General features: G+C 41.1%; 5 protein-coding genes across 9 annotated transcripts; all 5 read right to left on the reverse strand.

Moving 5' to 3' along the window:
• Positions 1-6,059: 6,059 nt before the first annotated feature.
• KIFBP (kinesin family binding protein) lies at positions 6,060-17,169 on the reverse strand. Its single transcript, XM_082286157.1, has 7 exons — positions 16,819-17,169; positions 14,361-14,459; positions 11,142-11,221; positions 10,841-11,024; positions 9,630-9,714; positions 8,222-8,334; positions 6,060-7,483 (listed from the first exon to the last, which is right to left on the reverse strand). Exons 1-7 carry the CDS (start codon positions 17,164-17,166, stop codon positions 6,605-6,607), a joined length of 1,788 nt encoding a protein of 595 aa, XP_082142283.1. The 5' UTR covers positions 17,167-17,169; the 3' UTR covers positions 6,060-6,604.
• Positions 17,170-17,556: 387 nt separating this feature from the next.
• Positions 17,557-29,176, reverse strand: LOC309575586 (nucleolar RNA helicase 2-like; the record flags this gene model as incomplete). 2 transcript variants are annotated; one of them, XM_082286154.1, is made up of 15 exons in its annotated part: positions 17,557-17,874; positions 18,371-18,415; positions 18,804-18,938; positions 19,528-19,687; positions 20,441-20,514; positions 20,993-21,112; positions 21,672-21,833; positions 22,690-22,839; positions 23,064-23,209; positions 23,899-24,084; positions 24,859-24,976; positions 26,076-26,254; positions 27,211-27,286; positions 28,408-28,674; positions 28,802-29,176. In XM_082286154.1, the coding sequence occupies 15 exons, from the start codon at positions 29,174-29,176 to the stop codon at positions 17,707-17,709; spliced, it is 2,361 nt and encodes a 786-aa protein (XP_082142280.1). In that variant the 3' UTR covers positions 17,557-17,706. The 2 variants fall into 2 exon arrangements, with proteins under 2 accessions (XP_082142280.1, XP_082142281.1); XM_082286155.1 differs by having other exon boundaries at positions 28,408-28,677; positions 28,802-29,036.
• A 1,029-nt stretch (positions 29,177-30,205) lies between these two features.
• Positions 30,206-41,455, reverse strand: LOC309575587 (nucleolar RNA helicase 2-like). Its single transcript, XM_082286156.1, has 15 exons — positions 41,295-41,455; positions 40,528-40,797; positions 39,764-39,839; positions 38,935-39,113; positions 37,279-37,396; positions 36,248-36,433; positions 35,606-35,751; positions 34,794-34,943; positions 34,132-34,293; positions 33,295-33,414; positions 32,464-32,537; positions 32,108-32,267; positions 31,668-31,802; positions 31,244-31,288; positions 30,206-30,749 (listed from the first exon to the last, which is right to left on the reverse strand). The coding sequence occupies exons 1-15, from the start codon at positions 41,397-41,399 to the stop codon at positions 30,540-30,542; spliced, it is 2,136 nt and encodes a 711-aa protein (XP_082142282.1). The 5' UTR covers positions 41,400-41,455; the 3' UTR covers positions 30,206-30,539.
• A 1,155-nt stretch (positions 41,456-42,610) lies between these two features.
• STOX1 (storkhead box 1) lies at positions 42,611-48,084 on the reverse strand. Its single transcript, XM_082286153.1, is given in 4 exon segments — positions 42,611-42,728; positions 43,796-43,905; positions 43,907-46,128; positions 47,659-48,084. Coding segments are annotated over 4 exon segments (2,505 nt in total). The 5' UTR covers positions 47,792-48,084; the 3' UTR covers positions 42,611-42,688.
• Positions 48,085-67,734: 19,650 nt separating this feature from the next.
• Positions 67,735-93,611, reverse strand: CCAR1 (cell division cycle and apoptosis regulator 1). Of its 4 annotated transcripts, none has more exons than XM_082286150.1 (26): positions 93,502-93,611; positions 92,459-92,578; positions 85,819-85,991; positions 85,215-85,259; positions 84,503-84,529; positions 83,338-83,531; positions 82,711-82,825; positions 82,437-82,629; positions 81,198-81,330; positions 80,734-80,895; positions 80,067-80,292; positions 79,048-79,161; positions 78,063-78,229; positions 77,119-77,329; positions 76,225-76,308; positions 75,384-75,569; positions 73,944-74,135; positions 73,365-73,598; positions 72,916-73,027; positions 72,620-72,661; positions 71,185-71,267; positions 70,586-70,732; positions 70,073-70,193; positions 69,356-69,541; positions 68,877-69,082; positions 67,735-68,269 (listed from the first exon to the last, which is right to left on the reverse strand). In XM_082286150.1, exons 2-26 carry the CDS (start codon positions 92,529-92,531, stop codon positions 68,210-68,212), a joined length of 3,486 nt encoding a protein of 1,161 aa, XP_082142276.1. In that variant the 5' UTR covers positions 92,532-92,578; positions 93,502-93,611; the 3' UTR covers positions 67,735-68,209. The 4 variants fall into 4 exon arrangements, with proteins under 4 accessions (XP_082142276.1, XP_082142275.1, XP_082142277.1 ...); XM_082286149.1 differs by having other exon boundaries at positions 84,503-84,535; XM_082286151.1 differs by lacking the exon at positions 84,503-84,529.
• Positions 93,612-109,718: the final 16,107 nt, after the last annotated feature.

The following is a 109,718-nucleotide window of genomic DNA, read 5'->3' on the forward strand; positions in this document are numbered from 1 at the left end:
GCATCAAGATCAAGCACAGCTGCTGGCAGACAGGAAGCTGCCAACGACCTTTCCCCATCAGCAATCTCCCCTCTCTCCCAGAAATGTTAACCAAGCAACAGGCCTATCCTTCAGGTGGAAAAAGCAATTTCCTTGCTGCTGGGAGTGCTGATGCTTTCTGCTTGTACCTGCTGAAGCACAGTGCAGCAGGAGGTTTTGGCTGGCAAATTCAGGACAACAGTTTAAAAGCAACAACTTGTTAAGACATGACACAGCAGCCAAGCTCTGGTTACTGATTAGGGAGGCAATTTCAGCAGCTGACTGTCCTTTAAAACTCCATCCCAGAGCAGTACCAGCCCCGCAATTCAAGCAGGACCTGCATGGTGGAGCAAGGGGTCATGCAGCACTTTTTGGGAAAATGCCCCTAAACCCATAAGGAATTAACAAGGGAGAGAAGGCTGGTGGGACAAAGATGTTTTCAAAGCAAAGCCTGGTGCCCTGTTCCTCCACTGCTTCTTGGGGAATGTGTTTTCACTGCAAACCAGTTGGCATTGCTGCATATGTTACTGGTTCAAGCTCAACTACCCAGGAATTAGACACAGCTAGTTTTCCATCAGATGGTTTCTCCAGCACAGGACAACCTCACATGAGTGAGCTACTCAGATCTTTTAGATGCTTTTTGTCAGCCTTGGGCTCTTGCCCATAGATCCACCCCAAGCAGCTCACCTTGCCTCCATTGCCTGCACGAATGCAAACTTATTTCTGTGTACGAGCACCATTGGTGACACAGACAAACTTCACACCATGTGTGGGGAGAAAGGACATCAGTAAATTTGGGAAGATGAAGAGGAACAGTAAGCAGGGATGCTCCTGCAGAGGTGTCCCCATGAACCAGGCCTGCTTCTCTCATCCTGTGTGTAAAGTGGAGCAGAGCTGGTGTTCAGGCCCCAGTTAAACAGCCTGGAGTTGTAATTTTGTGATCTTCACCAAGCTGTTGGGGAAAGAGGTGAATTTATGTTTACATTAAAAGAGAACAGGGTGGGGGTTTTTTTTGTTTCCTATCAAGCAAAGGAGCTGGGCATTTCTTAGCTAGCTTTAAGCACATTGGATTTAGTAGAAGCATCCTTTTGTTTTGAAATGTGACAGAAGAGAAAAACGAGGAAAAGTATGAAAATCAGATCTGCCACAGGAGCCTCTCCCAAGCAGGACTGGCAGTTCCCAGGCCTCCAAGCCCTTCTGAAGGATCTGCTCTGTGCTCTCTGGCTGGGTGCTGCTGCTGCATGAAGCAACAGGCTCCAAACTGCTGTCCCTCAGGCTCAGAAACTGTAGTGCTGACAAAGCTGCTCTGCCCCCTTTCAAGACGAGCACATCCCTTTTGAAAACATAATTTGTATTAACTAGGAAAAAAGATTTTTTGTCTTTTCTTACTTCAAGGACTCGTGTCAGTCAGCAGGGTAAGCCAAAGCCTGGGGCAAGATTCACCTCATCCAACATTTCCGCAAAGAGGGCAGCAGAGAGGCCAGGGAGGTGAGAGTCACAAGACCCTTGCACTTGCAATACCTTGTGCCTTTGCAGTGAGAAGCAAAATACGTCTTTCCATGAACCCTATGTAACATGGCAGCTCATCACCATAAGAGAACATTAAGGCAAAGCACATGGAGACATTAAAAAGTATTTGACACCTATTCGCCAAAAGTTCCAGATGTGGACAGGCAAGATGGATAGCAGTGTCTGACACTTATCAGGTGTCATGCACAGGCCATTGGCAAATATTTGAATTCAAAATAAACTTTGCTAGCAGGGGGTTATGTTGTTCTTTATGGCTGTTCTTTATGGTCCCCTCCTTGTCTGCCGACCACCTGCTGGCAATCAGATGCAGTATCACCATTTCTGTCTCCTTGTCTGCACTAGAAATCACTTCTAGGGCATCACTGTTATTTAAAAGGTCCTGGCATTCTGGTGGAAGGAGGCTCTGGGCCCACCTGACTGCATTATCTCATGGGCTGTGAAAACTTCTCTGGTGTTAGCTGAACCCACTGCCTATCCAGAGATGGCCTCCAGGAAACCAACAGGAACTTCACAGCCAACACTCAGAGTGGTTTGAGACCCTGCCTGGGAATTTCTTGCTCTTGCTCCACTCCAAGACACTTAAGTATGCAGAAAATCATCTTGTTCATTCCTTGTTTTTGTTTACCCCATGCATTTCACCCACGGATCTCAGGGTAACTCTCTGATACAAGCACTTTGTACTCCTCTTACAGTATTCAGTGACTAACACCAGCTCACTCACCACATGCCTATTCCAGTCTTTCACTGATCACTCATCCAATTCCTCTTTGTTTCTGCAGAAAATTGCATTAAAAAGCTCACACAAAGAAATCCTTGCATCTTGGTCCAATGCCAACTAGTAAGTCTCTTTCACAGCAATGAGCATGTAAAAAGATTTTGCTGTATTTTGTGCACACCCAATGCCAAAAATTCAAGCACTAGATATTTAAAACATTGCTATAAACACCCAAATTATTAAAACCTTTGGTGTTAAAGGCACCACATTATCCTTCACCTCTCCCTAGACAAGTAGTCAGTATCACAGACATTTTCTGTTCTGAATGGAAGCAACACATTTTCCAAAGGTACTGTGTTTAGTATCCCAACAGTCTGCCTGGCTCTTCAGCTGTAAAGACACAGCAAACGATGGTTTTGGGAAAAAGGCAGCCAGGCAAATAGTTCTCATTGGGAAATGGCTGTTTTTACGCTTACCCATGACAAGGAAGAGCTAGAAACCACCAAACTGCAAAAGCATTAGGAGGCACTTTGGACAGAGTTCCTGAGAAGTACGTAAAAGCACTTTTCAAACCAAAAATTAATCATTTCTAGCAAACTCTAAAATAGCCATAGATGTTGCAAAACAAGAGGAAAGAAAGTTGACAAATGCTTCTCACCACAACTTTATGCGCTTAGCTTTAACGTAACAATCTTTAGTTCTGTAATTTCAAGACTACAGAAGGGTCTGCCTCGTGAGCTGCCAGACCAGCTATGTCCTCCTTCACAGGACTACATCTGGGCATCTTACAACAAAAAGTTCCACAGAAAACATCCAGGTAACACCAACTATCTCAGTCTTTTAATAGAAACACACAAGTAAAGGTCATCTTTGCTCTCTCAGTGCTGAGTAAAAACAGAACACCAAGCAAAAGTGAGATAGGTGAAGCCACGTTAACAAGATCAGTTGTGTTTCTCATTGTCTGGTGTCAAGGCTAATCAGGCTCCCACAGTAATTCTGGACGTGGAAGCGCAGCAGTAATCACACCCAGTGCAAGCACTGCACCATTACACTGACTTGTCTCCATGTGCACACAGAGAAGGAAACCATCCACACCGAGCCTGTGCCAGGGCAGGACCAAAACACCCCACCCAGGAGCTTTCAGGAGCACAAATGAAGAGAACCAGCCCAGGGAGCTTTTGCCACACAGAGGCAGCAACCAGCACCAGCATCTCCCCTTGCAACACAGGGGACCTGCTTTCCTGCTGCAAAGGGGAAGTGAGGGCTCACTTCTGCCCACTGCCCCTGGTGCTTCAGCTGTCTTAAGAGCAACAGAGGACACAGCAGTCACCTCCCGCCATGCTTCTCCAGTCCGGGCCCCTCGAGAAAAAAAAAAAAGAGCCTGCTCTGACAACCTTGTAGGGAGGCAGAACAAGGCACTGGTTTCTTTCTTTCACAAAATACTGAAGCACAGCACAACCATCCCCATCACTCCATTTTAGAACACCTACCATATCTCTAGCCAGCATGAGAATTAAGAGCGCTTCAATTAAACCAAAACTGGTTTTAGTCAAGCCAAGTCACTTCTCATGAGTGCTGCACGCTATTTGAAGAAGTACTCTGAGGTTATAGCTCTGAGGTCAGATGCCGCACTTGAAAGGAATTCTGCACAAACATGGACTTCTCGTAAATCTTGATGCTTTATGCTGGCTAAGGAGAAAGAACTAGTAAAACATCAAAAATGAGGTTTCAGTTGTAAGACTTTTTTGCTGTACAGAAAGGAATAGAAATGCAGGTTAAACAGAGTTCACAGGAACCTAATCTTCAATTAATCTTTGAAATAAATGCCTGACCTCACACATACTTTACAGTTAAAACTCAACATTCCTGAAGGGAGCTTTGCTGCCTAATCCAACAAGCTCCCCGCCTACTTTTTTTTTAAACTAAATACACAATCTTACATAAGTTCATTCTCTCAAATCATTGAACAAACAGAAATTATTCAAAGGGTTTGCTTAAAAAGACATGCCTTAAAAGAAACACAGCACAGTGCATTGTGCTGAGCATCTGGCACAACGTAGTCTCCACTAATAAAATATGATTAGCTGGCAGGAGCCTTGGACATTTACTCTAGGAGATGAACTGGCATAATTGGTTTCTGTAAGTCCATATACATTTATATGAAATGTATTCTAAGAAAAGCTGGAAAGCTGAAGTGTTCTGGGTATCTTCAGAAAAGAGAGCTCTCCAAACCACAGTGCCAATCACACTGATTGTGCTGAAAAAGCTCTGATCCCTCTTATATCAGGCCTTCTTAACTATGGACCTACTCTTACCTGTCTGCTGAGCTCTCACTGTGGTTCCAGTGGATTCAGGGTGTCTGTCTGCACACCTCATGATGGTTAAATTGGTTAAAAGGGATACATCTAATTATTAAAAGGGATACACCTGATAGTTAAAAGGCATACGTGACCCTGAACTTCATTCAGTTTTGCAGTTACCTGCAGGTAACTTTTCATTCTTACTTCAGACCAGTATTTGAAGGGGAAAAAAAAGATGATTTTTTTATGCTAGGATAGCCCACAAACTATCCGCCTCCAAATTACAAGAAAACTAAGTTTGATGAGGCAGGCAATCCATGGTCTACAAAATTTGATCAAAGGCAAAAGTATGGAAGGAAAAAAACCCCAAAGAACTACCCAAAACATGTATTGCCACCTTCCACTTGAATGTGAAACTGAAAGTGAGTAGAAAATTCTAACTTTTGAGTTTGTGGCAAAAGTGCACACTAGCTTTAACTGAAATCAGACAAAAATGATGTGCAATAGAGCCTGCTGAGAAATGTTTCAGTGAGAAACTAGGGCTGTCCTACCTTCAGGCCACAGGAAAATCTGAATTAAAGATCTGACTGCAGAAATGAAACTCCTAGAGGCTGACTAGACAATTATTTAGTAAAACAGAAAGAACACAGACAGGCACGTGCACTCACTCTCTCTCTGATCCTACAGGCACACAAGTAGCTGGCCTAGTTTTGAGTTTTGCTGCCGCTCATTTCCAGCACCCATTTGTTGGCCTATTTGTTTGTGGTTAGCAGTCTAGCTTGCAGAATTCTCTGCAGAAGAGATTTTTGCTACACATTTCAGATGTACATGCTTTCTTGCTTTGCACATGCTTTCCCCTCACACCCTTTAAGCAAATGTAATGTTTCTCCCCCTCCATTTTCCAGAAGAATCCAGTTGTTTTGACTGTTCCCTTTCAATGCCCTCTAGTGTTGTAAACATCCTCCCACCCAATCACCATGTCAGTGATAAGACTGCTAGTGCACTACTGCACAAAGTCACATTGTCCCTTCACTTGCCCCATGTCCCCTGGCATCTCTGGCCATCATCTCTTACTATAAAGTTGGACAATGTGCTCTGCCTGTATTTCATCTAAAACCACTTCAGACAGGTCCCAATTACAGCTCCTGCTAAAACAGCACCTGGGCTCCCTGAGCAACACAAAGTAAGAAGCCATCCATGGCATCCCAGGGCTTTAAGCTGTATTAGGCAAATGTTTGGAAGACTAGAGCATGGTACCTGTAACCTGTGAATTCTCTATCATGTATTAAGAGCAGGGTATCTCCTCCCACCACAAAGAAGGTTGGCTGTTTTCTTGCTCTGGCTACTGGCACTACAATAGCTCATGTGTTTTTACTGAAGACACTCATATGGAAACACTTTCTCAACTCTCTACTTTGGCCTAAGTTGAAATATACATTGTATCTTAGTTCACAGGAAACAGAATTCCAAGGACTCTGAAGAAACATTTAGCCAAGCTAGTCAATTTATTGAGTCTCTATCAACCAGGTTTTGATTAACAAGGGAAAAGAACAACAAGCAACTTACAAAATAAATACTAAAAACAAATTCCCTTCACATTCATAAAGTTTTCTGGGGACAAACATTAGAAGAGAGAAAATGTATTCTAGTTGGAAGAATGTGCCTCAGGTTTATTAGAAAAAAAATTCTTAGAGAAGAAGATTCTCTTAAAAGAAACTATTTTCATACAGCACTACACTTAAAAACTGAATCATACGCCAAAAAAAGCTGTGAGGGAGAAAAGGTTTATATTTACATATAGGACACACAGTACAAAGCATTAGCTGGACTTATACTTTACATTTAGAGTTTATACCATTAGCGTGGGTGAGCTATGGACCAGGAGAGCTCTGAGTTTTTCACAAGGTTACACTAGTGCAGGCTCTAGGTGGATGTCCCTGCAGACACCTTAGTTCTATCAGTCAGTACAGAAGCTGTGCGACAGCACTGGCTTGGACAGGTAACTGTTCTGATAGTGCCCATTTGCCTCCAAGGCAAGTATTTATACAAATGAAGACAGCTTTGCTCTTAGCCTCTCCATGCTTGCTGGAAGAAGATTCACCATCTCCTTACTGAGTTCTAGTTCAGTTTCAATGGCAGGGACAGCATCTGGATACTTCTCACAATAGTCTACCAGAAATGTGTAATATTCCAATGATGTCTGCATATTTTCCAGTTGCTTTTTGCTATCTGAAGTAATAAGCTTACCATATAGTCGTGCAATATGAAATTTAGCCACCATTGCAGGGCGAAGAACATCTTCCTCGAGCTTTTCAGGAAACACCTTATCAGGGTTCCTCAAAGAATCCAAGAAGAGTTCATAATATTTGATTGCAAACTGAGCCAGAGAATTAATTTTTTTAACTGTGTGGGAGTCTAGTTTCTCTAACCTGTTACCAATAGCTACCTTTAAATCCATCATCTCATAATAGGTGTCAGCTAGTTCACACTGAAGCTGCCTACAAATCAACAGGTAGTACTGGGGGTTCAGGTCTGCATAGATTGGCTCCAGCATGTCTATTCTACGCTTGTGCATTTTGCAGCGCCTCTCATAGTCTTCTTCAAAGAAAGCAAGTACCTTAAACAAAGCACTGTGATCCTGAACAATTTCAATATGGTCAGTAACATAACCATCAACCTGAAAGAACTCTTTTGCTTCCTGAACATAGTTCTGGCCAACCAGGAAGATTTCTCTGGCTTCTTGAAAATCTAAAGGATATACGCTGCTTACTTTCTCCTCCATGGCTAAGACAGAGTCACATATATCACTTGTCCCAAAAAGAACAGCTTTTTTCCTGCCCTTCTCTTTTTCATCCTCTTCTTTTTTCCTTTGGGCTTTAAGTTCCAATTGCCTGTCTGGATCCAGCTCTCCTATGTTATCCTGAAATGAGAAAGCCATGCTAATTAAAAACAAATCTGGCTTACAAAGAGATACTTACACTGAATCATTTTGAGTCACCTTTGAAATATGAACTAGTGAGCAACAAGACAAAAGAGAAATCATTGATATATTAGGCCTTATATTAACAAAAGAATAATGTAAATTACAGTGTCAATTCTGACAAGACAAAATTAAGGTGGTTCAGTCTCCCTACCCTATGTGACAAAACAGCCAAAGGAATAAACGTTAAGCCCAAAGCCTCTGCTCCACAAAGCGCTTCAGCAAATGCTGTTTTAAACATCTGTAGAAATACTTAAATGAATTCAATGAACTGAATCAAATCTGAATTAATCAAATGCTTGAATGAATGAGAACATCAGCACACAAAACTGTTGCATATTAAGACAGTGTTCTTACTAGCAGTTAAATAAGAAGGTATCTGTCAAATCAAGCTGCAAGAAAATGCAGCAGAGAGGAGAAAAATTTGTGAGGTTGCTGTAAAAGCAATGTACTGATCACTCTACAGAGCTGATCTCCTATCCGTGCTTACTCTTAAGTGCTGCATTTAAGTCAAAGCATACCATGAAATACTTGCTACACTGCAAGTATCTGTTGTTTTGTTCACTGGGCAATTGCTTACTTCTTGTTACCCACTGCAAATTGATTCCTCTTGCAAACATCAAAGCAGGCTTAGTTTGCTGTTAGACAATGACAGCTACAGAACCGATTTTCTGTTACCTCAAGCAATTTTCGAGCGCTTTGCAGAAGATTCAGGCAATACTTTATCCAACACCTTGCAATTTCAGCTTTCCTCTCTGGAAGGTCCTGTTGGTCTGGCTCTGTTTCATCTACTGAATGGACATAAACACATAAAAACTTTAAAAAAAGTCCAGCAAGACCCTCAAATGTTACATGCAAAGAATATCATACTTGTATTTAATTTTTCCTCATGGTTAGACAGAAACATGTTCTCCATGTTAGTTTATGTAATAGTTCTGTAAACTGTCATTTCTGGTAGAAACCCATATAGACTAACGTGGATTTATCATCTATGAATTCTGAAAATAAATAGATCATAATGTATCTTTTAAAAGACCTTTCATCTTCAAGGTGTTTTACTGGAAAAGGTTTCCGGGTCTCTTTGTAGTAAGAGAAAGAAATCAGGATAATTCATTTTCTGAGATTCAGCTGCCTGCCCGTAGTTGTTTCTGAAGATAAGGGCATTGGTATTGCAATGGGCCCCAGGCTTGCTACCAAAAAAGGGAACAAAATTGGGGAAACTGCCTTTAGTTAAGCTACCTGGTACAAACATAAGATTTATTAGCTCTACAACTTCTGTGTTTTTCTCTCCACTATCTCTCCACTATCATAAATAGCAGCACTGCTGATGTCTCAAGATAACATTTTCATAAATCAAACACACTTCAGTGAAAACTCACTTCCCAGTCTCTATGCAGAACACAGTGAGTTAGCTGAACAATGAGAGGACATTCCTACAGGACGGCAGCACTTCTGTTCGTGAAATAAAAAGCCAACCTCAGACTCAGACTCTGAAAGTTTCTTCTACTAGTAGTCACACTGGACTGCCAAGTTGTTCCTTTGCATCAATGCCCAAACAACAAGGAGGGCAGCTTCAACTCCAAAACCAGCCATTGATGAGGCTGCAGCATCCAGCAACAAAAGATAATACAAGTACCTTCTGGATTTGGGGTTTTAAAAGCTGCAATTTTGCTCCCTCTTTTAAAGTTATTCCCAGGAAGCATCTGGTTTGGTTCACTGAATCACTGCCCTCTGATCACTGAGGCAAACAGCATTTTTAGCACATGTAAAAAGCCAAATGGATGAACAGAGACATTGCCACTGTTGAAGTGGATAATGTTTTAAATTTCCCTTTTACTCTGGTATGCTTTCTCAAACACCAGCAACAAGCACTTGAGTTTTTCTCACAGGGTCTACCCGTAGCCAATCTTGAGCTGTAGTAGCAGTCACTTTTCAGAAACCTTTGACTTTATTGAAAAATATTCTAGAAAATTAACACTGGGTAAGTTTTGTACATTTATTAATGTTTAAACTTCAGTTTTAAACATTAACACATAATGATGCTTAATTCACAAAAATTTTATTCAAAACTTTTTTATAAACTTACCATCTTCAGCAGATGGCACCTGTCCAGCTTGGCTAAAGATGACACTGGCTGCTGCTAGGCAGTGTCGAGCCTCCATAAAGCATTCCTAAGAGAAACAGGAACAGAGCAGCATTTAGCACTGGTGTAGGCAGCTCAAGCACTGCTCTCGCTTGGCCAAACCCTTCACCTCAGAGAGTGAACATGCATGACCACAAGGGAAATGACAAAACTGAGAGACTCTGGAGCATATTCCCTGGGCACTGGAAGAAAATATACAATTTTTCCACACCTATTACTGAATACATATTTTCTAACCAATTGTTTTTGCTGTACCACAGCCACAACACTAAGCCTTGACTTTAATATTAACTATGCACACTGAACATTCTGAATGTTCTGCTCTCTGCTACTCTGGCTGCCTTGAGGTGAAGGAAGTGATGCCTTGTGGCAAACACTATCACAGGGTGTTAGTGGGAACGAGCCGGACATACAAGTCAACATTGTGAGTCAGATCTAGATTCCTTTACCCATATTTGGCAGTGCACTGTTAAATAATTAGCGCTACCAATGCACCAAAAAGATAAGGAAATTAGGAGTTACTACTGAAATTAGCATTAACTGGCTTAGGTAGGGCAGGAATCTTTTTAAACATCAGAAAAAATAATCCAAATAGCCTGGAATATAGAAATTCCTAAATAAAGCTGAAGCACGTCCTAACAGTAGATTGTTTAGAGTCAACACACAGCAAACAGCTACCAACTCACATATCCAATTTAATGTTCATGTAGGTTCAAACAACTCTTGAGCATATGCTAAGGTACAAAGAACAATAATTTAGAGAAAACAGTAAGCCATACCTTGCTCTCAGATGCTTTTTGTTTTCAAACTTTATTGTAAGAGAACAATATACGAAAGAATTTTAAATTAAATTATTATAATGTTAAAGTTTACTTATGAACATGACATCACATTATTGCTAATATTTCATCAGCTATAGAGCTTTTCTCTTGTTTACACCCCTGTTCATCTTCCCCACTGCCATCGCAACACCACAGGAAAGCCACCATGTCCTCTTCAGAAAAAACTGACAGATGTTTCATGTCAGAAGACAACTTGTGGTTTTACAGGTGCCCATTTTAAATTCAGCTTGGAGCCCTGTCTCAAAGACAACTGTTTTAGTTGACAGTAACATTAATGGTATCACTACAGCAGAAAAACATTGGGTATATTACCTTGGAGAGATAGTACTGTGACAAAGTGGCAGCATTGCGTGCCCATTCTACTGGGTAGTAGCCACAGTACTCAAGCTGTCGTTTCAGAGTAGTATGGCAATACTGAGCAGCCTTCTCAATCATGTCCAGGTGCTGGTAGACTTGTGCCAGGTAATACAGAGTATGAGTGTAGGCTTTTTCAAATCTGGAAAAAAACCCAACAGTCTCTTAAAATTTTTTCTTTTTTTCCTCCCTAAATACACCCTCATAATTTGGAAAAAAAAAAAGTAATAATAAATTAACTATGCTGCTTAGCACCCACCTTTTGGATCTTTCTTGGTCTGTGAGTTTTTCTTCTTCTGCCATGAAATGTTCACTGGGATCCAGGGGAGGATTTCCATCCTGCAAGGGTACATGATACATTCAGCGAAGTACATTTCTTACTCTGTGGCACAGTGCTCCCTCTTCTGGCTGCACATCATTTACCATTTGCCAACCCCAAATTTAACAAAGCTCTGCGTAACCCATCCCAGTGACACATCTCCAGAGCAATTCCACAACATTCAGGAGATTTAGAGAATGAAAGTCACAATTCCACAAGGAATGACAAGGTTCACACCTTGCAGGAGACTTCTGCTTATGTACTTTAAAGCAATGCATGCTGCCTGCACCAGAGATACTCAGCCTGGATTCTATAGGACTCTACTGGGCACCTTTATTTTGTACAATAACGTACTGGGTTTTGAGGCATCAATTTAATACCAAGCACACCTTCAAGTGTGAAATATTCGTTTGCCCAGCTGCACCGATCAGTAGCAAGAAAACATCCTGCAGGAAGTACTGCAGAGAACATGAAGTGCAGAGTGCTCAGCAGACCTGCTTGTGAAGACTAACTGCTGTGAAGGGACTCCCAAGTATCTGCGAGCTGGCGAGATCTTTTACTCAGACAGACAAATGAGACAACATGCAATGTCTTTGGAGGATGAAGCTGCTAAATCTTCCTATCAGGCATAACCTACATGCAAGTTACAAGTTACAAGCTACAAATGTGGTAGCTCACATCATTAGAAGCACTTTTTTGTTCTTTAAACCACGAGTTCTGTCAGAATCCTTACATGGACAACTATACACCTTTTGGCATTGCTGTATCCAAGTCTGCCTTAAGACAATTGTCAATAACATTATCAGACAGCTCACAAGCAACCCCAACAGATTAACATCGCTCATGACAGAGCTTTATTATGTGCTTATCCCATTTCCTTTGCAATTGTGAGTAACTTCAGATGTCAATTCTAAAACACTTCATATGAAACCATCTTTTTAAGACAACTTTTCTCCCACTACACAGTGCATCATGGAGGGTGTCCAATGTGTCTGCCAGCAACAAAGCCCAGGTTGGTACGCAGCTTGTCTAGCCCTTTCCTAACCCCATTTATTTCTTAGCCCAAGAAAAGGTAAGGCAACAAATAAAAATCAGTTTCAATAAATACTTTCCATAAGTTAATACAGACTTAGGCAGGAACAGGAACAAGAGCAGAGAATACACTCACTTTCCAGGGAAGAAAACACACTATGTTTGTACTGCTTCTCATTAAAAATCCCTGAATGGACTTGTTTACTTGCTTTTTAATAGAAGTGGTTTACTCATCTTAAAAAATGAACAAATGTACCTGAAACAGATAGTGACAAATAAATTAAAGCGTGTTTAACCTACCAGAGGCATGTAGATTTTTGTACATGATCTTTTAATCTGTACAGTTTTGTTGAAACCTCATTCATTTTTAGATGTGAATTTATAACCCTTCCTCTTGTTTTATTTAGATATAAACCTTCTAACAAGATTTGGAGCATATTCTGGCAAGACTAGAGCTATTCCTGCAAAGAAAGCAACTGAAATGACATAGTACGCAAAACTCTCACCTCCTTCCTGTATCTACAGATCTCTCTCTGATATCAATCCTTATGTCTTTACTTATCCTCAGAAAGAGCTCTCCAACTCTCCTTTCTAAGCGAACTTCATTAGCCCAAGCTCCTTGCATTGGTTTTGGCTTTAGGCGAGGGAAACCACCCTATCCAATTTGTAAGTTAGTTAGACCCAGTCAGTAAACAACTAAATCCACCTGCTCAGCAAAATGTCTCCATCATCAGCAGTTTACCAAAGACTCCCTAATAAGAAGGCTTCCTGATACCCTAAAAATGGGGAATTTTAAGAAAAGCATATTCACATATTAATAATTTCTGAAAGAGAAATGCTGTATAAATCTGTAGTTTCTTCTAAAAAAAAGGACTTAAAGCATTGTTGTTTGACTGCATAATGCCTTGAACTGTAAGTGGCAAATATTGTTAGGGGAAAAGGTGTGGTAAACAATCTCACATGGGCTCGTCACGTATGTATAACCCCAGTCAGGCAGCAAAGCCCCAGAAGAAATATTCAGTAACCACTACTAACAAAAATTAACAGTTTCAGAAAAGTCTACAGTGAAAATGTGAAGTACTTGGCAGCACTTTAATCCACTATACCATAGTACCAGTTTAATTTCATAATCACTGGAGCAAGTGCCAGAAGCTTTTGGAGGTCATGTGATAGCTGGGGCTGGGTATAAATATCAAAGTTGAACATCAGGAATTAGAGAGAGAATCTGTAGAGAGGTGTAGTATCTCTAGTTAGTCCACCTGATCCAGAGAGCAGGAAATAAGCTGACAAGCTCTTCTGGATCCATTACCTCTTCTATCACTGTAGGCCAGCATGGCTGCATGGGTGGAACAATGGCAGTAACCAACCAATAAATACTTGCCCATTCTAAAAATCTCTGCAAGAATAATTGGTACTCTAAACCAATTTCATGTAAAACCTGAACCGAACCTGTAATTTCATGAAACTAAGGTCTGTCCAACCTATTCAGCTGTCCTGAGACACAGCTACTGCTTCTTGAAGACCACAAATGTTTTTAGCTCACTCCAGAACAGTCCCTGAGGCAAGTCAGTGTAGAAATAGCTTTGCAAAGAGCTTAAAAATAGCACAAGGGAGTCTTTGTAGGATACACAGCAGAATCCACAGCTCAAACGGTTGTTTAATATGCATGAGAGGGTTAGCTGTCTGTGAGATTGTCCTCTTGGATGTGGAACTAAACTACTTGCCCCTGCAAAACACTGCACAGTCAGAGAAAAACCAAACAAATATTAGTTTTGTTTCCTTTTCCTACTGCAAGCAAAGGACATTTTTACTGCATTTCCAAGATAAGATTTAATAACTGTCATCATTAAAACCCAAATTCTACCTGGCATCAACTCTGGATTATTAAAGAGCTTTCAAAAGGGACCATTATTTTTGAGCAAAATAATTTTCTATTTTGAAATTCTCAAGTAATACTCTAGTTTGCCTTGTCCTATACTGCAGTGCAACTCGTATCACTTGCCAAAAGTATCACAGCAGCCAGTATAAATCACAGAAACTCAAATTCCATTGCATGTTTATTTCAAAGATTACTTAACCTGCAAGTGGCATGTGAAAGTAAAACCTGCCATGATATTAACACAGTACCTCTTTCATGTATTGATTATACAAGGCTTCTGCAGATTCCAAGTAAGTTTGTGCAGTTTCAATTTCATCCCTTTGAGACCACAGGATACCCAGATTGTTCTAAAGGCAAAAGGTAAAAAAAATAGTCATGTTCCATTCACATCACACATTTTTTTCCAAACAATTGATCAGTCTTCATTCATATATATATATATATGTGTGTGTGTGTGTGTGTGCGTGTGTGTGTCTTCTAATACAAAGTATTTCAAAAACCAGAAATTGTCCCCACAAAGTTCATTGTGGGTTGCTCAAAAGGAGGGGGTTCTCACACAGCAAATTTCACATTAAAAATTCACCTCACAGTCTGACTTTCTCTGTTTACTCTGCTAGATAAGGACCGGTGTGCTGAAATAATGAGCTTTTTCCACAGAGTATGTTCTGCATCCAATTCATGCAGCTTTTACATCACATACAAATATCATAAAAAGAGACAAGAAATCAGAAATTTGTTAACATGACTCCACAGAAAAAATTAACAGGGAAAAAATATGCTAGGAATGAATGCTTGCATATTTTCAGCAATGGAAAGAGATGAAAAGCACCTCTGAGATGCAAAAGTTATAGATTATTGCCTTCAAATTTAAGTTAAAGCAATGTACATAGTAACTCACTGCATCTGCGAACCCAACTCTTACAAAAATGACACTAATTTTATTAATAAGATGAAGGTGTTAATAATAATCTATGTCTGATGTGCTAATTTAAATCCTAGGCAGTGCTGTTACAAAATTCAAGAGGGCTAAAAAAAACCCCCCAAAACCTTCAAAATAATTAGAATGTGTAGCTGTATGCCAGCCCTGTGTCCCTTTCAATTCCATTCTACTGTTTTTCTAAGAAAGCACATCACATGTTGTTTATGAACTGAAACACTTTGCCCAAGGCCAAGCAGTGGAACAGACCAGATTCCATCAGACAGACTGGGATACACAATCTTATGCAAAAGCTCAGAAATCAGAAGTGGGGCTAAAGAAAGAGGCCCAGCAGGAAAAAGGAATGCCTCTTCCCTCAAAATAGCAGTTAGTGCCATGGCAACACACCCCAGGCATCCCAGAAGGTGGAGAAGTATGGCCACTGATGATAATCATTGCTTTAAAATCAGGAATTGTTTAAATTAATTACTGAAGCCTGTTACAGCCCTTGGGACCGGGAGCTGAGGGCTCGTTTCCCAGCACTGTGCACACCTTAGGACAGTGCCAGGCAACAGCAGACCCATCAGTGTTGGACCACAGCACTTCATATGCATAACAAACTTCATCCTGCTGCTTCCTGAAGGCCCTGAAACAGTGAAGTCCATGCAAACTTTGGTCTAATAGAGAGAAGAGCTGCTTTGCAGCACACCAATTCAGAAGTGCAGTGCAATCTCTGGTGCTGAGCCACAAGAGCCACATCTCCTCAGGAACATGTGGAAAGATGTTATCTTATTTCGGCTGGAGCAGCCTCCTTATCTTACAAAGGGTAACAGATTTGTAGCAGTGTACCCATACCCTCACTGAAGGACAAGGAGCAGATGTAACCTCACTGTTCCAGACAACTCAGCCAATTTAACCAGTGCAAGACAAGTCATCCTTTCACTTGCACCTTTCCACACCAGCCCACAATTCCTTGACAGTTTGATGAGGAAGCACTATGGAACCTTTTCTAATTAGAGCAGCCATTTTTGACAGAGACATCTAAATAACTGCTCAATTTCATTTACAGTCTAGCATCAGATACCTAAGATACCTAACTATACACCAGCTACCATGACAGAGTGATCAAGTAAAGGCCCTTGTGTGAATCTTCGTGTAGCAAAAACTAATACTGATAACAGTATTCTATTCTTCTGAATAAAGAGAAAATAGTATTACTTCAAGCACCAACAAAACTGTATTTACCCATCTGGGACAAAATATAATAGTTTAAAATATAACAGACAATGCTGAAAAGCAAATGAATTATCATTTCAGGATAACACATCAATAAAAGCACCTCCCAACTTCACTTTAACAACCACTGAGTTAAGGAATCACAAATAAATTCTGGATGTAGTGAGGTCTTTTACTAATTTATTCTTTCACGGTTCTTACAAGTTCTGTCTCAGTGTGTCCAGAAGAGCACGCTGTTCCGTCAACACCCAGTTTCAATTAGGAGAACACATTTTAGATGCTCTGCACGCCCAGAGGCATCAGCAGGAGGCTTAAAACAGAAGAACACCCCTCCAACAGCCACCACCTGTGAATGATTCCTTCCAACAAGAACTGAACGCCAGGGCTGCTGTGTTGATTATGGTTAAACGAGCAGCACCTGTCAGGACACGGGACTGCCCTGGATCTCTTCGCAGCCCGCTGCAGAGACCACCCGGCACAGCCCGCAGACACAAGGCCCTGCTCCGCCTGAGCCTCCCGCTCCACGGACACCCCTTGCGGCCTCCCCTGCCCACCTGGGCCTGTATGTAGAGGGACACGCAGTCCGGGGAGAGGCGGTGCGGCTCCAGGAGCTGCGTGCAGCGCTGCAGGTGCTCCTCACCGGCCGACAGCTCCTCGGTGTCGGTGTGGTTGACGCCCAGCTCGTACTCCAGCACGGCCCGCCGCACGGCCAGCACCGCCTCGCCGCCCTCCTCGGCGGCGCTCAGCAGCTGCTTCACCTCCTGCAGTAGCGCCCGGGCGCTGTACTTGGAGCGGTACGGCTCCGTCTCGGGGTCCTTGAGGGACTCCACGGCTGAGAGCGTGCGGGCGGCGCGGAACTTCCCGCACACCGCGGGCCACCCTCCGCCCGCCGCCGCCGCCATCTTCCCGCGCGCCCGCCCCGCCCCGCGCCGCCTGACGCGCCCGCGCCCGGCCCCGCCCCCGCCCCGCCGCCATGGCCGCGCCCCCTCAGGCGGTACCCTGAGGGAGCCGGCAAACGGGAGCGCCCCAAAGGACACCATAGCGCTGGCACCCGCGGGCAGCGTTCGAGGAAGGGTGCTGAGGGCTTAATGTCCAGTTTTTCTGTAAAAAATTTCTTTTAGAACCCGATTTTTTAACGCTGCTGAAGAGGCGAGGCATGGTTACTGTCCGTGTTTGGATGAATTTTGTTCCCTCACAGTGCTCAGTTTCCAGCACACCCACAGGGTCACAGATGCCCTAACAGGCAGCAGCTACTTTGCTGGGCAGAAAGAAAAATCTCCCAAAACACCTGGTCATTTCAGCAAACATGATTTTTAGCCATCGTCCAAGACAGGTTGGTTTATCAAGGAATAAAGACAAAGAGGAGTATCTAACAGGCTTTTACTGTCTGATAAAATTCAGCTCAGTCCCGTATCTGTAGCAGAGGTTAATTGAGCGTCCTGTTAAAGTCCCCGATTTCCACTCTTGAACCAGCTTTTTCTCTTGAAGTCTCCTTGCCTGCTGTTTCCGAACTTGGAGAACCCTCGTCCCGCCTCCTGGGGATATTCTTCCAGCTCAGGCAACTCACTTGCCACCGACAGCTGCCAGCGCCGTGTGTCCTTCCACTGCTCCTGAAACAACACCAATGTAACCAGACTTTATGTCCCTGCAGGAGTGTCCAAGGTACCTGTAGCATCAGAAGCAACACTGAATGCGAAGGCATTTCCAGACAAATCCCACCCCTGCCAAAATAGGCCATTAGATCCCCCCATGGGAAACACAGTCCTGTGACAAAGGATAAACAATCACAAGGGACAAAGGGAACGAAGTTGACAGAAAACTGGTGAACTCTCAAATACACTGGAGAGGCCAAAACAGACTAGCCAAAGACCACAGAATTTTCGTTAATGAAATAGGGTAATATGGGAACAGAAATGAGAAGAGACATGGCAGGGTATTTTCTAATGACTCTCCTGTATTCCTTCTAGTCACTCTGTTGCCAACACAACATCCTTATTAAAACCACAAACCTTAACCTCCAAAACCACCCTATACTCAATCCTTTATGGCAGCTGCTAATTTTCAAATCACCAGGTTTTAAAGCCAGCTCTGGCTACACAAACATACCTGTATGTTACTCAGTTCATCAACAGGGATATCAAAGCACACACCCTACCGAACAAAACAAAAGAGGCACAAATTTACAACAAAAGAATAAAGGCCTCGACAACCAATCCCACTACATATGTATTTCTGATGCTTTTTTTTTTTAGGAGGCAATTCCTGCATTATCATTTAGGAGTAATGTCTCTAATAATTCTCAAAGTCTTTAAAGCACTCAAGTAACATCAATGCTTTTTTTTTTTCATTAGCGTATGCATGAACAGCACACTTGTGATAGGTTACCATTTCCTGAGAAAAGAGATTGAGTAGGGATAGTGCGGTACCAACATTTTGTACCAATACTTCAGAACTCCAGCCTCAATCACTGCACAAACTGGTTATACGTGAACACACACAAAGCCCCAAATCCCTTCATTCCCAAGGCTGGCCACCTTACCATCTTCCCCTTGAGGAAACGCATTGCAGACACCTTGTTGTCGACTTCCTCCCCAAGCTGTTCCTTCAGCCCCCGCCAGGCATAGCCCATGGTATGCATCTCTATTGAACACTTCAACACCATGGTCACAAAACCCTGCAGGAAACAGAGAAAAATGTGTAACAAGGCTAAACTTGGTCAAACCTACTGCTAGAAAAGATAAGAAAACCCCCAAACTGATACAAGAACCGCAGTCCAATCACACAGTATGTCCAAAATTGTGTTACCACACAATGAGCTGGGCCACGTTCTCCCTAAATGCATCAGAAAAAGGAAGTGCTGTACTTTTCTTCAGTTAGGATCTCTTTGAGATCAGGTAATCACATGCTGTACTTGCAATATGACAGAAACATAAAAGATTTCTGATAAGGGGGAAACTACAATAGCATGAATCAATCTATTTGCTTGTAAAATGTCACTAAACTCTCTTAGAGCATCAAAGTCTTCTGTTGCTTCAGTCTCTGGAGAAATTCTTTTAACTCTCATCACAAGAAAATTTACTGATTTCAAGTGTCACCCAGGAAGAGCTGATTTCAGCTAAGGAACAAGCAACACAGCAGGAGCCTGGGGGTAACAGCTATTCAGAAACCCAGCTGAAAAAGGCTGGGAAGGAGATGCCACAAGTGGCCTGGACACAAGTAATTCATACATCCATCCTTGTTATCACAGGTGCATCATTACTTACAGCTGTTGAGTTGAGCAGGGAGCGCTGCTGGATGTGAGCTGCCCCGGAAATGTGCGCCAGGGCTGCAGCCAGGGCAGCCACCGCCCCCTTTTCATCTATTAGCTCTTCAGCTGATTTTCTGAAGTAGTCTACCGCAGAGGGAGGAACAGCCTCCAGCAACCTACACAGTTACAACACAGGTTTAAACAGGTAAGAAAAGGCCACTGTGAAGCGCAGCCATGTTTAAGGCATAGCCCAAATTGGTTATTTCTGAAAAAGGCAGGGGGAAAAAAAAAGAGATAGGAAACTAAGAACAGCTACTTCTGTAATGCTATTTCTGGTACAACAGCTCCCCCCATCATTTTTTAGTATACAGTGAACCCAAAACCATGCCCATCATCTGTTTTACACTGGTCAAATCCTTGCTAATTATAATAATCTGCTTCAAGGCAATTTCCGCCACTGGGGAAGCAAATGTAAACAGAGCTGCATGGAATAAAAGCCATAACCCTTGGAAATAATACAAAGAAACACAAGCCAGGGCTAAAACACCCTCACTACTGCAGAGTAACTCCTCATTATACCAAGTATTGCTTTTTGCACACTGCTTCCACCATGTCATCTGAACAGACAAAATCAGTTTCCCCTCACAACAGTAATTCCCTCATCTGTCACTGATTTCTGATTTTATAAACAAAGGGAAATTTTTGCAAAAGATTAGAGAACATTATATTCTTTGAAAAGGTCTATGTTCAGCCCACAGAGATTTACTGATACCACCTTATGTTATCCATACAGAAAGCAGTGACTTATACCACATAGGCAAAGCCATGCTCACATACAGGTGCGATCCCTTAAAGCTTTGCATTAAGCTCTAAGCATCTAGAACAACATCATCTCTAAACCTTTTTTAAGAACAGGCAAAGAAACTTACTTTTTGGCATCACTGCTTGAAGCTTTAATTACATCTGTAGCAGAAGGAACGCCTACACGCTTAAAGGTAATACCCTGAAATCAAGAAAACACATTAAAGGTATTTTCGGCACTATACAATTCAACGGTACCTACATCACATTACTGAGACCTCTACTTACTGTTTACAAGACCAACATACTCTTTACTAAGTTATTTCTAAAGCTAAAATAAAGCTTTTAAGTTCCCAGCTTTGTTAATTTGGACCTACTTTACTCCAATGTACATGCAGACTGTGATACAAGGCATGGTCTGCCTCATGCATTCCTGTCCCAGCCTGCCTGCTGACATCCACAGAGGACTGCCAGCATGGGAAAACTAAGGCAATACAAGAACAAGCCAATACAAAAGCATCTACAAACACCAAATATCAGCACTTCAGGCCTACTAGTCTATGGGACAGGAGAGTCCCATTCTGGACTTACAAGCAGCCCATGATTACAAAGTCCAAGGGTAGCAGGGTGCTTTTAGAGATGAATAATTTCCTTAAGCAGAGACCTGAGGTACAACTCACCGCTTTGTGCTCGACTTGTTTCAGAAGATCTTCTTCTCTTCTCTGAAACAAGCAAATGCAGATACCAGTTCGGCCAGCTCGGCCCGTGCGTCCGGAACGGTGGATGTAGGAATCAACATCCTTCACAAATTGAGATCAACATGAGAAAACCTTATGTTATTTAAACCGTTGACATTTCAGATTAAACACAAGCTAAATTCAAATTTAGCAGCCTAAGGAGTGACACATTATGTGTTTATACCCAAACTTATAACTACACATAAACCACTTAGGTTTGCCTGTGCTCCCCCACCCAAAAGTATGCTACTCAGCTTTAACAAACACTGCTGACAGGCATTTTTATTTTTTTATATAAAAAGCTCCACTAGAGTGGAGCGATGAAAAAGGCAGCAAAAATATTTTAGAGTTTTTATGAAACTCAGCAACATTCAGAAGGAATTCAGAAAAGATGCACAATATCAAAACCTAGGAGTTTCCAGAGTAAACAAAACCCAAGACTTTAATCAAAGCTCAAACTGTAAAACTTTCAACCACAAAATTTTAGATCTGGCATTTAAAAAAAATTCACCTAATTTGTGAATTGGAACAGAACATACTTCTGATGAAAGAGAAATAACCCACCACTCTGGCACCAAAAAAAAAAAGGTAAATAGAATTTTAGTTTCCCCTAATGACTTACTTTTGGTGGTGAGCACTGTATAACAAGGTCAACCTCGGGAATATCCAAACCACGGGCAGCTACATTTGTTGCAATCAGAACCTCAAACACACCATTTCTGAAGCCTTTTAATGTAATTTCCCTCTGTTTCTGTGGAATGTCACCATGCAAGGACTGGGCATCCTGTCAGTGCAACAAACCATCAACATGACAGTTAATGGGAGTCTAGGCTGCAGCATCTAAAGATATTTACCTGCAAACCTCAAAATACTGTTCAGAGCAACAGAAAATAATTACATAGCTGATACCAAAGGAATATAAAGCATCCTGCTTTGTTTGATCCTTTTCTGGGATTTACTGTGAAAGCAGCATGGCCAACTGGCAGAAATTGCTGCAAGTTTTTTATGTGGATGGTATATGAGATTTCTCTAACACTAGGCAAACCATTCCCACCACTGCTCTTTGCCCATAAATCAGCACTCAGTATCAAACAGGATTTTCTCAAAAAAATATGCAGCACTTTTCCTCACACTCAGAAAAAGGGCAGTAATTCAAGCAAGCACACAAGACCTGCTCAATAGATCACCTGAGTTCCAAACGGTCTTGGCAAACCTTCCAAGGGCAACAAGACATTTCATTCTACCATATTTGGATTTTCCTGAATGACTGTTCAAAGATCAAATGCCATTAAGAGATGGGAATCCAAAAAGCATATTAATGTAAGATGGGATGTAAGTCCACTACACTAGCTCCTGTTTGTTACAGTTATTACTATCTCCTGGTTATTCAGCATAAGCTGTGTATTTCCTATTGATCTGGGTCCTGCACAGTTTTAAAGCCAAAGGAATAAATTCATAATCTCAGTCAGATTTTAACTCAGAAATTTTAACTTCAAATTTCCATTTTTTGAAACAGCTTTCACAAGTCTTAAAACCACCTAGAGAAACAATTTTCTTCAGACAGTTGCAATCTCCTATTTATTTCAGGGCATTCAACCCCCGACTATCAGAACCGCTGCTCTGTGCTCAGCCCCCGGTACCTGTTTGAGTGAAGCATTCATTGCCAACTCATTTGCTTCCCTTTTGGTCTCACAAAAGACAATGGTTCGCCCACGGCTGCCACTGTAGACCTGAATGATGTCCCCAAGAACTCCTGCTCTCTGAGATGAGCGACACTGTATAGCCAAGTGCTGTTTGGGAAAGAAACAAGAAACCTGTGTTAAACCTAAGCCACGCACAGGATAAAATGAACAAAAAAGGCATTTTAATTTCTTTTAAGCTTGCAAACAAAATCTGTGTTGTCAACCATGTGAAAAGTCATTCCATACCCCCATTTGTAAAGTTAATGCACAACTCATTTTATCAAGGCCACTTGCTTTCAGGACCCGCACTGCTCTGCAGCAGAATCACTCACTTCCACAGTTGTGGCTGTCCTTTGAGTCTTCCTTCCAATCAGGTCGATCTGTTCGTACTCATCTCTCATGTATTTTTTTGCTACATCATAAACCCATCGTGGACAAGTTGCAGAAAACAGCAGTGTCTGTGGGTTGTTCTCGGAGCCTGGAAGGAAGGACCATCAACTTCAGACATCACAACAAACCATGACACTTGAGAACTGATAAAAAAGCAAGAGTTGCTCTCAAATTGACAAGTCTCTACATGCACTAAGTCACTACAAGATGTGAAGAAACACTGCCAGCAATCAGCTTTTTGTGGCTTTTAGAGCCAAAGTGGTAAACATTGTTTTTAGTAATTGTTGAGATTTCTATTTCCAGTAATTCAAGCCTTTTCAAAACTTCTGGCATTAGTGAAATGTGGCAAGGAGTTTCACACATTAATATTACCTCCTTCTGCTCTGTACCTGGTACCTGACAGCTCTGCTGAACACCCACTACATCAGAAAAGAGCAAATATTCCCTAGCTGTCAGCTTTGTGTGACGACAAGTGTACAGACAGATCATAACCCTAAACCCTTTGCTCAAGTCACGTCTCAGGATGAGGAACACTAGGGCTTAAGCAGTTGGGTTCGCTGCTTTTTTCCCTGGCTTTTTTTTACTCCAGTCCATCCAGAGATGCCACTCCAGCCCTTCAGCCATCTGTCACCTCTCTTCGAACTTTTTCCAATTCTACCTTGCCCTTTTCTAGCATCACACAAAGAATTTAAGTTAGGGGTGCACCAGAAGTTTTTAAAGTAGTATAACTGTGTTTTCTGCATTGTCCCCTGTTCATGTCCTGATGCCTGAGTTCACCTTTCTTATAGGATGATCCCAAGATTTCTTCCACTTGTTCTGCAAAGCCCATGTCTAACATGTGATCCACTTCATCCAAAACAACATGCTTCACACTGGAAAGTTCCAGCTTGCTATTCTGAATGTGGTCTTTGATCCGTCCAGGAGTTCCCACTAGAATATCGATGCCACTTTTAAGGAGATCAACTGGAAGACAGAGAAACAAGGACAGTGTCAGACTGCTAAGAGACAACATGATAAAAAGTTCGCAGTACACAGCAACACCTCTCATTTTAGAAGCAAAAAGCTGCTGCCCTTTAACCTCAGAATAAAGCACTACATCCAAAGGTAACAGCTACCTGCAGTCCTAGCTGCTCTGTCAGGAGTACCAGTCAAACCTCATGCAAAGTTACAGGGAAATACACCAATTTCCAAGCAACAATCAGCTGACATTAGAAACCTTCAGAGCACTATGGCTTGGTCCTGAGCTCCACTCAGGACCCAGACAAAGACCTGGATATCTTCTACAAGATCACTCTCTGTGTCCAGTTCCATCAATTCAATCCCAGAGTGATCAGTGACCCTAACCCTAAATTTCCATTACTACATGGAAACACTTTCATTTTCCAGCTAAACTCTTTGTCACAGCTACCTCTGGAGACACACAGAGCCACAGGCACATACATAGTTCTCGTCTTTCTGTGGACTGTCACCTAGTCCCAGTCTATGTCCACACAAAAACACAATAAAGAACAAACTAAAAGGACTAGACATGTCACAGATCTACAACCATTCTTTTCCATAAAGATTTATTTGAACTAAATAATTCAACCCAGGCCGTGTGATTCCTCTGAAAGCCAGGTCATTTGAGTTCCTGACTAAACTCGAGGTCTGAGGGGGCAAAAAGCCCATTTTTACTTATGGAATGCATTTGGGAAAAGTCAGCTCCAATCCATTAGTAATTCCTTAGCAGTTACTTACGCTGTTCTTTATATGGAGCTCCTCCATAAAAACAAGCAATTGACAGTTTCCTTGTGAGATTCTTGAAGTCTTTGGCTACCTGAGTGGCCAGTTCCCTGGTTGGAACAAGAACCAGCACCTGGAGGGACAGATAAAACAGGCAAAAATGTAGCTGTGCTTGGGAGAAGGTGTAGGAGATAAGAGTTTACTACCCATCAAACACCTTGTACTCCCATCTTTATTCTACATTTGTTGCAGAGCCCACAGCTCCCCACCATCCCAGCAATATTAATATTAAAGCCAGATAAAAGACACTTCAGTAACATTACCAAGGGCAAGGAAGGTGCAGCTCAGCATTAAAGGGTAGGAACAGTCACTAAATCTGGTGTAGTAAGATTTTAAAAGATAGATAGCATGAAGCACTCTAGCCATACATCCTTCCTTTTCTCCACCAACCTGCCTTCCTCCAATATCTACCCTTCCCACCAACATTTTATTTAAAGAGTGAACCAATAAAACAAAGAGCTGAATTCATCTCTTAAAGCTTTCAGACAATAGGATTTTAAAATTTACATTGTTTATTTAAATTTAATTTAAATTTAAATTTAAAATATACATTGTTAATAAAACAGAAGGATAAAGCAGGCAACAAATCTGCAGACTATATATAGTTCTGCAGTCTAATGATAAATATATACACTCCAATGTATAGGAATAGGTATCTGATCACTGGCATCTGGTTACCAATTCCATCTCTAGTAAACACCACTTGCATCTCTTGAGTGTCCAGACATGAGGGAAACAAAACAAAACAAAACAACCACCAACAAAATCCTTCACTTATCGCCATGGAATTTATAGTGAAAAAGAACCTCAGCAAACAGAGCCAAGTCCAGGTGACTCAAACATCACTTAAGAAGAGGCAGGGGACTGAGCCGCAAAGCTGCACACTAAGTGCCCGACGACAGCAGCCTGGAAGTTCCCTAGACACTGCTGCAGTGCCCTGACTGTTCTCCCAAACACAGTCATAAGGGACCTCAAACACCAAATTTGTCATTGCTGTGATGCTGCAAAACTCTGTTACACTCTATCCCCTGATCTGAGCAAAGCAGTCAGTATTACAAAAAACAGTATAGGACAAAGAAGTCCCAAACAAAAAACCTGAAAGCAACAGTAAAATCACTTTCAAAACCTGCCATGCTCTAAGGTTTTGGTGTAAACCCTTAAGTGCAAGTTACTTTTGGTGCACGGCCTCTTCTCCCATCCTGCGAGACACTCTGAAGTTTTTCAATCAGTGGAAGAGCAAAAGAAAGGGTTTTCCCAGTTCCTGTTCGAGCTTGAGCAATTACATCTTTGCCGTCATATATGGGTTGGAAAGTCTTCACTTGCACAGGGAACAGGTATTTTACACCTCGAGCTGTAAGATAATTGAAAGACATTTCACTAAAAGGTGAACTAACAATTAGAAGCCCACATACGTAAATAGCCCAAATACATAGGGCACACCACCTCAAATCCTGCACACAGAAATTGCAGCTTAGAAGAAAACCATATATCTTTACGTTTTATTCGTACTCTAGATCAAAAGATATTCCACCCCCATGGTGAGAGTTGAGTATCCATGATGAAATACAGTCTTCTTTGTGACGGATAGTTTAAGAGAACAGGAGAAGGAGGAAGAACCCCAGCATGTTTTTTCTGATACAGTTTAAGATTTTGGGGTAGCTTGGTTTTGAAGGTGAGAAGATGATGGTGTTTGTTTCAAAACATTCTAAAACATCAAAGAGATTTTGCACAGTAGAAGTGAAACAACCCATCCAACAGGAACTTCAGAGCTAGGACAACATAAAGCAACAAGGAGAATTTTTTCCAAGGAACAAGACTTGCACATCTTCCCAACACAGAGGACAAGAACCCTACAGCGATTACTTCCTCATCAAAACTATCACAAAGACATGAAAATGCCCAAAACTATGAGAATAACCCTAGACAATCTGTTCACACAAGGCAAATAGTCTTCATATACAAAACTCCATTAAGGTTGTCTAAGAAGCAACATTGTAGACAGCAGACATAGAAACAGAAATAAAGATATAGAGAATGATGCTGATGAGGAATGTGTCTCTAGAATGTGTATCTAGGAATAACCACTCCATGGAAGAATAATTTCATCTTAAGGCACCTGAAACTGAACAAACCAGAACACTTTTTTCTACTAACAGCAGATTCTCTAAATCCACAGCGACTGCTCATATTATTCTTACCATACAATAAATGTAACACAGTTTAGGACTATTTAACTTTGGCTTATGCAGGTAACAGTGCAATTCTGAACAAACATTTACAGAAATGTCTTTTATCACACAAACTAACCTGTGAGAAGGTTGACAGTGTTTTGTGAGAGCAGAAAATTAGAGAAGGCGCCTTCTTTTGCTTCTTCTGTCAACTCCTAACAGGATATAAAAAAGAAAAAAGACTTAGTAGTCCTGCAAGATGAGCATAAAACATACTCTACACAGGCACCCAAGAAAACCTGTGCATTTGCTGTACTACCACAGTTTAACCAGATACTTCCTTTCTGCTCAAAGGAAAAAGAAAACCCTTTGGATATAGGCATGCTTGGCAAATCAGGAAACGGAAACTATTTGTTAAAAATTTTAACTAGAGTCCACTGAAACCATGAGAAAACCCTTTTTCACAACAAAACATACTTGCTGTAACAATTCACTCACTGTGTGAAACATGAATTTCCCTCTAGAAGACACCTATGTAGTACACCGTGCAAAGAGCTTTGAACTTTACATGTGAGTTAATACTTAAAACACAAAATTTAGATTTTACTTCAAAGATCCAAGAGGTTGCATCATTACACCCTACATACAAAAAACACTCTCTTGACACATGTTCCCACCCTAGACACAAAACTACTCACAGGAGGCCCTACACAGGGCCCCGTTGGACATTTGTGCGAGAAGCAGAACTCCAGAAGTGGGAATTAATGAGGACAACTGTGGCTTTCTATTACAGAACACTTTACCAATACTTCTTCAAAGGTCCTGCCATCAGAGAGAGTACCATCACAGCACAAAGTAAGTCATGTTTCTGGAATGGTGGCTGCCTATGCAGCAGGGAAAAACCTTTGTGCTATAGGACACAAACAACCTGTGACACGAAGACGAGCAGCACATGGAAACTGCTCTCCTAACCAGCCGCCATCGCCGCTCCAAACGGTCGGCATTTAGCGGGAGGGGGAAAGCACGTGGAGAACAGCTCCCACGCGTTGGTGCACGTGGTGCCGAGCCTCCCTCACTGCCCGCAGCCCAGGCGGGAACGAGCAGGACGCCGGGCAGGATGAGAGGCGGGATGCCCGGGCACTCCCGATGCCCAGGAGCAAGTGCCGCACATCCAAGGCGGACAGTGGCAAAATGTGCTTATGACAGATGCCTCGTGCTCCCACTGTCTCGCAGCTCAAGTCTCCACACAGCGCGCACTACGTGTTATTAAACCCACTAATTACCAGCAGAACGTTAATTAATCAAGACATGGGCTGTGCTGGCAGAGGATCCCTACCTCGGCGTCGCTGTCCTGCTCTCCGGCAGCTGGGGATGTCACGCTGTCGCTCACAACGGAGGAAGATTCCACCGCGTGCTGGGACGCGTCGCTCTTTCCTACCAAACCGTTGCTCTTCTCCTTGATCTTTTTCGTCTTCTTGGGCACGGGGGGCTCGAAATCGCCGTCCCCCAACCCGCTCTCCTCGGGCTGCGCCTGCTCGGCCTCGGCCTTACCGCGCCGCTTCGCTTTCACCTGCCGCTTCACCTTCTTCTCCGGCGTCTCCTCCTGCTGCGGGAAAGCCGCCGTCACACCGAAGAAGCCCCTTCTTCCCCCCTGCCCGCCCCCAGTCGACTTTAAGCCCCCCAAGCCCGTACAAAATGGCCGCACCCGCGGCCGCACGTGGCGCGCCCACCTTGACCTTTCTGCGGCGTCCGCGACGCACCGACTCTGCGGCGGCCGGCGCCTGGGGCTCGGCGGGGCTGTTCTCGGGCTCCGCGGCGGGCATGGCTACCGGATGCTCCCCTGGAAGGTACGCGGCCGCGGCGCTGCTGCCGGCGTCGGGGCCCGTCTCGGCGCGGCGGCCCCAGGACGCGCGCCCCGCCCCGGCGCGCAGGAAGTGAGGCGGGCGGGCCGGTCCGCAGGGCAGCGCTGCCGACAGCAGCACCGACGGGCCCGCCCCGGCGCCGCACAGCCAGCCCAGCCGCCGCCCGCCGCCGCTCGCCGGGGCCACCGCCGCCCGCACCGCAGGGAGCCCCAGACGCGCTGACCGGCCCCACACGGTCCCCATGCAGCCTCTGCGCCCTCGGCCCGCCCCTTCCGTCGCAACGCCCGCCGGCCCCTTCCGCCAGCTCCTCCGCCACCGTGAGCTCCCTCACGGCCCTCGCCTCGTGGTCCGCTTAGCAGACCTCCTTTCGCGGACTTCCCCTCATGGGGCTCCCCTTGTTGCCCACAAATCCGGGCTCGTTCCGCGGTGTGCAACAAGCCAACATTCGAGAGACCTTATTGATTTCAGAGCTGCACAAGCTCGGGTGTTCGGTGGCACAAGTATAGCACCACTATCGGGCTTATTCAAACACAGAAATTCGGAGTTAGAAAGGGCCCAGCACTCTACAGGGATTGCTTAGTATTTTCCACACAAATTCGGTAATCCCAGCTAACTTCTCCATATGCTCAGGAAAAGGGTATGGACCCCCTTAGGTAGGCGTCTTTCTGACCTGTAGCCGTGATTTTTAGTTACAATACTAAAACATAATTCACCCATAGGATACGTGGTCCATGAGCATTTTGCCAACTCAGCAATGTATACCTACACATACATCAACATACTGATTTACTTCATCCTTAAAGCTGGTTAGTTCCAGGACGTCCTTGATTAAGGGCTGCTGTTTGTTGCATTGATTAGGCTTGAAAATATACAAAGATGTTACACTGAAGAACATCCTTACCTATAATAATCTTGCCATATTCCACCTTTTGCAACACCCTAATGGGGTTATGAATCTCCTTCACAGTTGTCCCTCATCAGGGTTCCTCTTCAGGAGCTTCCCCTCAAGCTTTGGAAACTGTCTTTCCTACGCCTGTTGTATAAGGAGTCACAATTTGGGACAGAAACTAAAAACCAGTAAGTTTTAGGGAAAGAAGAGTTTAATTCCAATTCCACAAAATAAAAAAACCAATAGGATTTATTTTTCCTTCACTGGCTCCTGCTGCCACGCTCCCCAATCCAGCACCTTCCAACATCGCCACCAAAATACTGCTTCAAATATGTGACAACAAAATATGAAGTTGTAAAATAATATTTAATTTTATCAGAAAATGTACAGGTTTGAGCAGCAATTCAGATCTCTATATATTATACAGTGAACCAGGCTACACTTGAACGCAACAGACATATTATGGAAAGATTCAAAGAGCAATATGAGAAACAAAATAAACAATTCATTTTTCCCTGTGGATTTTTTGGGGTTTTTCTTCCTTTGCACATTTTTTTAAAATGAACAGAACCTTGTTTATGAGCAAAGTAGTACTGACCAAAAAAAATACCTTAATGAAGTATTTTCCCCAATGGTACAAACACACAGAAACAGCCTAGTGTAATGTAATATAAAACATTTCAGTCCCATTTTTTTCTGACTTCTGGATTGTTGAAGTTAATGTTCAAACGCTCTGCTGAAACTTCGTTTCTGGCCCCTGCTCCTGAATCTGTTTCTACCAGAGCCACCACGCCGACCATTCCTGGAGCTTGAGAAGCTTCGGCCATTTCCTCCACCACCTCCGCCTCCTCCTCGTATGGATTCTACCAACTCTGGTAATTCAGTCGCCACACACAAACGCCAGTGTTTTGAATCTTCCCATCTTGCCTATCAGAATGAAGTCAGACATAGCAAGTTAAATTCTAGGAATACAAATATAGGGTATGTAATAATTATTAAATTTGCTCAACTGAAAGGTAAAATCGTGAGCTGATATATGGGATTCAAGCTTCTAACTGGAGGGATCAATAATTTTTGGCATAGTAATACTAATGCTACCAAGCAAAAGCCTGAATTCACTTTTCTGTGGAGAGAATTCTGGGTGAAAACAGAATACAGAAAAGAGGAATAAAGCTTGCTGCCTACAAAGATGAATCCAGCACCACTTTTCTGAGTGCAAAAGTTTCAAGTTATAGACTTTTGGTCACAGGGGAATGGCTTAGAAAAGAAACACTGTGGTTATTCTGCTCTTCACTTCCTTCTAAGCCATCCCTTTTGCCACTAGGAAAGGCAGGATAAAGGCTACATCATCTTTTCAGTCTAACCCAGTCCAGCCAGTTTCATCTCCAGTATGCTGTACCTAGTATTTGCAATGAACATACCTCTATTTCTTTTCGGTCTGCCGCAGGAACATCAAAGCACACACCCTGAAAAGAAAGAGTAATTTTAATGCATACAAGTCAAGCGTTTTAAATGATTGCAACTAAAAACAACAGAGCCCACAAATCTACACCTGACAGACAGGTACTATCAGGACTGACTGTCCTAAAAAATGCTTTTCTGTTTTGACATTAAGGCACAATTAACATGCTTCCTACCTTTTACCTGTTCTGCTATCCCCATAGCCATGCATTATCCTACCTCCTGAGCATGTCAGCAGAGCCCTAAGCACTAAAATAACAGATTGAGGCCCATCATCAACAGTGCCTGGAATAGAGAAAAAGACCAAATAGCTCCCCTGACAATTGCTAAGAAAAGGCTGCAATCAGAAGAGCCCAGTATCAAAGACACAAAACAAAAACTTACCATTTTTCCCTTGAGGAAACACATTCTGTTCACCTTCCGATCGACATCATCACCCAAAACTTCTCGCAGTCTTCGCCAGGCATAGCTCATATTGTTTATTTCTTCAGAGCAGCGTAGTATCATTGTAACAAATCCCTAAAAAGAAACGGGGCACGTTCCACTCAGTCAGAGGAATAAGCTTCAGCACATACACTGGACAGGAGAAACCTGCCAATTTACAGTTTATTAACTAAATCTTTGAGTCGGTACTGTTACAGGGCATCGAGTATCTTTACAGCCACTCTATTGTTGCTTTTAACAAAATCAGTACTTCCTAGTGGCTTAAGTATAGTTCTCAAACAAAATGGTCAGGAGACAAATAATTCTCTATTTAGACAACACAGAGGTGTGGCTCTTTTTCCAGTTTCAAGACAGGCATTAAGCCATACACCCTTCCTTACCACATCTGAGTTCAGCAGTGAGCGCTGTTCGATGGAAGTAGCACCCGAAATATGGGCCAGAGCTGCAGCCAGAGCATTAACTGGTCCCTTTTCTTTTATTAGCAACTGAGCAGATTCTCTGAAATACTCAATAGCAGTCTGAGGAACAGAATCCAGGCACCTAAGCAATTAAAGCAAAAAAATTTAACAATTTATACACCAGTATTTACTAGGCTCTGGAATAGGAAAAAAACCACAGTAATCCAAGATTTCAACAGTGTTCAGAAAGTTCAAAGAGACAGCAAAGAATAATTCAAACAGTCCTTCTGAATGAGGAAGGCAGGAAGATACAGCAGGGCTTGAGTCCCCGAACACACCTCATGGCATCTTTGCTGGAAGCCTTTATTATGTCTGTTGCAGTAGGAACACCAACACGCTTGAATGTAATGCCCTGAAATTTAAAAGGCAAAAGACAAATAAAAATTGCAGACCATAAATAATTCAGTTCTAAAGAGGCAGTATTGAACTCCAACAGAACAAGCATTAAAGTCTGTAATTTTTCTTCTTATTTTCACCTTCTAATTTCCAATTTTTTCTAGAGAAAATTGCAAGGTTAACCTTACAGGAAAATGGGTAACACTTAAAAGGCTTTTATGTACCAGATCAGTTTAAACGGTTCAGTGACCTTAAACTGAAAACAGAAACCATTTTGGCAGATTCCTGGGGAAAACAGAGTCCTACAAATTCTAAATTACTACTTTTAGTCTGATAGATTTGAATCTAAATACAAATTACAGACCCTTAGTCTAAATGTAACTGTTTCATGTGCCAGGAATAAACCATCTCATCCCAATCACATACTTAATTGTCAAGGAAACTACCATATGGAACACTGCACAAAGTGCAAAAATGCAAGTAACAGTTCTCAGTAAAGCTGCACATATGCACATCACTGGTCAGATGATAACCAGGGTGAACACTACACTGAAATACTGCGAGTTTTTTCTCATTTCCACAAGGACAACCTTACTGGCATTTGCTGAAGAGGTGTGGGCATGAGAATCTTCAGTGCTCTCGCTGCTCCACAGTAACCGACAGTAACCAACCACCCTCCTCAAGACACCCGAACCTCCTCTAGGTGCTTTATAAACAACATTCTGTACTTGAACAAATTAGAGTCTTGCAACGAGAAGAAAACGGTACTTTACCGCTTTTTGTTCCACGTGTCTTAACTGATATTCTTCCTTTCGCTGATAAAAACAGATACAGATCCCAGTCCGCCCAGCTCGACCTGTGCGTCCAGAACGATGAATATAAGACTCCACATCCTTCGGAAAAAGAGAGCCTTATGAGTTACCTAATTCATTGTAATTTGATCAATTCATTGCATCCACATAACTTGTAGAAGCCATTACCATTAAGCCTGAACAGTGCACAGTAACTGCATCAGAGAATTAAATTAGAAAACATTATTTCACTAATATCAAGCAAATATGCTTTTCCATAATCCTCTAAAAATCGTGGTTTGAAAGCCAGAGCCATAAGCATAGATCAACTTTATGCATCACCACACATTTGGAGTGTGTATTTCTCTACAACAGTCCCACTCACCCTCCTGCACATCCACTTGAGTGTGGTTACTGTGGTATTAATAGGGTGTTCACTGAAACATTACATTGTTTCTTTTAAACGCTCTTAATTTCAGCCACTGTTCTCACTGTTCTGGTCCATAGCTCACATTCACACCCACTTAAGAGAACCATTCTTCTCACTGCTTCCAGTCTTGCACACACCTAGCTTCAAAGGGAGAGGCTTGGAACAGCCTCATAAGAAGACATTTTAAAGAAATAATCTTTAAACATACCAGGGGCTGACACACTTTCAAAAAATTCCCTAAGAAACTACTTCTACATATCTGGACGTTCCTCCCCCTGAAACACAATGCTGATGAACTCTCTGTGGTCAATACCATCACCTGATAGCGTACACTACTTGAAAACAAGACTACAGATTATTACAAGACATCCAACATAACAGTCTCCTACCTTTGGTGGTGAGCTTTGTACAACCAGGTCAACTTCTGGGATATCTAAACCACGGGCAGCCACATTGGTTGCAACCAGAACTTTAAATGAACCATTTCTAAAACCCTTCAGTGTGATCTCTCTTTGCTTCTGAGGAATGTCACCATGCAACGACTGGCAATCCTGAAAAACAGTATTATTTTAGAACTGTACCAAAATCCCATACAGTGCTCCATTTTATGGTCAGTTTTGGGTATAACATCTTGGTATTTGATAGGTACCGTATGGCAAGATACAGAAGATGAACTGAATTACTCAAATTTATATTTTAAGTGTCTTACAATATGTACTCAGTAATTCTTACTAATATACCTAAAAGGCCTTTAACAGCAGTAGGAAAACAGAACTGCAATGTGTGTCTTAGCTCTACATCTAATTACTGTGACATATGAAAACTTTGCCCTAATTTGCCATCCACACCATCTATGGCTGTTTCAAAATAGAAATCTACAACTTTTGTTTCATGTCCATGAGAGAGAGTAAAATCCTATCTGACCACACACAAAAGCCTGCCCTATGCATTTTGAAACTCTCCTTAAAACTTACTCAGCATAGGTCTGGTATCAAGATAGGGTTGATACATCTCTGACAGGTTTTGTTACTTAATACACATGATAAAATACCTGTTTGATTGAAGCATTCAGAGCCAGCTCATTTGCCTCCTTTTTGGTCTCGCAGAAGACAATGGTCCTCCCGTGGCTGCCACTGTAGACCTGAATGACATCTCCAATAACTGCAGCTCTCTGAGACCAGTGACACTCTATTGCCAAATGCTGCGGAAAAGAATTCCAGTGATTAGCTTGTGTAAAGTTAAGATTCTTTTAAAATACTTTTGGAACTGTTAAATACAGAAATAGTAAAGACAGCTCCCTGATGGGGAAAATGTGCTAACTCACAATCCTGGAACATACAAAATCCATAAAGCTCTTATGCTCACCACGATTAGTCTTATGTTCAGCAAAATAATTACAGTAAGAGAAAGTCAGGTGTCTAGCACACATGTATTATATTCCTTGCTATGGTATTTACTGCACAGCAAGTGAAGGCCTACTGAGGTGAGATACTACAGGAAGTTTGAAAAAAAGTATCTTGTATACAGAATAGCAGAAGTTGACTGTGATGTCCATGACGATTTAAAAGCAGCAGGCTGATGTTCATGTGTGCCTTTTGCTTCCAACTTGGATAAATTTAGATACTGCTTTTCTCTGAAAACCCACAAAACGGACAAGAAAAGCCTCTCTCTACCTGTGATGTGAGAAGAGAGATCCTAAACCCAGAAACAGCTTCACTAGCTGTAATGTGCCTTATGGTTAGAAAAAAATTCTGACAACAACTTCCAACATCACTGTGGTAATGCACCTTAGGAAGAGATGAGCTTTCATAGCATAAAAGAAAAGGGAAAAAGCCTGAAAACGTTTCGCATGAGATTACTCACTTCTACTGTTGTAGCAGCCTTCTGAGTTCTTTTCCCAATAAGGTCAATCTGTTCATATCTGGACTTCATGTATTTCTTAGCCACATCATACACCCAGTGTGGGCAAGTTGCAGAAAACAACAGTGTCTGGGGATTGTCTTCAGAATCTTAAAAAAAACCAGAACAATGCTTCACAAACTTCATACATTTCATCTAACAGAGGTACACAAGTTCATTACATGGGTGATTAAAAATGAGGTTAAATATCAGTACATAATATAAAGAAGGCAATTGAGGTTTTTAAATTTATGCATTACTGACACCTGGAGTAAAAAATGTTCTAGAAAGTCTAAATAATTTCAAGATTATGAAAAAATTACTAAGGCCAAAAAATCCAATCTGTTTTCAAGCACTGATAGAAGTAAAAAGCTAATTCGTTTTAATTTGAAGAAACCCAAGCACAACTTGAAGATAGGTGTCAAAGACAGTTATTTACAGACCCCTAGGTACTGAATTTCCAGTTTGCAAAGGTTCTGTGAATGAGTCTCAAGATCACAATATAGAATATTCAGTCATTTCTAAACAAAGTCCCTTTATACCTGAATTTTAGCTAACTAAATTATCACTAATATTTCCTACTATTTGTTTAAATATTGGGATTACCCTTCTTGTATGCAACTCGTAAAATGTCTTCCACTTGCTCAGCAAATCCCATGTCCAGCATCTGGTCAACTTCATCAAGTACAACATGTTTCACCTTGGTAAGGTCCAGCTTGCCATTCTGGAGGTGGTCTTTGATTCGACCAGGTGTCCCAACCAAAATGTCAATGCCACTTCTCATGAGATCAGCTGGTGAACAGGGAAGAGTAGAGTTAGCAGTGAACTAGGGAGCAATAACACGTGGTAGTAATGAAACAGCTTCTTAAACCATTCATAAGTACACTCCTTACAAAAGTGAGAACTAATGATGAACAGGAAGAAAAAATCTGGAACAAAAAAAGTAAGGTAGAATATCTACCTCTCTTCATGAAGGAAAAAAAAATTTACTTCCCTTCCCTGTCCCCATGATTTAAAGTAGCAAGGGTAAGCTTCTTTTAATATTCTTTAGAAATAGTTAGCTCTTCCCAAATTATCTACTTTAACTGGAAATTTTTTAAAATTTACCTATTTAACTATTCAAATTGCAGAAATCAACTCCTTCCTGAGGTTCTGCAGTGGAAAAACAATCATCCCTAATGCCTCATGATGTATCATAATGAAAGAGCTCATTCTCATTCCTTGTTTACAACCACCCAGACAGTAAATTACGCTGTCACAACAATTTCTTCTCCACTTTACAGATCCTCTATGTATCTCTTATCACATGAAAAAACACATACCCACCCACAGCTTTAAGATTAAACTTTTTTAAAGAAAATGGGTTTACGAAAACCTAAACCCAAATACAGGTGATACACACAGTATACTCTGTTTCACTTTAATTTAAAGGTACAGGAGCAGATAAGCAACACCAGGAATACAACTGACAGCCACAGCCATTTATCTCCATAAGAAGATACATTTTGAGCTGCTGAATTTCCCATGAATAGTATCCAGCTCTTGAGCTGTAAGTGTGTGTTTGGAAAGACCCAACTGCATTTCTTAAATATGGGAGTCAATCAATATTTCAATTATTAGTCCTAAGAGTCACCTACTTTGTCCATTATAGGGAGTTCCTCCATAAAAACAAGCTACTGTCAGCTTCCTTGTGATGTCCTTGAAATCTTTCGCAACCTGATTTGCCAGCTCTCTTGTTGGACAAAGAACTAGAACCTGCATAGAAAAGACAAAACAGGTATCTTCTCAGCATGGCTTCTGAGAAGCCACTAAACTTCTGATAATTAATTTAGATCTGACCCTTTGTAAAATTAAAAAAAAAACACAGCTGTTTTAAATAATTATCTAAGCAAAGGCTGGAGAAACACACTGCTTAAGTCTCTTGTAACATCATTAAACTCCTTCAGCGTATACTCACTTAGGACAGGCTAACTTCTTTTTAAACAGGATAGGAGAGACTTAAATTTTATTTAATTTTAGCTCCTGAATAGATCAGCTACAAGTTTTCTTCTGCATGTGCATATGCTGTTTGAATGAATACAAGACTGAAGGATGTGGGTAACAAAAGGTTTTTGCACCTGCTCAGTAATGCTTCACAGTCCTATGAGAAGGTGTAAGGAAGAGCTATCAGCTGTCTCTCAGCTTCCCTGTGGCTCAGGGAAACATATGTTCAGTCTGCAGTGCTGCTGTGCTAATCTATATCCCTGCAGAGGCAACCAAGGAACCATCCTCTCTTCCAACACACAGCTTCCCTGCAGGCAGGTTAACCAATTCCATTTAAAATGTGATTGAAGCACTGCTCTCCAACCTGGCATCAGTCGCTTCACAAAAGGAACCTTAAAATCCTTATCCTCTTATCCTATTTACCTCTTTCAACACTAAAACCCATTACCAAAAAGCAAACAGTAGTGTATTATGGTAGAGTGAGGCCTGGAATCTTTTATAAGGCTTACAACTCCCTTGAAGAAAGCTTTTCCTTCTCCAAAAGACTGTACCAAATCTAGAGACAGCGTTCTCAGTCAGCCAAGCAATGTGATGGGCAGATGCATATAAAACTGCTAGTACTAGTTTTGGAATGCACTTCAGGTAATCTATGAGATGGCTGGCAAGATTAAACAAACTGACAAAAATTATTAATGAGGACACGCTGAGCTTTGGCCTATCTAGTTTTTTTGGAGGCATCGTAAGAATTCAGTGAAAAACCACACATGGTATTCCTTAGCAGAATGAACACAGCTTATAATGAATCTGCATTCTCTGGAGCAGAAGCTTCAACATTTGGTGGTGCTCCTAGTGAAAACTAAGTCTATTTTTAAAACCTCCCACTGTTTACATGTTTTAGAAAGAAACATGTTTAAGTAGACAGCTTTTATCAAGCTGTCAAGTTACAATTAGTAACTCATCTGTTAGCAATTTGGAGGAAAAACAAGCATCCAGTAGCCACTGGCCCTGAACAGGGAACGTGACTGAGCAAAATTAAATAGGAACATATTGAACACCTGTAGTTTTGGTGTCCCTGTGGCAGAAAAAGGAACTGACAAGTGCATAGATCTGTTGTGCTCTTCACTCTTCATCAGAGGCTGGGAGGCAGCACAGGACGCAGGCAAAGCCCAGCAAACTCAGCTTTCAAATCACCTTTAATGTGGGTCAGCTTACCCCTGCACAGACCTGAAGAATTTTTCTAGCAGCTGAAAACCCTGAATCATTTAGATGTAAGACAAAGCAAAATCACCATTTTAGCCAGGCACAGTTACCTTTGGTGGACGGCCTCTTCTTCTTTCCTGTGACTCTCCCTGAAGCTTTTCAATTAAGGGAATAGCAAAAGAGAATGTTTTCCCTGTTCCAGTTCGTGCTTGAGCAATGACATCTTTGCCAGAATACACTGGGTTGAAGGTCTTCACTTGCACGGGGAACAGGTATGTCACTCCTCGAGCTGTGACAATTTCAAGAGATTTCCTTAATATGATCATTTTACAAGTGTTCTTTCGTACTCTTCAGTGGAAATTATTCCAAGAATTTCCATCAACTCTAAAGTAAGACTGTATCATCACCTCCACTGATTTATTTGATCAGATGAGTCATCTGCAAAGAGTGCCCCAGGACTATCCATTTTATTCTCACTTCACACCCCCAGAGACAGTGCTAGCTAGGACAGAGAAAGTTAATAGCCTTTATGGAAGACTTTCAGTACTGTGCCAACATATCTCAAAATCCCTTCTACTCTTCTTTTTATTCATACTAAATCATGTGCAAACTAACATCACAGATACTAAATATAACTGGTTTTCCTTTATTCACACCAAAAAACCCTTTAATTGAAAAATTCTCACACATCTTTTTTTTTTCCCCTTGGCTTGTGTCATTTAGAATTTTACTGCAAAGGCTAAACTGGACAACACTGCAAACAGGAAAGTCTGTGCTCAAAGGTGTATTTAGAACAGGCAATCGATGTCTTCTGCACAGCATCCGTGCTTGTACAGGCAGAAGCAGAGCACATCTCGAAAGCTTATTGATCGAGGGTGTTGAGCATAAAAATATGACAGAGATCACTGACATTCTACAACACCTTGCCAAGAAACTTACCTTGAAGAAGCTGGATAGTTTCTTTGGAAATAGAAAAATTGGAGAAAGCACCCTCTTTCTGTTCTCCAGTCAACTCCTGTTAGGTAAACAATAACTCAGATAAGATTCCATGTGAATATCACATGACTGTCAGTAAATTCGAAGTAATTTAAGTAAATTCAGCATAGCCACTGGTGTCATACTCTTCAGTGACAGTGTCACAGCTGCAGTTAAAGAGCCTTCTTTGTTTTACCATCATATTTGAAACTTGGACAAAGTTAGCAGAAGTCATCTGTAGGTTAAGAGTGTTTCGTATCTAACAGCATAGTAAATCCAAAACACTCAAACCAAAACTGAAAACTCTTCATTAGAATAGTAGAATATCATGAGTTGGAAGGGATCCACAAGGATCACCAAATCCAACTCCTGCCTCTGAACAGGACAACCCCAAAAAACACATATACCTCATGATGCTGAATCATATTAAAGCTCCATCTCAGTGCAACTTGTCTGTTCAGCAACAGCTACCACAGCACCAGACTGCTGAAGTGAGGAAACCATGATGCACTGATCCAGCACTTCAGGACTTTCATAATTCAAAATTCTTCCAAATTCTTGGCAGACTGAATAATTCAAGAACTTTAAATCTTGAAAATTTACAGCACTTTCGACTGATTAGGAAGGGGGAAAAGGGACTACAACCCATTCTAAATTTGGCCTTGTTACAATGCAGGAGTTAAAAATTATAACACACCACTATAACTAAAGCCAGTCCTTAGCTTTACCTGATCCTGCTCGCTCTCACTTTCGCTCTCACTTGACGTTTCACTAGAACTACTCTGTCGGCTTCTGCGGGAGGATTTGCTGCTAAAGGAAGACAATCTCGATTTCTCCAGGCTTTCCTCTTTCGTATGACCGTTCTGTTTACTGACACTCTTTGATTTCTTGGGTTTCGGTGTGTAACGCTCCTCATCCGATTCCTCGCTTTCATCTGTCTGAGTCCTTCCCCTCTGAAACTTGTCCCGGTGTTTAGATTTCTTCTCCTTTTTTTCCTTCTGGCAAGGCACAGAGCAAATGAAAATACACGCTCGTGGATCCAAGCGACACGGAACAGAGAAGAGAGTGCAGAACAGTTAAAGCTTGAAGTGCACGTTCTAGTTACTGATGGGGGCGGTGGCTGGCACAAGGCAACAGATCCCTGCCGGCCGCCGCCGCTCAGGAGACACGTTACCGACCACGAGACAACCGGGCCTTCGTTTTCGGGGCTCTCCCCCGCTCCGGGTGCCGGGGAAAGCGCCTTCCGAGCTCCCGGAGGGCTCTGGCAAGCCCAGCACGTCTGGTGGGGCCGCCCCGACACGCGGCGAGGCCGCGGCCCGGCTCGCCCGCGCACGTGGCCGCCCGGTCCGGGCCGCCCCGCGGCCACGCCGCGCACACCTCGCCCGGCCCGCGCCACTGGCGGTGCGGGGTGGCCGCGATCCGAGGCCAGACCCACCGGGCACCAGCCCCAGCGTGCGGGCGCGGCCAGGCCGTACCCGGAGCCCTTCCCTGGTACCTTGTGCCGCCGGCGGCCGCTCTCCGGGACCGCCTCGGTGTCCATCGAGCAGTCGGAGCCCGACTCGGCCCCGCTGCTGGTGCTGCACCGGGTGGCCTCGGGCATCTCCGCTCGCCGCCGCCGCTCCGCCACGCCGCGCTCCGCAGCAGCCGCGCGCCCGCCGCGCGTCACGCTCCGAGCGGCCGAGGCGCCCGGCAGCCAATGGACGGCGGATCCGGCAGTGCGGAGGCGGGGCCGCGCCATCCAACAGCCAATCGCCTGCGGCCGTCGGCGCGGAACCACAACTCCCGGCGTGCCCTAGGGGACAACGAGAGGACTGCAAGCCCCGGCGCGCCCCGCGCGCGTTGCGCGCTGTGAGGGGGTGGCCGCCATGACGGGTCCGCCATGAGGGCTCTGCCCACGGCTGTTGCCAGGGCGCCTTCCCCAGAACAAATCTCCAGTAGTTTTACAAGCTGATGACTTAGCCTCTATAACTACGGCAGAGAAGCGTTCAGTTGTGAAAAGTCTAAAGTAGGAAAGGGCAGTGTGACCAAATGACTACGATTTAAAAACCTCAAGCCTATGGCGATTTGCAGCATGAGCCCAGCACAATCTGCTTGTAGCTACAGAGATCAATCAGGATAAAGAAGTCAAAATTAGTTTTAGGAAGTAAAATCTATGAAGCGATCCTGACAGCTGCCAGGATGTCGATTCCTTGTGGAATGGGAAGGTCAGGCTACAAGCAGGGCCTCTCTTAAAGCAGTGCCACTGGCCTTACCTGTTGGCTCATGCTACCAGCACCTTTTCATTTGCAAAGACTAAACCGTGCTTGTCAGATACAAACACACCAAGTAGGCTGAGGATAGCTGAGAGTGCTGCAGGACAGAGTCAGAGAACCTTGGTATTAAAGGGATTTTTGTAGTGACCATGTGCATGTCTAGTTCATTTGCTTTGTTTTCCTGCAGGGAAGGTGAAGCATGCTCTAATTTCTGTGGCACAAGTAGGAAACGCTCTCCAGAATTACAGTGTTAAACAGCCCTGGCCTACTGCAGTTCCTATTAGAGCAGCACAAGCCCTTTCCAGGTCAATGGTGTGGGTCTGAATGAAGAACGCCAGTTCTCATTTTTATTATCACAGAGACACACAAAAAATAATTAAAGATGAGGGCAAACAAAATACACATGACCTCTCCAAACACCATTGTCAAAAGTTTTAACTAACAGCTTTGATTTAGAGACAGCCTCACTGATGTGACTGGCTGCATTGACAGTATGGGTACCTTGTTACAAGGGGAAAGTTTACAAAGCTCATTAAAAAAAAAAATCAAATATTCATGACCAGAGTTAGATGAAGTAAGGAATTTTGTTGCAATTGTCCTTTCACTTGCCCTCCTCTTTGCATTGATAGTTATACTTTTAGAATTTGGCAGGAAGCTTCATCTTCTTTTCAGTCCACCTAAAATAATAGAATTATTAGAAGTCAGACTTCACATTCCAAAACCAAACTGAGTTGGCTTAGCTTTTAGTGCCAGAGATGGCATCAGTACAAACTGTAAAAATGATCCTCTGAAATACATTTTGCTAAAGATTTCAAGTGTTCATGTCCAAGTAATACACAGAAAGTGTGCTTGGAAGAGTGCACAGCCAAGAGCTGCTTAAGGAAAAGATTAACAATTAGCTGAATTTCCTTAGAAACTGTAGTTTGTGGTTTGTTCCTTCATATACCAGCTTCTCAAGGTGACAGTTCAAAACTAATGAGAACTCCAAAGGTTTAATTAGTTAAATACTACTCATTTAAGATACTAAGAAAATGTGTCGCTGTTAAAAAAAAAAAAAAAAAAAAAAAAAAAAGGGTGTGATTTTTAACATAGGTTCTTGCCAATTTGGTTAAGTTTTGGAGGTCTCCATGTACACCTGTGTAAAAGATTGTTTCATGCCAATTTGTTGTCCATTAAGGGATTTTCAGGTGTAATTACAGGCAAAACATACACTATGAAAGCTCAGGTGATGTACACATTCTCCTGTCTATTGTGGGCAAGTCAGATGGTATTTTCTACTTTAAATTTTTGTTGGATCTCTATTCTTTATGTACAACTGGAGAAACTATGACAATATCTAGTGTCATATGGTGAGATCTTTGTGAGCTGAACCTGCCTGCTAACAGGAGCTTATCAAACACTGTGTTTAACACTGAGTTTATCAAACACCATGTTTCTTAACATTTCTGCGCTTGGCCATCTCTACCTGCAGGACAGATCTCATACTGTTTTCTTGCCTCATGACAACAAATGCAAAAGACAAACAGCAGCATTTGTATAACTGATGTGAGAAAATGTTCATGTAAAAAGACTTAGCAGAACTATACAGTTTGAGTATTTGTGGATCAATAACACTGAAGTTTTAAAAAATAATAAGAATTTTGTTGTTGAGGAGGGAGTTTATGATTTACTGCATCATTTCTGCCTAAATCTGATGGTCAATTTGAAGATAAAATATCTTACTTAGTTTAATGTGTTTTCATACCTTGGGGAGTCAATTCCACTGTCTCCTGTAATGCTGTGGTTTTCTGTCCCTTCTGAGTGTTTCTGTTCTGGGATCACAGGACATGTATTCTTAAAAAACAGATATTTTTTTTCCTAAAGGGTTTCTCACTTCTTTGATCTGCGAGCCCAAGGCACAGAGTGCTTCTCCTTCTCCTACCTCACGCGCGAAGTTCTGCGAAGCGTCAGCATCAGAGTCAGCCTCGTCAGCGTGGCAGCAATCTGCCACAGCTGAGCCATTCCCACATTCAGTAAGGTCAGTTTCTTCATCCTTTCTGTGACCTTTCAGAAGAACCTGACTGCACAACCAGCTTTCTTCTGCGGAGTCTGGTTTTGGATGCTCTTTTGAGCTGTCTGTTGATTCTGCAAAGCTAGCACGTCCCTTATATCCGTGCTCTCCAGAGTTGCATTCATTTACAGTTGTGTAGTGCTGGGCAGCACAAGTACTGACCTTACAGGCTTTTAAGGACACAGCTGCCCCCGGCTTTTGCACAGCTGTACTCCAGTCTCTTGTATCTGAAAAGGCATGGCCAGGAGGCAGGTGACATGATGCACGGCCTTCAGAATTCTCATCCAGATGTGACAAGTTACAGGTGTCACCATCACGTCCCTTTTGGTACAGAAGACGGAAGTTATCAGTAAATCCTTCACTTTCCAGCTCCATTGATCCAGGATGGCTGGCACAGTCACAGTTAAATATAAGTTCACTCTTTTTATCAGTCTTTGGTCTGCATTTCACACAATTTTGTTGGGCCAGATTAACACTGGCTGTGTAATTTGAAAGGTGGACATTTTGAAATTGATTGGCTGTTCCATCTAACAACTCACATACAGTGTCAGCTTTGCGTCTGCAGTGCTCATCTTTCAGATAGAATGGAAATTCTGCATTTTCTTTGCACACACCACTATCTTCAATGTAGGAGCAAGGGGACTTTTTTTTTACTGTTCTTTTATAGACATTTTCTTCAGAAATATTACTCTCTAGAAAGTATTTACTTTTATTATCTATTTGCAGATTACTGCCTTGTAGATAACTACCATTTTCACTTAAATTGTCTTTCTTTAGTTGAAGGCCAGACCCATTAGCATGGAGTAGGTTGTTTTGCTTAGCTTTGTCAGCCTCAGTTTCTACAGCCAGCTGTTCAGTTTCACAGCCGAAGGGTCTTGAGGAGGCCAAGGACTGTGGCCTTTGGAAAGCCCTTCCTTGCTTTTGAGTCCGGCACTTCAGCTGACTGTTAAAAACACCTTGGTACCCTCTTGAATGAAAGCTGTGAGGTCTCCATGGCGGACCCTGAAAAGGATTCTTAATCTGCTTCTTATATATCACATGGGATTCCGCTGCTACATCAGGTGGCTCTTGGTTTTTGATGGGCAGTGAAATGTTCTCTTCCAGTTTCACATTTTGAGATGTTGGCTTCTGTATGTGAGATTTCCCACTGCTCCTGCTAATCTGCTTTTCTTTCTTTGATTTGGTTTTCCTGGTGTGTTTTGCTATTTTACTTGGTGCCTTTTGAATACAATCCTTTGAAAGATGATGGTTTTGCCTGACTATTGACACTTCAGCTGAGGTACCACTACTGATGTATTTTTTCTCTTTACTGATATATTTTTTCTGCTCCTCAAACTTCTGCATTAATATTGTGTGTTTAATCAAATTATCAACTGTAAGAGTAGGGTTAATATGCTTGATGATTTTATGTTCAATATCACGTGGAATATTGTCTAAGTCATCTTCATCCCTGACTGGCCACTCCTGGGGAGGAAACTGGGCTGAAAAAGTGGAGTACTCCTTCTTGTGTTTTTCGTTTTTAGAACCACTTCTCCAGAAAATACCAATGCCAAACCTTTTGCTTTTCAGTTTTGCTTTCACAGATGCCAGAGATTTGATGGTGTCCCAGGAACGGTTCTCAGCAGGTGCAGAGATCCCTTGAGTTTGAATTGAAGGCTTCAATTCACTGCAGCCTCTCTTTCCCTCTCCATTAGATTCATGGCTCATTACCTGCTGATGTCTTTGTTCACAGAGCATATTTTGGTCAGGGAAACAATGGCAGGATCTGTAATGAGTTACTGTAGGAATGTTTTCTTTCACTAGGTCTGCACAGGGCTTAATGTTTACCAGGTAAGTGATGGAAGGCGATGAACAGCAACAGCTGTCCTCTAACAGGACCCTTCTGTTGTCTTCTGTGGCCTCATTTGTGATAAAGTATGTGTTGGGAGTCACAATGAAATATCCTTCTCCTGTATGATAGATTTTTCTTTCCTTAATTAGAGTGCCAAGGATATTATATAATAAATTGTGGGAGGGCACTGCAATGCCTACAACAAAGAGACAAGATATTTCAAACCAGAAATAAGTTTTCAAATAAAATGGGTGCTGGCCAAAAAATCTCTCTCATACAACAGTCCTGAAATCAGCCAAGCATAAAATATCCAAAGCATTTAGGTAAAGGCCAGCTGTGTCTCTGGTTTTCACTGCAGCACCACTGTGAGGGAGCAAGGATGTTGTCTTTGTCCCTGTCAGGATATGTGGTTCATGAGAGAGACCTTCTGTCAGGTACAAACTAAACAATGTCTTGTTCAAAGCATTTCCCTCCTGGCATGTTATTTAACAGTGACTTTCATCACTCTCTCTGAAGTTTCTGGTGTAGTTTGGTCAGATGTCAATTTATTATCTCACTGAGACTGGTCTCAGCTACTGGTTTTCCATCAGGTGTCACAGTCTCAGAGTCTTTAGTCTAGTCACAGCTGATCTCCTGTCCACAAAATTAAAAACTTCCAGCAGGGTGAAAACACAGCAAGAAATATCTCCAAGACCCTACAAACTTTGAGAGTGCTACTTCTGGCTGACCTACAAATTCTACCTTGTGGTTATCTCAGTGCACTTAGTGACTACAACACGTTCCTGGCACGGTCCTGTGCCAGTTTGTGGGGTTGCATTAATATTTTTCCCACTGCTTAAAATGCCTACCATGTCAGCCTATATCGTTCACAGAGCTGTCAGGTTAAGAGGACTCAAAAGAAGCAGCTCAGTATCAAAAAAGCAGCCTACTGAGAGGGCCAAGATGAGACTATACAAAGTCTCAAACACATTAACACTTTGATGTTGCAGATCTAAGGGAAATGGGATATTTTTCAGATTTACAGAAAACATTTAAGGGAAGTATCTGCCACCCTATCAAAATCTCAGTATCAATATTCTGAGTTGGAAGGGACCACAAGGATCATCAAGTCCAGCTTAAATGGCCCATACTGGAATCAAACGCACCACCTTGGCATTATTAGCACCATGCTCCAACCAACTGAGCTAGAAGTGATGAACTTAGTGTAAGTAATTTGCTTTCAGGAAGGAAATGGCTAGGCTATGACCAACAAACCTGAATTTGAGGCTGGTTATATTTTTTGATAGCAAACACCAGATGTAGCCTCCTACCCAGTCCCTTTGTAGTCAAAGTCAGCTGTGTTCCTGTTTCTTACACAAGGACTTAGAGTCTCTGTGATCTAACAGTCTATTTTATGCAGTTCCATATCTGGCACATAAGTACCACTTCTGTGTTTTCCCACTCTCTGGAAAGGGCATGCTCTCCACATGCCACTGCACTCAGTTCCCTCTTATTCTCAAAGATTTATTACAATCTGTGAAAAGGATTACATCCAAGTCAATGTAGTGACACTCACAGATTGATGAGAAGTATGCGCATTCATGTATTCTATCAGGTGCCTGTTAACTTACCCTCCTTCACTTTGCCAGCTTTGCTTGTAAACATTCAGTGATCCTTTGTCCTCTATTAAAAACTCAAGCTTGATGATACAGCCACTTTTTAAAGGAGGGAGAAACAAACATGTTACCTGGATAATTTTTCACTAACTGCTCCATTAAAGTTTCCTGTGTGACCATCACATGATCTGCATTCATGTCTGATATGGTCCAACATATTCCTTCTGCCAAAGGAACAGAGCCTGACTGCAGGAGAGGATTCATGAGAGCAGGGGTCACATCACCTAAAAGAAAAGAAAATTATCTGAATGGAATAGTGTTTCATTTCTTCTGTTAGCTGTGAAAGATTTCCACTGAAAATTTCCCTTATCCTCAACTAATTTTCTTTGGCAAATTACTTGGAAATATTTCTGAGAGGAGGAAAGTGGTGCTAACACTTGTCAAGAGCCTTCGTAATGAAGGAAACAGAAGGTTGCCTTAAGCATGTTAGTTTGTTTGGTATAAAATTCCAGCCAAACTCATAATTTAGATTAATAAACAGGAAGCAGAGAGAGAGAATTATTTCTAATGACTGCTGATTTTTTAGAGGACTGCTTACATGTTAAACCATGCAGAACCTGTATTTCTCCAAGTAGCTAATGGGAAAAGGTCAACTTCCAACAATATAAGTACAAAATGTTTTCACCAAGTCAGAACACAAGGAAAAAAAAAGACATGTAATAGGCTTTGTCCCTTGTCTAGCACATAAAATTGAATAGAAATGGTAAAATGCCACTTTTAGACTAGGCTCTAGACCTAGAGATTATTTAGTATACTGGGTAGAGGCCAAAAACGTTTATTACAGCTGCATGCATTTTTCAGGCTACCTCACTACCTGTCCTGGTAGGAGACAAAAACATTGTCCCTGTTCTGCATGACAAAAGCAAAAGTTTGGAAGGGCCAAGAGTGTGGCCCAGCTTCCCCAGTGACTGCAACCCCAGCCCAGAGGGCTGAAAAGGGTCTTAGTCCTTCACCTTAATTCCCCCATCCTTAAAACACAGATAAAATCTGTCCTCTCCTCTTCCCAAGATGGCAAAGCCAGTAAGGACAAGCCCAGCAAGTACTTCTGACACAATACCTGTGCATGATGTAGCTGAAATAAGTATTTTCCATGAAGTTGTTGATAGCAAGGCATGAAGCAGGGACTCACCTGAGGTCTGTGCACGCAGTGAGACAATGACCGCATACACCTTCTCAGACAAACAAAAAACCAAAAAGCCTCACCTTTCTTCTTTTTTTTTTAGTTAGACTAATGGTCTGTTCCCTCGACCAGGTGATATTCTGTGCTCTCCTGTTCCGTGCTGCACAGAAAGCCCCTGGCTGTGCCCAGCTGCCAGAGCAGGCAGAAGGCAGCAGGGACTTCTGGTTCCCTCACAAGGCATGACCTAGTGTTAAATGCTAACAGGAATTTTCCTGCAAGTAAAAAGTGACATTTTATATTAAGCGATGTTCACGTTTAACTAAACCACAGTTGTCTATTGGATGACACTGTAACCCAATATTTATCCTCTAGGCAGAAAACTACAACACAAACACTTCTCTGAGTAAATGAAATACACAACATTGCTTTGAAGAGCTTAAGTTGCTCCTGACCTTTGTTTTACAACTGCTGCTATATTCAACAAAAAGAACTCTGAAAAGAAAATCCTGGCATACAGTTTCCTCAGTGGTGTTGCTAGGAAACTCCTTGCAGGTGCAGAAACCATTGCAAGCTTTCTTTTTCTATGGGAAAGGCCATCAGCATTCAGTAATAACTCTTGTGAATGGCTTGCTGGCTGAAGTGTCTGCTGTGGGCACACCGTGCTGCTGCCAATTTCGCCATTTGTTCCTGCAGAGCACCAGACTGCTAAGGAGTAAAATACCAAGTGTCATTAAAATGTATTAATTATCTTTATAGTTTTTATCTTGTTGCTGTTGTCTGTATCTGTTCTGCAGCCTCAAATCCAGTATCTCCATTCAGGGAAGGCTGTTTCAGAATAATATTTAAAACAAAGCATTAAGCATAAGCCAGCTTGATACTGAAGGAATTTTAACAAATCTAAAATCATGTTTGAACACAAGTCTGAAGTGATTGTTGCAGAGTCAATAGTGCACACTTGCTAACAACATAAATATTAGATATCATTCTCACCTGACTTTGAAATAAAATCCAAAATTGTGAAAGCAAGAATTAGATCATTGGCAACATCGATAAGCAATGTGGGTAAAGCCCCAGGCAGTACCCTACAAGCGTCTATCTAGTTTTTATTAAAAACTTTGTAGATTTACTTTCCATAGCTAAATAACTGTTGTTGCACTTCAAATATTCTCCCAAGTTTGTTGTAAATACATAAAAGCTGCATCCCTTAGATTTGCACATGGAGAAGACTTAACAGTTTGTGCAAGCTGTGTTTCATAGGCCTAATGTAAAATCACCAGAGCTCCATGCTCATTAAAGCTCCTCAGCATTTGTCCTTTCACAGCTCAAAAACCCTGCAGAATCCCCTGCCCACTTCCCAACTCTATGTAGATCTGATGACAATCACCTTCCTTTCTTCATAGTCTTAGGAGGGCCTTGCTTACACCTTTGCACAGGGAACCTGTCAGCAGTCAAGGAACTCAGCTTCTCCCTTGATAGTTTAAACACAGCCCCATTCCCTTCCACCCTCTGCAGGTTCTGCAGAACTACGTTAACCAAAGCCAATCTCGGCAGCTGGCCAGGGCTCAGGTATTCTTATCCTTCAGTTTGCTTTACAGGTCTGTTCAAACTGCTCATTACCTGGACACCTAAAACCCAAGAATACCCTTTTTGTAGCACTTACCGATCGCAATGTGGGAACTCATCTGTAATATGAGCATTGGATAACAAAACTCAGACACAGAAAAGCCTCTGGGTATTCTTGACTAGCACAAAGTGGTTTTGTTCCATCTCTGTAATGTCAGCATTATCATTTTTCACTGAGTTTTTTAACAATTGCAGAGTTTTTGCATCTTCAGGCTCTTCAGAAAAATTACATACAAGACAAGTTTTATCTGGGTGAAATCCAGGTGAATTCTGGGGGAGTGAACAGAGAGGCATTTACTACAACAGCACTCAATTTACTTCTTAAAAGTTCAGGTAAACTGTTTACAGAACAATAAAGGGCTAGGAGTAAATCCATTCCAGAAAAAAACCCCGAAACAGCTGTTGATACAGAGAAGACACATCATGTGGAAATAGAAGATTAATGTTTCTGTTTTGTAGTTGGGAGGATCTGTCATGGAATGGATTATACAAAAGATGCCACGGATACTGTGCGCCTCTGCATGAGAGCCTTGGCATATTTGATGTAATTCACTTTTTGCAGAATTGTACCAGGAAGATCATAAGCAAGAGTAGTACTGCTACCAACTGCAAGGCTTCTGCTTTTCTATAGACTAGAGTGTATCGTGGTCATATTTTATAGCAAAAATCACATTTTATAGTTAAAGAATTTTAAGGAATAAAATGCTAATAAGAACATCATAGAAAGTTGGGAACTCTAGCAAACTCCTTTTTGAACATTAATGCTTTTACAAGATGTGTTCTTATTAAAGAATAAAAATTCTGTGTAAATTATAAAGGCAGTTAAGATAAACATTTTCAATTTTAAGTATATAACAGAGAAACTATTTTGGCATGAGTACTCTGTACTAGATCCTGTTTTCAGAAACATCCTTTTAGTGAAGCAAAGAGTAAATAGTTCAATTAAATGAAACTGTCAAGTCTTGTAATGTGTTTAATCTGTTACTGAAACAAACAACAGCTCTCAGGAGCAGCTAACAATATCTGTTGTTTGATTATTTTGTACAACTCTCAGAGAAACGATTAAATGTCAGTTTAAGGTCACCAACGCTTCTTCAGCTCACATCAAAGAAGCTACAAACACATGAAAATGTCAGGTTTCTGTACCTACTGATTCCTGCCTGGACAGACGCTCCCAAATCAGGACATTTAGGCAAAGAGTGCCCTCCATTTGGTTGGAATTTCTGGTTTTTACAGTTCTCAACTTTCTATGATTAACTTATCCTTATCCTTACTAAGTTCTTATTAACATTTTATTCTTTAAAACGTTCAAAGGATGATGCCATGCAACTTGATAAGAAATAACCCAAAAAAAAACTAACCACTTTTTCTGCCTTCCCAACAATACGCAAAAGCCTATTCCCAAATGCAAGCGTTCTGAACTTTTGGAAATATGACTTCTAAGTGCTTTCTGAGGTTTCTAGCCAAGAGCCATCATCAAATCCTTACTCTAATCATAGTCCTAATGGCAACCCACAGTCATAATTTCTTTCAACAGCTATTAAAAAGCCCCACAGGCAGCTATGTTTTTGTGAAAACAAAGCAAGATTCAGGAAGAATAGGAAAAACTCTCTCCTGCAACCTCTGCCCAAGTCCCCGGATAGGAACAAGTCACACAGCAGACACCAATACATTCAGTGTGGTACCATTTTCCTTAAACTGAGTGCAGTGGGTAAGTTTTTGCCATTGAAATGTGTATCTCTGCCCTTCAGAGATGAAGCCCTTCAGCTCTTAGCAGGGCCACTGACATGTCCACTTGGATGCTCCAAGAGCATCTCAGCAGCAGGTTTCAAGCTCCAGAGGTACTGCCTGAACACATGGGCAAGAATGCAGCTTCAAATCCACTGTTCAAGAGAACACAGCCCAAGGTGTCCAGAGATCTTTGTTTCACCCACAGCTGGCAGAACAGCCAACAAGCAAAACTATATAAGCACATCTACCTTTGGGGCATTAACTGCATAACTGACAGAAAAATTCAGCTATGAGCAACACCACTGCAGATAATTATTTTTCATATAATATAGCATGCTGATGGGTTTTAAGCCAATTCACATATGCATTGAACATACAGAGCACAGCTGATAGCAAGGAAGGTCATCTTTAACCACTTCAGCATTCAGTGTCAGGCTTGGTCGTAAAAGACAGGGTGATTCAAAATGTTCATTGCAAGGAGATAAAAAAATAACACAAAATTAAACAGTCCCAAGCAAGTTGCAAAACAAGCACCATGGAGCCAAACAACCAAGCAGGAATAAAGAAGCCACTGGCAATGTCTCTGATTCCTTTAACTGTCCTGAGGTGCTGCCAGCCACTGCTACAGGAATTTGACACAAGCACAGATTTTCCACTTGGCCTCATCCAAAAAATCCCCTTCGCAACCCTGGCATTTCTCCACTAAAACTGCTCTGCCTTTTCCTTGCTTCCAGCTCGTGCCCTCTCTTCTGCAGTAAATCTCAGACATTCAAATAGCTCTTTAATGTCCAAACCTTTGTTCTAAGCAGCAAGCAGTACTGGGGTTTGACTAAGTACTTACATATACAGTGAAAGATTGATTATAAAAGCATCAGGATGAAGTTGTGCATTCCCGTGCCTGTACAGCTAAAGCTCAGCTCCAACTGCTGCAATATTCCTGCTGCCTCCTTTGCCTGGAAGTGCGCTGTCACATAAAAGGCAGCCACAAAAAGTTTATGATATAGAGCTTGGAAGTAAGATATACCTGTGGTCACATTTCCCCTCCCCTTTGCACATTCCCCAGCTTCAGCTCACATATACCCCAGCCCAGGGAAGTCACGTACTAGGCCTTCAGAGGAGCAGCACCCACAGAGCTGTTCCAAAGAGAATACAGGTCCCTGGAGAGGTTTTCCAGCAAATCGTGGATCAGAGGGACAGAGCTCATGACAGCTCACGCCCAGGCAATGCCTGCCTGTGTCCCACCCTATGCAGAAGAAGCTGTCAGAGAGCTTGTGCAGTTGTAGCTTCCCTTGGACTTCCCAGCCTCTGGCTGGGACAGGAGCCACCATCACACAATGCAGTGGAACCAAGCAGGCCTCAGATCTTGTTTTAGGACAACTCCCACTGCAGGGATGTTTTTCATTCATCTGAGAACAAAACTTTAATGGTATGGGGTCAACTTCACACCTGCCTGGAAAGCCTGGGATGCTGTGGATGTGCACAGCCATTTTTCCTTCCACTCTCCCTAGCTGGATATCCAACTTTAAAGATATCCCCTTGCTAGAAAATAAGTTTCTGCACCCTTTCATTAGGAATTTATGGTCCACAGGGAAAAACAAACCAAACCAAAACAGTTTAGAAAAGAAAAGCAGTATCTTTACCACCATAAGAGGTCTCAGAGGAGTTGTTTGAACACTGCTGATTAAACAGCACTAATTTGAATTCGAGGACTCTGGTCTGCAGTTCACAAACCTGTCTCCATGGCTTTAGTGCTATAAAACACCCTTTTCATGTTTCAGTTCATCCAAATTTCAGCCAAAAGGATGTCACAGAAGACAACAACCAAGCAACTCCACTGTATAACAGAAGACTCAGTAAATGTCTTTTCAAAAGCCAGTTTAACAGAACCCTTGCAGTGAAGATACTGGGTTGTTGAATCCCACAGACCAAAGTGAAGGCTCCAAAGGAAATTACAGAGATGTGTGTGCGCCTGTGGGGTGTTGAAAATGTAGAACAATTTCAGGGGGGAAAGTAAATTATGCAGTCTGTGAAGCACCTAAGAGATGGAGGCAAATTCAGCAGAGAGACACCAAGATGGGCAGGCCTGGAACACCTGCCCTGGGAACCACAGCTGAGGGAATGGCTCTTACAGAACCTGGAGAAGAAATAGCTTTGGGGGGACCTGACAGCAGTGCCTTGAGAAGATAGGGCCAGGCTCTGCACAGGAGTGTGTGGTGAGACAATGAAACACAACAGGCGCCTGCTGGTACAGAATAGGTTCTGATTTACTGTAATGAAAACCTTTTCACCTTTAAGGACAGCACAGCTGTGGAACAGTATGCCCAGAGAGCTTGTGCGGTCTCCAGCCCTGGGCAGTTCCCAAGCTGTGACTGAATAAAGCCCCGAGCAGCCTGGTCTGAGCCCACAGCTGACCCTGCTTTGAGCAGGCAGTAGGATAGGAATGAAAAAGTACAGCAGTCATCTGGTTTAGCTGGAGCCAGTACCTGTACCTCCCACCTCGACCACCCTGCTTTCTGTAACCCAATGCAAGGGCACTTTTGACTTCCATGAGCTGTGAAGTTTTCTGAGGTTACACCAAGTTAAAGAAACAAGGTTATACTTTCCTCACACTGTTAATGAGGTAATGCCAAACAGCATCCGTATGAGAAAACAACTGGTTTTCTCTTCAACTCTCAAATAAATGGTTCCTGTAATCATAACTTTTGTTGCATAACTGAACTCCAGATGTATGGGCTCATTATTAGGGCTGGTGCTCTCCACAGCAATGGAGTGGGCATGTCCTAAAGCAAGATGGCAGTATAGAAAAAGCTAAAACTAGCCTTGAAATGAAGTTACTGATTCTGAAACCATATCAAAGACCACAGCAGAAGCACTAGTAACTGATGAAATTTATTTCATTAGCTATATGATATTAACACAAACTATTGTCTTTTCTGACTGAGACGTAAAAAATTAGGCCTGTTCAAATGACCCTCATCCTAAAAGAGCTTTAAGGCAGTTAAGACCTGCTTTTCAGAATTCAAGGTGCAAGAATTCAAAAGACCAGGGATATAGCACAGCTCAGCCTATTTTCTTGAATTTTTTCTCACCCAAAAGGCAGAAGCAGGAGCTTTTGCTGCTGAAAGTCTTTAGCACCGAGAAATACACAACACATACTAAGGACTTTCCAAGTAATCTGGTTAGAGATTTTTTTTTTTTTTTTAAAATCAGAGTAAATTAAGTTGAATGGAGCTTATTATAAAAAAATATACACTTCAGTGATACTTGCTAAACAGTATGATTAGAGACTACTTGCTGAGGTAGTGTGGAAAAAATTGCATGCACAAATGCTTTTACAGGTAATTCAGTCTGAGCAGATCTGGTAAACGCATCAGGATTCTGAAGAACATCACAGGCCCTTGTACCTTGCTGTTGTGAGGTCAGTCAGTAGTTTGAATATAGCATTTAGGGTTAGTACAATACATATTCTACTGAGAAAGGACTTTCATAATACAGGATTAACACCTTAGTAAGAATTTTATATGGAAATGCATTAAATGTGCAGGGGTGTTATCTAAAGTCAGTGGTAAGGACTAAATGCCAGCTAAAATTAGGTACAAAACAGTGTGAAATAATATAAGTTTTACACAATCAGTACACAGAATTAGATCAGTAAGCAAATAATAGCAAGGTAGATTAAAAAGCTCCTTCAAAGAGCACAAATGTTTTCTTCCCTTTTTCCTCCTTAAAATACATCAGCAGAGTCACCACTGGAACAACTGTAATAACTGGTAAAACCCAATTACAACAGAATATGCAAGTTAGTAAGTTCTGAATCAAGTATCTTACTGAAAATAACTTTAAAAGTAATGTTTGACAATAAAACAGTTAAAAACTCAAACTGTTCTTCATGTTTGGTAGCCTATACACAGCAGTGCAAAATAAAGCACCGTTTTAGGCCATCCACTCTTTACAGGCCTGATAAAAATAAAAAGGCACAGAATTTTAAATAATCCTAAACAGTTCAATGCAAAGCATGACCACATGCTGTGAGTTACATTTCACAGAAGCCAGCACCATTGAAGTACAACATTATTCTGCTTTGACTTGCAAACCTACATCCTTGTTTGTGGGGCAGGATGAAAGACACTGGAAGAAAGGGACTCCAAAACAAAGGAATCCCATGAGGCACATCCTCAGCCTCTTGCTGAGCTGCCATCGTTAAGGTGGTGTGTTCTTATGTGTAACTACAGTGCCTGACAAACAATAGCCACTCCAGAGTCATGACCTTTTGTAGGCCAAACAGAAATCAGCTACTCACAAGGCCATAATTTCATCTGTAGCTTCACTAGACATGAGGCAGAACCATGCTGACACTGCCATTCATTGCTGTGAACAAATTTAAATTACTCAAATGAAAACAAGTCTGTCCTAAAAGCTTGCCAGGTAGCTTTGGGACAGGCATTTGTCTCTCATTTTAAGCAACGTTGAGAATTGCTAATAAGTAGGAAATGCTCAAATACCCAGCTGTGGATGGACCCCAGGTGTACCAGTGCCACAGGTGGCTCTTCAAATTTGTTCCTGAAAGCTGGTACAAACACGCAGAGAAGCTGAGCATGTGAGGACCTCCACAGCCAGGCAGCCAGTGCCTGCTGAGCTCACTAAATAACTTAGACCTGGGAGTCATCACCCAGGAACAAATATAGTTCCCCAAAGCTGTGCCTGCTCTTTGAAAGGTTATTACAGCCCACAGGTACAACAGAAGTTTTGCTCCTTACTCCTTAAGCTGTTGCTGAACATTTGCAGGAGATTCAATTCCATCCCTTTCCTATCACGGGCATTCTGTTTGAATATCAAATCGGCTTCAGGGATTATCTGCCCATTTTTTAGCTGCTTCTCAGAGAGCTTCTCTTCTCCTTATGTTCTGCGGGAGACTCACACAAGGAAGAGTGAGGAGCTAGACCTATCAGATTACTCTACAAATGTACGAACAAGAGCACAAAACAATTCCTTGTCTGATCACATTCAATACGTCCAGCAAAAACATACAAAACTTGACACTTCACAGGAAAGTGTACTGTCCTTTCAATGTCACTCTTCCATAGGATATTTCCCAAGAGATATAAATTTCCAGCCTGCAGCAGAGGCCTCGTTGGAAAAGGTGACTAGCACCTGACCTGCCCACAGAAAAGTCACAGTCTGCATGCCCATCCCAGCTTCAGCCTAACTGGAAAGGACAGGGCTTTCTTAGCTTTCCTTGGGAATAATTTGTAGCCCTGCAACAGAGATGCTGAACCGACAGCAAATTCAGCTTCTAAAGGCTAAGCAAAAATGTTTCAATTTGATATTTTCTTTTCTACTCGATAGGAATCACAAAGAGGGAGTCAGGCCGTTCAGGCACATGGGAAATGCTGCTGTCATGAGAGAAGGCAGGCTGGGATGACAGAAAAGAGCTGGTGACGACCAGGGACATCAAGCAAGCAGCTACTGAGATGCATTTTCCCAGACTGTCACCCCCGTTTCTCTCTGCAAGGGCTCTGGAGGTCAGTGCGGTCAAATCGAGTATTTGTATCTAATCTCAGCTGGGAGTCCCCTACTCCCCTCCCAGCACCGGCCCTGCATGCATCCCCCCAGGCTGTACGGGAAAGGTGGGAGGGAGCGCCCCTCGTTTGGTGAGCAACTGACCGAACAACTCAGCTAAGCACAGGAGATGGTCCACAGAGAGATGTGGGCATTTCAACAGAGTTTGCTCAGTTACCAGATCAAATGTTTTTTAAAGCAGCCCCTGCTTCACCCTCTGAGGGAAATTTTAAAATCATTGCCGTGATGTTCACCTTTTCTTCCCCTCCACCTCCCAAGGAGAATATAACAGCTCCTGCCCAGTCCTGGGTGTACCATGCACCCCATGAGATCCCCATCCGAAGGGACGAGAGAGACATTCTGGATTTTATCTGGGAATAAATACAGCAAGGCAGTTTGTGTTATTTATAAGCTTTTAGAACTGAATTTTCCCTTTATGTGACTAAACTTCCGGTGACCAGTATCAGTCAAGGTGTAGTCTGTTCTGTGAAGTCAGGATGTCCAGCGCCCCAGTGTGTTTCTCTAGAACAAATCTCATTTGAACTGCTGGGATAAAGAGCAACAACGAGTTTTGGGACCAGGGTGTCCTCTGATGAGGAACAGTAGCCAGGAAGGCTCCTTGAGATAACCAGTGAGGAGGAATTCTGAGTGCCAAGGGCTTTAAACCCAGCAGGCAACAGGGTCTGGATAATTCTTCACTGAAATGTTACTTGGCAAAATTAACGCTGCGGTGCTGCGTGCCCGTTGCTTCTCACCTATTGCCCAACAAACAAGTGGTTGTGGATTTAAAAGAAAAAAACCTCAAAAGTGTTGGCTCATTATTCCCATAACTCTGAAAACTCATTCCCAACACTTTTCATGTACCACAGCCAAGGATAAAGATACTGGCAGCCAAGTGATTCCCATCACTGACACCTAGTACACCCACACATTTGTGAAATTTCACCAGACGCTGCTGGAATTTACAAATACTGCTATTGGTACTATTCTTAGGAAATGTTTCCTAAGAACCACATTGCTTGGTTCCCAACATCCCAGCCTTTAGTCAGGAAGCATGAAAAACCAAGTGGCTTGAATTTCTCATTATTGCAAACAGTTACATGAGAGCAGGTAAATTAAAAATGCAGTCAAATCTCTATGTAAAATCCAGGCAGCAAATGTTATACCAGTACCTTAAATTTTAAATATTGTCAATTGTTTTTAAAAAACCAAGACACAAGGAAACATTGTCCTTTGCATTTTAGTTGTCTAACTTGCTACTTGCTTTTCTAGAGCAAAATATATATAAGAAATGGGAGAAAAGTAATTCAGAGCAGAAAACGGCCATTATGATAATTTTGGGAAGAGAAGATATAGCATATATAATTTTTAATCAGAAAATTACCTAAATAAAGACATTCAAATAGAAATTTTTTTCAGTTAAGCTTCCAGAAATTGAAGTAAAATCATGAAAATATCACTTCAACATTAATTGTCTGAAAAAATGAAATTCACAAAGACAAATGAGAGTACTCTAACTTGTTAGAAACCCCTTTTGCTGTTACTGCAGCAAGAGGCAGGACATTAGGAGAAATAATCTAATTAATTTACTGGAGTAACTTACATTTGTATTCAACCAGCCATGCTACGTATCAGAAAAGAAGTTACTAGGAAGCAAGGAGGTAAAAAACAATGGAGTCAAGTTCTCTAAATCATCCCCAGGAGACCAGCAATAGCATATTATTTTTTATCAGTGATAGAAAACTCAACTATAGTTAGAGAGCACCATTCCCAACGTACCTATAGATGTTACTGCTTTTTAGGTAGAGACCAATAAACCACTCTTCTTCCTTATAACACCTCTCCTGGATTGAATTAGAGGTCAGCAGGTTAATTTGTGATTAGGGAAGAGGAACTCCAGCTGGAGTTACCAGATGTTACCAGTTCAGTAAAGTTATCAGAGTGCCCAAGAAATGACTAGATCAAGAGATCAATTTTCTAGTTAGAAACTGGGGCTGCAACAGGGAATGGCTATTCTATACAAATTACTGGGAAAGAAGGGTAAATACCAGAAATAAGAAAAAAAAATTATGTTATTTAAGCTAAGACAGTGTTAAAAAAATAATAAAGAGGTTGAGCTGGCCAAGGATAACACAGGCTAGACATCAGAAATTTTCCTGTTAAAAATTTTGAAATATATCATTAAGAATTCCTTAGGTCTTCCAAAAGTTAGCAATTTCTTTTGCTTCGAGAAAAAGTGCAGTTTTGAATTCTTTCTTGAAGAATTGCTAGTTAACTTCAACAAAAAGCTTTTGTGATCTAATTATATCCAGTCCTGCTTGAAATGAGGTAAAATGCACTTCTAACTTAAGGTATAATTCATCCCTAGACAGAGAGGATTGCAGAACTACAGTCAGGGAAAGGTAAAAATAAACCTCTTAAATAACGACAGCTATGAAAATCCCTACCAACCTTTGGAAATCCAACTGAAAAGAGATTTGTTTGCACCTCACCAAGTACCTAGCAGTTACTACAGGGCTGAACAGCCGAATGTCTCCACTGCAGCATCTTCTTGTCTTTGTTAGCAGCATTCCTGGTTTGATTGTTAATGCTTCCTGTCCTTTTAGTCTTGGGAAAGTTAAAGCACAAAGCGGTTCACATCAAAACGTTAAAGCTGATATCTGAGCTGCCACAAAGCAAGGACTGCACTGCTCAGGTATCACTTACCTGCATTAGGCTCGATAATTAGAACTTGGTACTCCTATAGTCACCTTCCACAGAGAGCAATCCTCATTAACCATGCCCAAACCACACAGAAAGTTGCAAGAACTACAGAGGTCCTGTGGTATTGTCTCCCTCTGCTAAAGGTCGGTAACACAAGAGCAGCCTTCCGGGATGATCCGCAGGACAAGCTGACACAAACCCCAGGGACCAAGAGTAAAAGAGACTCCAGGATTAATGACCCCAGCATATCGAAATCTGCCCCCACTCCAGCAACTGCAAACAGCAAAGGGATTTACTGACCAAAACCAATGCCCTGAGTGAAAACTGAAGGGCTGTGAGGCAGCAGTCAGTACCAGGAGCAGTCATTTAATCTGACCCACCATTATGATGCTGGTGGGTGTATTCTGCAATCACATTTCAGAGGACTTTTCATGGCAAACATGCATTAAGAACACTCGATAATCCCCAGCTGTACTTTCTGTGTGGACTAAGGCCTTCATTGCAGCCTGGCTCGATAGACTGCAGAGATCACTAGAACAGTCAATTGCATATGTACTAATTGCAGGTAGCAAATGAAAATGATGGATAAATATTCACCAGTATGATGTAGTTAAAATTAATGTGAATAATTAGATATTTAGGGTAGCAACTTGAATGTATCTGAGCCCGATTTCTACTTAGATCGTTCATGTCCACTTTTATAAATTTTTAGAAAAGGTTTAAAAGATCACTTTGTAGAGCTAGCTGTTTGCTTGCCTTTTTTTTTTTTATTTTTTTTGGTGAACATTTCCAGAGGAACTAAGACTAAAAGCAGCTGCTGACTTTAGACGATCACATCCGCATTAGGTAGCACAGTGCCTTCCCCGGCGGGCAGCCGTCACCCACCCACGGTGCTTTGTGCCCTCCACCTTTACCTTCTCCAGCAGCAGCACGTTCTGTAGCGCTTTCTCAGAGGAATCTTTGTGCTTACTCAATCCATAACATCCAGCCCCAGCGTTTTTTCCAATGCATGATCCTTTTCTTCAAATGTCCATGAAGAATGAAACTGATTTAGCCTTCCACTGGTTGTGAATGCACCTTCCAGTTCATTTCACTGTCAGGCTCCAGACACATTATATCCACTTCTTCCAGGAAACATTACCTGCAACAAAACACCGGAACCAACCGGCACACCTGCTTCCTACCACATTTTCCTAAATACCGAGTGCCCAGTCTACCCTGCAGTGGACTCACCAGGTCACCGCAGGCTTGGCTGCAAACCAGGCTATCAGCGAACCCGGTTTGCCTCAGTGTCCGACTGATGGGGAGGCTGTGCCTTTGGAGAAAGCTGTGCTGGTGGTGCTCTGCTTGCTCGCCACTTTTCCGCCAGCCTGGCAGCAGGATTTTTGCCTGCCAGAATTTACATGGCCCGTCACAAAATGCCACAGACAGGACTTAATCTGCCCTGAGAAAGTGGTTTGGTACTTCCAGCTGATGAAGACTCTGATGGCAGCTCTGCAAGAGAGAGGATCTCACCATCGGGATCACTCAGGCAGGCAGCAACACAAGTAGGAAAGAGTGAAGATGAAAGCAATTCCTTCAGTGGCACCGGAGGGCCCCAGCACTGGCTCTGGGCCTCTGCCACTGTGGTCAAGTTTTGCTCCAGCTCTCCCCTCCTGTCCCGGCTGCTCGTAGCTCCAGGGCGGGGCACTCTCCTTCCCGAAAATCCCACTCTGGGCTTGAGGAACCTGCCTCTACTTTGCACTAAGATTTCAGAGACAAAAGATTCCCTCCCTCCCCCTTTCCCCCCAGGATCAGGGCTCTTGCCCTGTCTCAGGTTACACTTCCACGAAGCGAGGGCTGGCAGAGCAGGCAAAGGAAGCACCAGTGCAGACGCACAGACCACGCTCTAGCCATGCCCTGCGCGCTGGTTACAGGCACTTGCACAGGTCGCTCCTGTTCTGCAGAGCTCTGGAACTCTGCCTCCTCTCATTCACTGTGCAAAATCCTTGACAGACACGGTAAGGGCACAGCTTGCTTTAGAACCCGGTGCTCACAGAGGGATCTGGTGTCCAATTCGGTGTGCTATTTAGGTAATTTTTGTAGGTTCTTAAATTGCATGTTGCATTAGAATAATCATTTTTTAACTGTCTTCACTGAAAATAAGACCTGAAGTGGATTAATTTTCCTTTTAAGCATGAAGTAGGTAACAAAATTAATTCACTGCTCGGAACATCATTTGTACAGCCATCTCTTATCAATCCTACCTATTCTGAGCCACTGCTACCCAAAAGCCACACTAAACAAATTCTGCTTTTGTCCATGGATCACCAATACTGTACATTATATGATCCCCACAAGTCCCCTTTTGTGCTGTCCATCACTACATGCCCAAATCACAAGACTGAAAATGCCGACTGCTCATTCCTTACAAGCATATTACTGGATCCTATGGATGGTCTGAGAATTTATACATGTGCTTCCACCCATACATATCCCATACTAATGGTCATCTTTTTTCTCTCTCCTTGTTATAATGAAAACATCATCCCTCCCCTCAAATAAAAAAATAGAAGTAGTTATTAGCTTGATTTCAGGAAGAACACTAAGGCAGAAAAATCAGGTTCAATACTGGTAAGCAGCTAATCCATATTTTCAGCTGTTTAGTCACATTATATATGGCTTTCTTATACCAGAGGAGATGCTTGATGAGTACAATATTTTCTCAGTTTACCAAAACCCTGAAGTTGCTTTTGGAAACTCTTCCCCGGGATTTTACAACTTGTAACATGAATGTTCTAATAGTTACATTTAATATTATGTATTTAATGAAGTATTTACCTCACCTGAATAGTACTTTGATAAAACAAGGCATGGGGAGACAAGCTGAAAAGGAAAATCTTTAACTGGAGATGTAGACTATCTCTTGTGAAACAGACAGGAGTCTTTCCAGATGCCTAAGAGAACTTTCAAAATTTCCATTTCTTGTAAGAGCCAAGCTGAAAGTGTAACCCATCTACCCAGCGTGTACATGATACTTAAAGTCACCTACCCTCCTTAAACTTGTTCTCTGCACACAAGCAATGGACTGTCACAGCAAAGGAGGTTGCTCTGTGAGACAATTGTGTTTTTGAGACCAGCATTGCAAGGTACTTCTATCTCCAGCTGTTCATTTCTACAACACATGTCAGCAATTTCTGCTTTTTTAGATGCTGATCTGCTGGTTACCATCCAGCCCTGCTAAAAAAGGGACCAAAAATGAAGGCTGCTATTCTCCAGCTGTCTCTGCCCCTTGCACAACAAAACAGGAATGTAACTGAATGACCCTCTGTCAGGAAAACCAAGAATATTTAAGCAGTACAGGGAAAAAACCCCATCTGACACTCAAACAAATCCTGTAAACCACTAGAAAAGTTGCAAGGAAAATCATAAAGCAAATTAGTACTTGAAAAATACCTGCTGGAAAGCAGAGCAGGGAGACTTCAGGCCGGGATTCTTTGTGGTTTTTCCTCCTCCCACTCTCCCCCTCTACCCAGCTGTTTGTGATGAAACGTGAACAGTGACTCAGTCAACAGCATCCCTTCACTAGTGTCTCTCAGTAGGCTGAGGGGAAAATAACCTGGCAATCAATTTCCCATCAGAACACCTGGCATTGGGAATCTGTCACCTTGGCTGGAATCCAGCTCAGGTAATTTCTACACATAAATATCAAACTGCAGCATGCAACAAACAAATCTACACGGCAGCATTATTCTGCTGTCCTTTTGAAGAGAAGAATAAAGAGAGCTGAACTAATATTTGACTAGATACAACACCTTACAGCATTATTGAATCACACCTCCAAAGTACTGGTTCTTACACCTCCTGTGGGGCACCTGATCCAAATCCTCAAACCAGTTAGAATTCACTTGTTAGAGATAATTTAAAACCAGGAGGATACAAAAAATCAAAAGCAGCATCACACTTTCAAGACAAGTTCAGATACTAAGATACTGCAACAGTATGAAACAATTACAACACTACCAAACACACAATGTCAGGGGAGATTTGGTGTATTCCAAACTCTCTATTGTGATGCTGCAGATTATATAGTGGATGAATAAATAAGGGAAATAGGTTTTACTTGAAAGCAATGCATTTTGTTATTAGAGCTTTTTACTACAACAACTTTTGTGCAATACATCAATGAAACCTGGTATGCAGAAACATAAAAGCTTGTTGGGAAAACACTGGCAGTTTCGATAACTGAGTCAAGGTATCCGTTATTTTTGGCATTTTTATTGTCACACTCCATGGCAATATGCAAGTCCCAGCTGAATTTCTACTTGACCCACTTCTGCTTTCTGGAAGATACCAGTGTAAGTGTAGTGACTGTGCTACCTACACATTTTGCAATCTATTGCTGGCTGTAAGACTCAGTCACTCAAAATGAACTATTTTATCTTTTATATTTTTAAATATAAACCGAACAAATGCATTCAAGGTAAGAACCTGACCTGGGTACACAAACAGTACAGAAAAGCAAGAGAAAAAAACACATTTTGTGCACATTCCTGACAAAATTACCAGTGAGAGTTAACTGTGTTACATAAATCCAGATATTCACATAGCACATTACTCAGCAGAAAGATGGACTGGAAGCCATTCCCCTCTCTCAAAGCAGTTAAACATTGAAAAAGAAGTTATATGAAAGGACTAGGCTTTATAATGTTAGATACTGAAAGAACTCAACTGTAAAAGCTGAATCTGTGGAAACCCCCAGACACCAGAGAGAGAATTCCAATTTCTCCACTGTACACTCAAGGCATTCCAGACTGAGCCAGAGGACACTGGACAAACCAACAACCGGGAAATCATTCTGCAATCCAGGAGTCTTTCTGCAGCAGTGCCCGGGCACTATGGGCACAGGCATCAAGCACTGGGCAAGTCAAGAAAACCCTGTGCCACAACATGCAGCAGTGCTGGCAGCAGCTCCATTTCCTGCATGCAATCCTCAATACTAGAGAAAGCTGGCAAAAACTCACCATTGGTTTACTTGCCACTGTTTCTATGTAGCAATGAAACTACAGACTTGTGCCTTTTCACTGCCCGAGCTAAAGCAAAGGGGCCTCAAGAGAGCCTGTGTTATTCTAGGTCAGTTTGCATGCACGTGTATCACTTGCATCTTTCTTCCCAACCTCATTCACAGACATCCACAGGGCCAAATACAGTTTTGTAATGGTTTACACTCATTAATCTGCCCTCATCAGACAAAATAGCAAAAGGGAGGGAAATAAATCTATAACTAGAGATCAGATTCCATTTATGGGCCTGCTCTAGCAGGGCTTTCACTACAGAACAAGGCAGTCCAAGATCTACTACCTTCTACAGATCATCTGTGATGATTTAAGAAGTCCAAACAAATGGGATGCCAAGGCCGAATACAACCCAGCTCAAGTTCACTTTTAGAAGCTTTTTGCCAGTAACTGGGACATAATGAATGACTCAGAAGTGCAAAGACCATGAGGTGGGAAATGTGGACATAAAATACAAAAACTTTTTTCATAAATCGAAACTGACAAAAGATTGCTTCTCCAAACCTCCATTACTGATATGCTATTCAATTTTCCTAAGAATTAGCAACATTTCCGGGAATATTACTAAGAAGCTTTAGCTCATACACAGCATCAATGTGGGTCATATACAGAACCTTGTGGTGTTTGGTCCAGCAAGTCACACAGCCTGTAAGAGGTGCCTGTTCTTCCTCAGATTTTTGTGCTTCAGGAGACTGATCAAGCTCTGTATAGGTTGTAAAACTTTTCCTTGTTTTTGTTTTTTTTTTTTCCTTTATTATTTACCCATTTAATTTCCTTTCCAACATAAACGCAGACTGTACATAGTATCTGAAACACTATTACATCAAAGCAATATAGAGAAAGATTACAGTCATTCTAACAAATGCTTTTTTCCTTAAATACTGTAAAAATCTGTATCACTCCAGCAACCGTCTCACAGGGCCCCTCACTGAAGAATGAGATGAGACCTGCTTGTTTTAACAACTGCTTTCAGCTCAGCAGTTTAAGGTAAAAATACCCCAGCAAAATATTTCAGACATTTCAGTGTGCCTAAAATGTCGTTATCTTGAATTCTAGACTCATTTTCTTGTATGTTCACATGTACTGCTGAAATTCAGGAACAAAGTATTTCAGATGCAATTTTTTCAAATCCATTTAAATAAATGGTGCTCAACGTCAAAAATTAAACATGCTGTCAACAATCTGTACAAAGATAAAGGTGAAAAATATAATTTGATTACAAAAGAATTTAACACCATCTGTACACCACAGATAATGCTTTTCATAAGATAAATTTATCACCATCCTCATTCAATCATTCTGAGATGTTATCTCCCAGTTTTTAAAACATGTATTTTCTGTGTACTTATATACAATTAGTGTTTTTATAGTATTTCCTACTTGACTGTGAACAGTTCAGGTATTATACAATGACTCAACGGAGATGAACGAGGGAGAAGCTTATGCACGTTACTTTAATGAAAGATATTTCACTTGTTTAGCTCCAAAAGAGCCAAGAAAGGTAAGTGATAAAAGCACCAGCTTAGACTATTTTGAACATAAATTCAGGCATTTTAATGTGTATCTCATTAAAGCTACATGAGTTTCCATGTAGGTTATTCATACATATTATGGCACTTGGACTTTCCTAACAGGTATTTAGTTACCTAGGACATCTAGGCTAAAAAACAAAACATCTGCTAAAATTAACCATTTCTGTAAGAAAACACTTCTGTCCCAACTATCAAACCCCTTAATTTTCTTGAAAGTTGTACCAAAATACAACTGTTGATATTTCACATTCTTTGAGTAAGTTGCCTTTGACAAGGATGTCACATTAACTTGGGAGTTTTGATCTCTAGTGATTTGTGAACACAAAGAAAGGCCATCTTACCCACAAACCAAGTTGTGTCCTGCTCCTTTTTAATTACAATTTGCAGTATAGATACTTGTGGATCCATTTTTTCAGTGGACTGAAGTCTTAGCAGTAATTACACACTTTGTAAGTCCAAATTTAATCCAAGGCAGTTTACACTCGCAGCTTTTTCTCCATATAAGGGATTATTCTGACATCTACTGGCCTGGTATTCAACCATACATCTTAATACACTGCATTTGTTATTAAAAAGGAGTGTATATATTAATCCAAAGATAAGAACAATTTAATGAACACAAATGACACACATTTAAAACAGGCCCATGTATTTTCATATAAATCTCACAACCCTACCAGTATTTTGGTAGGTTTCTATTGCTTTCTTAACTCATCTGAACTACTGTATAATACGAGGCTTTAATACAAGCAGCTTTGGGGAAGAAAGTTATATTTGGAAGGGAAAAAAAGTTGTGACAAGTGAAAACAAAAAAATTCCAAGAAGCTTTTTTAAAAAAAAACCTTTACTTGTAAAATTAAGCAGCATGCTATTTTGTGATTTATATTTGAATTTAAAAAGACTAAGTAGACTGAAATAAAGACAAAAACCTAAAAATGGCAAGTCTATAAATAATGAAAATTTTGATTTCACTAGACTTCAATGAAAAACATTTGGTAATTAAATACTTGCTACTGTTCATTACCTTGATGAACTTTATTAGGGTTAAAACTATAACAAAGTTCATCCTAAAACTTTTTGCAATGCAAAATTATTTTCACTCAAGGAGTGTCTCAAATTGAATGCTATGAATTACAAGCAATCTTCAGGAGGAGACACTCATATTCATAAAACTTTATACATCTTTTGGAACTAGGATATTTATACTACTAAAATCAAACATGCATCACTTCCCATACATTCTGGTATCATGATTTATATTACATTATGTAACACCATTCTTCTAAACAGCAGCAGTTTATCATACGTTTGCTCCATTTTCTTTGGATTTCTGATCTTTATCTTCGTTTTTCACAATGTCCTTTAAAAGGAAAAAGGGAGAGGATGAGAGGAATTGTCAAAGTTGTACTTCTCACATGAACTGTAAAGCAGCATGAGACAGACACTGTTTGTTGTCACCTTTAATTACTATGTGAACTGGTATCCTACTCAGTTTAGTTATAAGCAATTCCAGTATCTTCCTGAAAAACTGAGGGGTAGAAATGCTCTGGAGCTTATGTGGTTTGCTTAAAACTCATTTTACTGAGATACTCCCACATACTGAAGTATTTGAGTTCTGCCTTGAAAAAGTACTCTTTACCAGTCAAACAGAGGAGCAGATTTGGACTGCTGGATATGGACAAGATCAGGACAGGAAAACATTCAGACAGTTTGAGATCTACATTAATATTTATACCTTTCTAAAAATACTCAAGTCAGGAACATATGCTGTAAGTTAAGAAAAAACCATTTAATTTGCTATCTTTAAATAATCAATCAAACATTAAGCTTCTTCTCTATATACGTTAAGATACTGCTGCCCTGAATTCATCTCAAAATTGTTTTTAGATTGAAGTGTTTGTTCCAATAATTTAGTCTACAGAAGTTTGCCTACAATAAATAAAAAAATGTAATTAAACAATTCCAACCTGCTTAAGAACACTCTGTATTTCATCCATAACAGTAGCTAAATTTTTGATTGTCTTATTCAGCTGACTCTCAAATTGCAATTTTTTATCATCCGAGGTCTTCAAATTTTCTTGCAGTTGGCCAAGGTCCTTTTTAACTTCTTTTAGCTCCGCAGATAGACTTTTGTTAGAATTCTCCAGTTGTAGTATGGTTTTCTCATCCTCGTCTTAGGAAGGGAAGAAATGAAAACATCAAGTTGCTTCCAATGCTGTGTACTTTGCATCTAATTATTCTATTTACATGCAACACCATAATAGTAATTTTTAAAGAACATTAAAAACTGCATTGAATTACCATTTGATAGTATTTAGTTCTGATTACATTGGAAATCTTGCATTCAACTTGAGTAAAATTTACATCGCAAATATCACCCAAATTGATTTTATCTACTTAAAAAGTCTTGCACCCTCTAAGCACTGCCTTCAAAGTAACATCCCACCTGTTTTTTCTTCTAGTAGCTGGAGCTTTTGTTCTATCTCTGCCCGCACCCTTTCACTCTTCTCCAGCTTCTGTAGAAGGCTCCCAACATCCACCATGGCTCCGTTGTACACAATGAGCCCAACGTTCTCCTCGACAGCTTTGGACTCCTGCTTTACAGTGGGCGATGGCAGCAGCAAGCGGTTCCCTGCATTGCATTCAGCAGCATCAGGAAATCATCATAAAGTCGTTCTCTAGTGACCAACCTCAAAAACTTCTTAGAAGAACCAATACAGATTCAAGTTTGCTGGTCTATCCCTCACATTTCCATCCTTCCCCTGACCCCAATTCTCCCCCCTGCCAAAAAGAAGCATCCTCTTTCAGGACATCGTTCTATGCTTCTTTCCTGCAATAATTAGTCTTCAAAACTCAGCTCTATTCTACTACCTACACTCTGATCCTCCTGACTTCAAAACTAATATAATGAGAAACGATGGTCATCAATATTGAACGTTAACCTCTGTCCTCTTTCCTGTTCCATATTAACATTTCTCCTAGAGTTGCAACATTATGTGTTGGAAGCACAAAAAACCCTGTTAATTTTGAATTGCCAAGGATTTACTTTTCCAAGCTGGCTCAATTAGTTTCTGCCAGAAATCAAATACCTCAGAACTGTCATTACCATTCACATAGAAACAACTCTGAAAGTTTGAGGCAAACCCAAAAATATATACACCACCTAACATATCTTCCTGTAGCTCTTCAGACTCTTCTTGGTTTTCTTCATCTTTAGAAGTATCTGTTAGTCTTCTGTAAAAGCAAGATTCTCGAAGCACTACTTTATTCAGCAGCTTCTTGACCTATGACACAGCCATGGGAAGAAATAATGTTAACACCCAGACATCCTGTTACCTAAACAAGAATGGTTTAACTTGGAAAACTTAAAAGAAATTGCATAGCTTTTTGAACTTTAACATGCTTAAAATGCAAACAAACTAGGAAAAGAATAAATACAATTTTGAGACAGAAGCTACATATACAGTATGGGCATATTATAAGCTGCAAACTTCAGCTTTTTCCCTCCAAGACAATTTACACAAGATTAAACTAGTATTTCATTGTAAATACGAAGTGGCTGCATAAAAATAAGTGATCAGATACGTAAGCAAAGCCTTTAGAAGATAAATTATGTTTCTCCCACTTAAAATATTCCTGTAGTATTTTGAAAGTGTTTTTTAGTACTATACAAAACCTGAGCACGTGACAGGTGTAGTCCAAGAGTGTACAAGATCTCCTCCATGTCCTTCTCCAGAAGATATCCACAATGACTTTGATCAAAATAAACAAAAGCCATGAGGAGATCCCTGTTAACAGTTACCATCTGGGTCTTGTCTTTCTCCTACAGAAAATTGATTAAGGGATCATTAGGGAGTTAAAATATCATTCCAAAAATACACCAAGTTCTCACTTAACAGAAGTTTTTTCTCAGTTCATTTTATCGTTACTTTCAGTCAAGTAATTAATATTACTAGCATTTACCTACTTAGACCACATTATTTGAGACTAATTTAAGCTATATAAGACAAGTAATCTTTCAATACTTAGAAGAAATTTAGCACAATGGATAGTAACAGCTGGTAGACACAATTTCCTTATGTTCATGCTAATATGTAAAAAATGGTCATAGAATTAATCTAATTATAAAATAGGAAACCCTCCTTCTGCCCTCAATAATTTATTTAACAGCTGTTTGCAAAGTGAAAAACAGGTCTTATAATAAAAATAAAGCTAAGCTGTAATTAGGACACCTCTAACAAGGTCTATGCAATTGTTAAGAAAGGTGTTAATTACTTTATCTTTAGATGCCCTCTCTTTGCAATGCTTATTTCCCTCTCTTCTGTCCTCCCGTTTGTTCATTTCCTCTTCATCCCGGTCTGCAAAACAGAAAGAAAATTCAACATACCCACAGCAAACAATTATATAACCATTACCAGAATACATGTGGCCACTGGAAAAGTCCACAGAAACCCCCAAACATCTGCAATATACTTCCCTGAAAAATAATAAAAAATGTGTAGTAGTGGGCCCTGTTATTTTTTTCTCTAGTCTTATTTTAACGTAAGCCATTTGTAATTTTTTTCCCTGTGTTTGTTTCATACACAGGACAGAAGAGCTGAAACAAATGCTAACTAGGCAAAAATGCGTTCTGCCAATGTCTCCATCTATTTAAGAGGTATGCAGGAAATCACAATTCTCCCTAATGAGGCTTGGCAGAGTCTGCACTCAGCTATGGTTATTCCTATTCAGATTCTGTATTATTTACTCTCAAATATTTCATATAATAAAAACCATATAAACTATATAACTAAAATCATGTGTTTATACTCATGTTGAGTGAGAGATTACTCTTCCTATGACTTAGATTCTCCAAGTTACAGATCACATCACTTATTAGATGTGAATTACAAATGGCAGGTTTTTTGTCTAAAGGTAGACAGTACAGTAAAACTAGATTAAAAGAGAGGAAGGGATATGACAACTGCTGGGATGGATTATGGCATGCAGCTCTGTACCTTACGTGCAAGTCTTGGGTCAGAGAATCATGTGCCAAGTTCAGCTTTAAGCTCACCTTCCTTGTGAGGACAACTTTGGAAAAAACTATGCATTACAACACTTGGCTAATTTTACCAACCCTTTTCTGAGAACAAATCACTTTCTCCTGCACCTCCATGGCTTCTTGGGTTTTCTCAGCAACTCCTGACTGGGAATGGCACAAGGACAGATTATGGGAAGCAGCAGCACTTGTATGGAACAAACAAGCCCAGGCCACTCTCACAAATCATAAGCAAATAGGAGTTGTTCTGGAAACCACAGATTAACACCAGCTTTTTAAAGCTGGTGCAGTACTCTGCCAAAAATACAACTAAAAATGCTGGGACTGCAATATCCACACAGTTCAAACCTGTCTCTCTAGCAAAACCTCTCCAAAGAAAGGCAACTACCCCAAAGTACAGTTCAAAAACGACACACGCTGTCTTGCACCTTTCTGAGTCTCTGAGGAGGGAAAGAGTCGCTGCCACTGCCTGGAAAGTCCTCCAGACCCTTTCCCTATTTCTTCAGGCTAACCTGGCTCCACCCAAACAAAAACCAACTTCTTGTAACATCGGATAAAGAGCACCCACTCTACATTCTGTCCTAGCCAAACCAGGATGACATTCCAGAACTCAGGAGTAGGAAGTTAGGCACGTAAAAGTGGCTTGGTTTTTCAGAGGTGCTGAATACTCACATCTCCTACTGACTTCAATGGGAGTTGCGAGTGGTCTGCATTCTGAAAAAAATAAAACCACTTCTATATGCATGCCTTACTTAGAGCACCACAGCTAGTTTATATTAACTATGTTCATACAATGCCTAACATAAAGGTACTTACATTTTACGTAGAACTGGTCAGAATTACTAATATAAAATTAGTCTAATAATTTAAATTGCCTAGTTCCAGTGTGTTCTCCAGCTTGAAAGAACATAATCAGTGATGATAAAAAAAAAAAAATGAAAGGTCACAAAATTCATAGTTCAAGATACCTTCATCTTCATCTTCAGCATCTTCTGCCTCCATTGGGTCGTATTCTTCTTGATTATTGTCATCTTCAGTTTCTTCTTCATCTTTAGAATCTTCTTTCCTTTTATCTTCCCTCTGTAACAAAATTTCCTAAATATTTATCTAGTCAGAATCAAAAACCAGCAAAGCAAAAACCTTACTACCAGACAAAATTTGCCTACATTTATGCGTAGTCACTCAAGATACAGATACAAATCTGTGATACAGCTAAATGTTAAAATACTCCCAATACACCTGTAAAATTTTTAAATTACTGAATATAATTGAAGCATATTTAAATAGATCAAAAGCTCAAATCAGTTAACTAACATTACAAGAGCTGAGTTTTTGAATGCAATAACGTAAAACTGAAATAGAAACACTTTAATATTGATCCAGACAGGGTAGAACTGCATATGGGCTAACTGCAGACCTTCTTTTCATCTCTCTCTTCTTTTTTATCTTTATCATCTCCAGATTTTCTTCTCTTAGGTTTTGGGTCATCCGTTTCATCATCTTTTTCTTCTTTTTTTTCTTTTCTCTCATCTTTTTTGCTTTTTTTGTCCTTCTTGTCTTCTCTCTCTGGGAGAGAAATCAGTGCTTTGTAAATTCTGACACCAAAATCTCTCTGAAGCATTTCATTGAAGAGTTCTGCAAACAATGACACCTGCACATAAAGAAGAAAGAAAAGAGAATTAACAGAAAGTTTTAAACCATGTATTAAAAATGTATATAATTATGATAAAATAGCTGTGAGTGCCATCTTAGCAACTTACACCATATCAGAATTTTATGGAGAGTCAGATTTCTTATTATCTGCTTTGAATATGGAAACCTTAAGCAACTTTACAAACTCCATTCCATATCTGAAAACCTGTGTATTCCTCTGGATACCATGCAGTGACTACACTGCTATTGTACCATGTATCAAAGACTTGGCAATTAAAAAATTTTCACACAAAAATTTAGAAGAATCAAGAATGGCTAACTGTAAGTAGCACAGCTGAGTTACCTCAAAGGAATGTTCTTTATTATCTTCTAATCTATAATCCAGAAGAACACTTAGAGACATGATGCTGCAGTCAAACTTGCCACTCTTTGCTGCCCAGTTTGGGTGCACGATGATGGCTGGTTCATCTGGCAGGATATAGCGTCTCTCCCGCCGCTGACGTTCCAGTTCCTCTTGGCGTTTTCTTTCCTCTTCCTAAAAAGGGGCAAAAACCCAACATGGAGCATAATCAAAAGCTGAAGTTTCAGCCTCTACCTTAGTCTCTAGGACTCACTGCCCTGAGGAAAGCAAAGGAAAGCCTAAGCTGCTGAAAGCAATGCACAGCTGTACAGTGCAGCAAGCTGTTTATTCCTTACAAAGGAATAAAAAGGCTTCATATATCATCTCTCCAAAGATAACCAACACAGCTTTAACAAGTACCAGATGACAATTTACTTAACTCTTGATTATGGGAAATGCAATCTCTATAGATTGCAAATGAAACAAAAGGTTACAAAAGGTAAAATGCCACCAGCTTACTGACTGCCAAGAGAGAAATACGGAAGTCTCCTGACTACAAAAAAAGTCATGGCAGAGCTTGTGCTTCATAAAAAAGCCAGCACAATCAAAGCTCCCCTCCAATCCTAAAGAAAGCTGTGGTAAGAAACCCAAGCTAGCTGAACCCCATCCAAGCTCTGGGAGAAGGCAGAAGCAGCTGACAGAATTAGCACACACATGGCCTTTCCTCCATCAACAAGGTTTAGAGAGATACCTAAACTTCCAGTCACCCCATACAGGTTAGCAGGTAACACACAAAAAGGCAACTTTAAAAGCAACTAAAGCACAAGCCAGACATTTCTGCCCCTTTTCTGCAGTTGAGCTTTGGCCTTACTGCACAGATCTTGTTTATCCTTGTGCAACAGCAAACCAGACTAAGCACTACAACTATAAACTGCAAAACTGACAAACTCCAATATAGAGCAAGTATGCAAAAGCAAAAATTAAAGCTTCGTAATAAGGGAAAAACCCAAGCACACCATCTGCCACATGAAGAAGCTGGACTGTGAGACACAGAGGCCAACACAACTAAGCAACTGCTTTTCATGTAGATTTAATGAGTTAAGATCTTGTTAAATTATGTTCACTTGTCTTGAGCATGGTTTTTCTCAGGAGTCTGGGATTTATGTTTCCTTACATTTAAGGTCAAACACTAATTCAGACATCCTTAGCACAGTTGCACATTTCAGCTGATTTGGCTGATATAAAGAAATTCAAACTGGCCAAGATTTCTTTCCAATTCAGCAGCTCAAGTTACAGCAAGAGTTCCCAGTACAGTCACCTGAGAACAAGATCCCAGCACAACTAGGCACATGCCTCACTTTTTATGCTTATACATATTTATACAAATGTTTCATATATTTTATGTATACATAGCACTTAAACCAAGTATGTCCAAATCCTAACCTCTTTATCATCTTCAGATTTCCTATCCTCCTCCTCTTCCTCTTCTTTCTCAGACTTCTCTAGCTCCTTTTGCTCTTCTTTTTGTTCCTCTACTTTCAGCTGCTTTGTCAGTCGAGCTATCAGCTGAGATTTCAGTCCCTTAGAGCTAAGGGTTCGACTTTCTAATTCTTTGCGAAGGTCATTTACCTGGTAAATAAAAGCTCTGTAAGTGGTATCAAGCAGTGACATCACAAAAGATGTGATTAGTAGAGAAAGCGAGGTAAAAACTAAGAGTACTGAAAAGTCAACGGTATTCTTTTAAACATGTGCTGAAAAACACTAATAGTTACTGATACAAAAAACTTACTACATTTAAAGTGATGTTTTCCACAATAAACTTCTGAGGAACTTTTCACAGATACAGGGAAAGAATTTTATTAAATTAAAATAGTTTATTACTATTATTCCTTTTGAGGAAACTTTTTATTATGTCTCCTGACATAGTTTAAAAAGGCAGTAATTGTACAAAAATGTATGATTTAAGTATTTTAGACCCCACTTTTTAAATGTAATTAGTAATCTGGCTGATTACAGCAGAACTCTCGTTTTCCAGTTAATGTATCATACATTATTATCCTTTAATTCTACAAAGTTCAAAAGTTCAGAATAGATTCAATTAGCTGTACTCACTACAATAAGGAGTCATTCCTGCATACTGTGATATCACATCTAGTACCTATAAATTCAGCAAAACACTACTAAAGTTTTTTTGCTCAGTTAAGGGAACATACAGCTGTATTTCAGGTCATGTCTTATGGGTGAAAATGTACAACGGAATCAAATTTTTAAAAGTGTTTATTACCTTCATTGTTTTTGGATCCAGTTTAGACCAGTGTGTGGGCGTAGAGATCTCTTTAGCTTCCCCATCATCCTTTTCCTCTTCATCCTGACAAATAAAATTTAGAAATTATTATTCAGAAAGCTTGAAAGCATTTCAGTTATTTCTTAAATTTTGTTGCTGATCTGTGCAAGGTCACAACTGTTTCAGATAGTCTTCTCCTAAAGTTATTATTTAGACAAGTTCACACACACATTCTACCACTTTATAAATGATCACAGTGCCACTCAGCCAATACAAGCCAGATCTGTGGAACACAAAACGGTGATAAGCAACACCACAAAGGATATTGGGGTTACACAGACACTGCTGGTCTCCAAGTAACCACACAGTGGGTGATCTTCCCCCAGATTTTAAATCCCCCAAATTACTCTTTGTTCAGTCAGACCTTCCCTTATTCCAAGATGTTGATCAGCCACATGGCCTGAAATTCAGATGTTTCAGACTAGTGTTTGTTCAATTTCAAATATCACAATTAGAACTGGCCACAAGAGAGAATTTAGAAATTTCAGAAAATGGCAAAATGTTTAAAGACAGCTATTCATAAACTGAATCTCACTCAACAACTGGTCCCAGATTCCAGCAACTACATCTACGATAAAAAAATTTTCTGCGCATCGTAAGCACAATTTAATTCCATTTGTGATATCAGCATACACATTTAGAGTTAGTGAACTAGCTGAAATAAAAATAAAAAGCAACATTCACTACACTGCTGAAAGCTGGTTTACCAGTCATTGTTACCAGTTATGTTCCTCCTATGTATGTATGTTGTGTAGTATGTGGTATGTGCATTTTGTGCCTGTGTTCCTGTGCCTGTGAGAAGCAGAAATAGAAAAAGGGATTAGCGTTCAGTGCCTGTTCTCCATCAGCCTCCTTGCGTTCACCCTGAAGCTTCTCGACCAGCTGCTGCTTGTATCCTCGGGAGAGGGTTTCCCACTCTGAGCGGGTGGGAAGGCAATGCCAAACATCCGGGAAAAATAAAACCACTGTCTCCACATGAGCTGGAACTGTACGCCCCTTGTGGGTCTCCTCAGGGCGATGGTAGCGAATCTCTGCAAAACGGTACCTGTCGCAAGGGAAGAAGCATGTTGGAAAAAAAATTCTACAATACATTTTAAAGAGCCTAGATCACTTGTAGCACATCAAGTAAAGAAATTTTGCTGCAAGACCTTGAGGTTTATCTAAAGAAAAAAATTATGGAAGCCATATTTTCTCTTTTGGCACACTTGTAATAAGGTATTGCAACTGAAAAGGAGGAAAGCCAACAAAATGCTTTTTATACAACTTGTTGCTTAGCCCACATAGGTTTCATGTGCAAATAAAGCACTTCAAATTTAGCATACAATAGGCTTTCCTGGTATTAGTACAACTAAAGTGAGTGTTAATACAGGACAGAAACCCATCAAGAGAAAATATGGCTGTATAACAAACGGCTATTTATTTATAACAAAAGAACAATGAAATGAAGTTCTCTTGACGATCCTCTCCAGCTATGCACAAAATGAAAAATATTTTCAATGCACGTTCATTAAAAAAATTACAGTATAACATGTCAAAATAAATCCAGAATTTTTAATTAGTTCTTAATGCAGTATTCAGCACAGTTGGCACCAATCAAGCTTATTACCAAACAGAACATCCTTTGAGTAGTTTACCTGAACTACCAAGAGCAGTTGACAAAGAAAAAAGGGTTTTCCAGTTTTCCAGTCTTTTTTTTTTTTTCCCTTTTTTTTTTAAGTCCCAGTAACAGACAAGTATTTACTTCTACAGTGTACTTGGCTTTGCAGTGCAGTACTTACCATTGCGTGCACACACTTAAGTCAATCCCTGTAAGAGCCTTGCAACAACGAATAGCCGTCTTTATCAGCACCGAAGGGTCCTTTTCTGGATCAGGTCCATCCAGTGATGGGGACCAGTGTCCTCCAATAGCCATAGCTTCATCTTTGCCTTTCATACCCACTAAAAACTAGACAAAAAGAGTCTTCTGAATGTTCCCCTGCTGGGGGTAAAAAGTCATTTTCCCAAAGCGCAAAGAATATTTCATAGCACACACACTGAAATCCGTGAGTAAACCGTCACATTATTTTGAAATCTGAAAATGAGAATCAGTCAAGAAAGAGTTCAGTTATTTTTTTTCCACAGATTATTTCAGCAATGGAATAGGTTTAAACATCATCACTCATTCTTGCTTTCAAGATTTTTCATCAGGTTTGTTTATTGGTATAGGTTTGTTCCTTTGCCATTAAAAGCTTTCTAACTCAAAAGACAGTCACTTCAATGGTGCCTTAACTCTGATACACATTTGTAGATGCGCCTGCTTAACAATGATGAAGAAAAGCTACAAAAGATGAGACCACAAGAGCGTCATACCTATAAATGAAAGTCTTCCCGTTTGCCCTAAGTTAGAACTTAACTGGAAAACAAGTCTGTTGTCCTGAAACCCCACAGCACTTACATCTTGTTCAGTTTAATGGTTAAATTTCACTTAACACACAGCTGCTTAAATGCTGCTTCATGTGTATTCTCTTCACAGCTAAGCCCTTACAAACCAAGTAAGTGCTTGTAAAAAACAGCTAACAAATTGAGTTTCACTAAGTTGAACAAAGCAGTAAATGTGAAGCTCCTATAAAGTGGAAAAAGAATTGTCATACAAATTAGGTCTCTTCAGAGGAAAAATGAAGTCATCATTCAGCTGTCTACAAGCTCCTCTCTTATTGTCAAAACCAGTAAAGCTCTATAACCAACCTTTATTGCCAAAAGTGTCTGGCATTGAAGCATATTTACCTTTACAAGTCTAGCAGGATGCTGAAATCCATCACGAAGTTCTTGGGGATCTTCAGCCAGAGCACATGACTTGTGGTAGAGATCTTCCATGCTCGGACTAGCCATCAACATCACCTGTGGTGCAAGTCAGAGCAGTCTTGTGAATGTCTCACTACAACTGGCAAACAATGACCACAACTTACAAACACACATACCCAAACTTAACAAGGTTGCTCTATACCCTAAACAGGTTGTATGATAAAACAGGATGCTCCTTCTCAGTTACTATGTTTTGAAGCTCGACCTCCTAAAAGGCAGCTTTCGCGCTGCACAAATAGACTGAAAAAACCAGTATGTCTGACACCTGAGCCAAGGCTTTGCAGTTTTTATACACAGAAGGCAAGTAAGCTAAGTCTTTCTATCTCTATCTGAATGTCAAAATATGCTGCATCAAGGGCTGTAATCATGTATAAGACCCCTTCATCAGAACATTTTCCTAAAACCTGTTCCATTTGAAATCTGTCATTAAAATTGATCTGAGATTTCTAGGGCAATCTCTGTTAGAAGTATTACATGTTAAACATAGACATCAATTTACTTTAAACAAAACAATAAATATTGAGATGAATAGGAAAGAAGGAAAGAAAATACCACTAAACAGAATAACACACACTGCACAGAAAGTATCCTTGAAGGAATAAAAAGGACTCAATTAACTATTCAAAATGAATTGCCTAAGAAATCAGAGATCTTGCAGGAGCTGGCTTTATTTCCTACAGTCACATCCCTGCAACTGGGTGCAGAGAATGGAAGAGCCCTCAGTAAACACAAGATTTAGCACAGCTCTAGTAAGACAAAACCAAACTGAATTTCAGTCATGATTCTTTAAGCTCTACATACTAGCTTTTTACTGAAAAGCTTAAAACGCTATATTTTGCTCAAATGGCTGTAGAATATTTTCAGTTCCGTTATACTCACTTTTGCACACTACAGATAAAAATTTCTAATGAATAGTCATATTAGTGAAAAAGCATACAAACCTTAGCACTGTAGAGATGATCAGCATCGGGTGGATCAAGGACAGCAGCGTTCTTATCTATAGGATCTACTTCTCTATGCATTACATAGAAATTACAGTAGTTTCCCAGCTGAAATGGTCTAGACATAGGAAAAGCATCCACCCATGTAAACTGAGCATCAAAGAAATCGCTCGGGATATACAAGTTCTGGTAACGCCTCCTCAGCTCCATCATATCGCAGCTACGGCTGAAAGACACAGCATTACTTGAAAGATACAGCAAAAAAGAACTATTAACAAAGTACATCATTAAGAGGTAGATCAGTTGGCATACAACCACTGTATATTTGATACTGTATATAAAATCTCAAGGACACTATACTTGAATGTCATGGATGAAGTTTAAAAACAGGTAACTATTAAACACTCTTCCAATTCAGGTGACTGCATGTTAGGGAATATTTATTAAACAAGGTTATAAAGCTTATATGCAATAGCATTCTAAAGTAACACAGAACCTCAAACAAGTTTATCATACAAGGTTCTCAGCAACTGCATATTTGATCTTTCTTTAAAGTCAGGATCATCATTCAACACCCAATTACATGCATGTGGACTGACATGGCTCATGGTGAGCTGTGCCCATGATTAAGTGAACTGTAGGTAAACACCTGGCACTATAAACATACCAGTCCAACGAAAACTTGGAAAACTGAACCGTGTAACGAGGAACAACACGTCGGGGTCTCCGAGGTGACCTCTCCCTCTCTCGTCTGGGCGACCTCTCTCGGGAGCGTTTTCTCTGGGGAGATCTTTCCCGGGACCTACGTCTCTCTCGTTCTCTTTCACGACTTAAAGAACACATACAAAACACAAATATTTTTGCAGGCTGGTAACATAACATGATTTCTAGCACAACAGAAGCCAGACCTGTCAGAGACAACTCAAACAAGAGGAGAAGTTTCAGTATGGTCTCTTTACAAGCGAAACTGATTACACAACTCATTAATTTCAGGTAGATAAGAACTCTTCACTAATTCCTAGGGGTAACACAACTTGTGAGTCTCGCTGACTCCCTCTGGAAGCAAGCAGCTCAGCTTTGGGTGAGGACAGATCTTTATGGACTGCTTGGATCATAGCCTGGTCTACATACCTCCTGTCATCTTTTCGGTTTGGCATAGGGTCTCCACCTCGGTCATTCCTCCCAGAAAATCTGGATGGTGGGTCTAGTCTTCGAGCTGGTTGAGGCTGTGAAACCAGACGGACTGGAGGCTGTAATAAACCACCTGAAACACGTACAAAATGTACAGGATCAACACAGAATAGAGGGCAACTATGTACACTTGGCAAACACTGCTGCTTTACAGCTGTTTCTCTTGTGTACATTTTCTAAACTAACTCTACAGTCAAATCTATTTATTATTAACACCCACCCAAAGAAACTCATGAGACCTAAGCTTTTCTTCATGGATGCAAGCCGACACTGTAGTTAAATGAAATTGGTTTAAAAGCATCTTCTTTGGATGGAAGTAATATAACCTAAGCACGTAGGATCTGTCCTAGTAAATAGCTAAGCCTTTTGGAAAACTTAAATTAAGACAGATATACTCCCTACTCACTGAACTGAAGGAAAACTGAAACCTTCATTTTGAGGCTATTCATACGTAAAAACAACTGGCATCCTGAAAAATCATTCCTAAATCAATGTATTATACCACCACATCAATCCTTCAGCACATACTTTGTCTGTCTCAAGACATTTAACCAAGTGATTTAAGTGGAGCAAATGTTACTAAACACCAATGAACAACTAGGACTAATTAGACTGTAGTAAGCATTTACACAAAACAATTCTGCTTAGGTTCTTCTACCCTTGCTGTTATTGTGGTAAGAGCAGTCCTATCAATTCCATTTACTGGTTCTTCAGCCACTCAAAGTTCAAGAGACTCCACCACCTTTGTTTTAGATTTGCCACATCTGGCAGTGTTTCCTCTCTCAAATGCCAACCTGGCTAACTGAAACGAGTAAGCAAAGAAGCAACAGCTTTAACAATACAACTGCAAAACCTGATTTTGCAGAACACAGCAGAAGATGCTGAAGAACTGCACTGCTATTAATACTTTCAATTCCCCAACTTGCCTGTGAAAGAACAAAAATTACATTGAATTTGCTTTCAGATTACAAAATTTTAACATGAACAGGAGTCCATGGGGATTTCACTAACCAGGTGATTTCTGAGCTACTGCAGGCAGACATATTCAATCTGAAAACTCAGTACAGTCCCCTCCATATTATTTCAGCTATTACTTCAACCTTCTGATTAACAAGAAAACAACCATCACCCACTAAGCATCAGAGGGATCCCCCAAAAAGGTATGCACTGAAGGAGCACCTTTCTGCTGTGGCTGCTGCAGTAAGGGCTGAGGCTGTGTCTGAAGCAGAGGTGTGATGGAAGCTGCTGAGATCTGTGCCTGCAACAGGGACTGTGGCTGTGGCTGCGCCTGGACCCCGAAGGCAGTCTGCTGAGCAATGGGCTGCAGGACAGCCGGCGGCGTCTTCAGCAGCGGCTGTGCTTGGCTCTGGTTCTGGCAGCAAACACAGGGGAGTCGGGAGCGAGCTTAAACCAGAGTCAGTCACTGCCAGTGACACTGGGTAACCCCACATACCTGGTTCGGAAGGGTCTGGATCCTTTGGGCATTCCATTTGAATGGCATATTAGGATTGTAAGTAGCTTCTACCAAAACTCTGTCACCCACCTGAGGTGTCTTTCCTTTAACAGCACTGCAAACATTACAGAAAATGTATGTGAGAGTCTTTTTTAAAAGATGGGAGAAAGTAGGCAAAGTTCATTAAAAAAAGCTTATAGGAAGAGCGTCTATCCCCAAAATTCAGCTTTGGTGCTACCTACTCCAGTTCAGGGTAAGTACAGGAACTTAGTAATTCCCTGTCTTTGGCCCAAAGGCAAAAGTTCCCCAAATAATACCAAGTTAAGACATGCAGACAGCAAATTTTATGCTTTTGATCACCCACAAATTCTGCAATTTCCTATTACAAGAAGCTAATAACCTCTGGGTCTCCCAGCTTTGGGTTTTGTGTTAAAAAATTTCAAAAATTCATGTGAAGTACCTTAGACCTAGCATGTATTAACCTCTCTGGCTTTCACTGTTGAATGAAAACAACACACTATTGCAGGCCCTATCAGTGGAGTCACAGAATTAGCGTGCCATCATCTAAACCTTTGATTTAGTGAGAGTATCACAGAGTACCTCTGCAGGCCAGTGCTCACAGCTTACCTAAGCTGAAAGAAGACATCTTCATCCACAAAGCCAAATGTATCATGTAGCTTAGTCACCACTCCAGTGAAGACACGCTGCTTTTGTGGCTGGGTTTGCTGCTGGCTGGAGCGGGGAGCTGGGTAGGAGACAGTGATCTGTGCTGCCGGCTGGGGCGTGGACAGGCTGAGGCTGGTTGGAAGCGCGACTGCCGGCTGCAAGCAAAACAAAGCCAACTCTAAATCTTGTAAGCAGCTGGCAGACTGACAGGGAACAGGTCCTTCAGTCACAGAAACAGCAGTTTAAAATGACTATAGCAATTAGAATAGACATTTTCAGACGGTTTTTGTATTTTTTGTTGGGTTGTTTTTTTTTGAAGATGACTTTTTTCTTACTTTGAATGAAGACTGGCTTTGTTTATCCTTCTTTTTACAAGAGTCAGCTTCCCCCAAAAACGCACCTTGTCCAGACAAAAAGCATGAAGACTGCATTATTGTCTACAGGTAACCCATAGAGTGGGCCTGAAGCGGAGACGAATTCCCAACTTTGCTAGGAATACACGCTTAAGAGGTCATTCTGCATTTATATCCCACCTGTAGTGTTAGAAGTCAGTAAAGGCTGAGGCCAACACAAACCCTTCCCTAACTCAACAGTTCATGTACTTGCCTTCTTACAAAAGCAGAACACAGCAAGATAATGAAGTCAAGTCAAACATTTTTACCTTTTTAAAGCCTGTTTAAAAGTTCAAGTGAAAATGGAACTAGAGCAATGTTCAGTGTGTTAAATGGCTACATGTTTTAAACCCATCAAGCTCAGCAAGATTCTTTCTGAAACTCTTTATACACAATCTGTTAATACAAAAGTTAAATTCCTTCACAAAGAAGAGAAAGATTTTCCCCATTTGTTATTTACTGCAAAACAACTGGACACTTGAAGTTCAAACAAAAAAAAAATTAAAATATAATCAACACACATATTCTCTTCAAGATAAGGAAAAGTGGTTGCTATTAATTTTTGAAACCAAGGCTATGCATATTTTAACATCTGGATAAAATAAACTTGTACCAATAAAATGTCGGTTCATATTAGTTCATTTTACAGATTAAAATACCCAAGATGTCACAAATTTGCACTCTTGCATTATCTGTGTTTGGGGATGAAGACCAAACAATAAAACCAAACTAACCTGAGTTAAAAGGGTCTGCTGAGGTTGCTGCAACTTAAAATAAATAAAGTTATAAATTAATTTTATATGCTTAAGGAAATTGTACAATTTTACCTCCTCTTTACAATTAAGAGTTTTTGCTTAATCTGAGTCAGTTAATAGTCCTTTGGGGTTTGGTCATTTCAGCAGTTTGCACATCTGTAAAACTGTGCTTGTGGGGTTCATTTTAAGATTGTATAACCCAGGTTTATTCAGAAAGGAGAAATACTAAATTTTTTTTAACTGGAAGTTAATAGCAATACCAAAAAAATTTTGGCAGCTGAAGCAGCTTAGGCATGTAATTCCCTTGTACTTTTATTCTTTTTTTAATACCCTGTTAAGTTTGAAGACCATAATAAAAACCCAAAAGGGAACTTTTTTTGGACAGCATCTTTCCAGCAGTTAAAATACACGGCCCTGTTTGGAGCAAAGTTCAGCAGGAATCCTTTACACATGGAATAGTATGTATTTTTAAATTTTTTTTTTTGCATTAAGGAAGGCAGGCTTCCATTCTGCATTCATACATTTTTCCAAGTTTATGAACTTCAAGCTCTCTTTCACTACACAAAATATTACTGAAGTTTCTTTAAATACTTCCCATATGAGGATGATTTCGGAGACAAATCCTACAAAACACACAATTGACATTGTTTTTAAAGTTATTTGTGATGTACACAGTAAGAATCAGACAAACCTGTTGCTGTACACTATAGAGAGTCTGTTGAGGTTGTGAATATTGCTGAAACAGATAAAAGCAAAATATCTCATAAACAGGAGAATTATTATGACAATAATATCACATAAAAGTTATCTGCTTAGCAAGTTCTAGATAAAAACAATATTTAACAATTTTAATAAAAAAATAACTAATAGCATCAACATAGTTCATTTTTGTAAAAAATATTCTAAGCCTTTAGAGTGGACCCTGATGTTCTCTTTCTAGCTAAAGTCAAAAATCTTTGTTAAGCCTGACACTCAGACAGTATTTAGGACACATTACAAAATCATGCAAAATGCTATAAAGGCTATATATAGTGATGGGAGATACTTGAGATTCTCAGTTCAGATGCAGCAAAACTCATTCTCCCAAAGGGCTTTCCACAGCTAAAAATCAGCACCTCCATAGCCAAAATTCCCACCTTCACAGACTAATTCAACTACTGCTAGCTGTAAACCCCAAATCCCACCGTTGATAAGACAGGTTCACATTCAATGTTCACCATTTTCCATTCTGGTTTTCTGCTGGATCCTTTAGCTTTACGAAGTTCAGGGAGCGCTGGCCGCTGTGTTTGCTTTACCTGCTGCAGGGCCGCGGCCGCGGCTGCCGCCTGCTGCTGGAGCGCCGCGGTCTGTGTCAGCTGGTAGTTGGTGGGGGTCTGTGTGGTCAGGCCGGCGGCTGCCAGCGCCGTCTGCTGCGTGTAGATGGTCGGGGAGGCCCCGAGCAGCGAGGGCTGCTGCACGCCCAGGGCAGCTGTGAAGGGAACATGGCCAGTGAGCACTCCCAGCACCTCAGACACCCTAGCTTACACAGGATGCACTGTGCGAAGCTTCACACCTGAGTCAAGCTCACCAAGGAGATGAATGAAGTTCCAGAATTCAAGAAAAAGGATCACATCCCATTTGCTTCTCTTTTAAATTCATCTACTAATAGTAAACCACAGCAGGGGCACAGAGACCACTAAATTTCCTTCTCTTGAGCTGCTCTTGATTTTATAGCTCTGTAGTTGTCATCCCCACCCGCACCCACCCCCAACACACACCCCCCGTATACTTTCTTGAGGGTATTTCAGGTTCTGGATGAGCCAAATGAAGAGTGCTGCTCTGCTCTGTAAATTAATACATTTCATTCTATCTGAGGTCAAGAGAAATCTTTACTGTAACAGCATCTATGAAACAGAGGCCTATGGAATGAGTCCTCTGAAATCACGCAAGTTTTTGCTTCACTCAGTGCTGTCTCTGTCCCTGTGAGCTGGATGTTGTAGAAGTGGGGGCTGGTAGAGAAGGAACAGCCTTCAACAGAGAGTTTAATCAGTCCCCATGTGTAAGGGGACTCAAGCTCTCTTCAGCTCTTGATAGGAAGGGTTTGTGCTGCCCAGACTCAAACTGCCTAGAAGGATTAGTTTATTTTATTGTCATACCAGCTTCTAATTCAGCACAGAACATAAGCAAATCATGAGGAGCAGCTATGCACAGGCTATGCTTCTGAACGAGGTATGCTCAAGACTTACAGATGGATCTTTCAGGCGACAAAGAGCCTTGCAAAATGCAAATCTCAGCAAAAAACTGCAAAATTATCTGGAAACCTGCTCCCTCTTTGGCAGGACTTTTTAAAAAATTATCAGCAGCTGCATGATCAAGTATCACTTCAGTAAGTTATCAGTCTAGTCCACATGTTTAAATAAAACCAGAGAGAAACTCAGCAGGGAAACATACTGCCAGCAAAAATGGGTCAGCCAGCCATCTTTGGAACTGAGCAACATTCATGATGAACACGGTTCTTCTCTCTTCCAAAGACATCAAAGACGCACAATGGAAGGAAGAGCAGATTTACAGTATTCCTGCAGTTTGTGCTCCACACTATTCTTACTGATGCAAAATGAAGCTTTCATTCCTGATCCAGGAATGCAGAAAAACACTGCTTGTAGTTGGTGATCACTACCATAATGCTGTACCCAACTCAACAGGTCCTGAATAATGTAATCCTTCCTACCACACTGTCCTTTACAGCAGAGCACAATCTTTGTTGATGGCATTGACCATCTTACAGTTTTGGAAGGAAACAGGAAAGAAATACACAAAAAGCAGTGAAAATAATTGCTATCACCATGATCTGTATCAAGTATTGTCACATAAGCATTCCAGAAAGTAACAGTATTCTAAAAGTGAAATTAAGCATTCCATAGTGTACAGCATTTAATTAACTTTTTCCCCCTGGAAAATCCCAACATTTGCATTTCTTTAGAAGCCAGCAAACAAAATTTGAGGCTTGTCTCATGACAGACCCTCCACTGTCTTGATCCTCTTGCCTCCTACTTGATCATCAGTTTCAGTTTGAATGTGCAGTTTGGACCATCCAGAAAAACCCTCAACTGCATCCTCACCAATGTCTCACATAACACACATTAAACAGACATTTAAATAAAATTCAAAAGCTTTGCTGCTGCATCCTGGGACAACTTTCACTTTTCCTGGCTGTAGTACTTTCCTGGCTCACTCAAGGCAAATAACCAATGCATTCATCTTTCTCACTTCCACATGCCGAGCAGAAATTCCCATTAGTGCAGAAATTTGCTCTATCCTGTTACCTTTGAATCTGTGTCACTATGCCAGGTATTGTCATTCACTCTGAAGTTCTATCCTAACGTTGTTCCAACACGGGGGGGATGAAGTTGGGAAGCATTATCAAAAGCAAATTTCACAAGTTTTCTCCTACTTTTTGTACAAAGGGTACCCACAAAACTTACTCCCAAAACCAGATTTGGAATTATTCAGCTCTTCAGTTTCACTATGGCAATTTCCCTTTCAGCATAACCCAGAATTACCTCAAGCAATTCCCAGCCCCTCCTAAGACCCTTATCCCATTTTGTCAACTACAGAAACACAAGATTTTTTTTTTTTTTTTTGCCATCTCTACTGTCACTTTTTGAGCATTTAATATCGGCTGGGTATCTATCATCTACAACATTGCAGATCAACTTACTAAGAAAGGGCAAAGACAAAAAGACTGCCAAGATCCCCTCAAAGGACAACACCTGTAGTAACAAGTTTTTCAAAGCTGTATCTTGTTCCCACTGATTTGCCCCGAAGTATTCCAGGACTTTCATCTGTGTACTCATCTTGGTCAAACAGGCTCCAATTAATTAGGCAACTGAGTTTGCATTACTAGTTAAAAGAAAAAAAAATAAAGAGGAAAAAAAGGAAAAAAATCACACAGAAAAATAACAGACAGAGAATGAATCACAGACTGAGTCTGGAATTGACATCTGACTGCCATATTATTATTACTGGCACCAAGCATCCGCAGTGGCAAACAATAGCTTCTTAGGATTTGTAATGATCTCAGTAAGTACAGTGATGGAGATGCCTTCCTTCAAATGCAGTGCAAACAACTCCCACTGGCACCAAATACTGCATGGCACGGCCAGCTGAAAGGGCTCAGACAGAAACTGCGGTCCTAGGCTGCAGCCCTGGGTTAGGTAACAGACACTTCTGTTGCAACAAACACAAAGACAGCATTTAGTAGTCCCTCCTCCTACTTCTAAACCCTAAAGATCTTCTAAGTACATAGCTACATACATCTTCTTGGTAAGTGACATAGGTTTATTACAATTACAGTAAGGAGTACCCTGTGCAGGGCTTGGGAGACATCTCACAGTTGCCAGAAATTGCGAGATTGGGTCCTTGGGTTTTCAAGTTTCTTTAAGCTTAACACACTTGCAACACAAACACCACACAACCTACTCCAAAAGTACTCCCTTTAGCAGGCACACACCAGAAACCAGGCTCAGCGTATTTGTCATGGGACATCTGTTTAGAGCAAGCCAGCAAACTGTGCACCAACTACTATTCCTTAGTGGCTTGAGATTGACCACATGCTCGCCCTGTTCTTACACATTGCTTTAGTCACCTCACAGGGGCAACCAGCAATAACAGGACACTGAGCTCCAGGCACTTTAGCTCTCATCAGCTGCACCATTCTTCACTCCAACGCAATTAACTCTTGATACAGCAAAGACAACACCACCAATCAGGCAGAACACAGCAGAGCCAGGACTTCCCCAGCACTACAGCTCTATAAAACCAGGCCTTTTATCGTAACACTGAAAACAGTACAGCGCAAGCACTGCGACACAAACCAAAGATGTGCCAAAAATGAAGAGCTAGAGAGGAGGAAGGAATTCTCCCTTGCAGGCGTTTCAGGAGTTTGCACATCACTATGCAAGTTAAAAGTAATTTTCTGTAGTAGGCATGATTTAATTCATGCTTTAACAATGCTCAACCAGCATGGTGGGGGCTTTATTCTGGTTTTAGTCTTGTGATGCATAAAATCATAAGATGATGAGTAGACAAAAATTCACTGTGTTACATGTAGGAGTTTCTCTTCACACAGCGATCTTTGCTGGCACCTGGAATTGCCCATCTCTCTTCCAATACCACAGGCACAGAGAGAGAGTAATTAGTAAGCCCTCCCAAAGGGATCACAAAACCCTTCACTATACAGCATGTCAGTCTACAACTAGCGTGTCACACCTTAATAATTATGAGCTTTAACTCAGTTACTTCTTCACCAGGGATGGCCAAGACAGCATCCACATCAGCAATTTAAAAACAATCCACCAAAAAATCCCCATACCAAAACAGTGAAAAACACAACCCCCCAATCCTGATACTACCCTCTTTGCAATTATCGAATTGGGTTTTTAACACCATCACTCACTGCTTCTGACAGTTTGAAAAAAACTATATATCACGTTGCTTGTGTTACAAAAATCAAGGTCTCTTTCCCTCACAGCCAAGCACCTCAAAGCTTTGGCAAAGGAACCTGGCACTTAGATAAAAACAGCTAGCATGCATAAATATATATAACAGCTTTGGCCAACCCTCTGAAAGCACTTTCTTTAAACGAGAGAAATTTACTAACACTGAGATTCACAAGGGTAAGCCAATATGTACAATTTCTTGGGTGCAACACAGGTGAGCAGCAGTTCAGGTTGGTCAGAACACCTGAGCACTGACAGCATCTCTTCCTTTGGAAAACAGCTTCTCTGGAAGGTTGCAACTTCACATTAAAAGGGGCAAGTTCAACCAGAAACACTGTTATTCAGCTCCCAGCAGTGCCAAAGAGCACTGTTTACCTTCCAAAAGATGCTTCCTGTGCTCTGTATTATAAATCAAAATAGCCAATTAAAAAAGCAGGGGAACAACTATGTACTAAAACAGCAGCTGGGCAGAAGAACCCCAGGGACTGGATTCAACAGTGCACACAGGGAACAAAGAGGATGCAGACATGGTGACTGTGTGTTGCAGCAGGAATAGGAAAGGACACTAACACGTGAAGACACTATGAACATGAAAGAACGTGGAGCTACCACAGGAAGAAGGCAAAAGTGCAACCAAATGTTACATCTTTAATGACTCTCATATTTGAGTCAGGTGCTGCCGGGTCAGATGAACAGCTATAAATCCCTGGAGATACTGACCTCATTGAGCAGGTGAAAAATCTCTCACAGCAACTGATGTTGACCAGTCCTATCCCAGTTACATTTACACTTCATTTAATTTAAGGACGCTCAGAAGTAGGCTGGCCCAGGGCAGAGTCATGAGCATAAGAAAATGGGTAAGAAGTTGATGTATGCTCCATCCACCCCTCCTCCAGGGCTCCCTCCTGGTCCTACCTCACTAAGCTCTAAAGACTACCGCCAGCTCCTCCCCTTGGCAGGTTTTGTGCAGCTTTCCCTCTGAAACAGGACATGGATCTTGTCCTCCACCTTCCACCACTGTTTTTGATGGATTAGCTGTCACATCAGTCAACATATCAAGGACTCCAGCCCAAATCGTCCCATTCTTTGATTGCTCCAACATTTCCCCTAGCCCAACATGAGAACCAAAAGCAAAGTTTGTCTCTCTCACACTCCCAACCCTTTCCAGCTATTAGGGAACTTCTTACAGGAGATCGTGCCATTTGGATAAGGGAAGTGTGAGCTATTCAGAAAAACAGTGAAAAACTGCCTGTGGACAGCTGGTTAGGGACAGCAAGAGTTTAGCTAGGGAACGGAGCAGAATGGGCATGGAGGAAAAGCAAAGGGCACACTGGGACAGAGTACTGTGAAGTACATGGTGGGTGGTCAGTCTCTGAGGATACACAGAGTGATTGGATCAGTGCCCATGGGAAAAACTGGAGATGGAGGATTTGGGAAAGAAAACTGAGTCAGGAGAGGAGAAGGATTCCCACCCCAGACATGCACCTCCAAAGAATGTCAAACATTCCCAACCTTTGCTTGGCTCCCAGACACAAAGCCATTGACAAAGGAGGTGTGACACTGAACTTCATATCAAATCAGAGCAACTGCAGAAACCACACACATCCTGAACCCTCCAAGTATCACAGCTTTGCTGAAGCCTCTTCACATTGCACAACGTAACTACAACATTTAATTCACAAACTATTTGTATTCAAGAAGAGCAAAAGGCACTTCAGAACTGGAAATGGAAGCACCAAAATTCATCATGCATCAAGCTTCACACTGTTGCCTCAAACCTTTTGTGCTGTAAACCAACACGAAACATGAAAATGAAGCCAGCTAGGTTTTTAAACAGTGGCCTGCAATTCACAACACTTCTTAACTAAATCAAAGGAAACTCTCTACCATTATTAGGGCAAAACCTCTGGTTATAGGGGTCATTAAGTTCCAATTTACCATTAAAAAAGAAAATACCCCCCTTCTCACCCAAGTAACAAATTTCAGAGAGCTTTCTGCTATGTGAATTATATCTAACCTATTAATAAAGGCAAAAAAAATTGTAAACATTGTTTCAGGCTGCCCAAGAAATGAAACTCAGACAGCACTTAAAAAATCTGTAATGCCCTACTAGTGCTGATATTATTTAATCTAGAACCACATAATTTAATATGATTTACACATCTTTGGATATTAATAACTTGATACATTATTTATTGACTGAAACAATCAATACAAATTCACCTGGGATTTTACTCACACCCCTTAAGAAAACAAAATAACAAACAAAACCAAAAGACAGTATTAAGCAATGACTTTTAAAGTCTCTATTGTGGGAAAAAATTCCCGATTTAAACCTCTTAAATAGAGTTTAGATAAATTAGTTAGCATCGTGCCACTCTGAAGTGCATACCCAAGTATGGAATCTCCAAATCTACTAGATGTCAGGGTTCAAACACTGCGTGATGTGTAAACTGACCTGGCTGAGACACCGCAGTGGCTGTAAACTGAGTAGCCCAAGGGGGATTTTTCTGTCCTCCAAATTGAGCCATGGCAGAAAGGCAGAATCTCCGGGGTGTCTATCTTCTGTAACTGTAATCTAGTAAAATAAAGCGCAGCTGCAATCTTTGAAACACATACCATCAGGCTATTTTAATTCTGGGTCAAAAAAACCCCAACAAACCCCAGCCAAACAAAAAACCCTCAACCAATCAACCAAAAAAAAAAAAAAAAAAAAAACAAAACAACCCCAAACCCAAAACCATCCCAAAAAACAGAAAAAGAAGAGAAAAAAAAAAAAAGTCTTGAAATATTAGTTTTACATCCCTAAAGCCTGGTGGGCAACATGCGTCACGTACGGGAAACACAGAAAGTTGCAAGGCAACTTATTTTCCTAAGGCACAACCTCCATCTCCCCTTAACAACGGGATTAACGCGATTCAAAACGCAAAAAGGTATTCCCATTTCCAGGAACACTAAGGGAAAGGCGACTCTGCGAAACCAAGAATTCACATTTATTATCTGTTTTCCACGGCTGTGCTCGGCCTCCGCGGGGAAGCGCTGCGGGCAGAACACCGCACGCGTTCACCCACGGCTGTTTCCGTCTCCGCGCACAAGGGCACGGGAGCCACGGGAACCCCGGGAGAGCCGCGCGAGCACGGCCGGGCCGCGCACCAGCTCCGCCGCCTCCCTTCTGCCCTCCCTCCGTCCCTCGGCCCGCGCTCGCCGGGATCCGTGAAAGCTCCTTTACCCCGTCGGCAGCCTCCGTTCGCGGCCGCGTGCCCAGGCCCCGCCGCCGGGCGGAAAGCGCCGCACGGCAGAAAGGCAAAGGGAGGCGGCGGCGGCGCCGGGCCTGGCGGGCGGGAAGCGGGGCCTTCCCTCCCCTTCCTCCTCCCCCTCCTCCTTCCTCCTCCTGCTGCCCCCGGTCAGCAACACGGGCCCGCGCCCCCCACCCCGCCCGGTCCCGCTCCAGGGCAGCCGGAGCCCGCGCGCCCCCGACCCCTCGCGCTGCGCCCGCGATACCTGCGCGGGACCGCGCCGCCGCCATCGCCGCCCGCCCCGGCCGCCCGCACCGCGCAGGCGCCAATCCTCCCGCTACGTCACGCCTGCGACCGCGCGAGGCGGCGCGCGCCTGTCCCTGCCGCGTGCAGGGCCCGCGCGGCCCGAGGGAGGGGCCCCGCCGCCATCTTGGGCGAGGCGGGCGCGGGCGGGGCCGCGGCGCCGCCATCTTGCGGCGGGACCGTCTTGACGGAGCCGCGGGACTGGCGCGGTCCGGGCCTTCTCAGGGGTCCCGTGCGGCCCCCTCCGCCCCCCCAACGGCTCGTCAGTGGTCAGTCACACCCCACGCCATCTCACGGTGCCATGTCGATGTAGGGGATAGGCAGCCCTCAGCCCCCTCCCGACCCTTTGGTAGCCCTCCAAGTCGCCCGAACGTACGCGCACAACGTTCGGGCGATTCCGTGGGGGAACATGGGATCATCTGAGATGAAGGCAGAGCAGACGCACCAGAGACGCATCAAAGATCTTAAGATGCTTTGAAACGGAAATTGCATCTAGGACTCAGTGCAGTAAGGAGTTCTGGGCGAGAGTAATTTCTCTCTTAGTCTGAGTTGGAAGGGACTTAGAAGGATCGTCGAGTCCTGCTCTTTAAGCGAGTGGCCGAGTCATGTAGGCATTGATCGAACCCATGGCCTTGGCATTGTTACCAAAAGCTTTCCATCCCATAAATAATCCTTTACACGAGTTTTGTTTTGAAGTTAAATAGACTGATGAATGCCTACTCTACATTTGAGAGCAAGTCAGCAAGACACTTCGTAAATGAAAATAGGACTCTGAAGTGTTGCATTGTCATTAAAAACGGAAGCTGGTGATGGAATAAAATCCTGAGAAGGACCAATATCAAACTCACTTGCAGTGAGGTGGATTATGTTGTAGTAGGGCATCTAGATAAAGAAGCAGAAGACCATCAAGTGGAAGTAAATTTCTGCCAGCATTTGGTGGTTAATAATAGATAAAGACAAATCTGCCTTTGATGTTTAAAATATATTTCAAATTAGATGAGGGTTTAGCTGTTTAACACTCATAAGCATAGTTCTTACTTTTTAAGTCTACACATTTTAAACCTTGTCTCCTCCTGGCATAACTCCATCCAGCTCAGTCAGTTGACTAAAGCAGAATCTGTACCCTTTAACCTGGAGATAAGATTAAATGTTGAAAATGTTGCAGGACTTCTTCCCACACTGTATGTGAAAAGGACAGTGGCAAAATTGTATTAAAGAAGAAAGTAATTGCCAGTGAATATCAGAGTATTGTGAAGTAGTTCTGTTCTGCACTTGTCTAGCCCAGGGCCTTTTTATCAGAAGATAAAGGCTCTTAAAGAAAGCCTCAAAAGCTCATAGGAACCACAATCCTGATTTCCTGTACCTTAAGTAGAACATTTCATATACTTTCTCCTTTCCAGATACATATTGCTACTATTGCTACCATTACCTGGCAGATTTTGCTACTTATGGTACACTAATGATTATTTTTGAATTCTTTAGGTCTCTGTATCCTCTACTCAAGACAAACCACGCTGTTGTGATGAGAAACAGTTGTAATGGAAGTAGCAGTGAAAAAATAGGTGCACTTCTAGTCTTGTTTCTTAAAATAATTCTAGCCTCTCCAGACGATCTTTTAAGTGCATCGGACAATTTAATCCAAAATTGATGAGAGGACAGAAGTCTGAAATACATGAGATTTCTACAAATTACCTTAAAATAATGAGACAACTTGAGAAAAAGATAAAATTAGAAGGTAAAACCCATAAAGCAAATTGTTGCTTCCATCTTTCTGGGTGGTTAGAGGAGTTAAGAATCTGCTAGGGATATTGTGGGGAGAAAGGATAATTTTTAGAGTTTATAATCAAAGAACATCACAAATATTTTTGCACAATCAGTACATTTAACAAAGATGACCGGAAGAGCACAAAGGAGAGAACTTAGTACCAGGCACTGCTACAGTTGAAATAGTGCATACTTTGGATCTCTGCCCTTTGGCAGGAAATCCATTGAGTTCATCTGTGGCACCTTCCACAGTGGGGTGCAGCCTCTTTCCTGAGAAGCAGGAACACAATCACATTCGTCACCAAACAAATTTTCACAGTCTTCAAAGTGCTCCTGGGATGTCTCATAACAGTAACTGTGTCATGATCTTAGCACAAAGCAAAGTGTTTACAGCAGGGGTTTTGCACTCTAAAAGGGATGACTGGGTGCTAGCTGCACATAATCTTAGGTACTGCCTTTAGGAATAACATTCTGCCTTAGAGCTCTGGAAAACTGGAAGTCCTATTTTTGTGAGAATGCTTTGTCTTTCTGTTGAAAATGACAGCGTGGGCAAGGCTGGTTGTAAGGAAATTAGAAGAATTGTGTGCTTTAGAGGAAAGTTCCTGTTAGCTACACTAGCACAGAGTGCTTCACCACGGATTCATTCATCTCTGTACATTACTGACACTGTGTAGAGAATTCAATACCATAATCAATGCATTATGACTGAACACCTGTTACAGACCATCCTTTACACAAAAACTAAAATACCGAACAGTTGTCCCTGTACAGCAGCAACAGAGCTACTGTGATATTTTCCTGCATTACTTAGAATGAAACTAGTTGCAGGTATCTTGGATGTCTGCTATGAAAGAAAAATGTAGAAGGAAATGTGGAAAAGGCTTGGTTTTGGTTGGACCCCCCCCCCCCCCAAACAGATTTAATTGTATTTGTATCATGCATTTCTGGCACAGAATTGGAAGAGAAATTATGATTTTCTGATGAACATGCCTTTGATAATATGTACCATTGATAAGACACAGAAATTAGTGTTTCATGCCTAACATGAAGCTACTAGACAAAAAATGAATAAATATGCTATATCTGTTTACCTAAATGCCAGTTACAGGGAGATGGTTATTTCACTCAATTTTTATGATGAAAAATAATTTTATTATTTTTTTTCCATATTCTTGTTGGAAATAACATTTCCGTGCATCCTGCTCAATTCCTGAATTAATTTTCAGATCTAAACATGTCACTACTGGAACCTGCTTTTTGAAGCTGTTGATGGGATTGTTTATTTATTCTCTTCAGAAGGCCAGAAGAGATCATTCAGAGTGAGTCAAACACATTTTTACCTTTCTAGATATCCAGGAATGGTAGCAACAGTCCAGTTAATGGCTGTTTTGATGCTTAAATTGTAATACAAGTGCAGCATGAAAACATCTAAGCAAATTATTATGGGTCTTTTGGAGCACAAAAATTTCTGTTGTAGTCTTTTTGACTGTAGCCATATGTACTTTTACACTTTCTCAAGCATGTGACACAGTCAGTACTGAAGTTTAATAATAAATGTAATAAACTGAAGTTTATGGCATACTGCTATACAAAGTATTCAACAAAAGTGTTTCTGAACTGGCTAGACCCCTAAAGAATACAGGAAGGACATAATAGAATTAAGTCAACCTGCTCAGGTTTAGCTGATTGCAAGTAACTTTTGGTTGGTTGGTTTATAAGAGTCCCAGGTAAGGACAGAAAGGCTTTTGTAGTCTTCTGTATTAGAATAAAATTAAATGCATTGAGAACAGACTTCTGACAAAGTTTAAATGAGTAAAAATGTTGCAGCATAAATAATTATTAATTATTTTGAAGGTAATAGACACCAGAAGCACAGGGAATATTTTTCATCTTGATAAAAGAGAGAAATTTTTTCAGTGAGAGCAATTGAGAGAGTCCCCATCACTGAAAGTTCTCCAGACACAGCTGGGCAGGGTGCTAGAAAATCCCACCTAGGCTTTCTTTTCCACAAAGGGTGGGAGTGGGTGGTGTTTTGAGGTCCCCACCAATCTGGGGTGCTCTGTGATCTGTGAACATCACATTAAAAAAAAGAGATGTAATCCACAATGCCCCGGGAACCACAAGAATAGTGGCCTTTCATAAAGTCGTAAGTTTTAAGGATTCCTTTTTTCGTACCCAATCTGACTTGTATTCAAGTCCTCAGTACCTTTAGGAAGGCCCTGTTTTTCTAGGTGTATTGGGTTCGATTGCACACGCACAACGGATTTCTCAGCTCTCTCCTTATAATCTTGGGGTAACGCAGCTATATGAAAGCCAGGTACATCTATAGACAGGCAATAAAGAAGAGCAGTTAGAAGAAAAATCCCGACCACCTTTAAAATCTTAGTTCCACTGCCTGAGAAGCTGGAGACTGAGAACTGAGAACCCATTTCCCTTCCACCACTGCCTGCGGTGTTCAGCCTCTTCCCATAGCAGAGCACAGGCCTCTCTCTGATCTGCGGGACAGACAGGCACAATTCCTGGTGCAGGACACAGATTAAGAGAGTGCACAGATTAAGAGGTTTAACTCGCAGGCTGCCATGTACAGGAAGAGCAGGGAACATCCTGAGAACTGTGTGCAACAAGAGCCCCAGGTAAGGCCTCCTTCAGTGGGAGACAGCAAAGGAGCGTGACTAAAACTCTGATTTCTACTCTGTTTGCTCAGATGCAATAGAAGTTGCATATAAAGGAACTACTTGCCTGTATTCTTTGGGGGTTCCAGAGCCTTTTGCACTTGACATGCTTGCTGGTGAGCACTCTACACACAACACCCTTGGGGTTTCTTTCTTTTTTAAAATTTTTGTGAGTACCTACCCTAGTCAGAGCTACGGCCTAGGGAGGATTTTTATGCAGTGACACACCTGAACCACTTACAGCCTCTTACCCTCATAGAGCAAAATAATTTGCAACAACCCAACAAATGAACAAATCCCACCCCTAAAATCTGTACGAGCGGTATCCCAGGTGAGTCCTTACAAGGCTTTCTGCTATTGTGGAAGTGAGTTAGAGTCTAGCACCAAAGTGTTTCCTTGATGAAGCACTGGCTTAGTGCTTTATTTCCCTGAAGGGATTCCTCAAGTGAAGGGAGTCAAAGTCATTCTCATGCAAAAACAGAGTCTGTATGTAAAACAAAGTGGTCACAAGAAACTGAACTGCTGACTTTTTACACCACAGGAAACAAAGGTTTTGCTGTTAGGAGCTGAAAAAAGGCTAGGTCATGCCTCTAGCAGCAATCTAGGACTCCTTTAGGATCAAACAGCGTGGAAGTATTACCCAGTTATGTTACAAATGGAGATGTACACACGGTACAGCAGGATTGTAAATAATTTTTGGCCTGGTGTAAAAAGACATGGACATTTTCAAGAATTCAAGTGCTAAGAATGTAAGGATTTTGTATTAGTGGTATATATCACACAAGCAAAAGAGTACCCAGAAGTAAACAGACTGGACATGGAATTGGAGGCCTATCTTGGGAATTGTGCTCAAGCCAATGTTTACTGAAATGGCTGTGTTTAAATTTCCACATTTTAAATATTTTTTCAGTTTGTCTAAGATTAAAAGCACAGATAGGGATTACTGGTATTTTATTTTAGACTACCTAGGCTGCTTCTTGAACCAAAACACTAATTAAAGCATTACCTTGCTTGTGTTTAAATGACATTAGAGTATGTCGCTTGTTCTGATATACAGAGTGCACAGAAAGTCCAATATTTTGACGAATACCCTTCTGAATGTAAACTAATACTCTGTGTTAAACATTCATTATCAACAGCAGTAATCAACATTAGCATTGTTGAACAGCAAATCTTGGCATTCTACAATCTTTAGCAGTATAGGAGTACTACAGGAAACTCTTAACTGTAGTACCAGCAAAAAAGCTTATTTTGCAGCTTAATCAATTGTTAACAATTAACACCATTTTAGTAGGCATTGCAATCTAAGGATTAAGAATTTAAAAGCAACCAACTGTACTACATCAATATTCTATTACCTTGCATAATGTATATAAGAAATTCAGGATATAGAAAAAGCACTAATGCCATCTCCAGGTGGTAACCCCATTTTTGGCAACAGGGACACCAGGGCAGGCGAATCTGGTTTGGTTTTGTTCCCATAAGGTAGAGGTGCAGCTATGCTTTAAAACCCCTCTATGTAACGTGCTTCATCATGTATGAGGAAATACAGCTCTGTTTGGGATCACACTGCCAGTGGGAATGCCAGGGGCAGGCAATACGCAGGTGGCTGGCAGTATGTTCAAAGGACCTGGGAAATGTTCCTCATTGATAGCTCTTCCTCAGTAATGATGTTTTTGGGTCTGGTCCAAGTCTTGAAGCACCTTTCAAAATCCATATGCTTTCTTAAGACACCTGTGGTGAGGGGTTCCTGACTCTAATATTGAACCCTGGAATGTGTGATTCTGTTGAAGAAAATAGTACAGTTCAGAGAGGGCCTGGGGCACCTTGGGAGATATTGCTATAAAACCCCAGTAGGGATTATCCTCTAAAAGAGCAGCAGCTTACATAGGAGGGTCAAGGCCTCCCTGCTGGATGACCACATCCATCTCCCAGGAATTAGATGTACCATATCACACGATGTAGTTTCTTTCCAGGGCATTAGTGAAGCCAGAGGATAGCAGCATTTTTCTGCTTTCTAGGAGATTTCAGTTACCTGCAAGATTATTTTTGCTTATTATTTTGCTGCTGTACTTACTGGAGAAGGCGCAAGTATGAGCAGAGTTGCATTCCTCCTTCAGATCTAAAAAACATGGATTCTGTTTAGTATTGTTGTTGTGCACTACAATGTCAGTAAAGCAGGCTAATGGCTGAGGTCAGTTTTGAGAAAAAAACCCCAACCATACCCTCTGATTTGCAGCAAATAAAACCTGAAATATTTCCAGCATGCCACAGTAAATGATTCCCATAAGCTTGCTCTGCCAGACAGGTAGCAAAAAGACACTGTGCAGATGTGTTCACAAGCTGTTTTGTCCTTTTTAGTCAGAAAACGAAGCTCAGCTTTTCTGGCTGCTTCTCTTGACCTGGGGACAGCCTGAAACAGAGGCAGACTGAGAACAGGGACTGGATTTATGCCTGTCCCTTTCCAGTGCAGAAACCTGCTGATGTTTTGGGTGAAGCCCCTGTAGTCCTATGGATAATTAACAAATACATTTCTACACATGATAGTGGTTATTAGTGCTAAGAGCAGGAAAGAAAAATTAGACGACTAAGTGCAAAATAGAAGTATAAAATTTATTTAAAACCACCCACAAAGTTCTGTGTAATCAGGAATGATACAATTTGTAATAGTCTTTTTAAAAACTCATGACAAGATTTAAAATATATTTTCAATTACAGTATTCATTTAGCCTTATTCAGTTAGGACAATAAAAAAAAAGAAAGTTTACGTTCTAAACAGATGAGACACACAAGAAAAATAGAACAGAACAGACAATTTCCACAACGACAATTTTTACATGTATGTTTGAATACTAGTATCAACATTTCAATGCATCTTGCTACATAAACATGAAATCATGTACAACAACTGCTTGCACCAAAAAACATAGCTTAATTAGATCTTTCAAGTAACATGCAGTCACAACTCACAAGTCTTCAAGTACTGCTGGTAAGGGTTCCCTTGTCTGCAAAGAAGATTTTAAGGTTCAGTTTCTCAGCTAGCATAACTGCCCAGCTCCACCAGCCTCAGGGAGCTATGCTCAGTTATACTAGGAAAGAATCAGGCCCCCAATTTTTTTTTTCAGAAAAGAAATAATTTTTACACTTTCTCCTGTAAATACTGTGACATAATGAAGTGCTTTTTCTTTCTGATTTTTTTCTCCCTGTACATAATCTTTTGCTTAAAAATGTTAATTTTATGTTCCAGATTTCAATACAATAGGCTGGTAACTGGGAATAAAACCTCAAATTCAAAGTTGAAAAATAAATATCAAATGCATCCCAAGGAAAGAAAGAAAGAGAGAAAAGAAGAAAGAGAAAAGGAAAAAAAAAAAAACATGACTTTTTTCTTTTGCTCTGGCATATTGTTAATCTTTTATCTTCCCAAGGCAGGAAGGAATTCACTAGCCATAGCATTTCAGTACAGTGTGTCCTTACATATTTATGTTCTTAATGATAGCAAATTCGGATCAGTACTTGTGACCTGGCATGATATTGTCACATTATGAAGAGCTGTCTCTTCCAAACTGAACAAATTATCATAGAATAATTCACTGGTAAAGACTGAAATGTATGAATGTTTGCATTGGTTAGAACTGGCTTTCTTTTAGCAGTACTGGAGTAGCCCATTTGTTCTTCTTGACTAAAATTATTTTTTCATTTAAAGGACAAGAGCTTCATGAAGTTCAGCTGCTGCCTTTTGAGTTGCATGGATTAGACAGGCATTCGCAAAATTGGCACAAAATCTGTTCTCATTAGGCTCTGCAGTATCACTGCAGTGTAAAAATTTAAGAAGGGAAGTATCTTTCCTTTTCCTCAAACTTTTTTTTTAACAAGAAGTTTGCATTGCATTGCTTAACTGCAATGTAGTGGGGCTGTTGTTTACATAAACTTCCATGGGGAGCAAGGGGAGCTCTGCAGGACTCAGGCATGCAGAGCAATGCCAGGGTTTTCCCTGGCAAGTAGCACCACAGTCGGGAAGGCAGAAAGTGTTGGCTTTTAGCTTTATGTCCCCGAACTCACCGCAGTGTGACAACAGCATGCAACACTGCGCACTCTGCTGGGTGTGAAGTCAGGACAGAAGGGAGTTCAGTAGATTGTCACAACCCCAGTCTATATCATCAAGTAAAAGGGATCCAAGTTATGACAAAGGGTAGCAAGTATTTTAAGAAAAACTACCAAAGCTTAAAAATAGCATTTTTGACAATTTTGAGAGATTTCTGGGCTGGCCATTACCAAGAGGTACAAATCTTTTACCACATTGTCTTTGTAGACCGTGTTGGGCAAAGGACAGCCAATATAAGCAAATATTTAAAACCTGATAAAACCCAAGCAAGTCTCTTTTCAACCTGTATTTCTAAACTAAGAACAATCTGGATGTTACTGGCCAGTATGTGCACAGTAGGGATACCATGAAATTAATTTCAGGATTGTACAAATCAGTCATTTGGTAACTGTTTTGATTTATACTAGTGTCCTTTTATACTCTGATCAGTGTGATGGGATACTCTGAAGGATGTAAGCTAAAGTAACATCCATTTAAGGCCCCTTTATCCTTTCAATGCAATGCAAAGGACAGTAGTATAAATGAGAATCAGGGCCTCCATTCTTACTTTAAGACAACTCTCAAACCCTAGACCCTTTTCCATTACAATATAATAAAAATACAGATATACATGTAAAAATATTGATCAGGTCACAAAACTTTCCACGACAGCATTAAAACATTCTGTGGCAACAACTGCACTACTGAACATCAAAACTAGCAGTTCCCTTGCTCCACTGCAACAGCACTTCTTTGGAACACAGTTCATCTGCTGTAACCAGCAACTGTAGTTTAAGTGCCAAACCTGTCCTCCCTACATACATAGTTTTTGAGGTGTACACCTGTGTTCTGTGACTTTGTGAGGAATGTGTGTAAGGTGTGCAAAGTGTTGAAAAAAGCACCGTTAATCACTCACACCAAAGCAAGTCACCTTCATGTTATTTAGCACCCCAGTCTTGCATTCACTGCAAGTATGCTGTTGGAAGAGATTCTAGCATTTGAATAGAAGTGCATGTGGAAAAATGCCATATATAATGGCCCAGTAGAAAAAGAAAGGAAAATACACTGTCTGGAAGAATTAGGGATACAGCATCAAGAAGCATCTTGCATCTTTTAAAACTGAAGCTAGCTCATGGTTAAACACCATGAGCAATTGTTGGGATGATGAACTGGGGAACTGGATTGGAAAAAGAATCCTGAAGTCTTTATGTCTCAGAAAGACATGAAGAAACAGTGATGCTGATACCTCAATACCCTTTAATAAAAGGCAGTAACTACTTAATTATTTTCTTCTCAAGCTCCTTCAATTCCATTTTTTGCCACAGAGGAAGAACATCTTTTTTCCAAGCAGTCCTGTGTTAGTTCAGGCATTTAACTTATATAATACTTGGATATCTTACAAAGACTGTGACTGATCTAACCAGAAAACATAAAGAAACATGACTGCTCCTGCTCTTGCAATTGTGCAGGGGCTGCAGCAGCTGTCTTATGCCAGGAACTGAGCAGAGCTGTTAAGAGTGACTCAAAAGACAAGAGGCCATTCCACACAGATGCTACCAACATAAAATCCTGTACTCTGAGAAGGGATGACTTTTCCTTCTCAGGGGGTGATCAGTTTTGCAGTCTCTTTTGTTTGGCTACTTGCAGATACAAGAACAGATTGTCAAAACTACATCAAAAAATCTGAAAAGTAACTGGAAAATTGATTATTTGATTAAAAAAAGTAAGAAAACAGTGATTTTGACAGATTATGAATTGTCCTTCTCTATTGGAATTTTTAAAAATCCCAATTGTAATATTCTAGGCTCTGTATGAAAAAAACATGAAGTAAAAGCCCTAGAACTGTAACATATAGAATGTAAGATCATGGAATCACAGACTGGCTTGGGTTGGAAGGGACCTTAAAGTTCACCGCGTTCCAACCCCCTGCCATGGGCAGGGACACCTTCCACTATACCAGGTTGCTTCAAGCCCTGTCCAGCCTGGCCTGGGACACTTACAGGGATGGGGCAGCCACAGCTTCTCCGGGTAGTCTGTTCCAGATGACAAAGACATGGATTTTAGGGGGAGAGTCCCAAGGAGAATAGCTTCATATGACATTCCTGAGATGAAGATGGCTGATTTTCATACAAAGCAGGGCAGCGTGCAGGGGGACTCATGGGCAGGCTGACAGCTGTGCTGCTGATGCCAAGTGCTGAAGCAGATCTGCAAAGGGAAAAACTTTGGAGTAGTTACAAGCATTGAAAGCATTCAGCAGCAGGTGAGAAAGTGAGCCAGCACTAACTGCTAACCAAAGCTGATGATCCAGAAAGACCATGGAGTGAGAAAGGTGGCGAGTATCCAATGTCACCTGTACAGAGTAGAAAATCAACACTAGCCATATTAAGTGTTTTTCAGGGAGACAACACAGCATCATGTAGAACTAAGTCTTCATAATTTAGTCAAGTATGTGCCAGTATTAAAGAAAAAGTTTTGCCTATTCTAAAAGAACCAAAAAAGTTTTAACAGGGAAGTAATAAACACAGCGTATTTTCAACTACTCCTTAGAAGAAGTGATCCGTATGTATCCTGGTGCCTGATCAGGTTCTACTATTAGAAATCCTTGGTCTTTCAGGAAACCTCAAATGTAAAACTCTTTCCTTTAAGTAACTATAATTTTGTAGCAACATCCTAAAGCAGCACATAGACAACTTGTGAAGACTGACTAAACATCAGGTAATCCCAGAACAGACTAAAACCACTTCCTGAACTGTTAGAATAAGTAGCCACGTCTTCTAGACTTTTGACACTGGGCACTCTGTTTTAGATTCAAGGAGAATATAAGTGTGTCACAAACAAAATAAAATAAGCTACTGAATTTAAAGTCAGATGGACCAAAAGAAGTGTTTGTATAAAGAAGTACCACAGCAATTACATGTACATAGGTTGACTCAAAAACCAATTGTACCTTCACAACTTTGCCTGTGATTTACTTATGCTGTGCAGAGAATCATTAAGGTTGGAAAGGACCTTGAAGACCATCAAGTCCAACCAGCATCCCATCAGCTTTCTATATTCTCTATCTTGATGGTGGGAAGGGGCAGCAGGCTGGTGATGACAGCAGTGCTTGCTACCTTTTTTGTCTACACAGATCAAGAAAGGGTCAAGAGAGACCAACTCTCTCCAACCTTTGTGGTTTTTTTTTTTTAAACCAGTATCTGCAGGCAGAGACCAAAGGAGAGATTTTTGTCTGTGGAGGAACTGCGGAAAGAGGTGAATTTGTACATAATACCCACAATGAAACATCTTACTGGTTAGAGCAGTGCTGTGACACAGCCATTGCAGTGCAGTACCGTGGTGTCACAATAATCAATAGAAAGATACTCCCTCCACACTTCCTCCTGCAAGCCAGATCAAGACCTGAAAAAGCAGGAATTCTCAAATGTGACTGGACTGTTCCTCCTCTCTAATTGCTATTTAAGATCAGATCGTCACAGCTTGGCAGACAGCTTTCACACAAGAAATAAAACACAATTTTATGAGTAGACATCACAAAGACCCTAATCTGAATTTTAGTGACCACAATAAGCCTGAAAGAGTTTGTCCCACACTGCCTGAATGTAACTGGTGTTAACATACACAAAGCATGGAAGTGCCCATGCAATTGAGTTTTTTGTGTATCTGAGAGCACAGCTATTTCCTTCTGATAGCCTAGAAATTACAGGATTTCTATGGAAAAGAAAACAACCATATATAAAAATGGATTACAAAGCTGATGGCTGCTTGATAAATGGGAGTTAATTTCAACATTAGAGAAGTTGCATGGGAAGTGAAAGAGCAAGACTAATGTCTGAGTTGGCACAGACATTGGTCAACTGTTGTCCATATCCATCCAATTAAATACAGAAATTGCAGGAAAACTTGATAAATGAGCACTTTGCAGTCAGCAGGGCTGCAGCAGTGTGAACAGGACCCAAATTTAATCCACCAAATTTAGTTAATATTGCAATGAAATTAAAAAGGTCTTTTAAAAGCCCCCATGCAGTTGTATGTTAGAAAGAATCTTAAGTACTAGACAACTTGTCGTTTACCCATGCTTAACATAAAATGTTCCTCAAAATAGTAGTTATTTCCTGTTCTACATCTAGAGAAGCACTGTCATAGGTAAGACAAGGACTTCCACCAGCAGTTAAGATTCTTAAGTAAAAGTTAGCTTATAAAGTCCTTAAAATATCTGAATACAACGGTTATAAGTTGGAAGCTGCAAGTATTTGTAAGTATTTATAAAACTTCTTAGATCTTGTGACTGAAGTATTTATAGAAATATTTCTTTCTATTTCCTGCAATACACTAGCATGTGAAAAATCAGTAAATTCACTGTTTAACTGGACACAACTGCAGCAACTGCCACAGGGAGTCAAACAGAACTGGTCCTGCAACAAGGCCTGCTCCTCCCCTCCATAGCGGAGGTGGAGTCATAGTACTGGACCCAATGGACAAAGGGATGAGACACATTTCTTCTGGGAAGTCAGAGGTGTCCTGTGTTGAATCATGACAGTTTTTGCTGGTATACTGTAAAAAATGATCCAAAGACAAGCGCACCCCGCTGCCAGCCCACACCTGAATCCATGTGCTGGTTTTTCACCCAGAACTTTGTGCCACCTGACGGAAACCAAGTAAAATGTGCAGCTCTGACCTAGCAAGCTACCTTAATTTTAGATCCAGCTCCGGGTCTGGCTACCCAAGAAGGACTTGGGTTAAAACATAAGAGCAAATTACAAGTGGTTGTGTGGGCGGCAAAGAAAAGCACAGACCCACAGAGTTGAAGATTTTAAGAGATAAATACTGTTATAAAATTATAACCTTACTGAAAACAACACAATTTGTCTACAAGACTGATAAATATTCTGAAGTGTTACAAGAAATAGCACAGAGTTGTAAAACCAGTAAATAGTTGCATTTTCTATACTGTAGTACAGCAATAGAAAGGATCAGCTTCTCAAATCACAACCCACTATGTGTCCAGCAGGAAGTAGAAGTGGGCAACCTGCCTAGTAGGACACATTGAAAAAGCAGTTTAGGTGATAGACAGCCAGGGAAAGAGCACCGTGGGTGATATGTTATTGTACAGATGGTATATTTCTCTCATGTAAGTAAAATTAATGAAGTAGTAACTGTGAGTTTAGCACCTATCAGTTAATAGTATTAATTATGTTAAAATATGCATTTCTTTGTTAGAATTGCCATTTCAAGAAAAAGTAGACCTGGGCTACCTGTTTGAAGGGATCCTTTTAGATCCACCTTTCAGTGCCTCACTTCTAAGAGGGAAGCTGCTGGTTTTTCAATGGAACATTTTTATCCGAAGTTTCCAATAAGTAACATACAGGCATTTGTAGGAGGTGATTCAAGTAAAAATTATCCACTTTAATGGTATGAACATTTTAAAAGGTAAAGAGATGGCTCTGTAACTTACTAATTTTGTGTAGAAAATTTATCACATGGGAGTGCTGAATTACAGCATTACAGAAACTGAAGCTGTCAGGGCTATTAGTGAAACCAATAAACAAATCTGTACATGGTGTGGGACAAATACATGACTGGAACAGCTAAGGAATGTACAGTACTACTGACTGTATGAACAGCTGCAATTCCTAGTAATCTTCAGCTCACCAAAAATATACAAGTTTTAAAATGGAAATCTAAGGCACACAAAATACCATAATGATTTGATGTATACTGTATATTACATAGTCAATAAGCATAAAACTGCTGGTACAAAACAATGGCATAATATTGGTTCTGTTTTATCATTATTTACAATCCCTTCATATCCTCTATTTAATATTAAGCTTTGAACTAAAATTTGCAGCATACCCGGTTTTTACAAGTCTTAGTTAAAATAGGTAAGATACAAAGAACTGGTTCAATTCCTCCATCCTCTGCCATCAATAGCTTTGTTAATTTGAACAGGAATCTGCAGAACTGAACCCAAGATCATGACATAGTGATTGCTACTTCAGACCTGGCTCCTGCAAACGCTTCATGTGGCTACAGGAGAACAGTCTCATGGATCTACAGCCGCACCAAAGGATTTGTAGCACCAAGGTCCTGACTAGCACTATGTGTTTAAAACACCATTGATGTACTTTTCGTACCGAAACTGTAAATAGAGTTCTTGCACTTCAGCTTCTCAAGGAAAAAGCACCTTGTCTTTAAATAAAGCAGATCCAGATAGTTCATATTCCTCTATACAGCACCACTACAGTATAATATTATCAAGTATATTATTAGTATGTTTTCACACTGGAAAAGTGACTTCATTCTACCTACAGGTTCCCCAGCCGGGGTGGGCGCCGAGGCAGAAGGAGGGGAGAGCTTTGTGTGTGGGCCTGATCCTGCAGTGCTTGGACCTCAGGGAGTCCTGGCGTCAGTGCTCCTCCTGGCTCCAGCTGGCTCGCATGGAAGAAGTTGCAGGATGAGGTCAGTCCTTAGCTAACGTTGTCATTTGGTCATTTGTTTAAATAAATAAGTTTAAACAAGAAATACATAGGAGAGGAGAATCAGAAAGAAGAGTGGGATGCTACAGTATTTAAAAGCAATGGAGTGTCTGTTTTCCCTCTGGTTTAGCAAATACTCGTTTCATGATGTCACTTTCTCAAGAGAAATGAAGAACATAAATTTCAAGGAAGGATACAACCCTTTCCATGTGAAATGTATAAATTGCTTCAAAAATTTACAAAACATTTTTGTAAAAAATCTGAACTCAGAAAGTTGGTGAATATTACAGATAGGTTATACTTAACAAAAAATTTGCTGCTAAATATTAGAAATTTGATAGTTTTCCAACACTTCCTTTGTATTTTTCCCAAATTATTTTTTTTATCAGAATAGAATAAGGCAGCTGTAGGGGGTACTTTTTTATCCCAAAACAATCCTACCCCTGAGGCATTAGGAACATTTGGTTGCCATGTTAACTTAGAACGCTGCAAACAAATGAGACTGGTGCACTTACTGCTCAAAGAAACCGTAACAAATGCTGCCTTTAAAAAAAAACCAGATAATATTCATAACTCCCAGTAGCAACACATGTATTGACCAGGCATCTCCTCATTTCATGTTTGTACACTCTCTTGAAAAAGAATAAAAGTTTCTATAATCCATAACTGTTTGTTTATATGCAACATAAAATCTTCAATGAAAAAGGGCAAGTTAAAAACAACCACATATGCTATCAGCATACATCCTGCAGCTGTAACACCATGGAACTCTACACAGCAAGAATAAAATCATTTCTTCTGTAGAGTATGCACAAACCTTAGACAATATGATCCTTATACTACACTATTTCAAGTTAATTTTAAAAATAGAAAGTGCTTTTAAAATATATATTTACAGCTTAGAAACAACTTCCAGCCATCATTACCAATAACTTCATTCTACTGACAAATCTAAAGAATAAAATTCATTGGTTTTCTAAAAGATTTATGTGTAATTATAGCAATGGTTGGAAGTTGTTAAAGCAATGGCACCATGAAGTAATAATTCAGCTTATTTATTTTTTACTGTTTGATGTGGTTAAGCACCAAGAGCTGTGTAGAGCTATAACTGTATAACTTGATTTAACACCATAAAATGTGAACCTGTTAAAATCCCTATAAATGATTTTTGTAGTAAACAGAC

This window comes from Coloeus monedula (genome assembly GCF_965178545.1).
Source record: "Coloeus monedula genome assembly, chromosome: 8".
Classification (NCBI taxonomy): Eukaryota; Metazoa; Chordata; class Aves; order Passeriformes; family Corvidae; genus Coloeus; species Coloeus monedula.

What these genes read in the sequence shown, in the direction of transcription:
- KIFBP (XM_082286157.1), bottom strand. Translation starts at nt 17,166, where the DNA reads ATGGCGGCGGCGGCGGGCGGAGGGTGGCCCGCGGTGTGCGGGAAGTTC. An exon ending in CCCTCTACATACAGGCCCAG is followed by an intron (nt 14,460 to 16,818) that starts GTGGGCAGGGGA and finishes TTTTGCCTTTAG; the next exon opens with AACAATCTGGGTATCCTGTG. An exon ending in GGTGCCATCTGCTGAAGATG is followed by an intron (nt 8,335 to 9,629) that starts GTAAGTTTATAA and finishes ATGTCCATTCAG; the next exon opens with TAGATGAAACAGAGCCAGAC.
- LOC309575587 (XM_082286156.1), bottom strand. Translation starts at nt 41,399, where the DNA reads ATGCCCGAGGCCACCCGGTGCAGCACCAGCAGCGGGGCCGAGTCGGGC. An exon ending in AACTCCCTATAATGGACAAA is followed by an intron (nt 36,434 to 37,278) that starts GTAGGTGACTCT and finishes CCTGTTCACCAG; the next exon opens with CTGATCTCATGAGAAGTGGC. An exon ending in AGGCTGCTACAACAGTAGAA is followed by an intron (nt 34,944 to 35,605) that starts GTGAGTAATCTC and finishes TCTTTTCCGCAG; the next exon opens with CATTTGGCAATAGAGTGTCA.
- CCAR1 (XM_082286149.1), bottom strand. Translation starts at nt 92,531, where the DNA reads ATGGCTCAATTTGGAGGACAGAAAAATCCCCCTTGGGCTACTCAGTTT. An exon ending in TTAAGTGTGTGCACGCAATG is followed by an intron (nt 77,330 to 78,062) that starts GTAAGTACTGCA and finishes CCCTTGCGACAG; the next exon opens with GTACCGTTTTGCAGAGATTC. An exon ending in GCTACTAGAAGAAAAAACAG is followed by an intron (nt 69,083 to 69,355) that starts GTGGGATGTTAC and finishes TCCCTTCCTAAG; the next exon opens with ACGAGGATGAGAAAACCATA.